Below are 144,179 nucleotides of genomic sequence, written 5' to 3'. Positions count from 1 at the left end.
GTTATTGTCGTTAAAAGTAAAGATCACTATCTGGTAATGTATAGGATTGATTCAAGGCTGATATTCAGGAAGGGTCACAACCATCTAGGAAGTTATGACGTTGATAGGCTCCAGGATGAGAATATGAGAGAATCTTTCCAGGAACAGCTGATGCTAAACTAGAGAGTGTAAATTTGGCTATGTAGAAGATTTAAGGAATTATTTAACGAAATAGTTGGCAAAGTCTCTGACGATGTCTTAAACAAAAAATTTAGAAACACAGCTAGGAATATTAGTGAAAATGCTTTATGTTTAATTGAGATGAGGGGCCTGTAAAAGAATTATATGAGTGACGGATGATAAGAAAATCAAAAATGAAAAGAAAATGGAAAAAGCATTAAAACATGAATGAAAGACAGAATTGCGAAAGATCTGGAAAATACAGCAAGACGGCATAATGGTAATATATTGTATTGGTATGTTAATAAATTGAGAGAGAATAGTCAATCTGAACTTGTCCCAGTTGAAGATAGGAATGGGGCAACAGTTGATGATAAGAAAAGAGTTAGGACAGAACATTTTGAGAATGCGCTAAACCGTGATAAGAGTTACAGGGAAATATACGGTAAAGAGTGAAAAAATTTGTGACACTTTGGATGCGAAGGAAAATCTATTTTGTGAGGAAGAATTAATGACAGTACTAAAAGACACAAAAATAATAAACTCCCAGGTGCTGATAGTGTGGTAAGCGAGCCTTTTAAATATAATGGTTATGGAGCTAGAGAAAAATTACTGAAAATAGTGAATATGATTTTTGACAAAGGCGAAGTGCCTGGCGATTTTAGGAAAACTTTAATTAAACCTTTCTAAGAGAAAGGTGATAAAAGTAATTGTGATAATTAATAGAGGCGTTAGCTTGGTTTCTGTAAGAGGCCGATTATTTAGTATGATGACACTTTTTATCTTAGAGATGCAGTAGATAAAGGTTTAAGAAAAGGACACAGTCTTTTTAGGAAAAGGGAAGGATGTGTAGACCAAATTCCAAATCCCTTTGGTCATCAAACCCCTATAGTCCTCAGTTTTATAGATTATGAGCAAGCGTTTCAGCTGATAGAAGAGCATTAGCGAAGGTCCTATCCTTGTATGATATATCAGATAAACACATTACAGTGATTAGTTCTATGTATGAAAACAACATTGCTGCGGTTAGAAAATGAAGGTATTCTTTGGTTTTGTATTAAGTTAGGAATTAAGCAGGGTTACCTTCTACCCAAATTTATATGGATCATTTTGACGGACTTTGTCTTAAGGAGCACAGCAAATACCAACGGTAGAACATGGATTTAATTGGGGATGTAAAACTCTCCTACTTAGATTATGCTAAGCATCCTAGATGAAAATGTTACCAAAATCAACGAATTTTCGGAGGTTTAAAATAAATGTTAAGAAGACCAAGTCGCTGAGAACAGAAATAAGTGAAGGTAAAGAGGTGATGTTGGGTAACGAACAAATCGATCAAGTGGACAGCTTCATTAACCTAGGCATTGTTATTAGTATAGACGGTGGGTGCAGCGCAGATATTCGAAGTAAAATAGCCAAGGTCTAGGGTGTTTTTCACAGTAGAAAAAAGTTTGGAAGAATAGGAAAATTAGTCTACGAACGAATATTAAAACATCGGAAGCAGCAGTGATGACAGTGGTCAAGTATGGTTCTAGAGCGTGGGCGCTCTGAAAGACAGAAGGATTTCCTTGATGTTTTCCAGAGAAATTTTCGAAGGTTTGTTTTGGGTACCCTACTGACTGACTGTATCTCCAACAGTAAGCTGTCCCCGAACGGGGTGGAAGCATGTCGTTTGAAAAAATTTAAAGGAAAAGTGGAACTTTGTGGGAGGGTGTAAAAAAGGAAGGCTTTGTATAGATTGGAATAGAGGAGAAGCGTGTATAGCTGTGTTGGCCTCAGGCGGCTTGGTGCTGCAGTGAGTTGTAAATAATACTAGTAGTAGAGAAATATTAGAGAGGATAAGTGTCAATAATACCCTTTTTCAGAATACTATTCGAACAATAAATGCGAATACGGTCAAGTCTACACTGACGTTTTGGCAGAGATAGAGGGTTGAAGAATCCGAGGCAAAGTTCACACTGTCGTCCTTATTGTAGAGCCCTCAATCAGCCATAACCTTTTGTAAATACTGTTCAGGCATAAAGGAAATGGCGTTCAAATGCTCGAAGAGAAAAACTACAATCTATTATGTACATAATAATGCATACATAAAAAATTAAAAACAGAAACGGTGATAACTTATTTTTGTTCTTAATATGACAGAAAAAGAAAATTAAGTACAGCTCAAATTTAGATAACTTCGAAGACCACACTGCCTTTCCATGACGAAAGTAAAACTGTTCAAAATAGGGATGAAACCTTTTTATTGACAGTGAACAGATACTAAATTTAACTGGATATTTCGAACACATATACAGTGTTCACCATCAGCAGTAAAACTAAAAGACATGAATAAAGCCAAGCAACATTTATATCTAATAAACTAATTACATATAGTTTATCGCTCTTATTTTTTTCAATTCCACAGCGGAAGCCAGTCTCTTTGACCTTTTCGGTTCCGGTTCATTAGATTTATCTGACATATTACGTGGACAGAGGTCATAGCTTTTAGGTGAGGTGATATTTACTTTATTTGAACTTAGTAAATTATCATAAATTGAATTCAATCAAAATTCACCTGTATCTCTGTCTATGGAATTATTCTTGAATAATTTTTTTTTAATTTCGATTGTTTCCCTGAAAACTTGCTTTAAACCTTGGTCCCTAGAAATCAAAGAAACATTTTCAAACAAAATAAAATGATTTGGAAAATTAAAGATATGTTCCGAGAGGGCCGACGTGAAATCTTCAGGTTTGGTATTTTGCTTTAAAGACGATGAAATAGAATTATGATGTTGTAGCAATCTAAGAATTATGATGTTTTCGAAAAGAAGAAAAAAAACTCAAGAATTTTCTGACGATATTCTGGAAACAACAGAAAAGAAAGATATTTTTTGTTCTTTACCATATGTTCCAGGGTTGAGTGAAAAGCTTAAAAGAATTTTACAAAATATTGGCTTAAAGGTAGCTTTAAGAGGTAGTAATACTTTGGCTAGTTTTTCAAATTCTGGAAAGGATCGAACTTCCGTAGATCAACAAAGTGGGGTTTATAAAATCCCATGTACTTGTGGAAGCTCTTATGTGGGACGTACTAACCAGAATTTAAAAGAGATTGCCACAACATCATAATTATATTTCATCATCTTTAAAGTAAAATACCAAACCTGAAGATTTCACGTCGGCCCTCTCGGAACATATCATTAATCTTCCGAATCATTTTATTTTGTTTGAAAATGTTTCTTTGATTTCTAGGGACCAAGGCTTAAAGCAAGTTTTCAGGGAAACAATCGAAATTAAAAAAAAATTTATTCAAGAATAATTCCATAAACAGAGATACAGGTGAATTTGGATTGAATTCAATTTATGATAATTTACTAAGTTCAAATAAAGAAAATATCAGCTCACCTAAAAGCTATGACCTCTGTCCATGTACTATGTCAGATAAATCAAATGAACCGGAACCGAAAAGGTCAAAGAGTCTGGCTTCCGCTGTTGCATTGAAAAAAATAAGAGCAATAAACTATATGTAATTAGTTTATTAGGTATAAATTTTGTTCGGCTTTATTCATGTCTTTTAGTTTTACTGTTGATGATGAACACTGTATATGTGTTCGAAATATCCAGTTAAATTTTGTATCTGTTCACTGTCAATAAAAAGGTTTCATCCCTATGTTTTACTTTAGCTCAACTTTGAGAAAATTACGAAGAGCTCATCTCTAAATTCTCTGGCATCAGATACCAACCGGCATGTCTTTCGAGCCGACGGTTCGTCATACTTTCCTTCTACGTCTGAACTAAAAAGTAGGTTACCCGAAGCGTTTTTGTGGCACTTGATATTAACCAAGTGACATATAGCGATCGCAAATTCTGTCGGCCGTTCTGTCAGTCCCGGTTTTGCTACTTTAGGCATTTCCAGGTAAGCTAGGACGACGAAATTTGGCAGGCATATCTGGAGCCAGACCAGATTAAATTAGAGATTGTCGTTTCTCCGATTCGATCATCTGGGGGTGAGTGGGATGACAATTAAATCGGAAAAATTAGAAAAAGGGAGGTATTTTTAACTTACGAACGGATGATGGGATCTAAGTGAAATTTGATGTTGGGAAGGATATCGTGTCTCAGAGCTCTTATTTTAAATCCTAACTGGAGCCGGTGACAATGGGGGGAATTGGGGGGGGGGAACCTAAAACCTCGGAAAACGCTTAGAGAGGAGGGATCGGGATGAAACTTGGTGGGAAAAATAAGCACAAGTCCTAGATACGTGATTGACATAACGGAACGGATCCGCTCGCTTTGGGGGAGTTGGGGGGACGGTTAATCAGAAAAATGAAGTATTTTTAACATATGAAGGAGAGATAGGATCTTAATGAAATTTGATATTTGGAAGGATATCGTGTCTCAGAGCTCTTATTTTAAATCCCGACCGTATCCGGTGACATTGAGGGGAGTTAGGGGGAAGCCTAAGATCTTGAAAAACGTCTAGAGCCGAGGGATCGGGATGAAACTTGGTGGGAAATAATCACGTAAGTCCTAGATACGTGATTGGTATAACCGGAATGGATTTTCTTTCTTTGGGGGAGGGGGGGTTAATTCTGAAAATTAGAAAAAATGAGGTATTTTTAACTTACGAATGAGTAATCGAATCTGAATGAAATTTGATGTTTGGAAGAAAATCGTGTCTCAGAGCTCTTATTTTAAATCTTGGCCGGATCTGGTAACATTGAGGGGGGACCTAAAATTTTGGAAAACGCTTAGGGTGGAGGGATCGGGATGAAAACTTGGTGGGAAAAATAAGCACAAGTCCTAGATAGGTTATTGACATAACCGGAACGGATTCGCTCTGTTTGGGGGATTTGGGGCGAAGGGTTAATTCTAAAACATAAAAAAAATGAGACATTTTTAACTTACGAAGAAATGATCAGATCTTATGATCGCACAAGTTATAGATACGTGATTGACATAATTGGAACGAATCCTTTCTCTTTGGGGAAGTTGCGGGTTGTTAATTTGGAAAAATTAGAAGATTGAGATATTTTTAACTTAAGAATGGGTGACCGGATCTTAATGAAATTTGATATTTGGAAGGAACTCATGTCTCAGAGCTCTTACTACAAATCCCGACTATATATGTTGAGATTGGGGGGACAGGAATCTTGGAAAACGCTTATAAATATCGTAGATTCGTGATAGACGTAACCGGACTTAGGGGGTGGGTTTGGTTCTTTTGGCGGGCTGAAGGGAGAGGAAAAATAGAAAAATTGAGGCATTTTTAACTTACGAGTGGGTGATCGGATCTTAATGGATTTTGACATTTAGAAGGATCTCATGACTCAGATCTCTTATTTTTAACCGGCATTAAGCCTCTGATTTTCCTTTTAAAGCAATCTATTGATTCTTAAAATTTTGCTAGAGCTCATGCCATATGAGCTCTTGGCTCTTCCGACCTCGTCACAAGTGCCATATGAGCTCTTAGCTCTTGTTTTTTCCACCGTTTTAAAATTGCACACTCGGAAAGAACATGCTGGCTTATTCACAACAAATGTATCGTGACAAAATATTCAAAATTTGCAAAACATGGACGTAGAAAGAAGAAAGTTCGCTTTGTTCAAGCCATCAAATAGCATAGTAAGTCAGAGTGGATGCAGTAGAATTCTATAGCAAGTTTTTCCACAAACCTAGCATTTAAAAATGTTAACATTTACTGATTCAAACCCTCAACCTTAAATAAGCCGACTAATAATAATAATAATAAAAAAAACTAAAGAGAACTTCTAAGTGAATGACCTGCAAAAAATAGCTCGCACTGAATAAATACCGCTTTTTTAAATTACAAAACGCAGCATTTTTCCGGCCCAAAAACGTGTTGAGAGCAAAATACAACTAATTTTAGGGCATAGCGCCCATTCATAAACATTCGAAGAATCAAGCAAATGCATCAGCACAAAGAGAAGGGTGTGATAACATTAGAAAAGCGTCAGTGGAGTGGATTTGTCAGACGTAAAAATTTTGAAGAGACTAGAATTGAGAAAACCAACCTCTAAAACAAAAGTAAAAGGACAAATTTTCACCATCTTCTTTATCATACTAAGCCAGTATAAATCGAACCCCTTCAAAACAAACATGTCTTTTTCCATATCTGATTAGTGACGAATGCACTTACCATCTGATTTTCTATTCTAGTTTTGTATACATTTTTGTTCTGTACTAGCTTCACTGTGCAAAGTCACTTCTACCTATATGTTCAAAATACACAAAGGCTGTATTGACTCGAGATAGTTTTCCAAGTAGAAACAGAAACTTAATCATACCATATTGTAAAAAAAACAATTAAACACCATATTGCTTTCATAGGCAACTTTCCCTTTTCGACTCTTCAATTATACGTAGGCTGTTACTGTACCCTGCTTTTTAAGGTACCCCATCAATAAAAATCACAGGGTGGACGGAAAATTCTTATGGGCAAAAGACATTAAAAACTTAAGAAACATGTGGGGTGGCCTCATTTTACTGCAAAAACACAAACTCTCGATCTTGATCTATTAGCTGCACTACAAATTGTTGCAGCAGTTACGTTACAAACTCTACAGAACATACTAAGTTATTAAAGAAAATAGGGCCAACATTCTGCTGAGCTCAAACTACACACCAATAGCACAAATTTTTGCATCCTGCAGGGGAACCTTAAATTATTCATTGGTATTTTTAGTTAACCAATGAGTGTTTGAAACTCCATATAATCAAACAATTGAGGAGCCTCTTGTAATAAGATAAAAATGTGAATGCAGTCAGCCATGAGCAACACGAGTGAGCAATGATTCACATTAATGTTTTTATTTTGCATAGATCGCAGGTGTCAATTTTTTCATCACCCTTGCTTTGAATTCTCACATATATAACCTTTCACTATGTTCTGGCAGGATATTTAGTAGGCAGCATAGTCGTCTGACTAATCCTCTATGCTTCTTAGGATTGTCTCTTAAACAGCATTGAATCTTTTCTGGCGAACAAACGTTCAGTAGGTTCAGCGAATGAACCCATAGTCTAAATTTAGCAGTCATTTTCTGCAAAATATATATTTATATATATATATATATATATATATATATATATATATATATATATATACATATATATATATATATATATATATATATATATATATATATATATATATATATATATATATATATATATATATGTATATATATATATATATATATATATAATTATTTATAATTATAGGAAGAAAATAAATTTTATTGCGAACTTTTCTTTATTATTACAATTTTAGTTGATTTCACTAACGTTAATATTCAGGTTACAAACAGCATGACTCTGAGCCCAGTTTTAGCTTGGAAACTTTGTAATAGAACATTAGGGAGAATAATGATAATAACGACAAAAAGAGTAGCAACAGTAGTACCATGAATATTGACATTTACTGAACTTTAATGTTTTATTATGTTCATAAACATGTTTTGAGAAGCTCTGATAGTGAGTATAGAAAAAAATAATAATAAAAAGATCCTCCAATATCCAAATAGGAATAGACTTACTTAGCTAATAAAAAAAATATAACTATATAGGAAATACACAAAATTACAGGCAGAATCATAAAAATAATTAGATATAATGGCCAGAGGTCACATAGGAAAAGCCCTCCCCTTACTTACATATGTTTTTGGCCTATAAAATATTAGCAGATTTGGAAACAGCAAATTATGAAAATTACCTTCTTCTGTGCTGGTAATGAAGTCACCATACTCTCTCCTAAGCAAACTATCTGCACCATGCTCTTGTAAATCCTTGTAAAACTTCAATACAATGCTCACCTGAATTAGATTTGCAGTTTTTACTGATATTAACTTGTTGTAACACAAAGCTGCTTGAGACCAACACAACACAAAGCAAAGTTAGTTTCTTGGTTATATACCTGAATCAGCTTTAGATGATAATTTTTCTAGACTAGCCAAATTATTTTTTTTAATTTTGGTTACTAGGGACCATAGTTAGTTGCCTACTAGGCTGCAGCTAACGCTACAACCACCACGGATGCACTGATAGCTCCAGCATGGTAAAGAACTAACCATGGCACATAGTAGCCAAAAATTAAACTACACGTTTAAAAAAAATGGCAAGTGAAAAAAGATTGCCATTTCTTGCTAATTCAGGAATGTTAACTATTATCTCGATTAGTCTTAACAGTAAAATGATATCTGAAAACAAATTTAAGAAATAAAAAAAAAATCCTGAAACTCCTAAAATTAGCGTCGCATCGAAACAAAATGAACATCATTGGAATCTTCACGATCGAAAACTCTATCCAGGAAACTTACAATGGGTTAACTTGAACAAGAAAATTTTAGAATGGGTAGTACTGATTCTGTCTTTTTCGCTGCTAGCAGGGCAATGAAACATCATAAAGAGCTGTTCAAGGGTTCAAGTTAAGGTAAATTGCCATACCTACGTGTTTCTGTGATTAACAGAATACAATATTTAAAACAGAATCATTTTTTGACAAAAAAAAAAGAAAAAACGCATTTTCGCATACAAGATGACGAATGACATAGTAATAATTTCATAATTTTTTCCCCAGAAGAAAGATCACGGATGTGTGTTTATTTGATTGTTTTTATTTTCCGGAAATAATCGAACCTATGGTCGTGATGGACCGAGAGAGGGCTTGTTTAACCAGGTATTAAAATTTTTAGTGCCCTTATAAAGTGGCCAATAAGATGGTGCCAAAGAAAAGTTGAGTTTTCCGCCGTTTCGTCCCACAAAACTACGATATTGTCCCATGGAGAACCAAGCTGTAATAGCTTAAAACTAAAGACATCCAATCGATCTAGAATTATAAAAGTAATCGATTTATAAGTATATATTGAACTTCACAGTTGTAAAGTAATACATTGTGAATCATTACTTCGGTAAAAAGTGACTCCATCTTCAATATTCCTTGTCAGAAGAAGAATCCTATATCCATTTTACAGCAGTAACTGTTCATAGATGACATAAGCAGTAACAATAAAGACATATCATGAAACACGTACTTGGCTCATCTTAATTTGATCATTTGGAGGTACATATTTTAAAATTATACTCGGATTTGTAATCAGTAGGCAAATTTAGGTAGAATTTCCTGAAAGGTGTAAAAAATTTAGCGAATCAAATTAAATTTTGCAGGAAGTTGGAGCAAGTGTCTTAGTTAATTTTTTTGGAGATAAGACCAACTGCTAGCTTTGTGAGAAGGGACTAAACTGTTGCCACCAGGACTATCCCAGAAGGGACTGTTGAAATTTGTAGAAACTTAATTGGTTCTTAGAATCAAAGGGCTATTGGAATAATCGGGGGTTTGAAGGACCAGAACAAAATATGACTTTTTTGGGGGAAGCCGGAAAAGCCCCTAAAAATCCGTTATAAAATCACTTACATAAAGGTGTCGAATCTCGGCCAAACTTAGTAGGAAGTAAGAATAAGTGCTCCAGATGCTCTTTTTTTTACCTGGTATTCATTTGACCTCTATGGGGATGGGGTTATATTTTAGTTGTTGTCATTGAACAGTTACCATTTCAATCAAGCAGCCAACTTTCTTTTAATAGGGCCTTTAAGTAATGCAAATTTTCAATTGCCAACATGGACTTTTCAACAGAAAAAAAGGGGAGGGGGTATTTCTACACATGGGTACTTATGTTAGATAAATAAGGAGTAAACAAATAATGGGTTGGTCCTTCAGTTCTCTGTTGGTATCTATTGGTCATCTATTCTAATTTTCTAAAATTATAATGCCTGGCTACACTGAGCTACACGATATCCAAAGAGGGTTGAATCTTTGGCCTTAAAGAGTATCTTCATTGAGATATTCATAATATTGATCCAAACCTGATTCTTTGTCCTATTTATACTACTACTAACGACTCACTGCAGCACCAAGAAGCCTGAAACCAAACAGCTGCACATGCCCCTCTTCTATCTCAGTCTATGCAAATCACCCTATTTACACCCTCCAAAGAAGTCCTAATTTTCTTTGAATTCTTTCTTAAGACCTCCTCCCGTTCTACTTGCAGAAGACCTATTTTTCGTTTGTCCAGAAAGGACAGTTTGATAATATGTCATCCTTCATCTGCAGAAGGCGTTCTAGCCATCTCAGCATTTCTCTCATTATAGCCCTAGAAAGCGGGATAGAACCACGCTTTCCGTACAGTTTACTGTTTGAAATATGGTCAGTCAGAGGGTACCCTAAATGATCCATAGACAATTCCAAAAAGATCCATAGATAATTCATCTGAAAAACATCTAACAAATCCTGCTTCGTCTTTTGAATTGTCAACGCTTCAGAACCTTACCTGGCCACTATCATCACTGTAGCTTCCAATATCCTAATCTTGGTTTGCCACATCATCTTCTTCTTCTTCTAAACATTTTCAAATGTGATAAGCACCCTGGGCTTTTGCTATTTTACTTCTAACACCTTCACTGCATCCAGCATCTTTACTAATGATACTACCTAGATAAGTAAAGCAGTCCACTTGATTGATCTCTTCACCTGTACTTAATCCAAGTCTAAGCAACTTAATCTTCTTTGCATCAATTTCAAAACTTATTTTTGACCTCTTAAATGATCCAAAAAACCTTCATTTTGCTAACATTTTCATCTAGGACACTCAAGTCATCAGCATAATTTAGACGAGTTTTATTTTCCCAGCCAATTCCATAGCCTTTGTTGCATTCCTTAGGACAGCTCCATCAAATAGATTCATATCAATGGGGAAAGTAACCCTGCTTGATTCCTGATTTAATATAAACCAGTTACTGACCTCATTTCCTACCTTAGCTGCAACAATGTTGTTCTCATACATTGCAATAATCACTTGTTTATATGTTTATATATGTCTATATAATCTGTTTATCTGGTATACCATACAAGGATAAGATCTTCACTAAAGCTCTTCTATCAGATGAATCAAATGTTTTGTTTATAATCTATAAAACGGAGTACTAAATGACGTTGAGGACTCAGACAGGTCTCAATTATTAATCTAAGAGTGAAAATTTGGTTGACAAACCCTCTCCCCTTCCTGAAGCCACACTGTTCGTCTCCTCATACTTTCTTTACAGAATCTCTAAGTCTAAATAGTATCATCATACTAAGTAGTTTGCTTCCTACAAAACAAGACTAACGCTTCTATAATTACCATACCCGCTCTTACCACCTTCCTTACAGAGGGGCTTTATTACAGTTCCCCTAAAATGGCAGAACCTAACTTCCCCTAATTCAAGAACCACATTCACAATCTTCAGTAATTTATATGTAACTTCAATACCACAATATTTCAAAAACTCATTTACCATACTATCAGCAAGGCTTTGTTTCATAAAGTTTTTTATTCTTTTCTTTATCATTTCCAGTGAATTCCTAGTTGCGTTCCTAACTTTCATCCCTAAAACACCATCTGCTACTTTACAAACTATTTTTCTAAAATTAATCCATCCATATATTGTCTAGTTTGAGACTCTCCAGTCAATCTTCAACCGTTCCAAGAAAGTTTTTCTTGAAGTCTCATCCTGGCGTCTACCAATGTCCTAACTTCCAGCAAGGCAGTGACCCCAAATTTCCAAAATGTCAGCCTCACATTAAGAACCTAACCAAACCTTTTTTTTTAGTATGAACATGTATGGGATGACTTAACCTAGAGAGATACACAAAGTCTGTGATTTTCATTTCTAAAAATGTATGCTGTCTTATTAAGAACACTAAATACTTCTGATAGTATAAGAAGTCACATGAACAAAAATTCAGTTTTTAAGAAAAATTCACACTTTTTTTTACTGAAAAATTACTTGCATACACACTTTTTTAAACCTGGAACAAACATGTACACTGTGACGTATTGTTGACCCCCTCCCCCATCCCAAAAAAAAACAAAAAAACGAACACGGATACATACTCTGACTTTTGTTTTATCTCCTTCAGGATTTGATATATGAAAGACCACTCCATCAAAATCAGCCACTGTGACATTAATTGAGTCTGGTTTGTTTCTAAAAAGGAAATAAATGACATGTCAAGGAAATCCGGGCAAGTGCCAAACATCCCAAAATAAATTTTGATTTAAATTAGAAACCGTAAATTAGATACTGTAATTAATGATGACATGTTTAACAGCAACAAGAATCAGACACCTAAAATCGAAATGCGTTCCTTGCAAAAAAGAAAGAAAAAACAGTGTTAAGCGATTGTAATTCGAAATTTCCAGATTACAGAGAAATTTAAAGAACGGTTTGAGCTTTGTATTCAGACAGATTATGAAGTAGATTTATAAGGGTTGTGTAGACATTGCTGAGAAACCAAAGTAAACCACCACTAAGAACAAGATGACTAAGCATTTCTGATTGCTTTAAAGTTGTTTTCATAATATTTGAGGTTTCCTTTGAATAACCCTATGTCCTTAGGCACCATCAGAGTTTTCAATAAGGAATATAATTATACCAGTATAATGTATTCTACTCTTTTGCTTTCGCACAAGATTACTCATTCCTTTCCTAAATGGCAGGCTTTAATAATAAAAAGAGAAACATCATTTAATTCCCCTTTTAGCTCCCTTTCATGCTCAATACCACAGCAATTGACATGTATGTAAAAGAATATCTAATGTATACAAGAATGAAGAAAGATGTTTATTATTAGCATTAACCAAAGTGCTTTATTATATTATATATACCCCTCAGAGATGTACCAGTTTTATGCCTTGATCTTTGTAGAGATTAAATAAATAAAAAAACAAAAAAAATTTGTGACTGAAAGTAAGGAGCGACGTTAAAACTTCAAACGAAAAGCAATTATTCCGCATATGAAAGGGGCTTTTCCCTCTGCAGCCTCTCGCTCTTTACACCAAAGTTTTTTTTTTATTGTTTTAAAAAGTAGAGTTGTGAGAAAGAGTCAAACTTTAGCGTAAAGAGCAAGGTGTTGAGGGGGGAACAGCCCCTTTCGTATACGGAGTAATTTCTGTTCGTTTTAACGTCACTCCTTACTTTCAGTTTAAAAAAAAATTTTTTTTGTTTAATTTCTGAACGCTTTTGAATTAATGCATGTTTTGATTTTGGCTCTCCGCACATGAGTAATTAAAACGAAATTTGCATATTAATTTATTCTTTTGAGCAAATGGCTTTATCGTAATTTTGATCAGACAATTTTGAGAAAAAAAGGAGTGGGGGAGGAGGCCTAGCCACCCTCCAATTTTTGGTTACTTATAAAGGCAACTAGAACTTTTAATTTGTTACAAATGTTTTTATTTGTAAAAACATACGTAACTTAGGAATTAACTTGTGTACCGAACTTCTATACTCGTTTGTTTTTATTACGTATATAAGGGGTTTTGACCCCTCGTCAATACCTCACTCTTTACACTAAAGCTTAAATTTTGTCCCAATTCCTTAAGAATCACCCTCTTTTTTTTGTCAGGGTGAGCTTATTGAACCAAAGGTCATATAATATCAGGAGAGGGCTTGCTCAAACGGAAATTACAGTTCTAGTTCCCCACTTTGTGACCAAAACGATTGGGGGTAAAGCTGGATCCAACTCCCATGCTCCCTTTTTCCCAAAGTCATCCAATCTAAGTTTTGAGATAGTTTTGAGTTTCTAGTGTCTACATTTAGTATTTATTTTTTGAGAAGTAAACAGACATCGTTTGGGAGGGTGAATTTTCTAAGGGGGAAATCTTCTGCATTGGAGGTTTTTCAAGAGGAGACTTATCCATGGAGTGGGAAGCTTCCAGAATGAACATTCAAAGAGAAATCATACATGGGGGAATTTACAAGAATTCTTATACTAAATTCCTTTTATTTGAATTACTTAGTTTTGCCAATTTAATTTTACATGTGCAGATATAAAGGGAAAATTTTCAAAGGAGCTAAAATTGTGTAGGGGATTTTTGCATGGGAGGGGGGTATTTTTAACAGGAGAGATTCTCTATGGGGGAATTTTACACAGGAGAAACTTTCCACTGAGACATTAAGATGGGAGAATTTCCAGGAAACGTTTTTCATGGAGGGAGGTTTTCTGGCATGGTTTGAAAAACAATGAAATAAAAAGATTATTTTCTTAACTAAAAGTAAGGAGCAACATCCAAAGTAAAAACAGAATGAAATTTTCTTGTGCACACTAACTGTAACTTTTTCCATCAATTATTTAAGAACAGCTCCTGAAAAGAAGAGCCATTTAATTTCAGCAATGAGATTTTTAAAATACAAAAAGGAGTTTTTTGTGTGAAAAGCAAGGTATTGAGGAGAGGTTATCCCCCTCATGCATCAAACGATTTCTGTTATTGTGAGTTTTAATGTTGCTCTGCACTTTCAGTGGAAAGAAAAATAATCGCTTGATTGCTGAAAAGCATAACCAACTCTCAGGGAAACTATTAACACGCGGCTGATTTTGAATAGCCAAAAACAGTCAGTATCTTATTTTTCTTCATCCTGAGCCCAATTAATTCCAAATCAGGTCTTATAACATTCATTCATATCATAGAAGTTTTTTGTATTCTATTCAAAATTTCTTTTTTTGTTATTGAATTTTGGCAAAATCTAAAGTTAATCTGGACAAAAGAACTGATCAGAAATACTGGAATTTTTTTACATAAATGACCCCCAACCACCTATGCTATTTTATTGTTAGTCTTAACTGTCAATTTAGATGGCACAAGCAGGTTCATAAGTAATGCATACATTTGTGTACCACATGACTAATGAAAATAGCTGCCTTTTTTCTGTGTTTGTTATGGAAAACAGAATGGAAAACAGACATACTTGCTCAATATGGTCTGAGAGCTAACTACTTGTTATATTCTGCTTCTGGTCTAAAAGTCTGAAAATACTGAATGCCATTCCCATTTCCTTTGGGTTTTACTGTTTTTGCTAATTTACTTAGCTAGGCTCAAGGTGAACACACACACCTCAACATATTTTTATGCTCTTTCTAAATTTAATAATTGCTCAAAGTAGAGTTACTTCCCCCCCCCCCCTAATAAATAAATACACAGCCCAAATTGCATTTATTATTTGTTGTTATTTTTTTTTAATGTACAATTCTTTGTATTAATAAATTCACAAATACTAAACAAGTGCAAAAAAGAAAAGAGCCTTGCTACTGAAAATACAATAAGCATATATATACTTCAGGAGACTTACCCATTGGAGAGAGGCAAGGATTAATTGCACTTAAAGCAATTAGCATACTCAGAAACAACACAAATACATTAATCAAATGGTTGATCGTATTTTGGTCCTATAAAATGTTCTGAATTCACCCAACAATAAATACATAACAAATGATTCATACCTAGAGGCATGCACAATATAACAGAACACATAGGCCAATAAATACAAGTACACAATATGGCTAATCCACATACAGGGGAGAATTGTTCTGGGATGGACAAGCTGCTTTCCTGACATCCAGCATTCTCAGAAAAATCTTTAGAGATCATCAAGCATATTTAGTTCAATGTACACTCATACAGATCAATTATTTTAGTATATTACAATATTTGTTTTTAAACAAACCGATTCCAAAGTTCGGAAAATATAAAAAAAAATATTTTACCTTTAGATTATCTGTGTTTATTCACTTTTGGTCATGTTCTGTAGCCATCCGGTGGCAGAATATTCAGAAAACAAGAGCTAAGAGCTCATATGGCACTTATGACAAGGTCAGAAGAGTAAAATAAGAGCTCTGAGTCACAAGGTCCTTCAAAATATCAAAATCCATTAAGATCCAATCTCCCACTTGTAAGTTAAAAATACCTCAATTTTTCATCTCCCTTCAGCCCCCCCCCAGACGGTCAAATCAGGGAAAACAACTTCATCAAGTCAATTTGTGCAGCTCCCTGACACACCTACCAATGTTCATCATCCTAGCATATCCAGAAGCACCAAACTTGCCAAAGCACTGAGCCCCATGCCCTTCCAGTTTCGCCCTCCAACTCCCCCCAATGTCAACAGATCTGGTCAGGATTTGAAATCAGAGCTCTGAGACATAAGTTCCTTCTAAATATCAAATTTCATTAAGATCTAGTCACCCATTATTAAGTTAAGAATACCTCAATTTTTCTAATTTTTCCAAATCAATAACCTGCAGCTCCCCTAAAGAGAACAGATCTCTTCCAATCATGTCAATTGCGTATCTATAACTTGTGCTTATTCTTCCCATCAAGTTTCACCCTGATCTCTCCACTCCAAGCATTTTCCAAGATTTCCAATTTCCCCCTCCAACTCCCCCCCCAATGTCACTAGATGTGGTCAGGATTTGAAATGAGAGTTTCAAAGCACAAGATTTCTAATTATATCAGATTTTCATTAAGGTCTGATCACCTGTTCATAAGTTACAAATACCTCTTTTTTTCTAATTACTCCCTCTCCCCCCCAACTCCACCAAAGAGAGCAGACACAGTCCAGTTATGTCAGTGACTTATCTTGGACTTGTTCTAATTCTTCCCACCAAGTTTCGTCCTGATCTCTCTGCTTTAAGTGTTTTCCAAGATTTCTGGTCCCCCCCCCCAATAACACTGGATCCAGTTGGGATTTAAAATAACAGATCTGAGTTACAAGGTCCTTCTAAATATGAAATTTCATAAAGATCCAATCATTTCTTTGTAAGTCAAAAATATCTCTTTTTTAATGTTTTAGAATTAAACCTTCCCCCATGCTCCCCCAAAGAGAGTGGATCTGTTCTGGTTGTGTCCAGTTAAAGTACCTAGTTGGGAAATTAATATCTTGATATAATGAATTCTCATGTAGGCACCAAAGAATGGGTCAATCTGATCCTTATTATTACCTATGGCAGCATAGCTATCAACCCATGAAATTTTGGGCATGTTAAAGTCTCCAACAATTAATACATTATGTGAATGATAACTCATCACTGAATTTACAGCAATTGCAAGATGGGAACTTTTCTGTGTGGGGGATCTTGGGCTTCTACATATACATACTATATTTAAAGGCTGCCCCTTTTGCTCAATATTTATCCATACCTGCTCTACCTGTGGCCAATACTGAGAATCAAGTTAGAGAGTTCTTACCTTCAGGGTTGGTGTAATGTATAAGACAATTCCTCTTCCTTCAGGATTGTCAAGTTTCGAAATTGTTATAAATCCAGGGATCTGGATTTGTGGATCAGTAAGTGACACCAAAGAGTTCTTTGGTCTAGCTTCAGTAAAAGAAACTACACTCACTTCAGGCCTGGCTGACATTACAGCCTTAATTTAAACTATTTTGGTGGTGATGCAATCTACATTACTGTAAAGCACTACCAGTCCATATTTGTGCTCAATATAGCCATCATTAATGCCCCTTAGCTCTAACAGCAAAGATTAGAAAGAAGAACTACTTGAAGATTTTCTGCTACTAGCAATTAACATGGCACTGGCAAATGACTCATCATCATCTGTTGTAGATGTTGGGCTCAAATTCAACACGTTTAAAGTATAATCTCTATAAACACTATTATTTAAATGATTTTGGCTAGTGCTAATTTCCTCTACATCACCATTACTTGCAACCCTGGGGAGGCTGCAGGCTCTTGAGAGTTTTAGGGACAATCTTGATGCCTTTAATCACTAACTTGATTTAACCACCTACTTGTCTTCTGTGCAATTCCTCATATAATTTCTATCTTTTTTCTTGGTCTCCCTCAGACTCTGAATATATACAAAACTGATGAAAATACAAATAATAAGGAGAGATGGCTTTATCTCACAAATTAGGGGCAAATATCCAGGGGTTCAAATTTAAGTAGGCACATGGGTCTGTTTACAAAACATTCTGTAAAACAATCAAGCTGAATTTAATTTATTGGCCCTCTTTCTGCCAAACAAAAAAGATCCATTGAGCTATTCTACTCATATAGATTGGTGATAAAGGCAGCAATAGTTTTAAACATTTGAAATTGAAGAGGAGAGCTAGAACAAAATCAATGCATGCTTTTAGGAGTCTTGTGAATATACTGCACAATAAAAAAAATATAACAAAGTGTTTACTCAGTATATTATTCAGAGCCATGACCAACATGAAGAAGAGACACTTGAAAAATACATAATAGAGTTAAAACTATTGGTAAAGCCATGTGAATACCATGACTCCAAAGAGATGACTAGGTACAGAACTGTATGAGGCATCAATAACCCAAGAATATATGAGAAGCTGCAAGCAGCAGGGAAATAGTTTTGACACTAGACAAAGAAGTAGAGTTCTATAGAGTATATTAAATAGCCCAAGCATAGCTCAAGTCATTCAAAAGTAACTGGTATCATCTACCAGAGCCCTACTTTGATCTCCTAGTCCTAAAACTGTCAATAGCACCAGGAAGACAGAAACTGACATGTACTGTGAAACAACAATTCCAACTACTAGAGCCTGCATCCTGTCTCACAACTATAAAAAAAAGCATAGAACAGAAGCACATATTTTACATAGCTGGAGGTAATTCAGTTCCTAACATAGGATTTATATCAAGTAGAGAAATGAACCAAGTGAAACTCATACTTAACATCAATACAATACACAATGGAAAACTACAATAGATATAAAACTTCTTCTGATGGATTTTATCAGATGGATTAAGGTGATGCTAGATGACCAGTTGTTTTCTGGTATTGGCAAAATCAAAGGAAAGTGCGAGATTCCCCTCAAGGAGGGACCAGTTCTAATACTATACCAAACAAGAGAGGTCCTTATTGTAATGCAAACTCAAAGAAGAACTGAATAGGCTCAGAAGTATTAGGATCATAGAAAGAGTAGAAAAACTCACCAAATGGTGCTAGTTGAAAAGAACAATGATAGTGTGAGACTCTATGTTGATTCTGTTGACCTCAACAAGGTATGTGTAATTCAAGCATTCATAGAAATGAGTCAGTTTTTTTAGTATATCTTTGACTTTATAGTACTATTTAAGTCACTTATTCGGGAAAATTGGCTCCAATTCCCCCCACCCCTTATGACTTTGAAAAAATTAATCCACTGCATTAAATGCCCATTTTAGCCTACCTAATCCTGATAATCAAAGATACACATGCTGACTTAAGCATAGCAAAATACTTCTCAAAACTAGACAACACCAATAAATTTATGGCAAACCATATAAGTGGCTGTTGTATAAATTGAATATACCAATTGATGCCTTTTTTATGCTCTTTACAAATATAATAATTACTTCTGCCTTAAATTGATATTTAAGCACTTTTTTTCTCTTAAAAATGACAAATTTTCAAAAAATTATGACAATTCATATAACTAACTTACCAACAAAGCAAACATACAAATTGATGCCTTTTTTTATGTTCTTTATGAATATAATAGTTGATTCTACCGCAAATTCAAATTTAAGCACTTTTTAAGCTCTTAAAAATTACAAATTTTCAATTAAAGTATGAGTTATCTGTTGTTTTTAGCAAAATAATACTACATTTTCTCTGTGCTGTTTTCAATAAAATAATACTACATTTTCTCAGTGCAAAGAAGAAAACACCATAACATTGGTACAATTAATTTATTCAAATTAATGTAGCAAAATCAGTTATTATTATTTAAGAATTAACAATGCTTCTTGACTACTATGGTCCCTGCAGTGCATTCCTGCAGTGTGATAGCAAAATCAGTGCTTGTGTATTATATAACAGTCAAAAACTGGATTTATTATGAAACAGCAAGTTTGAGATCAATGTTTTAAGTTTAAGACTAATGTTTTTAGCCTTTTTTATACCCTATATTTAGGTCATTTTTAAGAGCTCAAAAAGTGCTTAAATCTGAATTTGAGGTAGAAGCAATTATTATATTCATAAACAGCATAAAAAAGGCATAAGGTGGTAGATTGCTTTACATGAAAGCCAGTTATATGGTTTGCTATAATTTTACCACAACACCTTAGGTTAATGGTCACTAGTCACATCAGAAAACATATCAGCTCTCACAGCTTTCAGTACAATCTAAGGTAGGTAACATTGGAAGAGGTACCTTTTTGGTCTGATATCTGCTCAGGGTAAGCTCTAGAGAAAACAGGAACAGATATACCAAGGCATAGAATGTCTTAAATACTTTTACATGACCTAGCCTACTTATTTATGGAGCTATCAGAGAAGAATATGACACAGGCCTTGCAACAGAGCTAGAAAAGGCAAGTTTGAAGGGTGTAAAGTTAAAGTTTAACAGAACAAAATGCTGATCTACAGTTCCATCAGTATGTTATTTTGGTCATATTATCACCAATGCTAGCATTAAAACTGACCCTGATAAACAATATGTGATCAATAATATACCTATCCTAAAATCCAAAAAGGAGCTCTAGACTCTAGCCACCTAAGAATGCTGAAATTTCTCTAAAGATGAATACCAAATCCTGTAAACCTAACCTTTACTTATTTCTTTGGGTTTAAACATTGCATTGCAAATAGGCTAGTCTATTTAATTTTTGACAGGACATCTGATCTTGATACTTAGTATCTTTTTAATTGGCTGTAGACTAGTGTTTGAAAATGTAATTCCTGTCAGCCTATTTCAGCACGATCCAAAACCATGTATCAAGGTCTAATTTTCAAATTGAAAAAACACATTTCCAACCTTAAGACTTTTAAAATTAGGATTGGACTTTGAAGTCCAATCCCAATTAAAAGGATTTTAAAGAGGCTTAAAATCCTTTTCTCATGCCTTATTAGGGCAGTAGGCTAGGCCTAGGCCTATATACTACCTACCTTTTAAGACACCTTCAAAGTGATTTTACAGGAGATCATTGAGGCTCTGGATTCATGCCTGAGAGTTCTATTTTCCCTGGTAAAGAAAATGGATAGGCTAATATGTAATTTGGGATTTAGCCTATAGGCTAAGCCTAAGTGGTCATTAGGAGGGTTGCAGGTACAGTATAATGGCAGCAAATTTGATTGTGTTATCCCAAATTTATATGTTTACTAGGAAGTAAGAATTCTTTTACTTAACATGTTTCCTTCTCAATAGTCCTAATTAGCCAATTGGCTTCTACACAAAATTACCTAGGCAGCAAGTTACAAGACGCCATATCAGAACTGCAATAGGTTACTTTAAAATTGTTTGATCATGAAGTTGCTATTAATTAGAGAAAAATCATACCCTTCAATGGCGTTTTTTATTTTCACTGTAAGGGCTTCTTCAACGATACGATTATTTATCTCTAAAAGAATCATTTTTCCTCCCTTTCTTTCATCTACTTCTTTCTTAAGCATGACTAATAGGCATGATTGGGTCAATAAAACAGCATTTCTTGATGCCTAAAAACATAACTTTTCAGAAAAATATGTTGCTCGAAAAATGAACCTTACAGAATCACTTCAGAGATGAATTTATAAAAAAAAATGCAGCCTAGGATCTTTCTAGTTTCCTTTTATTTATTCTATTCTTAGCTTAAGATTACAGTTTAGCTTAAAACCTGAGTTAGCTAAGATTGCAACCCTGGGTTAGCAGCAAAAATCTGATCCTAGGAGAGCATTCGAGGATCTGTTACCAGACTTAACCATATAATCACAACTGCCCCTGATATAAATCTGCGTAAAATGTCTCGTGTGCTCAAACGTAAGTGAACCTTACTTAGAGATTTCTAAGTGTCTGTCACTTTTCACTATTACTTAGCTTTTCATTATCTACCTTTAATCTCATATGTTTTCTTCATTTCGAAGTTATTGGACTGCTTGTTTGTTTTTACATGTGACATTACTTACTTTACATGTTTGGAGATTAGTTAGTGTAGTTTTTCAAACTACTAATCCTGACTGTTCAAGCGGTAATCTGTTTAACCTCAGATGTCATCCTGTAAAACAATAAGATCAATAATCAGGCCTGCCAGATAAATAATGTTTGCATATCCAGACAGGCTATAGATATGAAACCTTGCCCAATGGCCAAATCTAAATGATACAAATGTCCAACTGAGAAAAGAATTTGCAACAGGTAACTTTGGTGAATGTGATCGTCTGTCTTCTTATTATTCGACTGGTATTTTAATAATATAAGTCCAGCTCAGTTCAGTTATCGAATGAAATAACGTTCTTGAACAAATGTATTACAATAGGTATTTGTTCTGTCCAATGCAGTCAATTGACAAGATTTAGTTTGGTGACAGACAAAACTTCTGGCTATTGGTCTTCAAAGACCCTTAACCTTCTCTTTTTGAATTTATGAATCTTCTTTTTGACTATGATGTAAAATCACAAGGATAGAAATAAAGGTTAAATTCAGACAGTTTTCATTATAAGATTTTTTTCCAGAGTCTGGCCTGTATCCTCTTTTCCTGTCCCTATGATACCATTATAAAGATAGACAACGAAGAAAAAAAAAGCAGTTTAAAGGGAATCTCGCTTGCATTCGATTTTTCGTCTTAAAAGGGTGTAATATAATTTCCAAAACAAACCTTTCAATAGAAGTTCCGAATACTCTCGAATGACTTTAGATAATTACATAAATTTTTTAAGAAGAATCAAGTTTCATTGTGCTTTAATATTTTAAAGTAATCGTGTTACAAGTATACATTAATGTTCATAAATGTGAATACCAATTATAAAAATTTAACTAAATGTCTGCAAATCAAACAATTTAATTGAAATTCAATTTAAATTGGAGTTTTTCAAATACTTCTTAGCTCAGTTATCACCCATCATTTTTGTTAAAAGAACTCAATAGCATTCTTACAACAAGAAAATCTGATGAAGCGGCGTTTTTAGGTTGCAATGTATTTTTTTATGTTTATTTATGGACTGTATATTTTATAACAGCTACTCTCAATTTAAAATATCCAAGCAAACATCAAATAAAACATCCAATATTATATGGAAGCATTAATTTATCTTAATTTTTTAGTTTAATCAGATTGAGACCTAATGAGAAAAATATATGAATATTAACATTTACCTTTCGATGCTCTCAATCCTTTATGAAGTTAGCTTCTATGGAGACACGCACAATTCCACGTATTCCATAATTAGTATTCAATATTGTTTATTGATTTTGTTATTTCGTTATTGAACTCTTTTGTCAAATGTTTTGCATTACAAACCACAAGTCTTGATTTTCTCATAAGTAGTTTGATAGTATTTTAGTACACCAGGGTGTGATGCATGCAAATTTAAAGCAGCAATCTTAAACATTGATCATATACCAATATTTATAGGAAATAAAACATTTAAAACTTTGAAACATGTTTGAATGAAAATATAGGCTTTAATTATACGGATTACCTTCAAATAACAATCATCAGTGCTAACCGCTCTTGAAAAGAAATTTAGTGTATGTCTCTCTTTGGGGGCTCATTCCTGTCTTAAAATATGTTTCATAAAAAAAATGAGCTTGCAGAAGGTTGACAACAAAAGAGCCACAGGTTACACCCGCTGTCGTAGCTTCATTTTACAGTGAACAGCGGCTTTCTTTTTTTAAACAGCGGCCAGGTTAACAAATATACGGAATAGTTTAGTGCCGAAAATTTCTTTATGTTGGCATACACAATGCTTAAATAAAAAAATTCAAACATGCACCAGTGGGTTTAAGGCATTGATTAGTCACTCTTTCTCATTGAATGATTCTGTATACCTAATAAACTTACGTAGAATCAAAATTGATTCTATTAGTTTTGTTTTTCATCTTATTTCGTTTCCAATCATAAATTAGCTGAGTGTAATCGATTTTGTATTGGGCATTAGGCTGGGCTAAGTTGATTCAAGCTTGTTCTGTCAATATAACCTAGAGTAAAACGATCATCAAAGTGACCAAATTTTGGGTAAAATTCTGGTTAATTGACTTCTTGCTATCTCAGAAAGGGTTTAGGTTAGGAAGATGAAACTTTCAGGGATGAATCTACAAACTAAATTATGTCCCGGGAAGGTATCTTGAAGCAACTACCTCCATTCCTTATCCCTGTAGAGGGCCTTGACCTTTGATGACCTTTAAAAATATGTGTGTTATAAAATTAAAGCCTTGCATAATAGATCTTTTCCTTAATTGAAGTACACCAAATTTGTTTTCAGCTTCATAACTTTGCTAAATTTAAACCCTCAAATGTGGTTGGGCCTACAGTAAAATTATTCTTTAGCTACTTTCTGCTATCTTGGAAGGGGGTTAGGATAGGAAAATGAAACTAGGCTATCTGTGATGGTCCTACAGACCAAAATATGTCAGGAAGGCATTTTGAAATACCTATCCCTGATCCTTCTCCCACTAGAAGTAATGACCTTTAAAAATATTTATACTATGAAAGTGAAACCTTGAAAAATAGATCTTCTGCATAAAAAGTATATGAAAATTGTTTTCAGGTTCAAAACTTTGCTCAATCTCAATCCCAAACCCATTATGAGGTTTCAAAGATCTCCAAATAGCCTACATTTCCCAAGTGTAGAATTAAGGCATTGGTAGGTTATGGCTTGAAATTCTACTCAAATAACAAGAATGGTAAAATTCTAGTTTAGGTAGCCTACTTTTTGTTATCTGGGAAAGGGGTTAAGTTAGGAAAATGAAACTATCAATGATGGGTCTACAGACAAAAGTATTTCCAGGGAAGGTAGACTGTTTTGATATCTACCCACCTCTGATCCTTCTCCCACTAGAAGGTGATGACCTTCAAAATATTTGTTAGTTACTATGAAAGTGAAACCTTGCAAAATAGATCTTCTGCTTAAAAAAAGTTGCAAGAAAACTTTTCAGGTTCACAACTTTGCTCAATCCCAATTTATGAAGTTTCAAAGATCTCCAAATACATTTTTCAAATTTAGAAAAAATGCATTGATGTCACTTAAAATTCTACTCAAATAACAGTAATTGTAAAAATCTTGTTTAGCTACTTTTGTTATCTTGGAAAGGGGTTTGGTTAGGAAAATCAAACTTTAAAGGATGAATCAAAGGCCAAAAACATACTCTAGGAAAGTATTGTCAAGCTTCTGTGTTAACCCTCTTCTGATTTCCAAGTCTTAGAAATTTGCCTAATTGACAGGTTGGTTTTGTTTATCTATTGATTTTGAATTAAAATCAAGCATTTGTGGGCATCAAGTCACAGCCAAGACAGATAGTCCAATTGGGTGAGAGGCAATTAATTTTGAATTAAAATCAAGTACTTGTGGACATTAAGCCTTGGTAAATTGAAATTTTGACAAAACAAAATTTTACCTTAATTTTCTGTTATCAGTTTTGTTTTCTCTGGTTTTTGTTCTGAATATACAATTCCTGTGGTAAAATTCTAGTTTAGCTACTTTTTGCTATCTTGCAAAGGGGTTAGGCTAGGGAACTGAAACTTTCAGGGATGGGTCTACAGACTAAGGTATGTCCTAGATAGGCATTTTGAAGCAACTATATCTACCCTTTTTTCCTCTGTAAGGCCCTGACCTTTGATGATCTGTATAAATCTTTGTGTTTGTAGAAGTGAATCCTTCCAAAATTGATTTTCTGCTTAAATGAAGTACAACAAAACTGTTTTCAGCTTCAATACTTTGCTTGATCCCAAATTATGAGGTTTCAAAGATATGCAAATAAAATTATAAGTTTAGAAAAAAAACATGGATATGACTTGAAGTTCTACTCAAATAAGAGGTATTCCATTTTCAGAACCAAAGCCAGAGAAAAGGAAACTCATAACTAAAAATTAACATTATTTGTCATCTTGTCAAAAATAATCCTGTCAAGTAGGTAAGTTTCTAAGACTTAGAAATCAGAAGACAGTTAATATAGAAGCTTGCCAATACTTTCCGGGAGTATGTTTTTGGCCCTGGATTTGTTATGGAAAGTTCCATTATCCTAATTTAACTCCTTTCCAAGATAGCAAAAAGTAGCTAAACCAGAATTTTACCCTTGTAATTGTAAATTGTATTTTGTACCCTTGTAAAAGAGGAATTAAGAAAAATTATATATATTAATGAATAGCTGAAAATCTAAGCTGTGCATCAATATGGTTATTATTTAAATTATTTAAGGTCAAACACTTGAAAATACTGATTTATTCACTTACCTACAAGGATGTCTTTGGAAATACCAATTATCCTATATATATATATATATATATATATATATATATATATATATATATATATATATATATATATATATATATATATATATATATATAAATCATCAATGCAACAGCACAATCTCATAAAAAAAAAGAAAAAAAAAGAGACAGAAGGAGAAAAGGAAGACTGTTTTCCTAAATTAGTGATTAATATAGACCAGCACTTGAATGAGGCCTTAACCCTACTCATCCATACAATCACATAGGTCAAACAGCATAGCCAAACACAATCAACCATAAAGAATAATCCATGAACAGGCAGTCATGTCATCAATAAGTATAAGTTGTCATTTACCAAACAATAGAAAAAATAATAAAGACAAATAAATCAGAGGCAACAACCCAACACAAGGGCTCATCAGGAGAATACACTGGCCTATAGGGTTTTGCCACTATATATATATATATATATATATATATATATATATATATATATATATATATATATATATATATATTTATAAATTACCACGTTTTTAATTTATGCTGACAAATTGTTGGTGAAAATTTCACCAAGAAGACAGGGTTCTTGTTCCTACCCTCATATTCAATCATGCTGTAGTAAAATAGGAGTGGTCCATAAACCCATCTAACCCCTATGCAAGATCCCATAACAAACATAGAGACTAGATGAACATTGAACTTAACATACTGCTCAGTTCCTTTTTATGCTTTTTCAAAATATACAAGCCTAACCAATTACCTTAAATTGCAGATAATATTTTTATCAATGGATTATTCAGGTAACTAAAAAACAATCTTAAATCTATAGTCAGAGTTGCATCCTGAATCCAAAATTAACCATCATTTGCATCAGAAATGAACTTTACTGCTCACCTCTATGTATAACAACTCATGGTATATATTTTCATATTAGGGGTGGGGGTAAAGCTCACTTCTGATGCAAATGAATGTTAAATTTGGATTAGGGATGCAATTCTGACTATAGAGGTAAGTCTGAAGTTTGCCCCTCCTAATGTACAAATAAATACCCTGAATCAGGGGTAGGGGTAAAGTTCATTCATGACACAAATGCATATCAAATTTGGATTCAGGATGTAATTCTGACTATATAGGTAAAGTCTATTTCTTAGCTACCTGAATAGTCTATTAATTTAAACATTACCCTAAATTGTTGATTAGAGCAATATAAGGATTTTTCCTTGTGAAGCTCTAGAGTTTATGATTGCTAAATTGTTTGCAGTATTATTGAGTGATTTGTAGCTTCCCATTCAAGTTACCATTCTCAAGAAGACTACTCACTGTCCAACCTTTGATTTGACATATCAATAGATCTAGGCCTTATATACAGAAGAATAATGATTTTGGGGGAGGGGGGAGTTGAACTAGTAAGCATACCAGCTGTAGACTTCTCAGGATAGGTACTGAAATTCAATTCATTGTCAATGATGACACAAAGATCTTGCTCCTGATTTACAGAAGAGATTGGATGGCAAGAAAGAAAAAAGGGACAATTTTGTTTTGTGACTGACATGACTCCTTACAATATTAAGTTCAAGAAGCCAAACCTCAGCCAAATAACTAAGTAGTTCAAAGATAAGATGGTTGCAGTGATAGTTGCAACCTACTAAAGGATGAATTATGTAAAAAGGTATGATCTTTACATGGGAAAACAGGTTCAAGATGTTTTTGATCACCAGTATAGTTTCAGCTTATTGTTGATAGTAGAAGGAGTATCATTAATGAAGATATAGAATAGGGTAGAACCCATTAAGTTTCCCCAAAGATACTATGCTGAACAAAATGGTTGTCTAAAAATTTTGGTTGGATGTGTTTGAAAAATGCATGGGGTTGGGAGGAAGGGTGCTTGTCTCCAATCTCTTTTGACTCTTAAAAAGGGCACTAGAACTTTAAATTACTAATCAGATAGCTCATTTAAAAATTTGAATGATACATCTAGCCATTATCGAGCAGTGCTGCCTATGATATTACTTATATGCCCTTTTGAAAACTTACATCCATAATTTTTTTGTTTAATTGAAATGCTTCTAAACATTCCCTAAAAGTTTCACCTTAATACCCTTAGCTTCATTAGTTACAGTAACTGTAGTGGTAGTATTAATAGTATGTACATAGTACCTTCTGGCTAGTTCAAAATCTGTCACAACTTACCCTTAAAGGTCTAACTGGAAAATGTAAGCTGTTCTTGAGATATTGCCTTGTCACCTTTTTGAAAATCTTTGTGCTCAGTATTTAGTTTAATGTTTGCCTAAGCAATCCTTGAAAGCATCAGCCACATGCTCTTAGCTTCTGCAGTAGTAATAGTTGCAAAAGCATTAGTTGCAGTATGCACATAGGATCTTTGGTTTCTTCAATATCTTTTTCAACATGTGCTGAAAGTTTCAGCTTAATACCATCAACCGTTTGTGAAGCATATCTGTTATGTCCTCTTTACAACTTGCATCAACATAGTCTTTTTCAATTTAGTTCCATACAATTTCAATATTTCCCAAATTTTCCACCTTAATATCCTTAGTTTTAACAGTAGCAGCAGTAATAGTAGCATTAGAATTAATAGTAATAGCCTGAGCTTTAGTGACAATAGTAGCAGTAGAACTAACAATAATAGTAGTAGTAGGATGAGTAGAAGCAGTAGCATTAGGATGCAAATGTTTTCTTTTAGTTAGTTCAACAGGACCCACATTAAGTCCTGTTAGTTTCAACCTCATAAACCAAACTGTTTCTAAAATATTGCTTTTATGTCCATTTGACAACCTGTATTCAGATGGCGTGTTGTGAATCAATTTACCCCCCCCCCTCAAATGTCTTGAAAATTTCACTGTCATACCTTAGGTATATTTGTAATAGTAGTACCTGTATTACTAGTAGTAGTATTAATTTTTAGAAGCAGTAGTATTAACATATTTATTTTTGGTCAGTTCAACATCCCTTCAATCAAGTTCTGGAAGTTTCAACTTGATATAACTAGCCATTGTCATGACATTGCTGGTATGTCCTTTAGATAACCTGTATGTTCATATACTTCTTGAAATTTTCAACTCAATGCTCTTAGTCCTACAATTGCAACAGAAGTTGTAGTTGTAGTGGTATTAGTTTTTGTAGTAGTAAATGTAGCTGTGCTAGTAGCATTAGTAATACCATGCACATATTGCCTTTTGGTCAGATGACCTTACAATTTAAGCATTCTCTGAAAGTTTTAAGTTAATACCCAAATCAATTCTTGAGGTACACTCTTTTTACAATGTATCTGCACAGAGCATCTTTTGATTTAGTTGAAACTTCCCCTCAATTCTACAAATAGAGTAGTTTGGTAGTAGTGGTAGCAGTAGTAGTGATGGTAGTCATAGTAGTGGTGGCTGCATGCAAATATTGCCTTTTTGATCTTCTCCCTTATCAGTTCTGGAACTTTCCAAATTAATATGCTCAGTCATTCCTGAGTTACTTAATTGTTACTTTAAGAGCATCAGAAAAGTTTTTCTGATGAATTCTAAACTTTACTCCACAGAAGAGAATGTTTGAATTAATATCTTGCTGTTCTTCTTATATTAGTTTTTTCTAGATCTTTCAACAACAAGAAAAAGTTTTGCTCAAAATGTATCTTGTTTTAATTTGTGTGTAATGTGCGAATTTACTGGTGAGCCTCCACCACTACACAGGCACAGAAGCAGGAATGTCTAACTCAATTTTGGATTTCATTGCCATGACTGTGTATTACTTGTCATTATTGTTTAAGGTTAAATTAACCAAGTAGCGTCTTTGCTAAATAGTAACTTTTCTTTGTTACCACTGGATCTTTGGACAATTTTTTGAACTAATGGATATGTTAAAATTTCTATTGGATGCATTTTAGGAAAATATGACATAAGGGGGGGGGGGCTCCATCCAACTACTTTGACTCTTAAAAAGGGCATTAGGATTTCTTATTTCCAATGAGCCTCCTCTAAGTTTATACAACTAAACTGTTCAAAAACACCTTTTATCCTGTAGGACATAACTTACAACCCTTGCCCTGAGAGCTTTGGGGGTTGTTACCTCCAAAGACATAATTAATGGACCTTTCAACTACGCTGACCACAATGGCTCTCTCAAAATTTTGAATGGATGTGTTTAGGGATATGATAGGCGTGGTATGGGGCTGGTTGTACTCTAATCACTTTTGTCACTTAAAAAGGGCATTAGAACTTTAAATTTACTCTCTTTACTTGCTCTACTTAATCTAAGTATAATTAAACTGCTTAAAAATACTTTTGTAAATAGACTTATTGTGCTTATTATTTTATGCTTAGCTATGTTCTTTTTATAATTAAATAAAAAAAAGTTTTTTTTAACTGAAAACAAGGAGCAATATTAAAACTTAAAACGAACAGAAATTACTCCGTATATGAAAGGAGCTGTTCCCTCCTCAATGCCCCGCTCTTTATGCTAAAGTTTGACTCTTTCTCTCAATCCTACTTTTTAAAACAGTAAAAAACCTTAATGTAAAATGGTAATAAAATTACCACTTAATTGCCAAAAATTACCGAAATTACGGAAGCCGCCGGGACCCAGCACTGTCTTTGGATAGAACACAAGGGACAATGAGAATGAGCGGCGAAGCCGCTGGGACCCAGCACAGCCTGCAGTTAGAACACAAGGGACAATGGCGGATTCGCCCGGTGGCGAATCCGCCAGGACCCAGCTAGTATATATATATATATATATATATATATATATATATATATATATATATATATATATTATTATTATTATTATTATTATAATTTTATTACCCATCATAATGTATAAATACACAAAATATGGAGTAGAAAAAATTAGAAACAAAACAAAAAATGTACAACACTACGTAATCAACAACAGATTATTATCTATTTCAGACGTCTATATATATCACTTGTCGGATCTAGATCTTACCTATACTGCAGTAGACGCTTCTGCACGGCAATTACGGGCTGGGCCACTCCATACTTCCTTGATATACTGCTGTTGCTTGACCAAGGCGGAAGTTTCAACAAATATTTTGCAAACTTATAAAAACACTTACATAATTCTTTAATATCAGCCTCAGTAAAAATACACCAAAACGGTGCTAATGCAAGGAAGTGGGGAATGACGAACGCATTATACACTTTACCTAGAATGGTTCTACAAAACTTAAAATTTAATGCAATAAGGAGGCTAAAGCTTTTCAAGTTTTTTTAGCAAAAAAACTTTTCAGCAACTGACGAGTAGCACGAACACTGGGTCCAATAGGCAGTCCCAGATATATCAAAGAATCCTTGGGGTTTAGCAACTCACCATCAATATCAATTTCAATAGGCTCTTTTGAGCTAGGATTAAAAATCATTATTTCATTTTTACTTTATTGAACGATAAACGTACATCGAACGCTCTAGTCACGTCATGACCAGCAAATACAAGATTTTCATCATTTTCATGGATATGGGTTATTAGTTTTGCAATCAAGCAGTGTGCGTGCTCACACCCTACCCCTTTTTTGAAACCAAACTGATTCATTGGTGTATAACATTATAGTAATATTATCAATAACCAGTAACTCAAGGATTTTACATAGAACAGGCGGCACAGTTATTGGCCAATATGAACTGTAAATATTGGCGGGTTTTTCTTTCTTAATGACTGGATAATTATACCGACAAAAAATAAATCTGGAACTAATCCCGAAGAAAAAATCATTTGGAATAATAAAGTTAGGTGCTCAAGAAGAAGAGACGAACCAGTCTATAGATAATTAACATAAATTTGACCAATACCCCTTGATTTCAGTGCTCAAGAAGAAGAGACGAACCAGCCTGTAGATGATTACCACAAATTTGACCAATACCCCTTGATTTCTTTTTCTTCACTTTTAATATACAGGCAGACAGCATCGACCATGATACCACAAAACCCAATTTGTTTGCAGAATTTGAAAGGCACTGATTAAGAATATCCTCATATTTCTCTTCAGTAGGCTAATCAGGTGGTCCAAACTCGCAACTAAAATAGTCATCTTAAGTGGACGCCAAACCAAATTGGGACCACTGACAGCACGTTCCGATAATTTACTAATATAACTAGTCTGGTGTTTTTTTAGAGTATTCCAAAAAGTTCTTTTTGTGTACAGACACACCTGATTCAAAGCGCCGGAACGAGGCTTTCCACATTCATTCCACATTGCTAACCATAATTGAGATTTTCAGCAGATCTGTACTAGCTCCGAATTTTCTGACCATCCAGCCTTTTCCGTATCAACTCGCACCCGACATGTTGGAACACTTTGTTGTTTCAACAAATAATAGATGTTGAGTAACACTTGCTTTTCTTTATCATTAATACATGAAATTTCACTCAACAGCTGGTATTCTTCTGCAATATATTATCACTAATACGCTGGAAAGCTCCGAATTTTCTGACCATCCAGCCTTTTCCGTATCAACTCGCACCCGACGTGTTCGAACACTTTGTTGTTTCAACAAATAATAGATGTTGAGTAACACTTGCTTTTCTTTATCATTAATACATGAAATTTCACTCAACAGCTGGTATTCTTCTGCAATATATTATCACTAATACGCTGGAAAGCTAGAAGGTCAATTTTACTCCAATCGGTAAGCTTCATCAAAAAGTACTTTGTATCTGTCATTACGGCAATCAGTCGGAAGATAAACAAACGCAATAACTAAGTTCTTAATTTTTACAGCAACAAAATAATCACTATCTCTAAACAGAACAGGAACACCTACCACTGCAATTACTACCACACCTAGTTCACACCTACCACTGCAATATCGATAGTCAGGGAAGTGATGAAAATTCAGGCAGGTGAGTGTTGTTATCCACATCCCTTGAATACATTCCTTTGAGTATACCCTTCACTTGGTTACATCACTGGCCTTAGAACATCACTTATGATTTACACGGTGTTTCCAAGTTTTATAATATCAGGAATAGTATCTAATATTTCGATTAATATTAAGGTGAAAAGTTTTTACAATAGGATACAATAGAAAATATAACCTGCCTGGGTCATATCCAGATATATAATAAATTCAAACATGGTAAAACCTTCCAAACTAACGGCAACTACAGTTCAGCGACCATGGGACTCTCCTCTGGGGAAGGGGGATCAAATTTCGAGTCGCTCTGTAGTAATGGTTCCATATAATTATTTTCCAACCTGAAATTATTCATAAAGGTTGGCTATTTCAAAACCAGCTATAGTTTTACAGAACAAACAATATTAATATTTAAAAATGTGTAATTTAGAATCATTTTAATAATTAAGATAAAAGATTTTCAACCGGAGAATTCGTTTATGGATACACCTCAGGGGAGATGGGTTTTCGGGACCCTCCTCTGGAAAATTAGTGAAAATTGAATACTTTTTGAGCAAAACTTTTTCTTTTTGTTGAAGGATCTAAAAGAAACTAATATAACAAGAAAAATAAGAGATTAATTCAAACATTCTCTTCTGTGTAGTAAAGTTTATCGGAAAATACTTAATCGAATCATTTAGCAGATTAATTTTATTTATTTTAATGAGTCATTATTCACTTGGCTGAGTTTAGTTAAAGTTTTACCTCAGTAGTTTTTCTCTCATTTTTTTGTTCTTTCTATTTTTTTTATGTGTTGATGCAATGTAATGAATCAGTTTTCAAATGTTTTCCTTTGTCACTGACCGTTTGTGTTTAGCCTTGCGTAGGGACACATTAACTCACTTAATAGATGAACGTAAATTCTTAAAAAAGTATGTGTTCAGGCTCAAATTTTAGTAAGACGTCTAATCCTAAGGCGAAGAATTACCTGCATTTCTCACAGTATAAAAGGATTCTCTTAGCCCATGCTTTTCTATTTCAGTTCTAAAAATCAGCAAGAAGCCCGTGAAAAATGATGCCAAACCAGATTAGAGGTATGTTTAACGTTGTATGTTCCAAAATCTCAAAAATATTCTCATTAAATTGTGGACTTTAGGCGAATATTCATTTAAAATAATCTGCTTTCAAAAGAGAAAAAAACCTTTCTTTCTATTTTCCTTGGTTTTTATCACTTATGAACTGGCATGTATCAAATGTCTTATATCGTTGTTTTCTAATCTGTAAAAACAGAAGTTGCGCTGGAGTATCTCTAAAGTTAGTCTTAGAGACCCCCCCCCCCCTGAAAAATGAGAATTAGTGGTTTTGGCAAAGCTTGACTCTTTGTCACAACTCTACTTTTTAAAACAATAAAAGAACTTTAGCGTAAAGAGCGAGGCGTTGAGGAGGGGACAACCCCTTTCATATACAGAATAATTTATGTTCGTTTTAAGTTTTAGTGTCGCTCCTTACTTGCAGTTGAAAAAACTTGTTTTTTATTTAATTTCTGAACGTTTTTGAATTAATACGTGTTTTGATTTTGGCTCACCGCACATGAATAATTAAAACGAAATTTGCATAATTTTTTTTTTTTGCTAAATGGCTTGCTCATAAGCTTTGATTGGACGATTTTGATAAAAAAGCGGGGGAGGAGGAGGCCTAGTTGCCCTCCAATTTTTGGTTACTTAAAAATGCAATTAGTTTTGTTGTTTTATGGCAATTTGTATTAACCAAGTGACATATAACAATCGCAAATTCTGTCGGTCTGTCTGTCTGTCCGTCTGTCTGTCCTGGTTTTGCTACTTCAGGAACTTCCAGGCAAGCTAGGACGATGAAACTTGGCATGTGTATCAGGGACCGGATCAGGTTAAATTAGAAATAGTCGTTTTCCCGATTTGATCATCTGGAGGGGGTGGGGGGCCAGTAAATTCGGGAAAAAATAGAAAAAATGAAGCATTTTTAACTTACGAACAGGTGATGCGATCTTAATGAAATTTGAAGTTTGGAAGGATATCGTGTCTCAGGCTCTTATTTTAAATCCCGACTGTGTAGTGATATTTGGGGGAATTGGGAGGGGGGCTAAAATCTTGGATAACGCTTAGAGTTGAGGGGTCGGGATGAAACTTGGCGGGGAAAATAATCAGAAGTCCTAGATACGTGTCTCAGGTATCGTGTCTCAGAGCTCTTATTTTAAATTCCGCTTGGATCCGATGACATTGGGGGGAATTGAGGGGGGAACCTAAAATCTTGGAAAACGCTTGGAAAAATAACCCAAGAAGGCTTGGAAAAAATCTTGGAAAAATAACCCAGCCCGAAACTGCAAAACGATGGTGTTAACCTGGGATTCCTTTTAAGAACAATAGCAGTGTAAGAAAACAATGTCATTGGAATGAGAATGATTTGCCTTGAACTTTTTTGAGCCAAAATAGAAAAAGAGTCGGCACCTTCTCTGAAGATATTATTTTGAATGATGTTATAATTTGTCTGGCTCTTGTAGTTGTCGAAAAAAGGATTTTAAGCTAAATGCCAGTGAAGCGCTGCTTATGTAAAGGTGATTATGCCATTTAGGGATGTAAAAAATCGAAAAAAGAAATAGAAATATTTGTCTAGGTGCTCTGTAGCTTTACTCACTACCATGGTAGGCTACTAATAGACAGTCGCAGCGACTGTTCATAGAAAATGCGCAAAAGACAATTTCTTGAAATGAAGTTTTCTCTAGTTTTGATATCGGTTTTGACCTACAATGAGGGCTATTGAGAAGAAAACAAATTTAGAGAATAATTCTTACTTAATAACGTGCGGGAAAATTGGTCTTAAGATATTTTGAAGGTACTTTCACTATACTTTACCCGCCCTCCCCCGTTCCGCCAAAATATGCGAATATATAGCCCAACTTATGTGATTCAGTTTATGGGTAGCCTATACGGGCCGAAATAAGAAACGCAAAGCAAAATTCAAGGTAACATATGGTATGGGCTATATATTTTCACATTGGGGGAGGGGGAGAAGTGGAAGCAGAGAATATTAAGGCAAACGCCTTAAAAATGAGTTAACTATTTTTCTGCGTATTATAAGTAAGAATTGTTTTCTTAACATGTTCCACTAAATATCCCCTATTGCAGGTTAATACGGTGATATCCTTTCTAGGAAAACTCTGAATTCTACCCTATCCCCCCCCCACACACACAAATAAAAAAATGGAATAGTGAAGCTTCTCGTAAAGCATTTTACAAGTCATATTCATGCAAAAAGCTTAAAAAACACACCCCTTTTTTTTACAATTTTTGGCTATGTTATTTTAAAGATTGTGTTTCAAATTCACATTTATTTGTGACTGCCTTCAAAGTATAATTTGATAGGTGGACACTAAAAACTAAACTATGACTTGTTCTTTGTGAGGAGTGGATTTTTGTTACTGTTAATGATGAACTGCTGTTTGATTACGGATAAAATTTAAAGCTTTCAACATACGGCAAAGACAATTTTGGTAACAAAAACCTATGATTTGTAATTATTTCCGAAAGGAAGAAAATAATAAAAACAACCTTTTACAAATAGCAGAAACTCAAAAAGTCTCAAGAACCTAATGAGATATTCAAGCAGGTGTTTAACTTGGCTCTGATATGAAAAGAGTATATTTTTAGTGTAAGTTCATAAATTGTTCGTAGCTCAGAAAAAAGTTCATGAAGCTTATATTTTGCTTGTCAGAAACTAAAAAGCACACATGAAAAAAGCTCTCTTTTTGTTACTAAATAGTTGAAGAAAAGTTCTGAAAAGAAGTTTTTCAAAGAAAAATAAAGATCCATATTTAAAACCAACGACGAGCAGAAATAAATTCATATAATGGTTCAATCTTGAAACGGACAAAAATTACTATCAATTAACAAAAGACACTAAAAACTAACGGAAATTAAATTGTATAACCACATCAAATATAAAGATAATAGAAACGGCTAAACAAACATTAAAAATATTATTCATAACATGTTTGGAGATATAGAAACATATATCATTTTGGTTCTAGGGCTAGTGCTTATATGATGTTCTAAATTTTTTTAATGCTTTAATTTAGCTGCGTCTGCTTACGTCAAGGTTAAGGTTGAAGGACATGTCTTATGCAAATCTTGTGATTAACACCTGGTTACAACAAATGAATTGACCGTGAACAGCCGTGGCCCAAATTAAGCCGTGGTCTCGTGATAAAGTGTTAGAAACGAAAACCGGTAGTCTTTAACAAGTAAATGTCTTAATAAAGCCCTTGAATAGTTTTAAAATATGTGTAAGAAACGTTATTAGTATGAAGGTCTAAAGTTGATTACAAGATTTGCAAAAGACTAAAAACAAAAAATAAGGGAGCTTTATCTTCAAATGTAGGCCTACTAAAATGTAAAAAAAAAAAAAATGTTTTCCTGTAAACCGGAACATTGAATCTTGTTAAGTTCCAAAATGAAACTCTGAGGTGACCGTGACTTAAAAATCCTTCATTGAGTAATTTCTAAGACCACACTGGCTTTGCGTGAAAATACGAGAAAAAGAAGGATAACGAAGTAAAACTTTGGTTCAGATAGAGTATCTTTCAACTTTTTTTTTTAAGGTTTGTCTTTTTATATTGTCCCTTGGACTTCTATTTATTTTTTTTTCTCTACATTTTGTGCCAAGGATGGCAGATTGAAGGTCCTGGTAAAAAAAAAAAATTTACATTTTTTCCCCTTTTTTAACTGGCTGTGAATAACCTCGGTTTTCGTTGTTGTCCTTTGTTTTGTAAAACTCTTTAGGTTATTAAATGACATATATTGTCATGGTCAACTATGATATTTTTAGTGTTACAAAATTTTGTGTTTTCGGGTTGCAGGAAAAACTACATACTGTTTAGAACATTTGGAGATGTAATGGCAAAAAAAGCATCTTGGTTGTTTTTTATTGGCTTTATTTCTTCAGCCAAAGAGCATCAGTAAACAGTATACCCATTTCGCTTATAATGTTGATGCAGAGCAGTGTATCAAATTTCTTGGAAATGAGCAAGCTTATCTAAGCAAAATGGTTTTGCTACTTGGATTTAAAGAAAATTCATGACAACATAGTAAATACATGGTAATAGTCCGAAAGGCTGTTTTCTCCTCTTACCAAATTGTAACTTAGAGTAAACAACTCAATTCTAGTCACTCAATTTTAAAGCTACATATCCATGGGCACCCATAAGCTAAATTTTAGGGGAGAGGCTTACCTGGTCAAATCGGCACTTCCAATCCTTTATAACAGAAATATCAAAACAAAAATATAAAGAAGTGTCATTCAGCCAGGGGGGGAGGGCCAGAGCCCTTATGTCCATGTACAATATTGAAGGCTCCTTTTCTGGACTTGGTTAGTCTTGCTATGGATCCATCTTATTTTATGTCTCGCATCTGAAGCTTAAACCATCGAAGTTGTATTATATGCAACTGAGACCCCGTTAAAGTTAATTTATTTTGCTACTATATTAATTAGTTTGTGTAAGAAAAGCATAAATGAATCAGTTAAAAATTTGATATTAAGTTGTAACTAAACTGGCCTTTTTATTCTATTTGTTTTCGTCAATTTTAATTGGTTCTTAATGTAAAACCACTCAAGAATTAGTTTCTTCCTATTTCAAATCCTATATCAGATCCAGACATTTCCCTATATGCTACATTGTTTTTCATCCTTAGTTCTCAATGTCCAGATTTATAGCGAAAGAAGCGTTTCTTAGCTCTGCAAATTGCAGTGGAGAATGTCAGTAAAATACTAGCAAGTTTCGAATCTAAAGTAATTCTTTAAAAATATTCCCTTTGCCTGAGATTGCTCATTTTTAAACGTAATTGAAGGCGTCCATCCCTCATAAACTAACCCATTTCATTTGTTGGTAAGTGTATTTGAAGGAAGATCGGAAGAAATGGTGATTGAAAATAAAGCTTTAACTTTCTTTTAAGTCTTTGCTTTCGCTTTTTTAGCTCCTCAATCTCTATACTTACATCCCAGAACGGTTTCGACGTTTGGTGTTGGTCTCACTGTCGGATTCTTCTTAGCTTATCTACTATCTGTATCAAGCCTTAAATCGTAGTAAGTTGCTTTGTTTCTTTGTGCTATATCATTATCTTGAGTAAAGTAAGTGTTGATTATGAATTAATAAACAATCTTTTTCCATAAAAAAAAAAAAATTCGAAGAAAAGTAAAGAGCTGTATTAACCCAGAGATGAGCAGAAATGAGGTCAAATAATTTTTAAAGTATAAAACTACCATAAATCACTGTCAATAAATAATCACTGTAACCATCTTTATGATTGCTTTCAACATAAAAAAGAGAAAAAAAGTACCATCATAACCTAGATTAATGCTACTAACAACTCACCGCAGTATCAAGCTACCTGAAGTCAACACAGCCACGCACACTCCTTCTCATTCCCAATCTATCCAAGCCTCCCTCATTACCCCCTCTCAAGAAGTTTCCATTTTCCATAAATCTTTCCTTGCGAAATCCTTTCAACCCACACGAGAACGGCGTGCTTCTTGATTAGCCCTAGACAGTTGGCCAAAAATGACAATTGCATTCAATGATAATCACATGTGTGTATGTATATATGTGTGTGTGTGTATGTATGTATGTATGTATGTATGTATGTATGTATGTATGTATGTATGTATGTATGTATGGATGTATGTATTTATGTATGTGTATGTATGTATGTATGTATGTATGTATGTATGTATGTATGTATGGATGTATGTATTTATGTATGTGTATGTATGTATGTATGTATGTGTGTATGTATATGTTTGTGTATGTATGTGTATATGTATGTATATACGTGTGTATGTATGTATGTATGTGTTTATGTACATGTTAATGTATGTATGTGTGTGTGTGTTTATGTATGTATGTGTGTGTCTGTGTACATACATACACACACATACATACATACACACACACATGCATACACATACATACACACACATACAAACACACACATATACACACACACACACATACATACACACACATACATACACTCACACATACACAGACACATACATACATACACACATACACATACATACACACATATACGTACACACACACATACATACACACGTACATACACAGACACATACATACATACACACATACACATACATACACACATATACGTACCCACACACATACATACACACACACATGCATGCACATACATACACATACACACATTCACACATGCACACATATACATACACACACACAAATACACTAGTGTTTGTGTGTCCATTATTTTATGACCTAGTAGTAGTAGTAGTATTAGTAATAGTAGTACTTGTGGTAGTAAAAGCACTACTAGCAGTAGTAGTAGTAGTAATTGTAGTATCGTTAGAAAAAAGTATTAATTTCATTTGAAGCTTAGGTTTTGCTTTTCAGTAAAATTTACCTCCATATCTCAAACTGTTTTCTAGAGTTTAAATGTATATTCTGAATAACTTAAATCAGGAAACTAAATATCTCAGAGTTTAAAATAGACCAGTTAAGCTCCTTATTTTATGCACAATCAATTATGCACTTCTAAACCAGTTAAAAACATTTGGGCTTGTATCATTTCCCTCATAGTGCCATGGTAGCATTACTTAAAATTACTTCGACTTCATTAATTTCACTAGAACTATTTAAGAAGCGTAAGTTTCAGTTTTCAGAAAATGTACCATCATGTTTAAAACGGTATCCCATAGCTAAAGCGTATATATCCAGTAACATAAATCAGAAAACTAGTTATCTAGTTTCCTAGTTTCCCAGGGAGGGCAAGGAGCAGGGACACTCATGGGCGCTGTCACAGACCCTGTTATAACATTGCTAAGGGCACAGTTATGGGAGTTGTTAAAATTAATGCAAGGACAGGCTGATTTCAAAGAGACTTAGAATTCTGTTAAGAAAAATTTCAATCAAGGTATTAAAAATGCTCTGAAACCATATTGATCAACTTTGAAAAGTTTTTCAAACAGTTCGTGGTAACGAACTGTAAAAATGAGCGACCCGGCTCAATAGTAACCGAAACTTAAAAAAAAATTGATACCAATACTTATATCAAAAGAATTGCATTTTAATGCTGATTTTAAATATATAAGTTTCATCAAGTTTAGTTTTACCCATCAAAAGTTAAGAGCCTGAAAAAATTTGCCTGATTTAAAAAAAATTTACGAGAGTTACCGTAAAGGGAGTGCAGGATTTTCTAGCATTATTTAAAAAAAATGAAAAAATAAATTAAAAAAAGTTTTTTTTCAACTGGAAGTAAGGAGCTTCATTAACACTTAAAACGTAGATAACTTCGAAGACTACACTGCCTTTCCATGACGAAAGTAAAACAGTTCAAAATAGGGATGAAAACTTTTAATTGACAGTGAACAGATATAAAATTATTTAACCGGATATTTCGAACACATATACAGTGTTCATCATCAGCAGTAAAACTCACTTAACTGCTGATTTGAGTTTTACTGCTGATGATGAACACTGTATATGTGTTTGAAATATCCAGTTAAATAGTTTTATATCTGTTCGCTGTCAATTAAAAGGTTTCATCCCTATTTTGAACTGTTTTACTTTCAACACTTAAAACGAACAGAAAATACTACGTAAATAAGGGTCGTCTCCTCCACAATACCTTGGTCTTTACGCTAAAGTATTTTTAGTAATTTCAACTATTTATTCTACGGCCTTTGTGAGTCAGGGGTCATTCTTAAAGAATTTGGTCAAAATTCAATCTTTGGTGTAAAGAGCGAGGTATTGACGAGGGGGCGAAACCACTCATATCTATATATATAAAAATAAGTTGTCTGTCTGTGTGTCTGTCTGTGGATCAGGTGACGTCATGTTTCTGTGTTGACTGACGTCATGAAATTAGTTGTCGTCATTTTTGCTTTGACGGTGACGTCATTCAAGATATTTAAGACATATGTTCACGTAGAAATCTATTAATGTTTAAGTTTACAATGACTGATGAACTTACCATGGCAAAAGCCGATGAAGATGCTCAAAGAGTCTATGCCAAAAAACTTGCTGCTGATAGAGAAAGTCAGAAAAGAAAGCGTGCCGAGGAATCAAAAGAACAGCAAGGAAACAGGCTTGAGGCTGATAGAGAAAGAAAGAACAGAAAGTGTGCCGAGGAATCAAAAGAATAGCAAGGAAACAGGCTTGAGGCTGATAGAGAAAGAAAGAACAGAAAGCGTGCCGAGGAATCAAAAGAACAGCAAGGAAACAGGCTTGAGGCTGATAGAGAAAAAAAGAACAGAAAGCGTGCCGAGGAACTACCAGAGCAACGCGGAAGCAGACTTGCTGCTAAAAGAGAAAGTGAAAAAAGAAGGCGTGCCGAGGAATTACAAGAACAGCAAGATATCAGGCTTGCTGCTGATAGAGAAAGTAAGAAAAGAAAGCGTGCCGAGGAATCACAAGAACAGCAAGAAATCAGGCTTGCTGTTGATAGAGAAAGTAAGAAAAGAAAGCGTGCCGAGGAATCAGAGCAACCTGAAAGTTATCGCCTGGCATTCAGGTACAACCCGGTCGATGATTATAGCTTGAGTAGATGTGTTCAAATCGGGACAATGTCTAAAATTTGTCCCTATTGCAAGGCCTTGAAATTCAATGGTGAAACAATGGGAATGTGTTGCGCCTCAGGAAAAGTTAAACTTCCTCTATTGGCTGCACCACCAGAGCCATTGAAGACGAATGAATGCTTGCCTGAAAAATTCTAATTTATGGGCACACGTAAAAATATTAAAATTAACTACAAATATGCGTGTCCGATTGCAAAACGATGACTCTGGTCAAAAATTTTCAGATCAATTGCTGACAATTGGAAACGGAAAGCCCCCAGTAGACTCAATTTCAGGACGTATACAACTACCTGCTGATTTCTGTAATTTAGTGATGTCCAAAAATGAATTGATTGAAAAAGTATTTCCGAATATTCTAAAAAATTATAAAAATAATAAATGGCTAAGTGAAAGAGCGATTCTCGCACCCAAAAATATAGACGTCCACGAAATCAACAATATTGTTTTGACCAAGATTCGAGACCAGGCAGTCCTTTACAAGTCAGTCGACACAGTTTTGGAACCAAATGAAGCGGTTAATTATCCATCTGAATTTTTAAATTCCATAGATCCTTCAGGGTTTCCACCACACGTGCTACAACTAAAAATAGGCGTACCAATAATACTTTTAAGAAATATAAACCCACCAAAGCTTTGCAATGGCACTCAACTTGCCGTAAAAAAAAACAATGGAAAACCTAATAGAGGCCACAATCTTGACAGGGTCTTTTGAGGGTGAGGCTGTTCTTATTCCTCGCATTCCCATGATTCCAACGGATCTGCCTTTTCAATTTAAAAGATTGCAATTCCCAATTCGATTAGCATTTGCAATCACCATTAACAAAGCTCAAGGTCAATCATTAGAAAAATGTGGTATAGATCTTAATACTGATTGTTTTTCCCATGGACAACTGTACGTTGCATGTTCGAGGGTCGGTAAACCTGACAATCTATTTATATGCAGCGACAATTGGACAGCCAAGAATGTTGTATATTCGCAATTTTTACGTAGTTTAACTCCTGCAGACGAAATGAATGCTTGCCTAAAAAATTCTAATTTATGGGCACACGTAAAAATATTAAAATTAACTACAAATATGCGTGTCCGATTGCAAAACGATGACTCTGGTCAAACAGTAGACTCAATTTCAGGACTTATACAACTACCTGCTGATTTCTGTAATTTAGTGACGTCCAAAAATGAATTGATTGAAAAAGTATTTCCGAATATTCTAAAAAATTATAAAAATAATAAATGGCTAAGTGAAAGAGCGATTCTCGCACCCAGAAATATAGACGTCCACGAAATCAACAATATTGTTTTGACCAAGATTCGAGACCAGGCAGTCCTTTACAAGTCAGTCGACACAGTTTTGGAACCAAATGAAGCGGTTAATTATCCATCTGAATTTTTAAATTCCATAGATCCTTCAGGGTTTCCACCACACGTGCTACAACTGAAAATAGGCTTACCAATAATACTTTTAAGAAATATCAACCCACCAAAGCTTTGCAATGGCACGCGAATTCCCGTAAAAAAAACAATGGAAAACCTAATAGAGGCCACAATCTTGACAGGGCCTTATGAGGGTGCGGCTGTTCTTATTCCTCGCATTCCCATGATTCCAACGGATCTGCCTTTTCAATTTAAAAGATTGCAATTCCCAATTCGATTAGTATTTGCAATCACCATTAACAAAGCTCAAGGTCAATCATTAGAAAAATGTGGTATAGATCTTAATACTGATTGTTTTTCCCATGGACAATTGTACGTTGCATGTTCGAGGGTCGGTAAACCTGACAATCTATTTATATGCAGCGACAATTGGACAGCGAAGAATGTTGTATATTCGCAAGTTTTACGCAGTTAATTTGTATTGTATCTATCTATCTATCTATCTATATAAAAACGAGTTGTGTGTATGCATGTTTGTTTGTAAAAAGAGCGTTTGCATATGATGTCATTATTAGTACATACGGCTTTGTATATGCAGAGACAACGGGAAAGCCAAGAATGTTGTATATTCGCAATTTTTACGTAGTTTAACTCCTGCAGACGAAATGAATGCTTGCTTAAAAAATTCTAATTTATGGGCACACGTAAAAATATTAAAATTAACTACAAATATGCGTGTCCGATTGCAAAACGATGACTCTGGTCAAACAGTAGACTCAATTTCAGGACGTATACAACTACCTGCTGATTTCTGTAATTTAGTGACGTCCAAAAATGAATTGATTGAAAAAGTATTTCCGAATATTCTAAAAAATTATAAAAATAATAAATGGCTAAGTGAAAGAGCGATTCTCGCACCCAAAAATATAGACGTCCACGAAATCAACAATATTGTTTTGACCAAGATTCGAGACCAGGCAGTCCTTTACAAGTCAGTCGACACAGTTTTGGAACCAAATGAAGCGGTTAATTATCCATCTGAATTTTTAAATTCCATAGATCCTTCAGGGTTTCCACCACACGTGCTACAACTAAAAATAGGCGTACCAATAATACTTTTAAGAAATATCAACCCACCAAAGCTTTGCAATGGCACGCGAATTGCCGTAAAAAAAACAATGGAAAACCTAATAGAGGCCACAATCTTGACAGGGCCTTATGAGGGTGAGGCTGTTCTTATTCCTCGCATTCCCATGATTCCAACGGATCTGCTTTTTCAATTTAAAAGATTGCAATTCCCAATTCGATTAGTATTTGCAATCACCATTAACAAAGCTCAAGGTCAATCATTAGAAAAATGTGGTATAGATCTTAATACTGATTGTTTTTCCCATGGACAATTGTATGTTGCATGTTCGAGGGTCGGTAAACCTGACAATGTATTTATATGCAGCGACAATTGGACAGCGAAGAATGTTGTATATTCGCAAGTTTTACGCAGTTAATTTGTATTGTATCTATCTATCTATCTATCTATATAAAAACGAGTTGTGTGGATGCATGTTTGTTTGTTTGTAAAAAGAGCGTTTGCATATGACGTCATTATTAGTACATACGGCTTTGTATATGCACAGACAATGGGAAAGCCAAGAATGTTGTTTATTCGCAATTTTTACGTAGTTTGAAACACATATATAAATCTATCTATATTCACAGGTGGGACACAGGGACACAACTACAATGGCGCATAACTAATATGGCGCGTAACGACTTACGCGCGCGGGGGGGCTTGGGGGGGCGCGAAGCGCCCCACCAACTAGGTGTTGGGGTGGCGCGAAGCGCCATCCCAACAGCTAGTACGTAATAAAAATATGCAAATATAGAAGTTCGTTACGCTAGTTAATTCGTAAGCTACGTTTATTTATTACTAATAAAAACGTTTTTTAAAAAAGTAAAAGATTCTAGTTGTGTTTTTAAGTAACCAAAAATTGGAGGGCAACTAGGCCTCCTCCTTTACCTTTTTTTTCAAAAGTCCGATCAAAACTATGAGAAAAGCATTTTGGCCAAACAAATAAATATGCAAATTTCTTTTTAATTATTCATGTGCGGCAAGCCAAAATCAAAACCTGCATTAAATAAAATACGTTCAGAAATTAAATAAAAAAAGTTTTGTTTTTAACTGCGAGTAAGGAGCGACATTAAATGCAAGTAACGAACTGAAATTATTCCGTATATGAAAGGGGTTGTCCCCTCTTCAACGCCTCGCTCTTTACACTAAAGTTTTTTATTATTTTAAAAAGTAGAGTTGTGACAAAGAGTCAAACTTTAGCGTAAAGAGTGGGGCGTTGAGGAGGGGACAACCCCTGTCGTGTACGGAATAATTTCAGTTCGTTTTGATTTTTAATGTCGCTTTTAACTTGCAGTTAAAAAAAAAACTTGTTTTTTTTTATTTAATACTGCAAAAAGTCATCATCCCTCTTGCAACTTTGGAAAGGAAAGTTAAAGCATAAAATGTTTTTATAAAATTTATATATTGGAAACACTCCCTTAAAAGTCATACAATTTTAACGGAAATCACACCGTCAGATTCAGCGTATCCGAAAACCCTAGTGTAGAAGTTTCAAGCTCGTATCTAAAAAAAAATGTGTTTATTTTTTGCCAGAAGACAGATCACGGATGCGTGTGTTTTTTTTTTCTTTTCCAAGGGTGATCGTATCGACCCAGTGGTCCTAGAATGTCGCGAGAGGGCTCATTGTAGCTGAAATTTTAGCTTCTAGTGCCCTTTTTAAGTTACCAAAAAATGGCAGGGCACCTAGGCCCCCTCCCACACTCAATTTTCCTCAATATACAAAACCAATATACAAAACTCAACTGACTACTATAATGAAAAATTAGAAAATATTTATAGTAATTCAACCTATAATGTAAATTATAATAAAAAAATTATTACTGTACCATTTTTTGCAACTGTTTTCCTTGCAACAGCTGGGATTGAACCTAAGACCTAAGGCTTCCAGCCATGGCTCTGTCCACTATGCTGTTACAAGGTGAAAAATAGGAATATTCATATTATATAAGATATGAATGTAGCCGATCTTGGAGTGGAAATGACGTCATATTCTAGAGAACCTACTATTACTGCAATCAATGCACTGCTCTTTACATTTAAAGTAACTGAATTCGGTATCGGGGCTAAAGGGAAGGAAACATCTGAAGGAAAGAATATGTACTTGATAATTAAAATTAAAGTATATTCAAGTTACTCCCACTATACTTTACCCTCCCCCCCATAATGTTCAAACATATTAAGGGTGGCCTAAAATGACCTGATTGCGGCATTAAAAACGAGCAGAAATTTTTTTAAAATGTTAAGCGAAACCATACTAGATGAAATTATATTATGTAAAATAATATATATATATATATATATATATATATATATATATATATATATATATATATATATCTATATATATAAAAATAAGTTGTCTGTGGATGGATGGATGGATGGATGTGTGGATGGATGTGTCAGGTGACGTCACCTGAAAAAACTGGATTAGGTGACGTCAAAACTGAAAAAACTAAAAAAAGGCAAAAACTACAAAAAAAACTAAAAACTAATAAAAAAAATAAAAAAGCTAAAAAACTAAAAAAACTATAAAGGTAAAAACCAATAAAAAACTAAAAAAAAAACTGAAAAAACTAAAAAAAGGCAAAAACTACAAAAAAAAACTAAAAACTAATAAAAAAAGTAAAAAAGCTAAAAAACTAAAAAAACTAAAAAAACTAAAAAAAGGTAAAAAACTAAAAAAAATAAAAAATAAAAAAAAACTAAAAAAAAGGAAAAAACTGAAAAATAAGCTAAAATAAAGGTAAAAACCAATAAAAAACTAAAAAAAAAAGGAAAAAACTAATAAATGACGACACTCAAAGAGAAAGCGACCAGGACAAAAAACTAAAAAAAAAGGCAAAAACTACAAAAAAACTAAAAACTAATAAAAAAAATAAAAAAGCTAAAAAACTAAAAAAACTAAAAAAAGGTAAAAAACTAAAAAAACTAAAAACTAAAAAAAAACTAAAAAAGGTAAAAACTAAAAGAACTAAAAAAGAAAAAAATAAATGACGACACTCAAAGAGAAAGCGACCAGGACAAAAGGAATGTTCGATTAGCAATCAACAAAGCACCGGGACACAGGGAGTATAAATGACGACCAGGACACAAGTAAAAAAAAAAATTAACAAAACTAAAAAGAAGGTAAAAACTACAAAAAAACTAAAAAGAAAAAAAAACTAAAAACTAATAAAAAAACTAAAAAATCTAAAAATCTAAATAAACTAAAAAAGAAAAAAAAAGGAAAAAAATAAAGGAGAAAAACAAAACTAAAAAACGAATGTATATACAGACCGGTACACCGGGATACAAATGACGACCGGGACACAGGGAATATAAATAACGACCGGGACACAGGGACACAACTACAACGGGGACACCGGGGGAAACAGGGGGATATAAATGACGACCGGGACAAAAAAACTAAAAAGAAATAAAAACTAAAAACTAATAAAAAAAACTAAAAAATCTAAAAATCTAAATAAGCTAAAAAAGAAAAAAAAAGGAAAAAAATAAAGGAGAAAAACAAAACTAAAAAACGAATGTATATACAGACCGGGACACCGGGATACAAATGATGACCGGGACCCGGGACACAGGGAATATAAATGACGACCGGGACACAGGGACACAACTACAACGGGGACACCGGGGGAAACAGGGGGATAACCTGACAATCTATTTATATGCAAAGACAATGGGACAGCAAAGAATGTTGTATATTCGCAAGTTTTACGTAGTTAAAACCATATATATATATATATATCTATATTCACAGGTGGGACATAGGGACACAACTACAATGGCGCGTAACTATTATGGCGCGTAACGACTTACGCGCGCGGGGGGGCTTGGGGGGGGCGCGAAGCGCCCCCACCAACTAGGTGTTGGGGTGGCGCGAAGCGCCACCCCAACAGCTAGTATATATATATATATATATATATGTATAAAAATGACTTGTCTGTGTGTGTGTGTGTGTCTGTCGAGTGACGTCATGTTTGTGTGTCGACTGACGTCATGTTTTCGACTGACGAAATTACAGACCGGGACATTGGGACACAAATGACGACCGGGACGCCAGGACATAGGGAATATAAATGACGACCGGGACACAAGGAATGTTCGATTAACAATCACCATCAACAAAGCACCGGGACACAAATGACGACCGGGACACAGGGAATGTAAATGACGACCAGGACACTCAAAGAGAAATTACAGACCGGGACACCGGAACAAAAATGACGACCGGGACACCGCGACACAGGAAATATTAATGACGACCGCGACACTCAAAGAGAAATTACAGACTGGGACACTGGGACACAAATGACGACCGGGACACAGGGAAACAACAACAACGGGGACGGCGGGGGCACAGGGGGATATATAAATGACGACGAGGACACAGGGAATGTTCGATTAGCAATCACCATCAACAAAGCTCAAGGGCAATCATTAGAATAATGAGGTATAGATCTGAATACAGATTGTTTTTCCCATGGACAATTATATATTGCATGTTCAAGAGTCGGTAAACCTGACAATCTATTTATATGCACAGACAATGGGACAGCCAAGAATGTTGTAAATTCGCAAGTTTTACGTAGTTAAATATATATATATATATGGCGCGCGGGGGGGCTTGGGGGGCGCGAAGCGCCCCCACTAACTAGGTGGTGGGATGGTGCGAAGCGCCACTCCAACAGCTAGTATATATATATATATATATATATATATATATATATATATATATATATATATATATATATATATATATATATATATATATATATATATATATATATATATATATATATATATATATATATATATATATATATATATATATATATATATATATATATATATATATATATATATATATATATATATATGTGTGTGTGTCTGTCACTCGAACATTCCTTGTGTCCCGGTCGTCATTTATATTCCCTATGTCCTGGTGTCCCGGTCGTCATTTGTGTCCCAATGTCCCGGTCTGTAATTTCGTCAGTCGAAAACATGACGTCAGTCGACACACAAACATGACGTCACTCGACAGACACACACACACACACACAGACAACTTATTTTTATACATATAGATATATATATATATATATATATATATATATATATATATATATATATATATATATAATGTTTCTTCTTTTTTGCTTCTTGTTAGTCTTTTTTTTTATAGTCTTCTTTTAATTATTTTTTTACTTCGGTTATTTATATCTTTGTATTTACCAAGGATTTCTGGTTGAAATTCATTGAAATAAGGATACTAGGGCTGTTTTAATTTTTTTTTAAACATTATAAAGTTTTTTTTTAAGTCAAGAAGGATTATTAAGTCTTTCCTTTTTTTGACTGATGTCTGAATAATAAATAAATTCAGATAATTTTTAAAGGAATTACTTCCTTGAATGTAAATGATCTCTGATTAATCTCTGAGAAAACAACCAGCTTCTCCTAAAATTTTAAATTTTGTTGTACTTATAGAGATATACAATTTATCTGCTATAATTGAAGTCGAAGCGCTACCTTGAAGAATTAACACATCTCGTTCATTATAAATGTTTTCACTTTGTATGGCAAAACCATTTAGAATTGTTTGGGAGGTCTTACCATAATTTTTAGGGCTTGAAAAATAGCAAGAAAAAACAAACTAGAAAACTAGAACAACAACCTCTTTCCTAGAATTCTTAGAAAAACAAATTAACTTTCCTTGTTTTGTGCCAGTAACAGATATATTCAGTTTTAGTGAAATTTACATCGTTAGAAAGTGTAAATTTGTTTTTTCGACTAAGCGGAGCAGAATCTTCTTTTTAAAGCTCGGGAAAGGGCAGTCCCTAAAGGTAAGCTTTTTTTAGCTTACCTGCTAAGAAAACGCTAAAAATCAATTCCAAAGGAATATCATTTGATCCATTTGACAGCTTTGGGAATTCTCTTTGGAGCTACCCAATTTAATTGAAAACCTTACCGATGAACACAATGAACGCAAAATTTTATTGTCTTTTCAATCAAGTTTCATAGTCAAACATTTCAGTAGCTCTGGGTCCTCTGGGAGAATTTGCTAATTAGACCTTTGCCCTTGAGACGGCCAGCCGATTCTGAGGCTCACAAAACGCTCTAAGGTAACCAATACCCTTAACAATATATTTTTCGTCAACATTTATCCCTAATAGACCGCAATAGGTTTGCAGTTTCAAATACGTTTCCTCTAATTATTTTTCTTAACTATTTAGTTGACAAGTTGTGATGGTTAGTTTAGAAAATGCGCTATTTCTGAAACCTCCCTAATATGATTTTAGCTGACCGACGCTGAACAGGATTGACAATTTCAAACAGTCCATACTACTTTTTCTAACGATTCTTTCTCACTACGTTTCACTTTCGCTCTAGCATAGCTTAAGACTTCACCCTATTTTCTATTTCCCTATAATCTTCTGCAGAAAATTTTGTCCGTAACGTAGGCAGCGTTAAATAGACTCAAGCTCTATTTTGAATCTTACGTCACGTAAATTTATGTTACGTTGTTGGAAAGCTTAACATTTGTTTCCCGTGCAAGCTCCAGTCTTGGACTACTAAAATGAACTATCAACAGAAGACAGGCATCTATATTTATAAAACTGCTCATGGTGGGGGCGCTTCGCCCCCTCCCAAGCCCCCCTGCGCGCGTAAGTCGTTACGCGCCATTGTAGTTGTGTCCCTGTGTCCCACCTGTGAATATAGATAAATATATATATATATATATATATATATATATATATATATATATATATATATATATATATATATATATATATATATATATATATATATATATATATATATATGTATATATATATATATATATATATATATATATATATATATATATATATTATATATATATATATATATATATATATTTTTAACTACGTAAAACTTGCGAATATACAACATTCTTCGCTGTCCCATTGTCTGTGCATATAAATAGATTGTCAGGTTTACCGACCCTTGAACATGCAACATATAACTGTCCATGGGAAAAACAATCCGAATTCAGATCTATACCTCATTATTCTAATGATTGCCCTTGAGCTTCGTTGATGGTGATTGCTAATCGAACATTCCCTGTGTCACGGTCGTCATTTATATATCCCCCTGTACCCCCAGGCGTCCCCGTTGTAGTTGTGTCCCTGTGTCCCGGTCGTCATTAGTATTTCCTGTGTCCCGGTTGTTATTTGTGTCCCGGTGTCCCAGTCTGCAATTTCTCTTTGAGTGTCCCGGTCGTCATTTATATTCCCTGTGTCCCTGTGTCCCGATCGTCATTTGTGTCCCGATGTCCCGGTCTGTAATTTCGTCAGTCGTCAAACATGACGTCAGTCGACAAACAACTTCATGACGGCATAATGCTCAATCCTTACAATGACGTCAGTCGACACACAAACATGACGTCAGTCAACAGACAGACACAAACAAACAACTTATTTTTATATATATAGATATAAGGCTCTCGTCAGACCCCATCTCGATTTTGGCATGTGTCATGCTGGTCCTTCTTATCGACAAGATATGAGGCTCACCGAAACCGTACAGAGACGAGCAACAAATTATATATGAAGTCTAGCATCAACCTCATATGATTACCGTCTCAGGTACCTTAAACTACCCACTCTTATTTACAGACGCTTGCGCAGCGATATGATGCTTACTTACAAGCTGCAGAACGAAAAGTCATTAATCTTTGGCGGCAATCTCAGTACCAACCAGCACAACACAAGAGGACACGCCAAGAAGCTACCAAAGTCAAGCTCCTGATCGAAAACTCACCAAACACTCTTTTCGAGAAGAGTCATAAACCATTGAAGAGTCATAATCAACTGAAAGATTCAACTGTCAGTGCTCCCTCCATCCAGTCCTTCAAAAGCCAACTTGGCAAAGAGTGGGAGAAGAAACAGTGGAGGTTCGACTGGCAGTCATCAACTCAAGAGCACTACAGGCCTGGAAGACCTTAAAGCTCTCAAATGAATTAATGTGAATAAGGTGAAAACAAAATTTTCGGATTTGCAGATAAACTTTGGAAACAAATTGTTAAGCTTTCCTAGAAAGCCTTTTTATTTGCTGACAGCTTGAATCCCCATTTCCATTCTACTTTGTTAATTTTCGATTACTTTGCACACAATGATTGTGATGATTTTCAACAAGATTATGATGGTCTTAAGGATTTTTACGTCATCTCAGATATAAAGCACTTGCTTAAGTGTGAAAGGTTATACTTAATGCAATGAAACTCAACCAGTTACCATAGAAAATGACATAGAAAGTGTGAAAACTGTTTAGTCGATCAAACAACACAAACACTACGCAATGACTGAGTACAACAAAGAAAAAAAAGGAACATTACAACGTTAATCATACCAAAAGGTATAGATTGAACGTTTACGCACTGAGCAACAGACAAATACATACTGCTTCAAACCAGTGTTTTTAAAATCTCAGGAGGAACCTCGATTTTTGGTTCCTAAATGCAACGCAAGTTCAAATGGACTTTTTAAAGTAATTACCCCCTTGACTAAAAATGATATGAAAAAGTTATTTGATCTTCTAGAAATAGTTTTTTTTTAGTTTTTAGTTTTTCTGGTTTCTGTGTGTTTTTTTAGTTTTTTTTTTTAGGTTTGTTTTTAGTTTTTCTGGTGTTTTCTTTTTTTTTTAGTTTGAATTGCAATTGTTGATCGCTTAAACAAAAACCACAGTAGATTTTTTAGAGAACAGAATAAAGAAGTACAGTAGATTAAAAGAGGTACAAACAGACCTACAAACAAACAAACAGCATATTTTTATATATAGATAGATAACCTTTCACCGGGCCCCGTACTTGGCACTCGACAGGCTTCGATTTGTATGAATTTTCATTGTCGCTTGTCTTCTAAAGCAAATCCAACTTCCAACAAGGTTTTTTTCAACATCTCCCTCAATATTTTTTAAAGTTTCACCTTAGTTCTCTAAGCCTTTTTGGAGACCCGGGGTCAAACATGCATCCATTTTCCAAAAACAAACCATATATGTAAACAGTGGAGAACTTACATAACTTATCACCCTTGGGGTTAGGAACTTCTGGGGGTTTGTTAGTCCCTGGAGGCATAATTATCGCTTTTAGATAATTTCGGAAAAATTGCTATCTCAAAATTTTGATTTGAACGTCTTTGTGGTGAGAACAGCTAAACAAAATCATAGTAGGAGGGTTGGTTGCCCTCTGGTTTATTTTGGCTCTTGAAAAGGGTACTAGAACCTCCAATTTCCACTCGAATGAGCCCCCTTCGAAGTTCCTACAACCATCCTTTCCATATGAAGTGGCTCTTGAAAAGTAAAAACTGATAAGACATTGAAGCCTTATGGCTCTTCACCATAGCCTAGACAACGCTACGGCATTGGCTGTGTTTATTATCCATACTGATGTTTACTAGATGGCTTTTGTTCCATTCCTTGTCTTTTGAAGTGGCATAATTAAAGATTTGATTTTATAAAAAAAATGAAAAAATTAACCGCAAATTAATTATAATTTAAACAATTTCTGCCTGAGTTTGTAGAAGAAAAAGAAGGTTAAACTGAGTTTCTTTACATCAAAAAAATGAATTCTTTTTACTTTGAGTAGGATTTAGTTTAGTGGTCACCCTATAGGCCGAATCACATTTTGACTGTATATGAATGTGGGGCTTAATGATACTACTACTGCTGCTAATAACTCACTGCAGTACTAAGCCGCCTAAGGCCGACACGGCTACACACACCCCTCCTTCATCTCGATCTATTCAAAGCCTCCCTCTTTGCACCCTCCCTAGAAGTTTCCATTTCCCTTCAATCTTTTCTTAAGACATTATTCCACCCGATTCTTGGACGACCTGCTATTCGTTTGATCCTAGAAGGCTGGCCGACAAGGACGATCTTTGGTAATTTGCCGTCCTTCACACGCAGAACGTGTCCTAGCCATTTCAACCTTTCTCTCATCATAACCCTCGACAGTGGGATTGAACCATATTTTACCCACAGCTCGCCATTTAAGATACGGCCAGTCAATCGGGCACCCAAAAAATCAATAGGCAATTGCAATTTATCTGGAAAACATTTAGCGAATCCTCTTCCGTTTTTCGGAGCGCCCGCTTTTATTCTAATATTCGTTTGTGGACTTATCTTCCCGTTTTCCCAAACTTTGTTCAACTGTTAAAAAACACCATGGGCCTTGGCTTTTCTTCTTTTAACATCTTCGCTGCACTAATAATTTCTTCACTAATAATTAACTAAATAGACTTGCCGAAAAAGTAGTTTTTAAAAGAAATGTAAAGAACAATATTAAAGTTAAAATCACTACCAATAAATTTCTATAATAAATCAAGCTCAAAAACGACCAGAAATTATTATTAAAGAATAAACGAAACCCGAAACGAACAGAAATTGGATAGACAATCATAGCAAAGATACCGAGTTAAGAGTTCACGATCTTGAATGTCTTAATATTCTTTGTAATGCATGCTTTACGTTTTTGCAGCTCTATGATCATCTCCTTGAGCCCCTTAGTTTTTTTGCCGTCTTTTATTTGCTATCAAACTACTTATAATCGTCTTAACATAAATCATATTCAAATTCCTTTTACTAAATCCGTAAAATTTGTCGTCAATCCTGTAAGGGGTGTCGAGCTGTATGGGATATTATGCCTGAATCAGCTCAAAGGTTTTCGCTTGTTTATCCCCTTCAAAAAAAAAAAAAAAAACAAAAAAAACTGATAATCAGTTATGACTTCACTCTACTATTTTAGTTTGTTTTTCGGTTCAGAATTTATTGCAACATGTTTAGTTCCTGCTGAGTGACTTCGTAATTGCTGATTATTATTCTTATAATCTTTTCCTTTTTCTGATGTAGTGTTTAAATTACAAGTGTATCATCCTCCCGCTTTACAGGCCTTGAAGCATTTGACTATATATGCTGTATGTATAAATCTTTGTGAATAAATCTTATCAAGATTAGAGCCTGTTAGTTATTAATTTGTAGACCTTGGACGTGATGACACCTTTCAATTAGTTAGTAGCTAAATAGTGGAGTGTATTGTTGTGTATCGTTAGTCTATCGTACATTAATTACACTTAGGTAATATTTCAACTAGAAGAGCTGAAATACCTTCTGTCTAAGTCTTGGCTGATCTCCTCTTCCTCCTATGAATATACGACTCCACTAAAGTGATAAGTCAAATAAGATTCACAAGAGTGATATTTTTAGTAATTTTAACTATTTATTCTACGGCTTTTGTGAGTCAGGGGTCATTCTTAAAGAATTTGGACAAAATTCGATCTTTGGTGTAAAGAGCGAGGTATTGACGAGGGGGCGAAACCACTCATACGTAATAAAAATATGTAAATATAGAAGTTCGTTACGCTAGTTAATTCTTAAGCTACGTAAATTTATTACTAATAAAAACGTTTTTTAAAAAAATAAAAGATTCTAGTTGTGTTTTTAAGTAACCAAAAATTGGAGGGCAACTAGGCCTCCTCCTTTACCTTTTTTTTTCAAAAGTCCGATCAAAACTATGAGAAAACCATTTTGGCCAAACAAATTAATATGCAAATTTCTTTTTAATTATTCATGTGCGGTAAGCCAAAATCAAAACCTGCACTAATTAAAATACGTTCAGAAATTAAATAAAAAAAGTTTTTTTTTTAACTGCGAGTAAAGAGCGACATTAAATGCAAGTAACGAACTGAAATTATTCCGTATATGAAAGGGGTTGTCCCCTCCTCAACGCCTCGCTCTTTACGCTAAAGTTTTTTATTATTTTAAAAAGTAGAGTTGTGACAAAGAGTCTAACTTTAGCGTAAAGAGTGGGGCGTTGAGGAGGGGACAACCCCTGTCATGTACGGAATAATTTCAGTTCGTTTTGATTTTTAATGTCGCTTTTTACTTGCAGTTAAAAAAAAACTTGTTTTTTTATTTAATATTACAAAAAGTCATCATCCCTCTTGCAACTTTGGAAAGGAAAGTTAAAGCATAAAATGTTTTATAAAATTTATATATTGGAAACACTCCCTTAAAAGTCATACAATTTTAACGGAAATCACACCATCAGATTCAGCGTATCCGGAAACCCTAGTGTAGAAGTTTCAAGCTCCTATCTAAAAAAATGTGTTTTTTTTTCCAAGGGTGATCGTATCGACCCAGTGGTCCTAGAATGTCGCGAGAGGGCTCATTCTAGCTGAAATTTTAACTTCTAGTGCCCTTTTTAAGTTACCAAAAAATTGCAGGGCACCTAGGCCCCCTCCCACACTCAATTTTCCTCATTATACAAAACCAATATACAAAACTCAACTGACTACTATAATGAAAAATTAGAAAATATTTATAGTAATTCAACCTATAATGTAAATTATAATAAAAAAATTATTGTTGAACTATTTGCTTCAATTACCTGCAACTATTTTCCTTGCAACAGCTGGGATTGAACCTAAGACCTAAGACTTCCAGCCATGGCTTTCTCCACTATGCTGTTACAAGGTGAAAAATAGGAATATTCATATTATATAAGATATGAATGTAGCCGATCTTGGAGTGGAAATGACGTCATATTCTAGAGAACCTACTATTACTGCAATCAATGCACTGCTCTTTACATTTAAAGTAACTGAATTCGGTATCGGGGCTAAAGGGAAGGAAACATATGAAGAAAAGAATATGTACTTGATAATTAAAATTAAAGTATATTGAAGTTACTCCCACTATACTTTACCCTCCCCCCCCATAATGTTCAAACATATTAAGGGTGGCCTAAAATGACCTGATTGCGGCATTAAAAACGAGCAGAAAATTTTTTAAAATGTTAAGCGAAACCATACTAGATGAAATTATATTATGTAAAATAATATATATATATATATATATATATATATATATATATATATATATATATATATATATATATATAAAAATAAGTTGTCTGTGTGTGTGTGTGTGTCTGTCTAGTGACAGACACACACAAAAAAAAAAAAAAAACTGATAATCAGTTATGACTTCACTCTACTATTTTAGTTTTTTTTTTTTTCGGTTCAGAATTTATTGCAACATGTTTAGTTCCTGCTGAGTGACCTCGTAATTGCTGATTATTATTCTTATAATGTTTTCCTTTTTCTGATGTAGTGTTTAAATTACAAGTGTATCATCCTCCCGATTTACAGGCCTTGAAGCATATGACTATTAATGTAATATATATGCTGTATGTATAAATCTTTGTGAATAAATCTTATCAAGATTAGAGCCTGTTAGTTATTAATTTGTAGACCTTGGACGTGATGACACCTTTCAATTAGTTAGTAGCTAAATAGTGGAGTGTATTGTTGTGTATCGTCAGTCTATCGTACATCAATTACACTTAGGTAATATTTCAACTAGAAGAGCTGAAATACCTTTTGTGTAAGTCTTGGCTGATCTCCTCTTCCTCCTATGAATATACGACTCCACTAAAGTGATAAGTCAAATAAGATTCACAAGAGTGATATTTGTCGCTTTTTTGGAAAGTGGGGGATAAGATACGATTTTGTTTTGGATCCATGTATAAACTCTGTTGCACTACATTGTCGTGACAAAGAAAATTTGAAAGGTCTCTTTTTGTCACCCCCTTTTACAAATAATAATTTTAATTCTTTAGAATCTACTTTCTTTTGTAATTTCTTTTACATAGTTCAGTGAGTGACCATCTTCACTTCTTCTCCCAATCAGACGATCACTCAGAAGAGAAAAACATAGAAGTTTTGAGCAATTCTTTGACCCAGGACGAGCACGATCATTCAGGTAGCGTATCTTTCGTGTATATTTCTAAAACTACTTTTACCTCTTGAGTGAACGCTACTAGTTCTACTACTACTACCAATCCCTCCGAACGACTATTTTTACTATGACTACTACTCTGATGAACATTACTACGTCTACTGTGATCACTCCTGACACAACTCATGCTACTACGGCTTCCATGACTTTCTACCACTACTACTCTTAACATTGCTACTCCAACCACTGCTAATTTTCCTACCTTGAATATTCCTGAAATAAAGTGATAATTGTATAGTGATAAGTATAGTGAAGTAAGTATAGTGATAGTGTTAAAGTGATAATTTCTAGCACAACAATAACAACAAGAATTTGGGTGCCAAAACCCTGTGGAGTGTTGCAGAAACTGTGATCCAAGGGTTAAAATTGGTCAGCGTGTAATTAGAGAACTTTTAAAATAGGTTCAGTGTGTACAAAGTAATCATCAATCTCTGTACACACCTTCTTTTTTTTAGCTTTATTAAGACTGTTCGTATTTACTGTAGTTGAGGAACATCTGTGAAACGGTTCATTGCGTCAACTATTATTTCTAAGAGTAGGGCTCATTTTTGGATATAAAATACTGCAAGTCTCGTTTTCTTTTCATGGCATTGAATTTCTAAAATATAATAAATGTAAAAATCACAAGCTTTAGGGAAAAAAATCGGAACTTCTATTATGAAATCAGGATGTCTGGTAATTGTTTCCCAATTTTTTTTATTTATTTTTATTTTCTTTTCAGATAGATACGGAAGTTTTGATTAGATTGCAGAAGAGATTATAAAAAGTTTTATCATTATTTAGAAGTTATTTGATTTCTGAATATTTAAACTTCGAAGCTATAATATTTTACTAGGTTAAACTAAATCAAAAGACACGATTTCCATCTAAGTTTGTCAAAAGGACGTATCTTCAGTATCTTAAGATTTTTTTTAGGCTATTAAGTTGAAACTATCAGAGAATATTGAGGGGGATGTTGAACTTGAACACACTGTATTTCAAAATGGCGTAACTAATATCTCAGAAAGAACTAAGATTGTTAAGTCGGAGGACTGGGAAAGTCAACAGGACGAAACCGGAATATTGCTCCCGTAACACAATTGAAACCATTGCCTACTTCCTTGCCTGCTAGAACGGAGCTTTCCACTTAAAAGTGGAAGCATGGCTCGAATAAATGAAACTTGGCCTTGTAGTTTCGGATAGTCTTCTCTGATGACACAGACGGTAAAACTCCGCTTGAGCTCATTACACTGTACCTTGCTCAACGACAAGAGAAACAAACCTTCTTGCCCCTAAGTGTGAACTATGAGCAGCTTTGCAAAATATACACATAAATTCATTAAATCAGGCATATCTATGAAAAGAAAGGAGATCCACCCTTTCTAAAAAAAAAAAAATTGGAAACGAAAGTACTTTTCTTGGAAAACAAAATAATCTAGTCAAATTTGAAACCAACAGAAATTACCACAAACGAGAGTGGAGTTACTGCCCCCAACAATATCCTAAAGGCTAGGATTTTATTTGTGCATGGAACAGATTGCTTTAAAAATGACCCATCGACATTTCTTAGCTGCAAAATTTTTGTACTTACGAAAAAAATAGAATAAATAGAAAGATTATCGAAGAAGTAAAGTGGTATTTTAGAATGGTTAAGTTGAATTGGAAGTCACAAGTATATTTATTCTAAAGAAAATGATTGTCTTTTTCCTATAAACTTCAATAAAATTTGGTTTTTAATGCTATGACAAAACTTCAAAGATGTGGAGCACGCCTCTGAAAATCCAGATTGCTTCCTTTTTTTATGCCCCGTTTATTTGGCCCCCTCTTTTCATAAACAAACCAAGTCTTATTTTGATGGCACTCTTCCTTAAGCCCCGCCCCTTCGCTTAAGTTAATGCACATAACTATAACCAAATCCAGCAAAACTGGAGAAATTAAAATACGACCTCATTTTTGTTTGGGTTTCATTTTAGAGGAAATTTACCTTCTGCTAGTAAAATTCAGTGAAAACGTTCTGAAATAATTTGAGAAGCCCCTTCAGTTATCCTTCTCTTGGATTTAATGTTTTTAAAGGTACATTTCTCTTTCAGGCTTCAATGATACTGAAGCGCGACGTTTAGGACAGCATGTCAGAGTCCTATGCTGGGTGATGACTGGACCTCAAAACCACGAAAAGAAAGCAATTCATGTCAAAAAGACATGGGGAAAGCGGTGCAATCTTCTTGTTTTTATGAGCTCTGAAGAAGGTGTCTTTTTTGTTTTTTTTTTAAAGTCTTTATTCGTTTCCTGAGGAAGGGGCATTAAGAACAAAAATGGTTAAATTTCTTTAGACCACAAACTTAGTAGTTTTTCTAGGGGGGTTTCTGAACCTTTTCTGAACGATTTCATCTCCTCTCTAACCCCTTGTAAGCAGCTATGTATGCAGAACTACTGAGAACTGCAGGCATATCATAAGCTCTGTAGGTGTAAAAATTCTCACTCGAGAATTTTTTAGAGTTATCATCACCTTTACTAAGTGACAGTATTATTTCATTTGCCTTTTCTAATCTTGTGAAGTAATGCTGTCTCTTGAGGGTTATTGTCTTCTGAATGAGCTATTCGCTATTCATTCAACAACTTGCTATTATTTTATTGGCAAGACCAGTGGAGTATAATCAAGTAATGAATGGTGCAGAAAACTTTGTTAGAAAGTGGGAAACGGGTTAACAAAGTTAAAGATGTGAGAGAGATTTAAGTGAAAATGGGCTCAATTAAGGATCTTTTTCAGCAGGGTTTGCGTAAAACGCAAAGAAAGTTATATTTATTATTTTTTTGTCTGAATATTCTAAGTTTTTCTGGGGAGCACATCGATTGATCTGTTTGTGGCAGAACTCCAGCTGGCTATATGGTGGTATAATATAAAGGGTGTCTGAGAGGTATCCTAAAATTGTAGTTTATCAATCTCCAATCTGTATATACTTCTGTATATACTGAATATTCCAATCTGTATATACTTCATGCATTTTGGCACAACACTATTGTGCTGATCTAACCTTTGAAAATCTTAATGAAGCCATCTATCATGAATCTTAATGAAGCCAATCTTAATGAAGCCATCTATCTTAATGAAGCCATCTATCTTAATGAAGCCATCTATCATGAATCTTAATGAAGCCAATCTTAATGAAGCCATCTATCTTAATGAAGCCATCTATCAAACAGGCCTTTTTTGTTGTCGTCTGCAAAAGTATTTACTTTTTATACTTGCCACGTAATGTTTATGTATGTTCGGAATTACTGAATCTCCGGATTTAATTAATTCTGGATTTCCTGGTGATTTGTCTTTAAAGGTAGGTAGAATGGCTCACTGGCTTGATGAAAACCATTGTCTGGATATTTTTAATCTTTGAAGGTGGCTGAATTCCTCTTCAATTTATTTGTTCCATTTAGTTTTGACAGGAAAATCCATGTTTTAAATTAATTGACTTGGTTTAGTATGATGTAGAGATTATCAAATCAGCCATTGAGTCTATAGACTGTTAATTTTATAATGTTTTTGTTGAAAATAGAGATTCTTTTCCGTAGAAAACTGAAAAATAAGAAATAGTAGATCTAGATTCCATGCCTTCTCTTCATTTTGAAATCTTGTTCGTCTACCAGTTGTTCTCTTTTTCTTATTTAAAAATTTATATCCTAAATATCTGTTCTTTCTTTAGATCCAACTTTGCCAGCAATTAAGCTTCCTGTGGGAGAGGGACGTCAAAACCTGTGGGGGAAAACAAGAGAAGCTTTTAAATATGTCTATGACAGATATCAAAAGGAGTATGACTGGTTCATGAAGGCTGATGACGACACGTAAGTTTCCCTTCTTCTTTTAGAAAGTGAATCATCACACTCTCCGCAACAGCTTAAAATGTCGATAGAGGGCTCATTTAATCACAAAATTTTGCGATGAAGTGCCCCATTTAAGTCAACAAGGCGAACGGAAGGAGTTCCCCCTTTTCTGTGTTCTTTCAGGGCTCCCATGCTCCTGCGTAGTATCATGGCAAAATTTCAGAATAATGCGGTCATTTCAGAATAATGATTTTAGATGTGGAGCATTTAACCATAAAAATAAAATTATTGTTATGCAAAAAAAGAAAAAAAACAAGAGCTAAGAGCTCATATGGCACTTGTGACGAGGCAAGAAGAGCTAAGAGCCAAAAGATCATATGGTATTAGCTCTAACAAAATTCTATGAATCAATAGATTGATTTAAAAGGAAAATAAGAGGCTTAATGCCGATCAGGATTTAAAATAAGAGCTCTGAGTCACGATGTGCTTCTAAATATCAAAATTCATTAAGATCCGATCACCCACTCGTAAGTTGTCAATACCTAATTTTTCCTCTCCCTTTAGCCCCCCAGATGGTCCAATCTGGGAAAACTACTTTACCAGGTCAATTTATGCAGCTCCCTGACACTCCTACCGATTTTCATCGTCCTAGCACGTCCAGAAGCACCAAACTCGCCAAATCACTGAACCCCTCCCCCCAACTCCCCGAAATAGAGCAAATCCGGTACGGTTTTTTTCAATCACGTATCAAGGACATTTGCTTATTCTATCCACCAAGCTTCATCCCAATTCCTCCACTCCAAGTATTTTCCAAGATTTCCCCCTCCAACTCCCCCCCATGTCAAAAGATCTGGTCGGGATTGGAAATAAGAGCTCTGAGACATGAATTCCTTCAAAATATCAAATTCCATTAAGATCCGATCACCTATTCGTAAGATAAAAATACCCCAATTTTTACGTTTTCCAAAAATTCCGGTTTCACCCTCCAACTCCCCAACAATGTCACAGATTCTGGTCGGAATTTAAAATTAGAGCTTTAAAGCACAAGATCCTTCTAAATATCAAATTTCATTAAGCCCTGATCACCCTTTCGTAAATTACAAATACCTCAATTTTCAAAATTACCCCCCCCCCCCAACTCCACCAAAGAGAAGAGATCTGTTCCGGCTATGTCAGTCACGTATCTTAGACAGGTTTTTATTCTTCCCATCCAGTTTCATCCTGATCTCACCGCTTTAAGTATTTTCTAAGATTTTCGGTCCCCTAACTGCCCCCCCCCCCCAATTACGCTGGATCCGGTTGTGATTTAAAATTAGAGATCTGAGTTACGAGGTCCTTCTAAATATACAATTTCATTAAGATTCAAGATTAATTCAATTTCATTAAGATTCAAGATTAATTCAATTTCATTAAGAATTTTATTCATGAAGATCCGATCACTCCTTCGTAAGTTCAAAGTACGTCATTTTTTTCTAATTTTTCAGAATTACCCCCCCCCCAACAGTGTGGATCCGTTCCAATTATGTAAATCACGTATCTAAGACTTCTGCTTATTTTTCCCACCAAGTTTCATCCCGATCTCTCCAATCTAAGCGTTTTCCATGATTTTAGGTTCCCCCACACCAAACTCCCCCCAATATCACCAGATTCGGTCGGGATTTGAAATAAGAGCTTTGAGACACGATATCCTTCTAAATATCAAATTTCATTGAGATCCGATCTCCCGTTCGTAAGTTAAAAATACCTCATTTTTTCTAATTTTTCAGAATTAAACCCCTCCTCCCCTCAACTACCCCAAAGAGAGTGGATCCGTTCCAGTTATGTCAATCATGTATCTAGGACTTGTTCTTATTTTTCCCACAAGTTTCATCCCGATCCCTCCACTCTAAGTGTTTTCCAATATTTTAGGTTACCCCCTCCCATATCCCCCCAATGTCACCGGATCCCGTCGGGATTTAAAATAACAGCTCTGAGACATGATATCCTTCCAAAAATCAAATTTCATTAAGATCTGATCAACCGTTCGTAATTTAAAAATACTTCAATTTTTCTATTTTTTCCAAATTAGCGGGACCGGTTAATACGTTTTCCGGTTAATACCAAGTGCCATAAAAAAAAAAACAACCAGCCTTGCTCATACTACTGCTACCACTGCTATTTCCACCACCACAATTTCGCGATACTCTAGATGCTAGGTTGATGTTCTGTGAGTTTTTGAAAACATCAAAATTATGCAAGAATTTATTCAGTCTTTCGAAATGGCAGGGGGGGGGGAGGTAGGTAGCCTTTTACCAACCCCGTGCATACACATATGTTAATTCTATTTGACTCTTTTAGGAATCATTCGGAAACGGGTTTCAAATTAATAATCACTCGTCATAAAATTAGTTGTTACAACAAATTAATTATCAATAAAGACTGTGTTGACAGATCACTACTGCTCTTACTATTCAATAATTCATCATTTTCTTGTTAGTAAAAAAACAAATCAAGCTGCTATTTGGTTCTCCAGCGTACGTGCTTGGCTGATGTCAACCAAAATATAGTTATTTCCTGTTTTATGCCTGTACAATTTTTTTAGTCTAAATAGCTTTTATGATTTCAATATTGAAATTAATTCCTGTATATTTATTTTAGTTTCGTGGTGGTAGAAAACTTGCGACATATGTTAAGCCTGTATAACGCGTCTGAGCCAATTTATTTCGGTCACAAGTTCAAGCCTTATGTTCGACAAGGCTATATGAGTGGAGGAGCAGGTTATGTTCTTAGCCGAGAAGCGTTGAGGCGTTTTATTGAAGAAGCGTTTGGAGATAAAAAGAAATGCCGACAAGACCCTGGTGGCGCTGAAGATGTGGAAATGGGTTAGTCCAAAATATTTAATGTTTGACATCACCTCTGAGCGTTTTGTCGTCGAGGATATTTTCTTTTATTCTAGTTATTTTCTATATTTATTTTTTTATTAATTTTTGCATGATTTTGTATTTTCAGAATGATAAATATAAACTCCGGTATTTGTTGAATGCTACAGAGGCATAAATACTCGAAACTGAAAACGTAATTCTTAGTTTTATTTTGGTTGTTTGAAAAAGAAAATAATGATAATACCATCTTAAAACTCTGCTTTACAAGCCAGCCCCCTGAGGATATTTTGTTGCCCATATAATGGGAATATATAGTTAATAGTAAATGCTCTCCGAAACACAGTTGAAGTTTTGGCTTAAGGATTCCTTAGGACTTCCCGCTAGGGTATTTTCTCTGGAGTCAAAAATGGCTCATTGACGCGTAACTATGATACGGTATATTGAGCTTGAACTTTATTAAATCATCATCGTAAATGTAACACCAAGCATTATCACAAGAAAAAAACAAGAAAATGAACACTTTTCAAAAAGAAAAAGAATGAGAAGAAGAGGAAAGTAAAAAAAAAGTAACTGGAAATGGATATGAGAATCACCAAATAATTTACAAAATGTAAGAATAGTCGTCTGTTGTAAATTGAAAGAACTACCTTCTTTTAATTATTTTTAAATGTGAGCAGTGATGGTAATGCACTTACTAATCACAACCGTTCGTATTTACTCGTAATGAAAGAAAATTAGTACCCTGTACTTAATGTTGATTTATAATTATTTAAAAAAAAACGAGAGAATAAAGTTGTTCCTAGCTCTTAAGAACAAGATTTTCACTTGAAAGGAAGGAGCAGGTTCAAGACTTCAAAGAAACAGAAATTATTCCGTGTATGAGGAAGTCGCGATAAAGTTTTTTAGTGCTTTTATTAAAGATTCTGATTCTAATTAAACAGTTTCTGTGTTGCAGGAGGAACACAAGGACGTGTTTTCTTCAAGAATTGGGACAAAATATTTAACTTAAGCGTAAAGAGTTAGGTATTTAAGAGGAGGAAACCCCCCTCATATACGGAATAATTTCTGTTTGTTTTAAGTTTGAATATTGCTCCTTACTTTCAGCTGAAAAAACTTGTTCTTTTATTGAATGTCTAATGGTTTTTAAATAATGTGGGTAAATCTGCCCCCCTCTCTATGAAAAACTCCCTCCCCCTCAGGAAATTTCTCCATGGAAATTTTCTCACACGTAGAGTGCGTCCCCTCCCCCAAATTATTGGTCTCATGTTTCAATTCTAAATTCTTGGTTCAACCTGCCTAAGACCAAATATATTTGCTAATGTTCAAATACATTTGCTCAACCCAGCGTGATGAACATGGTAGAACCTCCAACAGATTGACTCTTGTTCGGCATTGTGGAGTAACATGAGAGGTGTAGCATAAGTGAGAGATGATATCGTTGGTCTTGAACGGGGGGAAATTAATGCCAGGTTTTTCTTCTCACTCAATTAGACTCCATGTCTTGGCTTTTTCTACAATTAGCTATGACTTGATGCCCACAACTATTCCATTTTAATTCGCCGAACAATTCCTTCCTTGCTGATAATTCTCTCCAGAAAATTTCTTGTGGACGATTTCACTTGAAAAATTCTTTGGTTCTTGAGAAAGACTTCAATTTCTGGTCATTTTTTAAATCATGCGGGAAATTCCCCCTCCGTCGAGAAATTTTTCTAGATTTTTCCCCCATGGAAATAATCCTTCAGAAAATTACAACCCTGCTGAAAATTTATCCCGGGCAGTTCTCCCTTAACATCTCCACATGTAAAACTGGGTCGGACTATTTCGTAAAAAGACTTTTTTTTTATAGGAATTCTGGTAAATTCCCCCAGTGTAAAATTTTCGGGAAAGTTCACCCCCTGAAACTTCCCTTCCCATGGAATATTCTTCCAGCAGAAAATCCCCCACACACTCCAAAAATTGTCCGTATACTTCCCAATAACAGATACCGTTTGTAAACAACGGGCATTAAATAGCTTATAGCCCTTAATAACTTATAGCCCTTTTGCCAGGGGCATCGGAGGGTCTTGTTTCCCCAAAAGCATTGCTATTAAACCATTCAACTATGCTGAACAAGATGTTCATTTCAAAATTTATGTTGTAAAAACATGGAGCATGAAAGGAGGATTGTTTGCCCTCAAATCTTGTTGATCACTTAAAAAAGACACTAGAACTTTTAATTTTCATTCAAGTGAGCCCTCTCTTGATATTTTAGGACCATTGGTTTGATGTCATTACCCCTGTGAGATCTCTCTTGATATTTTAGGACCATTGGTTTGATGTCATTACCCCTGGAAAAAAAGAAAAAAAACGCGCGTTAACACGGTAGCTTGATACCTCTCCAGTAGGTTCTCTGATATGCTGAATATGATAAGTGCAAATTTTCTAAGGTCCGTATCTTTTGATGGGTATCAATAAGCTTAATGAATCTTATATATTTAGAATCAGCATAAATAAATCTAATTCTTCGGCGTATCTTTTGATATCAAAGTTCTATTGTCTAGAGTTTCGGTTACTATTGAGCCGAGTCGCTCCTTACTCACAGTTCCAGTTACGATTGAGCCGAGTTGCTCTTTACTTACAGTTCGTTACCACAAACTGTTTGTTAGATAACAATGTTGATTTCTAATTGAAAGTTCCAATCCACTCAAAAAATGCTCTTTATGTTGCATTTCTAAAACGACATTCCAAAATTAAGATGAAAAATTTACTTATATCGAGAATATAAAGTAATAAAGAAGATATTTTTTCAGATAATTTTTCATATAAATTTTACTTGAAAAATTCTTTGGTTCTTGAGAAAGACTGTAATTTCTGGTCATTTTTTAAATCATGCGGGAAATTCCCCCTCCGTCGAGAAATTTTTCCAGATTTTCCCCCTATGGAAATAATCCTTCAGAATATTACAACCCTGCTGAAAATTTATCCCGGGCAGTTCTCCCTTAACATCTCCACATGTAAAACTGAGTCGGACTATTTTGTAAAAAGACTTTTTTTTTAGGAATTCTGGTAAATTCTCCCAGTGTAAAATTTTCCGGAAAGTTCACCCCCGGGAACTTTCCTCCCCATGGAATATTCTTCCAGCAGAAAATCCCCCACACACTCCGGAAAATGTCCGTATACTTCCAAATAACAGATACCGTTTGTAAAAAATGGGCATTAAATAGCTTATAGCCCTTAATAACTTATAGTCCTTTTGCCAGGGGGCTTAGCGGGGTCTTGTCACCCCAAAAGCATTGCTATTAAACCATTCAACTATGCTGAACAAGATTTTCATTTCGAAATTTATGTTGTAAAAACATGGAGCATGAGAGGAGGATTGTTTGCCCTCAAATCTTGTTGATCACTTAAAAAAGACACTAGAACTTTTAATTTTCATTCAAGTGAGCCCTCTGTTGATATTTTAGGACCATTGGTTTGATGTCATTACCCCTGGAAAAAAAGAAAAAAACACGCGTTAACACGGTAGCTTGATACCTCTCCAGTAGGTTCTCTGTTATGCTGAATATGATAAGTGCAAATTTTCTAAGGCTCGTATCTTTTGATGGGTATCAATAAGCTTAATGAATCTTATATATTTAGAATCAGCATAAATAAATCTAATTCTTCGGCGTATCTTTTGATATCAAAATTCTATTGTCTAGAGTTTCGGTTACTATTGAGCCGAGTCGCTCCTTACTCACAGTTCCGGTTACGATTGAGCCGAGTTGCTCTTTACTTACAGTTCGTTACCACAAACTGTTTGATAGATAACAATGTTGATTTCTAATTGAAAGTTCCAATCCACTCAAAAAATGATCTTTGTGTTGCATTTCTAAAACCACATTCCAAAATTAAGATGAAAAATTTACTTATATCGAGAATATAGAGTAATAAAGAAGATATTTTTTTCAGATAATTTTTCAGTCTTCCTAGGGCGTGCTAAAAACTGTTCTAAAGTATATATTTGGTATAGAAGTAAAATCTTTAATCGATGTATTTTTGGGACACCCTTGCTCTAAGTTCAATAATTTGTGATTTAAATTAAATATAAAACATTTATAAATATATAACAAATATATAAATATACAAAAATATCACAATATATTGTTGCTCCCTTAAGGGATATATATATATATATATATATATATATATATATATATATATATATATATATATATATATATATATATATATATATATATATATATATATATATATATATATGTGGAAAACTGCTATGCAACAGTTTCGTTAGCAATTCAGTATGATTCTCGCTGTCACTTGTTCCATGCCTTTTGCTTTAGCTGTTCGGGGTCATATGTCGTCTTATGTAGTTTCACAGGCGCCATAGATGCAAAAAGCGACACGACCATCCCTGGGAAAAAGTCGATATAATTTTCTTGTTAAATGTACATAAATATGCCATCATTCAAGTCAAAAATATTTTGCTAAAATTAAAGTCCTCAATTAATTTTCACTCTGCCCATTTTTTTTTTCAGGGTCGAAAAATCTCAGAATGCAAATTATAAAAAATATATGGCGCTATTTCTCGTAAAAAATACATATATAAAAATATAAATGCATACATACATGGTTGCTCGCTTAAGAAGAATAGTATATACATTGATGGTGAGTCTTCATCCTGAGAATAAATTCATGCTCTGTACCATATGTATGTATTTGTGTTCTCTTGAATTATTGGAGTGAAGTAGAAGAAAGTTGGATGCTACCCGTTAAGAGCTAAGAATTATAGTTTAAGTTTGTTTTAAAGTTATAAATATTGTCTTCTACCAACTGAACCTGTTTTTAAATGAAGCGCCTTTTTTCTGGTTTGATATTGTATTGGGGAATGCTGTCACTTTTAAAATGGCATTGCCTATTGAGAGAAATAAGCTTAATAACATCTTTAATTTTAGTTTGCTAAAAGTCTCAGAAATGTGAACATAAATTATGAATTGATTTGGAACATCTTACTCTGATAATACCCGAAATGCATTTATTGAACCTTGAGGCTTTATGTGAGTATTCTCTGTAACCAACTCATCACCATTGAAGACGTAAATGGCGCTGTTCCATCAATCACAGTTCCTATATTTTTGAGCTTTATTAAATATGATTCTTTGTTTTTAAGGTAAATGTATGCAGAATGTTGGAGTCAGAGCAGGTGATTCTCGTGATGAATTTGGTAAAGATAGATTTTTACCTTTCACTCCTGAACATCATTTAACCCCAGGTCATGTTGATAAGAGCTTTTGGTGGTGGAAATGGATATATTACCCTTCCCGAGAGGTAAATGTCTATATAACCCGATAATATGTTGGTGTGTCATGGCTACTTATCTGCTTTGCAAAATCATCTGCGTTTTATTTTATTTATTTTTCAGAGTAATGATGCCAGTTATTTCTTTTGTCTTTGTTCTTTGAGAAGCTTATGTGGTTTCCCTTGAGGACAGGAGCATAAAAGTTTGCTATGTTTCACCAAATGGTACTTTGAATTACTTCCAGACGAATTCTCTTTTTCTTAGTCATTCTATCCCATCTTTCGGCCCCCTCCTTTGTTCTGCCTCAACAAAATATTTCTTGATAAAACTATTCCTGAATTTCTGTTTTTATTCTATATAGTTATATAAAACATATGCGTATATAAAATGTAATTTTGTATAGAAATATAAGTATCCATAAAATATATTATATTCTATATCTTTATACTTATAGAATGTAAGATTGTAAGTCATAATTCAAATGGCTACTGTTGTTTTCGAAACAACACTTAAAATTTTAAAAATTTTAAGCACACTCTTACGAAGGTTTTAGATATAAAAACCCCCTCTCCCCAATGTCTTCTTAATTTTTTTCTTGGTGACTGAATTTAGAGGTCCCCGAACACAAATACCTGACAGTTCCTTCCGTCCAAATGTCACAGTGTTCATATTTCCTGGATATTCGTAATTCAACAACGTTCGACGGGCAAGTTAATAAACCTAACCTTTTAAATTTCGTATGGAAATTATTCCGTAAATAAGGGTGGCTGCTCCTTCCTCTTCCCTCGCTCTTTACCCTGAAGTTTGACTTTGTGAATTAATTCTTTAAGAATGGCTCCTGAAACACAGGGCCCCTTGAATTCGAATGAGAAGTATTTTAAAGAACTTTACAACCTTATAGTAAAGAGCAATGATCGAGGAAGGGCAGCCCCGTCATATACAGAATAATTTATATTCATTTTAACTTTTAATGTTGCTCCTTGCTTTCCGTTGAAAAAAAACTTGTTTTTCTGTTAATTTTTAGTTCGTTTTTAAAATCATGCTGGAAAGTTCCCCCTTCCCGCAGAAAGGTTCTCCCTGAGAAATTTCTGAGTGTTTCCCAATAACAAATACTTTATTTAAACAATGGAAAAATTGCATATTTTATAGGCCTTTCTTTATGGACTGTGGAGAGTAACGCCATCCCCAAAGACATAGCTATGCCATCTATTTGGTTCAGGCTTTTCAACTTTGCTGAACCAAATGGTTATCTCAAAATTTTTATCAGATGTCTTTGGGGAATAAAGGGGTGTGGAAGGGGTGCTAGTTGCCCTTCAATATTTTAGTTACTTAAAGAGGGCTCTAGAACTTTTAATTCTTGTTTAAATAAATCCTATACCCATGTTCTAGGACTATTTGCTCAACATGTAACCGCCGAAAAAACAAACAAATAAGCACGCATCTATCACCTTTCTTCTGTCACAAATCACAAAATTCCTCATTATTGTAGGTAGGAACTTGAAATTGATACAGTGGGATTCTCTGATATGCTGAATCTGCTGGTGTGATTTTCATCAAGATTGCTTGAATTTTTTTTGAAAATCAGGCAAATTTTCTCAGGTTCTTAATTTTTTTATGGGTAGCATTAAACTTAATGAGTTTTGTACATTTGGAATCAGCATAAAAAGATAATTCTTTTGATGCTTTAAGTATTATCAAATTTTCTATTGTTTAGAGTTTCGGTTGCTATTAGGTCGATTTGCTCCTTATTTATAGTTCGTTTCCACTAACTTTTGCCCCCCAAATTATTAAATATTTGGAAAAAATATCATCTATTAAGTAACTTTAAAGCTCTTGCACCTTTTAATTGTCAGATTTGCTTTTGACTTTTAGCAGATATTTTTTTAAAATAATCCTTTCTCGTTTTTAACATAAGGAAAACAAAAAAATAGGGGTCCATTACACTTCATAATATGTTCTGAGTTCTACATTAATATTTTTCCAAATATATTGCCTTTGAAACCTTACCATCAAGTAAGAATGTGAGTCTAGATAATGGAAAAATTGAAAAATATTCTATGCTTCATGTTTCGCCACATTTTGCTCAGGTCAATTTTTTCCCCTGATATTTAAAGTGCTTCAACTTTCTAAAATCTGTTAGTGCAAGATTAGATTCTTTGTTGTAAAACTTTCAAAAGTAGAAATGAATACACCCTCACTGTCTGCGAATTGGAAAGAAATGGAATCGTTGAAAAATAAGAAGGTAGATATGCAGTGAATATAATTTCCTGAATGAAGAAGAAATCATTGAAAAAGAAAATAAGACTTAATATTTTTCATAATGATATTGGTACTACAACTAGATAGGTCAAACCCATTGTAGTTTGGTCATGGAATTTTGTAGTGGGGGATCCGCTCCAGGAATCAATTAATTGATTTAATTTTTATTTCAAGAAAAATTAAACTCTGAATCTCTGATTTGTCATCAAAATGGCTAATAAGCGCTAAAAGCGTCCTACTCCTTACGTCTTGGATTCACATACTAACCCATAAATGTAGAACTGCCTCTATGTATAATACCACTAACCATAATACTAACCGGTTCACAATACTAACTCATAAATTTAGAACTGCCTCTATGTATAATACCACTAACCATAATGCTAACCGGTTCACAATACTAACCCATAAATGTAGAACTGCCTCTATATATAACACCATGCTGACTTCTTGCTATTTTCGCTTTGCTAAAGATTTCTTTTAAGCAGCTCCATAAAAGAATTGACGTAAATGTGAATTGTAACTGAAATTCGTCGCATTTCACACATCCCCAGGGCTCCTTATGGGAAATTTATTTGCATATCAGCAAGCTGTACGAAGTGTCTGATAAGAACACAATAAAGTGAATTTAAACTAAATATTTATTCGTTTCTCGCAATTTAGAAATGTTGTATTCACGTATAAGCAGCACCAACCCATTCTCTTTTTCTATTGTTATCAATTTTATCATGGATTGCTAGGAGACCGAGCTTTGCCTGTGAAGGGAATTATAGACATAAAAATGATATTAAGTGTAACCCCATCTCTGGAAATATATACTCCCATACCGTGGTTTATACAAGAAAAACTTTTGTGTAATTTTTGTAAAATCTTCATTTTTAAACAAAGATACAAAGGGAAGGTAATTTTCAAACTCTAAGAGTCGATTTTCCCTTCCAATAGACATTCCTACCAATTTTCAATTAATCTAAGGTTTCTGCCGCAATGATGCCTATAATTCTGTAGATTTCTGGATATGTCAAACTTTAGTTGCTTGGACTTGTCGTGGGAGTCAGGGGGTTTCCGCCTCGCCTGGCATCCAGGATCCTTGTGACATCTTTGGAGCAGGTTTCACGATCTGCTGTCAATTGCTCTGCGAACGGGAGCCACTGGGCTGACCATTTATGTCCAAATTTCTTGAAGCCACCAACGGGATCCAGGCTAGACTTGATCAGGGTCCACCATTTCTTCTTTTGCCCTCCTTGATGCCTCTTCCAAGAATCGTAGGGCTTAGCTAGAAGGATTCGACGGGGCAGGTATTCTAGTGGTCTCCGCAGAACCTGACCAGCTATTCTAAGCGGTGCTTTTTAACGGTGGGAGTGACATCTCTTCTAATCTTGCAGAGCTGGTGAATATTAGAGCTAGATATACCATCTTGCCGATGAATTCTGAGTATTTGGCGTAAGCATCCATGTTCGAAGGCAGTTAGTGCTCTCTCATGTTGAAGCTTCAAGGACCAAGTTTCGCATCCATAGAGTAGGATGGTTCGGACCATGGCCGTATGGATTCGACTTTTAGTCGGAATAGAGATTTCTTGGCGGTTCCAAAGGGGTTTTCGAAGGTATGTGAAAGTAAACTGCGCCTTGTGTATTCTTTGCTGGATGTCTAAGTCTGAAGGGACATTAGTGCAGAGTGTGGAGCCTAGGTAGGAAAAGCACTCAACCCTTTCTAGCTGTTAAGTTTGCGCTCAAAGATATTTGGGTCGGGTGATTCATGATCATGAATTTAGTTTTCTCTGCGCTTACTTTAAGTCCAATCAGATTTGACCATTCGACAATATTATCAAGGATCTTTTGAGCATGTTCAGGATTAGAGGTGAGTTCTACATCATCAGCGTAATCCAAGTCGGTCAAGGACAGATTTTTCCAATTTGGGCACCACAGTGTTTCATTAGGGCGTTTTCTAGTACCCAGTTTATACATAGCCAAACAGGATTGGAGAGAGAACACAGCCTTGCTTTCCTCTACTTTCGACTAGCAATTCTTCAGTTTCCTCGCTATAGATTCTTATCAGGCTTTGTGACTCTGAGTAACATGCCTGAATAAGTTCAATAAACTTTACAGGCATGCCATGGATTTCTAGGATTTTCCAGCGCATGTGACGAGTAACGGAGTCGAAGGCCGTGGTGTAGTCGAGGGAATATTAAAGGTAGAGGTAAGTTATACCTTTGGAACTGTTGAATAATAAGTCGGGTGCCGAAAATATTATTAATGCAGCCTCTGCCTGGTTTGAAGCCAACTTGATTTTCGTGGGTATTTTTCTTCCGGGCACTTTTGAAACGATTCACGAGAATTATCCTGAATATTTTTACCGTGATATCTATAAGACTTATTCCTCGGTGATCTCTACATTCAGTCTTGTCTCCTTTCTTATAAAAAGGTAGTATAATTGAAGTTCTCCAGTCCTTTGGGAAGGAATTAGTTTTCCATGCGTCTTGAAGGATGCCATGGATCTCTTCAGCTGTTACTTTGGGGCATTTCTTGTATAGTTCAGGAGAAAGGCCATCTTCACCAGAAGATTTATGATTTTTTAGCGTTATTATTGTTTTGAAGATTTTGGCTCTTGTAGGAGCGCCCAATTCAACATCATAGGGTTTTTCCTTGACAGATGGAGGAAGATCGTCAGGGAGGGGGGGGTGAATGAGAGGGATTTAGCAATGATTGGAAATGTTATTTCCATCTAATCATCCTATCATTCTGAGAGGAAATGATTTTTCCTTGGTTGTCTTGGACAACTTCTGACACAGCTACCTTTTTCCTGTAGTTTCTTTGAGAACCTGACAAACCTTCCGGGTGTCATGAGCTCGGGCTGCTTTTTCCAGTGCGGTGATGGCTCTTCCCACATCTGTTGAAGATCAAGTCGTGACGAGCATTTTATTTGCTTACGAATGTTTTTGATTGCTTCTACAGGGCTGATCGAAGGAAAGAGTTTTGGCAGAGATCCAGTGTTGTCGTTTCGCTTTGGTGTTCCCTAGAAACTTCCCAGCTGTCGCTGACATAATTGTCGTGAATGATCTCCATTTATCCTCAAGGCTTAATGAATCACAATCTGGTGCATCAAAGCGGTTAGTCAGTTCTAAACACAGGGTATGTTTGATAGTTTCATTCTTGAGTTTACTGCCATTAATGCGAGTCTTAGTTTTATTCTTTCTACGTGCTGCAAGATGAACGAGAATTTTTGTGATGATCATTTTATGATCTGACCCAGATTTTGATCCAGTATCCGTTCCCTTATAAGAACGTGAATCTTGATTAGAGCTTCTCCATCGCTGTCGGATGGGTACGCAGTCAATTTGGGCTGGTAACGCCATCATTGGAATACTAAGTTAATAGGTGGCTTGGCTTATGCTGGAAAAGAGTATTGGAAACAGTCAGTTGATTCATTAGGGTATAACTGACTTGCCTTTCACAGTTTTCGCAACTTTGACCTGATCCAAATGTACCAAGCACTATGCTAGTGGTTTGGTTCTTAGGTCCCACTCTTACATTGAAGTCTCCAGCTACAATTAGGTAGTCTCGAGCGGCTATAACTGAAGTCACGGTCTTTAGTCCGTGTAAAAATCTATTTTCGTTTTGTCTAGTGCATCATGCATAGGAGCATAAGCTGACAGTATAGATTAAAGGGCAGCTGGGCTGCTTTTTACTTTAATCCTGGCTAGGCGGGGGAATATTGGTTCCCATTCTTGAAGAGCATTTCTGGTTCTTTGACTTCGTAGAAATCTTACACCATGGAGTCCCGAGTTGTTCTCTACTCCTTAATAGACGAGATAGAATTGTTGGAGTGATTCAAGGGCAGTAATGACTTTTGTACTAGAGCCACATATTCTTGTTTCGGATAGGCAGAGTAAGTCGATTTTGTATCTTTCCATTTCGTGCGCGAAGCGGACTTGAGTAGTTTCATCTTTGGCAGATCCTACATTCCAGCAGCCGATGTTCATTTTTAATTTTGTTTGCCTAATAGTGGTATAGGGTTTATCTATAGCTGTGGCTCGCTTATTTTTCAACTTCGGCGCCATACTTGAAGTCGCGTCGCATACCGGGTACACCGTAGCCATATTAAAATTTTTGCGAGGTCTGATATCCATAGACGTTTGATGGGGATCTATTTGACCGCAAGGACCCCAATCTTGCGGGTCACCTGGAGCGCGTTTGCGACCATCTTGCTCGGCTTCGAGCTAAATGGTGTTTACACTCCTCCACCACTTTGAGGTTTGCTGACGGGTTTGCACTGCTGTATAGGGACGGAGGGTCGAGCCTCATTAGCTATAATCCCACCACAGCCGTGAGAAATGTAGTCGTAGCTATGATCCTTTAATCCCAACCTAGAAACAGCAGAGGCTTCAGGATATGTCAAACAATGCCCAACGGATAAGTTAATAATTCTAACTTTATTTTTCGCATACTTTCAAATTTGAAATACATTCGTTAAAATGTGGGAAATGTGTCACAATATAATGTTTCACAATCTGCGGTAATTCTTTGAATTATCCTGTATCTTTACTATTGTGTTGCGCATTATATTTGTTTCGGCTTTATATTGCTTGCTGAATTCAATGCTCTGCTGAAGCCCACAAGCAAATCAATTTAAAAAAAAAAAATCATAAATAATATTTCAACGAATCATGTATATTAAAATAGTACAAAAAATCAAATCTTTCAGAGTCAAAATCCATTCAAATTTCGAGCGAATGAATAACCCGATACCCGGAGCTATTAGAATAGAGCTTGGTTCAGTTATGAGATTGAGTATCCTGTGCTGGGCGTTGGGGTTGGAGGAAATGGATAGGGGATATGTACTGCTGCATTAGTGGTGAATCTGGCTGAAAAAGTCGAGTGTATACGATATTAACTTTCGCCCACCTTAAAGCTTGTTTACAGTATAGTTACTTTTCTTCATTACCACTTAAATAGCACATACTTCAATAGCATACCTTCTTGCCCCCCCCCTAATAAAAATACTGCAGCTACGCTCCTGCTTGCAATAAGAGAAATATTCCACTAATTTGGGGCTCGAAAAAGCCCAAAGTCCCATATTTGGTTGGAGCAAATTTACAAAAATTTACTTTAAATCTTTGGGACTCTTTTTGTGGAATGGAAGAATGGAAATTTTAAACAATGTTAGGTGGTATAATGTGTTAGTCTGAGGTTATACGCTGCAATAGGCTTGTAGCATTGCACTTTAGGTTAGCAAACTTGTGATTAACGCAGTTTGGCGTGAATAATCTGCATTTTTGGGATTTTTGACCAAGTAGAAATAATGGCAACACTGTCATTTATGAATTTGCTTTAATAAATTGTCTTGATGTAATTGACTTGTAACTTTTTTTTCCTTCGTTTTTTTACCAGTGACTAGTCATATTCTATAGAAGCAATTTGATTTCAGCCGGTTTTTCATTTAAACACACCTTAAATTATGCAGGCGTAGTCCAAGCGATATAGATGCATTTTGGTCGTTATTTTTTTTCTATGTTGCCGGTTTAGCTTGGCCAAGATGTGGTCTTAAATATTCTTTTCTTGATAATAGTTTTCCATTTTTAGGGCGTCAACTGCTGCTCTGATAGTGCCATTTCTTTCCATTATGTAAACCCTAGTGTTATGTATGTGCTTGAGTACCTTATATATCATTTAAATCCACATGGAATCATTCCTAAAACTTCAGGCATACCAGCAGCGCCGCCTGACTATGAAGGAAAGGCAACTCCATGGGTTGGAGTATCATAGATGGCTACATCTATCAGTGGAATGTGCCTTGCTGAAGAAGTTTCTAATTTTATTTCAGGGAATTGTTTGTTTTTGTTTTTTAATTTTATAGCTTTGAATTTTCCACTTTTCTTTTGTTTTTGTTATTGTGGGGTGTTCTTACAAATGTATAAGCTAGTCAAATGATATATGCCACTGGTCTAAGTAGTTTTTGTGCTGTGTAACTATTTAAGAGGCTTTAGTGAAATAAGGTGTAACCTTCCCAGACCTTCTGCATGGTGGATTGTTCAGGAACTTTCATTTGAATTATATAACAGTGTGTGAATATTTACTTTTAAGCTAGTTTTCATTTTTGTGCCATTTTTTTAAGCGAAGGAGAATAACATATTTTATATTTGTTGTTATTTATGTCGTATCCTACCCAAAATATTCTGATTAGTTTCTCCACTTACCTTAAAATTTTGTCAAATTGGAAATCTAACATCCCATTCAAAAGCTCTTCATTTTTGACATTATAGATGGCTCAGAGCGGCCGGGTGAAGGGATAAAGATTAACTTCATTGCCAAAGTTGTCCCTCGTTTTAGTCTGACGAAGGAGAGTAACATATTGTATACCATGTAATCCTGTTTGGATCATATTAATGTTTTTTAAATCTTTCCATTCGTTTCTTGGAAATAAGAGGAGCTAGACCCTGCCACGTTCTAACTAATTCTAGCTAATAATACCATTGTGACACTTATACTTAATTATATTTTCAATATAGTTGACGAGCATTGTGCTGCTGATGGTGCTAGTGATTTTGAACCACAAAGTGACATTTTAAATCGCTAACACCTTAAAAATGACGAAATTTCGGGTTGGCCTCGAAGCCCCTCCTCTACTTCTGCGCTTGTACCTTGGCTAAAGGTAGCTCTACCACAGTGAGCAAACATAAGGAAATATAGCGAATATTGTTCCTATTAATTTTACAAGTTATGCCGTAGAATGTTGATTGCTTAGTTGAGTGATTTTCTTTTTGCAACTATGATTTCTTGTCTATTCAGATAGTAGTATTGTTGACTCCAGTAACTTTCTGCCGAAATAAAAAGCTTTTACCTTCTTGTGCTCTTGTGCAGAATTACCAATTGAATATAAGTCACTGCTTTTCAAGAAAATATTAATCTAATATATTTTTACTATCTCTGACATGATTTGACATGTTCCAAAAGAAAGTGACCCGCCTAATGATATAAAGGAAAATTGGTTACCAATTAGCACAAGTGTGCCTCTGAAAATAATGTTCTTCAAAAATACTTATTGAGGTGCACAAAATTGGTTATAAACTTGTTCCTGACATAACCAAGTCTAAATGCAAAAATAAATTACGTAAATTGTTTGTTGTTGTTTTTTTTATCAAAATTTATGTGTAGAGCTGTTTCACTGTTTGTGTTGAAGGGTAGCTAAAATGTGTAAAATTTGCCATCTTTTTTTCTATAGAATTTTTATTAAATTTTTATTTATATAATTTTTTGTTTAATTTTTACCACTGGCTTGCTGTCTTTCGGACAAAAATGTCCGTTGGTATTTTTTGGTAGAAAAAAAAACAAAACAAATATCCGTCTAAAATGAAATTTTACTAAATTTTTTCTTTTATTATTACATGGATCTCCCAGATTCTAAGTCAGTAAAAGCTGCATTTCCATTTTTGATATTTTCGCATCAAGTCTTTGATTTACTCTTATCTTTGTTCGTTTGCAAAGCCTCAATACTAAAAAATAATAATAACGGGAATAAATGCAGTTTGGATGATACTCTAGGCTTGGATTAGAAAAATACTTACGGTTTACTATGAGAATGTTTTAACTGTAATAAATATTTGCATAATTTTTTTAGTAAACCTGGTATATTCTCTTTATTCAAACAAATATGCAAACGTCAACAAATCCCTTATTTCTTTTTAATTTTCGCTCCGTTTTTCATTAGTTCATTTAGTTTCTAAACCACCCACTTAAAAAAAGGGGTTTTTAAGACGCTTTGAAGAGGAGATTCAGTCCTCTTGTTCTGCTGTCCATTAGGTTTGGCTAGTTCTCTGTTTCATATTGAAAATGGAATGAAGTTCCTTAAAAAAGAATCGCTCGTTTGTCGCTCAAAAATTGAATTAAAAATTCGCTTTTTGATCTGATGTTTGAAGGGGAACGGGCAAGTTATTTTTAACTGTTAATGTGGCTTGAGTTTCCTAGATTTTTAATTTGCTGTTGTATTTAAAACTGCCTTTTTGTAATTTATTGACAGTGCTATATCTAAAGTTGGTAAGCTTTGGGTTCTACCAGTGGCTCAATTTCATCAAAATTACGGGGGGGGGGGAAGTTGGAGCCATTATTCCCGATTCAAGTGCAAATGACAGTGGAAACTGAAAAATGAGCCATACAGTACCATAAAGGCAAAAATATACTAAATAAAACTGATCCGTTTCTGTAGATGCTCAAATTGTGTAGATTTCTCTTAGTTTTGACCAGATTTTTGAAGAAAAATTGAAGCAAATTTTCTATCTGATCGTTGTCAGAAATATTCACTTAGTTTTTTACCCGAAGTTTTATTGCTGTTTTTTATTATTTTTGCAACTGACGGGCTTTAAGTAGGGTACAGTTGATAAATCGCTCTCAAATTTTATGTGTGCAATTGAAAACATATGTTGTTGGTATGTACGTTTTTGTTTTCTTTGTGCCAAACTTGTGTGAATAAAATTTTTGTTTTTCTTCTTTTGTACTGTTGTTCTTTTCTTTGTATGAAAAATCGATGAAATTATTATTTACGATCATTTACCTTTTAAATTGTTATTTATTTATTTAATTTAATTTGCTGAGTATGTTAATTTTGTTTAAATTGCCTTGGTCTGTTTTTTTTATAAGGAAACGGTGAATGCTGCTGTCAAAAGTCAAATAATGGAATAGTAATCAGTTGTTGAGACGTTAAAATAGTTCAACGTCGGTGGAGGTTTTGCCATGATATACTTTTTTAAATCTAATTTTAAAACCTTGTGAGTTGTATGGATAAAAACCAAATTTGATAATTTTGTTGTTGCACGGCATTAGTAAATTTCTTATTACAAACAAATTACTTTCTTTCAAATTTACAGCAGAACGAACATTAATGAGAAATTTCAAGTGGTTCCCAGTAGAAATGTGTTTTATCGAAATAGGCCTAGCTTGCTAGATGGCTCATGAGTATTAATCATGCTTATGCAACATTATCGGTTAATATGGTTTTGATTCTCTGCCATTTAAAGTAAGTCTTGAGGTTTTTCTTGCCTATGCAAGTTTTTGGTTTGTTACTTTTCTGCAATCGCTCAGTTTTAATGTTCAATGTTAAACAACGATTTTTACTATCATTCGAAAGATGGGAAATAGCTTTATCTATCAACTGAAATGTATTTTGAAATTTGCTTTGTCTTTTTTTAGATTGAAAAGGTTTAAAACTCACCAAAATTGGAACATTTTCTGATTTTCTCAGATCATTCTCCAAGTAAGTCTAAGCTTTATCATAATTTTGATTTAGTAGATATGAAACTAATGAATTCAATGATATAAGTGAAAGAAGATAAACGAGAAATTTCAATGAGATTCCAAGCAGAAGCACGTTTGATAGCTGGGAAGCAGCTTTATACATCTACTGAAATACATTTTTTGAAATATGCTTTGTATTTTGTTAAGATTGAAAATAAGTCGAAAATTAGAACACTCATTTTTTGGTCACTCTCCAAGAAAGGTAATTAGTATCATAATTGTGGCTTAGTAGATATGGAACTAATGAATCAAGTGGCAGGTGCATTGTTCTTTCAGTACAAGTTACAGCTGTAAAATAAGCCAAAAAATTGCATATTTCACAGGGAATGTAAGCTCTAATAGTGGTAGTTCAGTGATCTTGCTGTCACTCCAGGAACGTGACAACTATATTCGTGTTCTATTAGTAGATATTGTAGCATTCTTCTTGGATGATTTGTATCATAATTTCTACCAGAGTAACTTTGTAACTTGGCTCGTACTCAGCATTCAAAGAACAGTTTCATTGTTTGGCCAATTGCATCAGCCACTTTTTGCCCAGATGCGTTGTTGATATAAGAAAAAAAGATGCAGAAAACGCTGAAGGGAAATATATTTTTAATACCAGACAATTCCTATAGCAAACGTCGTACCTCTGCAGATTAATTTCTTTAGTCAAATATTTACTTGTACATGGGTGTTCATTATAGGTGTAGATAGTGGAGGGAGTTGGGTCCCTGGAAAAAAAATCCCAAAAATTGTGTCGAAAGCTAAGTTTTGATTAAAGCAAGATAAACTCAGCCTCCTTCCCTCCCTAGAAGACTAATTGACCCCTTATTGCCAGGCAAAATCTCTAGCTGCGTGAACGGTCCGCACATAAGAGGGGCAAAGGAGTAGGTCCTTTTCCCCCTGGAAAACCAAGAATGGACAATAATCTCGAAATCTTGTGCTCTGAAAACGTCGCTTCTGGCCACAAAAAGAAATTATTCTTGTCCCCCATCTATAGGAAGTTGATTTGCAAAAAAAAAAAAAAAAAAAAAAAAAAAACAAGAACGGACAATAATTTCGAAATCTTGTGCTATAAAAACTTTGATTCTGGGCACAAAAAAAGTTTTTTAAAGCCTATTCCCTATCTACAGAAAGCGTTTGTGAAGGAGTGTCTCTCCCTCTATCTTTGTCCGCCTCCTCGTCGCTGCATGCGTTTCATCGTTTTCTAATACATTGAAGTAACTTATTTTAGTGTTTGGTAAGTCGATAAGCTAATAATATATTTATTAAAGTATACAAAAGTAAAGAAATCGCAATGGAATAATCAGGAAATGTTGATGTGTTGAAATCATTAAATAAAAACGAGTATAGTTGATAAGTAGCACTTTTGGAATCATTTCATCAATCACCTGGAAAAAAAAATAGCTATATAAATTATATCTCTAATTGTTCTTGGTTACATATACGTTGTGTGGATAGATGGATAAGTTAACTCGTATTTTCAAAAGACTATCGCAAACTCTAATAGAGCCGAATTTGCTTCTTATTTTATGTAAAGGAGAGCAAAAAACAAAACTGAAATTACCAAACAATAGACGAATGTAAAAAACGATATGGCTATTTCAATATTTTTTGATGAAAGAATAAACATTAACCTAAATACCATTTTTTATGGTTTATTAATAATTAGACAAGATCTCGCTAAAAAAACAGACTTCTAGTTTTGGTAATTGTCCTGAAACGTCTCTTTTAGCATTAGAAATTACCTTTTCCTTGCAACGTAGTTCGAAAAATAAATGCCCCGGAGATCTGCGAGGGAGGTTCTTTTAGTTAGTTCCTTATGTTATTTTTTATTTATTTTATTTTTAGCAAACAGGCTAAATTCTGTTACAAACAGGCAAAGCTCCTTAAAGGTGCATACATGTGCCTAGGTAAAACTTCCAACTAGGTCAAGGTAAAAAAAAAACAACAAAAACTGACTTGCACACTATCATGAATGTTTATCTACCAACTCTAGTGTTTACTTTTTCAGAAAAGCGTTCTTCGTTTTTCAGCTTTTCTTTGTGGATTAAAAAAAAAATGATAAAAACATCTTAAGAAAAAAGCCAATTCAAGTAGAAACGTATGGTAAACATAATGGGCGGCATCTTAATGATAAGAAATAACTTACGATATACGAAAACTTGTTATGATAGTATTAATCTTGCCATCATTTGTATCTTTGATAGACCCTTGATATTATTTCTGGAGCTTATATTTTAAGAACCTCACGATTTCTTTTGTTAATTTGTGTTTTTTATTTGTTTTTTTTTGCTCTTTGCCCAATGAACTACTACATTGTTATTGATAATAGTGCAACCCCATCTACTAAACAAAACTTTGTCTATAAAAGTCCTCATTCATAATGAAACTGCACATAATAAGCAATATGTAGCTTGACAATGAAAAATTATAAATGAGATAATTAAAGGACTAACTGAAAAGGAGATAGGATAAAAATGCTTTATATCAAACACCACATGAATAATTATTTAGAGTCTATAATGAACATTTTTAGTTATACAGCACTGGAAAGTCCTTAAGGAGGGGCTTTGGGATAACACAAAAAAAGCACATCAGATACACGATGTTTTTGGCCAAATTGTGTTTTTTTATCTCAATCTCATTGTATAGATTTAATGACATTAGCCCGGGGATGAAATTAGTGGATAACTTTGAATTGATTTTAGTTCTCCTCATGCACATCATTAGAGGTACAAAACCATCCTTCGGTCTAGAATAGCAAAAAGGGCAAACAGACGTTTTTCAAAAAGTTTTGAGCGGGCTACCCGGAAGAATTTAAGTTTTGGTTTTCGCTAACAGATTTTACTTTTCTCTAAAACCCTTCAGACCTTTAGCCTGGAGATTTTTTCCCAATTTCCCTCGTTCCTTAGGGCAGTCTTGTATTCCAAGGAAGACACTCATCAAAGGAATAATTTTCCTTTTCATTCAACCACAACGATTTTGTTTCAGCCAAGTGAGACTCTTGTTCACTAAGACTTTAATGAATACGTCTTTGTCATTCGGAACATTCTAAAGCTCAAATTTCAAGATGACACCGACGTGGTTAGTGTCCCCTAGAAAATCTTAATGAGACTTCTCTTCCTGTACCTTCGTTGCGGAATGACGACCCAAAAACAGATAAGGGGTTGATTAAGATTTTCAAGAATTTTGATGGTATATCCCCCTCTAAGAATTTAAAATTGATGGGTCTCTTGGGTTTTTAGTTCCATAGCTGATAATATATTACAAAATCTTGGAAATTATTCAAGTTAGATCTCGGTTCGTGAGTGGGTGGGGTATAAAGCAAAATTTTATGAACTTGGACCTTAAAGATGCTTAAGGAGAGCATATTTTCAGATTTGCATCCTGTTTTGAGCAGCTTTAAGGTTGTAAGTTCAGAAAACGTTTCTTTATATATAACCCTTTCGCGAATCTAGACCGTCATTGAGTAATTTCCAAAATATCAACTATAGCACTAAAAGCTTAGAGAATAGTAAATTTTAAACTCTGGATTTTAAAGAAATCTAGCTAGCAAAATGTCTTTAGCAAAGTAATTTTTTCAAACACATTTCGATGTTTCTATATGCGGAAGCTATCCCTACAGCAACTTACGTTTTAGAATAAAAAAGAACCAAGAAATGAATCGTTTTCTATTTTAACCATTTCAAAGTTACACTCTTAAAATACTACTTAGCATGCTCTTCGTTCAAATAGAGACAGTTGTTACAACAATACATTGGGTTACTGATTCCCATTTAAGAAGATGTTGTTTCCTAAGACTCTAACCACTTTGTTCTGGCTTGGAGGGCAGGGGGAGGGGAAGGGTGAAAGTACCACTGCGTTATTTTCAAATATCACTTCACTCAACTAATGTGAATCTCAAATCTAAGGGGACATTATCCTATTGGATTGACCTGTTGAAAATGTCTGTTATAAAGAACAGTTGCATTGATATTTTGCCGTCATTGATATTCATCATTAATATTCATGTCCACTCGGGTTTGAGTACCAGGGTTGCCACCACGGTCAGTTCCCTAAAGTGCTAAAATTGCCCAAATTTGTGTGCCACACAACAATTTTCACCGTTACAGTAAAAAATAATAATTGTGTTTTGTCGTGACTCGCGCATGGTTCGTTTAAGTGCACTTGGATTAGTTTTAGGTCAATTTTTTCATCTTTTTCGGTCTGGCTTTTTCAAAATTAGCACCATTCTTTCGGAGCGAATACAGCAAAAAGGTGGTTCTGATTTTATCAACATTGCACCAATCTTTCGAAACAAATACAGGAAAAATACGCTCTGCGCTTTTTGTTAATTCCTCTGCCTTTTTTCAAAATCTTCGTGATTTCGTCCAAGAAAAAATATGGTAGCACACAAGTGCTACTGCTTGATCCTTCAATGTAGCACATGGTACAGTGCAATACATGATGAAATAGTGCTAATATAACATTTTTGTGATGCAGGTTGCAACCCTGTTGGGTGCATGTCAGTCAGTGCAAGAAAGTAGGATGAGTTGTAGAGTGCAAGTGGATGAGATTTGATTCCAGTGACGCCAATTCACGGAAATGTTGGGACGGGGAATATATTTTTCAAATTATAGGGGAGAGGGGCAATTTTTTCGTTTTGTAAACGGAATATTTTTTCATTAAGATACAAAAATGTCTTCTAAATATAAGGGATGGGGGAAAATGCCCTGCGCCTTTCCCAATTGGCACGACTGTTTCATTCATTTTCAGTTGACATTTTTAATTTTCGGTGTTGATTATGTGTTTAGCAGGAGTAAGAAGAGAAGTTTTTTTTAGGAAGATTATGATTGCATTAACAGTGTCAAATTTTTTCTTCTTTTTTACCATTTGAGACGCAAAAATATGCCTTGAGACATTAACAAGGCAAGCGGTAGTTTTTTCAATTTTTTAGATGTTTTAGGATTTACTGGAGCTTCTATTTCTTGTGTTTTCTGCAACCATTTATTAAGTGAACAAATTAAAATAGTCCTATTTTGATATTCCCTACAGTCTCAATTTCCTTTAAACATTTTTCTTAAAAAAAGAATGTTGTTACCATTTTTTATTAGTACAGTGATGAGACACGCATCTGCTGTTAAGCACCTGTTTTAGAATATAAGTTACAATGCATTTCCTTCACGGAGCACCATTGCTAAGCTTTTTTTTCCTTATTCGGTTCAAGCTCATCATCCCCACAGTTGTCGAAGTCGTCTTGCTAGGAGACAGGTGCATTTGACAGTCAGATTTTCTTTGTCACTGATGTGTAAACAGTAAATCATGGAATGGATTTAAATGAATAAGAAAAATATTAGTTTAGTATATTTGATATTTAGCATCTTGAATGGAGGCTTAGACATTTTGTGGGTTATCATTCAATTTGTTTTGAAAGTCAGCTGAAGACCTTTTGACTCTTTTATCATTTCACCAGCTTAACTGACCCGTCAAGGTTCCAAGGCTAATTTATTTGGAAACCAAATAATTTCCTCTTCGAAGTCTTATCACGTCAGCTTTATTTTCTATTTATTTTAATTGGAACTGTTGAGAGCATCGTTTTTTTCTATTTAGTTATACTGGTCGGTAGGTTTACCCTCTGAGCTTGTAATTCGAAAGGTTACAATTTCTTAAAGAAGATATGGAACCATGAGTAGTCTAAAACGTCAGCTTTTTAGGCTGATCGTGGCTAGCATAAAAGCTGTTGTGACGAAGACAGTTACTGGCCTAAGTTTGTTTAGCTCTTCTTTTTTTACTTCATAATTTTATGGTTGATCTACACAATGTCCTCAGTATTAAATAAACTAAATTTTAACGATTGATGTAGAAATATCTTTTTAATATATTTTCGTTGCATAGCGCTTCCTATTATATCTCCTAAAATTTAAACTCAGAATAAGAAAATAAGCATCTGGATGTGTTGTCATTTGTTTCCAGTAAGGCTGAATGAAAATTTAGACCTTATTGGAGTTTTTTTTTTTTAATTAATAACTTTTGAAACTACGGACTAAAGGGCTCTGGTAAATTAGACACTTCTTAATTATTGATTTAATCGAAAAAATTAAGCCAGCACATCCACTTTTTTTTAAAGACCATTCTCCTCTTCTCTTAAAATTTAATCTGCTGCATCTCTTAGTGTATCAGGTATCATCATACAAAGCACTTCGCTTCCTACTAAAATCAGTAATATTATCAAAAATGATATTGATATTTTTCAACATCTTTTTCTAACTTCGCATCAGTACCTGAAGGCCTATCTTGATGCGGTCTTAACATTTAACAAGATTAAAATTTAAAACCCAATTGCTCTAATAGTCAAAGGCTGGTATAATTATTTAAGAATTAACGACGCTTCTTGACTACTAAGGTCCTTGCGTCGGCCCTGCAGTGCATTCCTGCAGCGTGATTCGATCTCTGGGTCCCGTATTACCAAGCTAAGGTCAAATCCACTGCGCCACCACAGGACGGCTGGTATAATCTTTGCACAATTAGTAAGGTATTAAAAGTTGTGCTCGTGATAAATTCGGTCTTTCTGCCAGGGTTTCCCAGATCACTGCTGTCCCGTGTAAAGTCTTTAGAGACGAATAGCTATGATGAATAACGATAAAACCACGCGAACTACGACAAAAAGACACATGATACACGAGTGAGTCGTGGTCGTGACTCTTGTGTTGTGTAAGAGTTCGTTGAGACATGAGATTTATTTATGATTCTGTAAAGCTTAATAGCAGAGAAACTCCATGCTAATTATTATCATACTATATTTCTATACTTAAAATCTTGCAGAAATCGATCAACCTCTTGAATACTAAAATCGCAAAATAATAAACTAAAAGTCGACTAAACAGTGACTAAGTCTGATCGTCAGTCCATAATTTATATCGAAAATAAAAAAAAAGAGCATGTAAATTCTTCACCCCTTTGAGTTAGGTCCTACATATGTAATTTTTGGACCAACAAAAATATTGAACATTTCAGAATAGTTAAAGGCGTGGGTGTATTTATAGGAATTCAGCAGTCATTTACCTAGTTTAGAAGCCTCTAACTTCAATTACTTATCTCCCTTTCGTATATAATAAGTTTTCAGTTTTAGTCAATGCAATTTGTCAACAACACAATTGTACGTGCTAATGTTTCTAAATAAAAAAAAATCTATGAAATTGAAAAAACTGTATTTGGTTTATAATTATTTACCTAAAAATTGATGCTATCTGTAAAAACATATTGATAATAAGTAAATAAAGTTTTAGACACCTAACTTGAAACTTTGTAAAGTAGTGATTTTATGACATTTACCAAGCGTAGAGCTCACAAGCATCATAAACAAAGTTCTAGTTGGTAACAAAACAAGAATAGGAGACTGACCCACTAACGATCATGGAATCTAGAAGCTGTCACCAAGAATGATTGTAAGTCTTCATTTTCTTATTATTCCAAGACTCTAGAACATTATCTTGTCTGAAAGGTCGTTAGACTCGAAAAAATGATAAAGAAAGATTAAGTTTCTGTTGCTGTTGAATTTATTGAAAATGGTACTTCAGCGGGACTTCCTTCTTGTGGGAGTGTAAATTTCAGTGACCTTTTTTTCTGTAATCACTGATGTATCCATAGTTTTCATATAAAATCTGCAAATTTTCAGATCACGAGGTCATCAGAAACAAAAAAATGCTTCACCTCTCATCATTTTCAATTACACATAGATTCAATTTTTCTAAATAATAAAGAAAAGCGATTTTTCAAAAAGAGTTTTTTAAAAGAAAAGTAAAGATGTTAAAACCAGAAACAATTACCAACAATTTTATTATAAGTTAAACTTAAAACTGACAGAAACTAAACTGTATCAATAAGGGAAACTTGAAAGGAACACTCTGGATTATTTATAATAGTTTTAATTAAATAGTTGAGTTAATAGGTATGGAGTTACGCGGAATTTTATGTGATCGCAAACCCACATAGGTTTTTTCCAGCAAGAAAGTGCTGTTTAATTTTATTTGTTTGTGAATGTGGTATGATAAATATATGAACTTAACTTATGAACATTAAACTCACCTAACGGCTAGTCCCGTTTAAAAAATTATTCTTTCATTATGACTGTTCTAAAAACAAAAACAGTCGTTTTCAGGAAAAAACAGAAACGATTTTTCTAAATAAATGTATAAGTGACAACAAATTCGGTTTTATCATTTCAAAATGATACGTAATTGTTGAAACAGTTTTTCTTTACCCCACCCAGGCTACAGGCCCTGTGATGTGTCAGGCTATCCCATAATTTATTTTTGCCCTAAAAAGGATTTATAACTCAGAATGTGTGACTGTATGACCGTTTTTCAACTAGTTACGACCAACTTTTTTGTATGGTGAGCCTCGAGTACCCCCATCCCTCCTCCAAAAAACAAAATTTTGAGACCTGGTACTCTTACGAGAATTGTAACGGACTCATAATTGATTCACGACCAGAGAAAATTCATTTTAACTACTTTTCCGTTGCAAACTGCAACGGAATTTTCGTTGCAACGGAAACGAAAAACGAAACCGTTTCCGTTGCAACGGAAACGGAAACGAAAACGAATTTTCCTTGCAACGGAATTTCCGTTGCAAACGTTGCAAACTGCTTAATTTGTCAATTACTAGATCCAATCACTATATATCTCCAAAAAATTGTAAGTTTTCCTTAAGTATGGTCATGTTCATAAAGTATGGTAAAGCTTCATGCTTTGGGGTGGAAAAATCCACTATTTTCCGCACCAAAGAACTTTTATGTCGAGTTAGCAAAGTGGGTTAAAAAGCTTGGGTCCATCAGTGGCAGGGTCACGCCACTTGTCTCCATTTCAGTATCCCTTTTAATCTTATAATAAAATGTCTTTTATTTTAGAATAGAGCAATACAATTTGTAACAGGCTTACGTCATGTCTACAATATATTTGCCTCAAGTTAGAAAAATATAGGCTATCATTTTTTTTTCTTAAATCAACCCCAAATGCTTTTTTCACCTTCCCGGAGTGTTTGGGATCTTAGGATATCTATCATATACAGGATTAATGTAATTTGATGTGCCTAGAATATACAGCTTATATTAGTTTCTGAAAATTGCATGCATACTTTGAAATTTCTACCGAATACTTTAGTTATTTCATGCAGTTTTCATCAGAGACTAGTTCGATTTCTTTTCAAACAGTTCGTGGTAACGAACTGTAGTAAGGAGCGAACCGGCTAAATAGTAACTGTAACTCTAAAAAACGGAATTTCAATACCAATAGCTTCATCAAAAGAATTGCATTTCAATTTTGATTTTAAATATATAAGTTTCATCAAGTTTATTCTTACCCATCAAAAGTTACGAGCCTGAGAAAATTTACCTTATTTTAGAAAATAGGAGGAACCACCCCTTAAAAGTCATAAAATTTTAACGAAAATCACACAGTCAGATTCAGCGTATCAGACAACCCTATAGTAGTAGTTTCAAGCTCCTATCTACAAAAATGTGGAATTTTGTATTTTTTGCCACAAGACAGATCATGGATGCGTGTTTATTTATTTGTTTTTTTTTTTCCCAAGGGTGATCGTATAGACCCAGTGGTCCTAGCATATCGCAATAGAGCTCATTCTAACGGAAATTAAAAGTTCTAGCGCCCTTTTTCAAGTGACCAAAAAATTGGAGTTCACCTAGGCCCCCTCCCACACTCACATTTTCCAAAAGTCACCGGATCAAAATTCTGAGACAGCCATTTTATTCAGCATAGTCGAGAAACTTAAAAACTATGTCTCTAAGGACAACTTACTCCCCCACAGTCCCCGTGGGAGGGGCTGCAAGTTACAAACTGTGACCAGTATTTACATTTAGCAATGGTTATTAGGAAGTATACAGACATTTTCAGGGGGATATTTTTGGTAGTGGGGAGGGGTTTAGGGAAGGGGGTTATGTGGGGGAAACTTTCCATGGAGGAATTTGTTAGGGGGAAGAGAATTTCCATGAAGGGAGTGCAGGATTTCCTAGCATTAAAAAAAAATATGAACAAGTTTTCCAACTGAAAGTAAGGAGCAGCATTAAAACTTAAAATAAACGGAAATTATCACGCATATAAGGGGTTCGCCTCCTCCTAATACCTCGCTCTTTACGCTGAATTATTTTTAGTAATTTCAAGCATTTATTCTACGGTCTTTGTGATACAGGGGTCATTCATAAGGAATTAGGACAAAATTTAAGCTTTAGTGTAAAGCGCGAGGTACTGACGAGGGGACGAACCCCCTCATATACGTAATAAAAATAACTCCCTCTTTAGTTAAAGTATTTTTAGTAATTTCAGCTATTTGTTCTACGGCTTTTGTGATTCAGGGGTCATTCTTAAAGAATTGGGACAAAATTTAAGCTTTAGTGTAAAGAGTGAGGTATTGACGAGAGGGTGAACCCCCTCATATACGTAATAAAACATACGAATACAGTAGTTCGTTATATAGCTTAATTCGTAAGTAACGTGTATTTTTACTCATAAAAATATTCATAAAAAATTAAAAGTTTTCGTTGGCTTTTTAAGTAACCAACGAATTGGAGGGTAACTATGTCTCCTCCCCCGCTCCTGTTTTTCCCAAAATCGTCAGGTCAAAACTACAAGAAAGCCATTTACCCAAAAGAATAAATTACTATGCAAATTTCGTTTTAATTATTCATTTGCGGATGTCCAAAATCAAAACACGCATTAATTCAAAAACTTTCAGAAATTGAATAAAAAAAACCTTTTTTTTAACTGAAAGCAAGAAGCGACGTTAAAACTTAAAACAAACAGAAATTACTCTGTATATGAAAGGGGTTGTTCCCACCTCAACGCCCCGCTCTTTACGCCAAAGTTTTTACTGTTTCAAAACGTAGAGTGGAAAGAAAGAACCAAACTTTAGCGTAAAGAGCGAGACGTTCAGGAGGGAACAGCCCCTTTTATATGCGGAGCAATTTCTGTTCGTTTTAAGTTTTAACGGCACTGCTTGCTTTCAGTTAAAAAACTTGTTTTTTTTTATTTAATTAATATGTAGAACCGTTAATCGAGCAGGCCTCCACTCTTCTGGTTTGAAAATCTATATTTTTTCTAGATGTCTCCTAGGTGTAACACGTTTTCTTAATAGGGTGTTAGCCTTTTTTGCTGTTTCTAATATACACATAAATGTTAAAATTTTCAGACGAGCTATCTTGAGTTTAGTTTTGGTTCTTAAGAAAGTTTTAAAAAGAATAAAACATAGTTGTAAAGTCAAATTACAAAATTGAAAGTTGCAAAGTCAAACAGCTCCTTATGTGCTTTTCTTAATGGCGTTAAAGATCTGAGTTGTATTATTTCTACATCTGGTAGGACGAAATCCATTTTTTCACTTTGTTTTTATTTTTATTTTTATAGCTTCATTATGCACGCAAAAATTGACGGTTCTTCAATGCCAAATGATATTCCAGCCTTCATAGGGCTGTCAGTCCTACTCAAGTTTCAGGGAATCTCGGTTATTCTCATAGCATAATACTGCTCTCTACCTTTTATTCGAAAATGTTACTTTTTTAGATTTAATCAATAGTGGAAGCAGTTTCTTCTTTTTTATTTCTTTTTCTGCTGTTAAATTGTTTCTCATTAAAATTTTTGTTTTCTCCCAACTGCCATTCCACTTCTAATATTGTTTCCACAAAACGGAGTCTTGGCCTATTTGAAGTTCTGAATGGGTAAACCACAAAACTATGATCTTAGTACTTACTTTAATTGGTGCAGTTTTAGCTTTATTTCTAAGACTGGCTGCTCCAGGCTCCATCCATCCTCCAGACGCTAAAGGCATAGCTTAAACAGTCCTGCGCAATGGCGGAACACACAGGACTCGTTTGTGTTCTTTCCCTTTCATCGTTATCATGAATTTGGTCGTCTGATTTCAACACCTTAAAATAAAATATTAGTTCGGACCTTTGTAAACTCTTTTTATTTTATCGCAAATACCAGGGAATTATTCTGGTAAAAGTAAATTTTGAAGCAGAATAAGATTAGTAGACAGACCAACAAAGTGAAAAATATTAGGGTACGACATAAATTGGAAAGAATTAGATAACAAAAAAAATAAATAACAAGTTTGACAAGAGTAGATAAAATAAGAGTTATTTTCAAATACGGAAAACATATTAGTAAATGTGCTATGTTAGCAGTAACTCTTACTAAATTGACTTTTGTTTGTCGTTCCCTTTGAAACAGGAAATGTTTTATATGGCAGCAATCAGCGCCAAAGGGATAAGATACTTATATCTTTTTAATTCATCAGCTTCATATATATCCATTCACCAAACATTAATTACGATATTACTTAGGCTTTTCATAGTGATCCAAACTTGGATCACTCCATTGGATCACTCCATTGTTTGAAACAATGGAAAACTTTCCTTTTGTCAGCCAATTTTCAACTTATTATTTAACCTAAAAAAGAAGTCAACGCGAATTTCAAAAATATAATTCGGCAGGTGGATAAAGCTGAATCCTTGCTACAATGACAGAAAAACTGTCGTTTAACGTTCAGACGTTAAAACCGTAGGACTGCAGAAAATCAACATAACAAAACTTGCACAAGGAAGATAAACAAGCCCAGATTTACCTTTAGGCTCACTAGGCCTGAGCCTAGGGGCACACACTGTCAGGTGGGGCGATAAATATTGCTGAGTGATTTTTTTTTAACAAAAACTGGGCTGATGTGATTTATCGCCATAGTACCAGGTGTATTACACCACCTTCCTACCTATTCACAGAAAGGTGATTTTAAAACGATACAGGAATTCCGTGGCCACTTATAAACTGTCAAATGTCTCCCAAAAATGGTAGCTGAGAGTTTTGTATCACCTCTCTCTTTAATTACTTTACGCTCATCAATTGCGTTCTGTTTAATGCTTCCAGTATCCCACAGTTTTTGGGGATTTCCCCAAAAATCTCGAAAAAACGGAGCGGCAAAAATGCTTGGGTTTAGAAGCGTCAAAGCTTTGAATCTGGCCCTGAAGAAAAACCTCGAGAAGAAAAACAAATAAAAACACACATTGGTGAAAATTTCCGAATTAACGCTTTTCTTCTATAATTTTTCCACCATTTCAAATTTTATTATTGGAATAATAATTATCACCTTTTTTCAGTATGCTATGGTAAATCAAGATATGCTTTTGTTTTTTGTGCAAAAACGGAGCGGCAAAAAAACTTGGGCTTAGAAGCGTCAAAGTTTTGAATCCGGCCCTGAAGAAAAACCTGAGAAGAAAAACAAATAGAAACACACGTTGGTGAAAACTTTCGAATTAGAGCTTTTCTTCTATATTTCTTCCACCGTTTCAAATTTTTTATTATTTGAATAATAATTATCACCACTTTTCTTTATGCTACGTTAAATCAAGACATGCTTTCGTGTTAAATAACTTTCTGTTTCTATCTAATGACTGCCATATTTGCGCTTTCCATAACGTCTACAAGGACCAGTAGCGCAAAATGACACCCATTTCGAAGAAGAGAAGGGAATGTTGACTTGCTTTGAAGGTGGGGATTGAAAAAAAAAATGCTTGAAAATCGTATAATATTTGTGAATTATCCTTGTCTATTAAAATGGTAAGGCCTTGGCAATACTAACAGTATCTATGAGTTGATTAGCGCAATATACGAAAAAAACATTTTTATGGCTTGAAAAAAAAAAAATTACTCGCTCGTCAAATCACAGCCTTTGCCAGCCACCCTAAGACAAGATTGGGTTCTTATTTTATGCACGGATTTTCTACTTTCCGGTTTTTGATGGGTGGCTATCTATTAAGAGGGAAGCTACTTGACAAGTGTTTACACTTCAGACTTCCTCTGCTTGACGCTCGAAATCCCTTTGAGGCTTGAAAGACGATGTATTATTACAGGGGTTTTAGGAATAATGTGTGCTTCAAGTAGTCATTGGTAAGCCATTTAGCCGTGTTTAAGAGGCTTCGAAACTGAGTAAAATCTAATTCACTTTGACAATGAATAAATATAAAAATTAAAAATACAACTAGAATGCTTTAGTTCATGGAAAGCAGCCTCGGCTTTCTTTTCACAAATAAATATTGACCTAGGTAGACTAGGATCTGTCTAGGCATATAGCTTTCAACTTCGGTATCAAAGTTCAAATTTGATTTCAAATTAATTTTTCGTTATTATCATCGCCCAGTGCATCATCACCCAGTAACAATGGTTTAAATAAAAAAATCGAAACATACCAGCATATGATGAAAATAAAATACTTTAGTTTATACAATAATATAATTTTGGTTATATATTTGCACATTAAGGAGGTGTAGCTAAATTTAGCATTCACCCCCTTGCCATATTCCACACTAGCTCAAAAATCTTCCTCCACTTGATAGGAGGTCAAGGTAAAATAAAGTGTCCCATCCTTATTCATCTGAGGGCTGTCTCATGAGGAACTTGAAAACGTAGGAAAATAAATTCAACTTATGAAGCTTCAGCCCCCTTCCACCCCTAATATAAGTCTTAAAGTCTCCCCTCTAAAGGTTGATGTGTGACTATGAGATGCTGAAAGACTCTTACCATTGTTGCATATCATTTTGTTTACAAACGAAGTAAGAGAGATATAAATACTTAAAGCGAAAAGAAAGTTATCCTGAATGTTAGGGAGCAATTACCCCTCAATCCTCTTTTCTTTACGCTGAAGGTTGAAAAATAATTTCCTAAACGCATATTAAAGGGCAACAAATAAATAGCCAGTTATTTGAACAGCACAATTCGAACAGCCAATTTTAATCTTGTTCAACTTAAATCTTGCCTTGTTCAATTTTGTATTTTGTATTTGGGCTCTTGGATACAGTTGAAAATGGCCGCCCATGTACCAAAAGAGTTGGAATATCTCCAAAATGGGATTCTATCTTAGCCCTGCTTTTGCAGGGCTTTCACTGAGTTTTTTTTGGGGGGGGGGGTTCATGATAGAGAAAATAAATAATAACTAGTTATTATAATGGTGAAGCGGGAGGGGGTGGATTCTGAGAAATACTGAACACTAACGAAAATAAGAAGTTAATGAGGAATTTTCGGAAGACAGTAATTAAGCAAAACCTAACTGAATATTCTGACTATAGGAGTAGGCTCTGTTTTCGGTGAAATTTATTGCAAAGACTAAAACGAAGAAATTAATTAAAAATCTCAATTAGAAATCAAGAACTTTTTAATAAATAAATTTCTCTTCCTATTATTAGTATTTACTTTGAGAACTTTTATGCAGTAAGTGATGCGCACAACAGGAAACAAAGAATAAAAGAAAAGAGAAAAAACTGACGTCATAACAAATAAATAGAAACTTCACTTAAACAAAATAGCCTATAATACCAACCAGGGCCGTGTTCAGGATTTTTGTTCAGGGAGATAGGGTTACACAAAAAACTTTACAAAACGCAATAAAAGTTCATTTGCATGTATTTTTTTACTTTTGTACGAGTCGGACAAAATTTTGGGGTGGTGGGGGGTCCAAATCGGGCAGCCTCTCCCTGGATACGGCCCTGCCACCAAGTTGTATTTACCATATATAAATAAACTCTCAACCTCGACATACCAGGACAGGAGACTATAGAAGTTTGAAATCGTTTATTGAAAAGTTGAATATCCCTTTTGGGGACTCAAATCACTTTGCATAATTTACAGCCGCTTCCAATGCATTCGTGCGAAATTATTTCCCTTTTTTATCGGCCTTGTCTCAATTTGGCTTCTTCCGTCAAAAAATTGGAAAAAATATACCACATTCAATTTAATTACGTAGGAAAATGATGTGACGAATAGACTTTATTTTTGAAGCATACAAAAAAAAGAATAAAAGAAATTACATATCCAGTGCATCAACGAGTGGGGTTGTTAAATATCAGTTGCTAAGTTTGTCGAAGTCAGAGGCATATCTTTGCAAAATGCACTCATAAAACGTGTCTGAGTATCATTGTTTGTGGCATTAGGGTATTACCTCCATGCATACTTGATCATTTCTTTGGCGGAAAACTACGTTAAAATCCTGATAAAATTTTCATGATGGTTGTCTCCCCTCCCTCGCTCCGGAGGAGACTCCTGGCGGTGTCCGTGACCACCGAGCCCTAGCTAGCATGCAACACAAGGATAACATCTTCACTAACTTTGCTTTCACATTGGCCAAGTAGGACTGTCACACAGGTTTACTTAGGTCTAATAAGCATTATCATGTTAAGTAATTTGCCTCCAACAAAAGTCACAGCTAATGCTTATGTTGTTACTACATTAACTTTTATCACTTTCATGTGAAGGGGTTTAATTTAAGTTTTTTGTTTTCAATCGACGCTTCTCATCCATAAGAAGTAATTTTCATTATCTTATGCCTTGCTATGTAACCATCAAATTTTGAAAGTTATTTGCCATACTATTCGTACGTGAAGTCTTATTATTTTGCCCCAGATTTTTGTGACCTCCATCCACTCACTCAGGTCTTCTGTGTATGTCAGTGACGGGTTCAGGCCTTTGGCCTTCACAAATATAGCCTGAAATGACCTCCCTTCGCTCACATCGTAACTGCTACTACCTGCTCGGGTTTCTAACTATTGTAGAGAACTGGCTAGTGTTTTTAGCTATTTCTTTCTCCATATTCAGAATGACGCAATTTGACTACGTACAATTTTTGAAGCAATTCTGAATATTAGCACTGCAAAAAGTGTATGTTGATACAAATGTGTGTTAAGGATCAACCTTAATTTCCAGAACTTCAAGCTGCTTTCAAGGATATGATAAGATATTTATTCTAAAAGCATCTCTATCACAAGCCCTCAAAGGGCCGAATTCGGACTTCAGTATCGACAAAATACATGGTTGCACTAACAAAAAAAAAAAAAAAAAAAAAAAAAAAAAAAAAAAAAAAAAAAAAAAAAAAAAAAAAAAAACGAAAAATGAAAATCATAATGAATAATCAAATTATGAGTCAATTAAAAAAACTGTAATAAGTTAATTAAAAAGTTAAAAAAAATCTTCCTTTTTTCTTAAAAAGAAAAAAATCTTAAAAAGAAAGAAAAAGATCTTGCTTTTATTGCCTTGAACAGTGTTTTAGTATTGGAGCAAACTTTCTTTAGTTTTTTCATGTCTAGATATGATATATTTTGTTTTTAAAATGTTGTTGGTATTTGTAAGGATTCATAATCTCTTCCGAGAAATTTTTTTCTAAAAAACTGATAACACAATCCAAAAATTCAAACTTGATAACCCATCACACGAAGGTTCAAGGTTTAATCAAAGCTCAAAAGTAAACATTCTAATCTGGGGCCAATGACTGCATTATAGTTAAGAAAATAATAATAAAAAATAACGAAACCAGCAAATTATATTTAATTTTCTTGTTATTAAAAATGGATGAATCAGTATTAAAGTTGATGGCCTTTTCGTCAATTTTGTTCTATCCCCAAACCCAAAGGTGCGGAATAACAACATTTTTTGTCCATTTAGGAACTAAGTTATTCGGAAGACAAAACTTTTCCCAAAGAGGAAGTTTTTCAAAGAAAAGTAAAGAGTTTAGCCAAAGACCAGCCGAAATCACGTCAACTGTAAATTCAAAATCCAAACGAGCAAAAATCACTAACAATTAGTGACAAAAGGTATTGTCAAAGCCTTTTATTTTTACAGTTCAATATGGCAACACTGGATCAACTATGATGCTTCCCTGAAAACTTAATAGCTTTAAAGCAACCAAATAATAAAAAAATATGCAGTTAGGTATGTATTGATCTAAAATGGGCTTAAGGGACAAAACTATTCTATTTTGATGTTCTTGGTAGTTTGTTTGAAGTTGTTCATCAAAAGCTATGAGTATGAGAGAAAATTGCCCATTTTAATATCAAGACCATTCCCAAAGAGGGGATTGATCTCGATAAAAATTACACAATTAATACCATTTTGTGGTATTAGAGAATCCTAAGAAAGTTTGTAACCCATATCTTTAAAATACGATTTTTTTTTTTGTTTCGTCTTAGAAGAATAATTACGGATGCGTGTTGTTCTCAAACGTTAAATGTATTGAACGAATGGTTGATCGACACGGGTTCATCAAACGGAAAGTTAAAGTTAAATTTCCTTTTTTGAGCAGTAAGAGAAATCGGGCCACAGAAATATGGCACCTCCTATTTTGTAACACAAGAAAGGTCTCAAATTAGAGTTGAAATTCTAAGATAGTCAATTATTTTCCAATTATCAAAGCTCCTTATTCAGCTTCACGGGCCATAATACTGTGTTATGGTGCATTTACTCCTAAGGATATGTAGAGTTCATGTAAAATAGACGGTTAGCACAGACAATTATTTCTAAGCTTCATTTAACTAAATTGAGTCATTTGAGGTTTCATAAAATTACGCAGAGTGGTTTATAGAAGCGAGTCAACTATTTGGAGAAAAGCCAGTGGGTCTTTCTTTGGGTGACGGATGTGTCTGATACGTCAAAAGTGCATTATGGCCTAAAATTTTAACTTTCAGTGAATTTTCTGGGAATTTTACGTCTGATTTCCTTCCGTTCTGAGGAATAATCTTTGGACTAAGCCTATGAGGGGGCCTGCCCACCCGTTAAATCCTCAGGTTATGCCTGTTTTACTCTTGCCCCACCTACTTCAAGAACAAACAATCTAACACAAATGAATGGGAATGGAATAAAAAATAATTATCATAACGTATCGACAAGGGAAAGACTTATTGATGTGCAATTTGCTTTAAACGACAAACGTTCAAATGCTTTGAAAGTAAATTTAACACCTGTAATTAAACGAACTACATTTGTTGTAAAGGACCATAAGACTTTAGTATAATGAGCAGGAAGTTGAAGGTTGCAGAGCTGCCTCAGTCACATGCAGGATATCAAACAGTTTGTGGTAACGAACTGTAAGTAAGGAGTGACCCGGCTCATTAGTAACCAAAACTCTAAAAAAAGGAATTTTGACACATCAAAAGAATTGGATTTTTATGCTGATGTTAAATATGTAAATTTCATCAAGTCTAGTCCTACCCATCAAAAGTTACGAGCCTGAGAAAGCTTGCCTTATTTTCAAAACTTACACTACAGTTTGACTCTTTCACAACTCTATTTTTTTAAACAATAAAAACTTTTGCGTAAAGAGCGAGGCGTTGAGGAGGGGACATCCCATTTCATATACGGAATATTTTCCGCTCGTTTTAAGATTTAATGTTGCTCCTTACTTGCAGCTAAAAAAAACTTTCTGAATGCTTTAGAATTAATGCATGTTTTGATTTTGACTCATCCCACATGAATAAATAAAACGAAATATGCATATTAATTTTTTACTAAATGGCTTTCTAATAGTTTCGATCAGATGATTTTGAAAAAAAAACGGATGGGGGAGGAGGTCTAGTTTTCCTCTAATTTTTGGTTACTTAAAAATGCGACTAATTTTTTTTACGAACGTTTTTGTTTGCGACGAACATACGTACCTTACAAATTAACTTACGTAATGAATCTATATTTGTGTATTTTTATTACGTATATACGGGGGTTCGTCTCCTCATCAATACCTCGCTCTTTACATCAAAACTTGAACTTTGTCCCAAATCTTTATGAATGACCACTGAATCACAAAGACCGTAGAATAAATAGTTGAAATTACTAAAAATACATTAGCGTAAATTCCTCCATGGAAAGATCCTCCCACACAACCCTGTGTGGGTTGTGTATGTCATTTAAAAAAAAATATTTTAAATGAAAGTAAGGAGGAACATCAAAACTTAAAACGAACAGAAATTACTCCTTGTATGAAAGGGGCTTTTCCTCCTCAGCACCTCGCTCTTTACGCTAAAGTTTTTTTTTTACTGTTTTAAGAAGTAGAGTTAAGAGAAAGAGTCAAACTTTAGCGTAAAGAGCGGGGCGTTGAGGAGGAAAAGCCCCTTTCATATACGGAGTAATTTCTGTTCGTTTTAAGTTTTAATGTTGCTCCTTACTTTCATTTAAAAAATTTGTTTTTTTTATTTAATTTTTGCACGTTTTTGAATAAATGCATGTTCTGATCTTGGCTCTCAACACATAAATAATTAAAACGAAATTTACATATTAGTTAACTGCAATTTTGAAAATTTGTGGGAAGATTTTGAGAAAAAAGGAGCGAGGGAGGAGGTCTAGTTCCTAGTTAGGAGACCCTCCAATTTTTGATTACTTAAAAAAGCAACTAGAACTTAATTTTTTTACAAACGTTTTCATTGGTAAAAAATATACGTAACTTACGAATTAACTTACGTAACGAACTTCTATATTCGTATATTTTTATTGCGTATATGAGGGGGTTCAACCCTCGTCGATACCTCGCTCTTTACACTAAAGCTTAAATTTTGTCCCAATTCCTTAAGAATGACATCTGAATCACAAAGGCCGTAGAATAAATAGTTGAAATTACTAAAAATACTTTAGCGTAAAAAATGAGATATAACGAAGAGGTAAACCCCTCATACGCGTAATAATTTTTGTTCATTTCAAGTTTTAATGCTGCTCTTTACTTTCAGTAGAAAAAACTGTCCATTTCCCCATTTCCATTTCCAAGTTTTTCCATGGAGATATCCTCCCAAGTAACCCCCCCCTCAACTCTCCCCTCTAAACCAAAAAAATCCCCCTGAGAACGTCTGTACACTTCCCAGTAACCATTACTATATGTAAACACAGGTCAAAGTTTGTAACTTGCAGCCCCTCCCACGGGGACTGCGGGGGAGTAAGTCGTTCTAGACATAGTTATTACGTTTTTCGACTATGGTGAATAAAATTGCTATCTCAGAATTTTGATCCGGTGACTTTTGGGAATAAATGAGCGTGGGAGGGGGCCTAGGTGCCCTCCAATTTTTCAGTCACTTTAAAAGGGCACTAGAACTTTTAAATTCCGTTAGAATGAGCCCTCTCGCGACATTCTAGGACCATTCAGTCGATACGATCACCCCTGAGGAAAAAAACAAAACAAAAAAACAAACAAAAAAAAAAAACAGAAAAACAAATAAACACGCATCCGTGATCTGTCTTCTGGCAAAAAATGCGAAATTCACATTTTTGTAGATAGGAGCTTGAAACAACTACGATAAGGTATCTCAGCGTATCTCTAATACGCTGAATTTGATGGTGTGATTCTCGTTAACATTGTATGACTTTTAGGGGGTGTTTCCCCCTATTTTCTAAAATGAGGCAAATTTTCTCAGGCTCGTAACTTTTGGTGGGTATTTCTGATCTTGATGAAACTTATATATCTAAAATCAGCATTAAGATGCAATTCTTTTGAAGCAACTATTGGTATCAAAATTCCATTTTTTAGAGCTTCGGTTACTATTGAGCCGGGTCGCTCCTTACTACAGTTCGTTACCACGAACTGTTTGACTCTTCTTTTTAAAACAGTAAAAAACTTTAGCGCAAAGAGCGGAGCGTTGATGAGGAAGCAGCCTCTTTCATATACGAAGTAATTTCTGTTCGTTTTAAGTTTTAATGTCGCTCCTTACTTTATGTTAAGAAAAACTTGTTTTTTTTTATTTAATTTCTAAGCGTTTTTGAATCAATGCATGTTTCGATTTTGGCTCTCCGCAGAGGAATAATTAAAAAGAAATTTGTATATTTTTTTTTTTGGCTAAATGACTCATAATTTTAATCGAATGATTTTGAGCAAAAAAGAGTGGGGGAGGAAGCCTAGTTGCCCTCCGATTTTTGGTTAATTAAAAAGGCAACTAGAGCTTCTAATTTTTACGAAACTTTTTATTAGTAAAAGATATACATAACTTATAAATTAGCTTACGTAAAGAACTTTTGTATTCTCATGTTTTTATTACATATGAGGGGTTCGCCCCCTCGTCAGTACCTCGCTCTTTACAATAAAGCTTAAATTTTGTCCCAATTGATTAAGAATGATCCCTGAATCACAAAAACCGTAGAATAAATTGTTGAAATTACTAAGAATGCTTTAGGGTAAAGAGCGAGGTATTAGGAGGAGGTGAGCCCCTCATATGGGTAATAATTTCTGTTCGTTTTAAGTTTTAATGCTGCTCCTTACTTCCAGCTGAAAAAACTTTTTCATATTTATTTTTTCATTGTTTTTTTTTAAGTAATGCTAGTAAATCCTGCGCTCCCTTCATGGAAATTTTCTTCCTCCATGACAAATTCCTCGATGGAAAGTTCCCCCAGCATATCCCCCTCTTCTCAACCCCTCCCCCAATCAAAAAATTCTCCTGAAAACGCCTGTACACTTCCTAATTACCATTACTATATGTAAGCACTGGTCAAAGTTTGTAACTTGTAGCCCCTCCCACGGGAACTGTGGGGGAGTAAGTCGTCCCCAAAGACACAGTTATAAGGTTTTTCGACTACACTGAATAAAATGGCTATCTCAGAATTTTGATCCGGTGACTTTGGGAAAATAATTAGCGTGGGAGGGGGCCTAGGTGCCCTCCAATTTTTTTGGTCACTTAAAAAGGACACTAGAACTTTTCATTTCCGTTAGAATGAGCCCTCTCGCAACATTCTAGGACAACTGGGTCGATACGATCACCCCTGGGAAAAAAAAACAAAAAAAACAAACAAATAAACACGCATCCGTGATCTGCCTTCTGGCAAAAAATACAAAATTTCTCGTTTTTGTAGATAGGAGCTTGAAACTTTTACAGTAGGGTTCTCTGATACGCTGAATCTGATGGTGTGATTTTCGTTAAGATTCTATGACTTTTAGGGGGTGTTTCCCACTATTTTTCTAAAATAGCACAAATTTTCTTAGGCTCGTAACGTTTGATGGGTAAGACTTAACTTGATGAAACTTTTATATTTAAAATCAAAATTAAAATGCGATTCTTTTGATGTAGCTATTGGTATCAAAATTCCATTTTCTAGAGTTTTGGTTACTATTGAGCCGGGTCGCTCCTTTCTACAGTTCGTTACCACGAACTGTTTGACAATGGTCAAAGTTTGTAACTTGCAGCCCCTCCCCTAGGGGGGGGGGAATTAATTAGTCCTCAAAGACATAGTTAATAGGTTTTTGACTAAGCTGAACAAAATGGCCATATCAAAAGTTTGACCTGGTGACTTTGGGGGAAAATGTGTGTGGGAGGGGGCCTAGGTGCCCTCCAACTTTTTGGGTCACTTAAAAAGGTTACAAGAACTTTTAGTTTCCATTAGAATGAACCTTTTTGCCACATTCTAGGACCAATTGGTCGATACGATCACCCATGAAAAAAAAAAAAAAAAAAAAAACACGCATCCGTGATTTATCTTTTGGCAAAAAAACAAACAAAATCCACATTTTTGTAGATAGGAGCTTGAAACTTCTACTGTTGGGTTCTCTGGTATGCTGAACCTGGTGGTGTGATTTTTGTTAAGATTCCTGACTTTTAGGGTTGTTTTCCCCTATTTTCTAAAATGAGGCAAATTTTCTCAGGCTTGTTACTTTCGATGGGTAAGACTAAACGTGATGAAACTTATATATTTAAAACCAACATTAAAGTTCAATTCTTTGATGTAACTATTGGTATCAAAATTCCATTTTTTTAGATTTTCGGTTACTATTGAACTGGATTGCTCCTTACTACAGTTCGTTACCACAAACTGTTTGATTACAACAATTTTATTGGACAGAATTATAACAAAAAGTAAATGATTCGACTTTTATCGCTTAATTTATTGAAACTAAGTCAAAATAAACGTTTTTTTTTGTATGCTCCACATTAATACTCAATTCTTTGATTTTAATTAATGGCTTAATTAATAACAAATGACAGTTTTGTAGTTATTAATTTAGTTGTGTTATGATTTGACCATTTTAGAAGACAATTGGAAATATCTGGGGGGGGGGAGGTGACTTGATTTTCTTCCAAACATATACAATGGAGTTTCAAACCCATATTCAAGGGGGTAAATGTGGGCTTCAAGCCCACATTTACCCCCTTAATTCTTGAAGTTATATAGCTTCCTCATGGTTTCTGTATATCTGCATACTTTTTCTAAGTATTGTGCTTTTGTGCTCTTGCAGCTCACATGTTTTGGTTAGCCCCATCCTTCATACAAAATAAATTGTTCCGTCTTTGCTACTTGCAATTTTAGGAGAAATCCAATGTTTTTGTCTTTTAACATAATAGAACTGTCGCTTTAATCTTTACAGAAGGAAATTTTCTGCTCATCAAATGAAAAGGGTACCCAAGTCTTGAATTAGTAATCTTAACTTTCATAAATACTGTAGGTAAGAAGATGATAACTGGATTAACACAATAGGAGCAAAAGAATTGTATAAAAATAATTGATACATATTCCGCTTAAATTGGAAGATCTTTGTGTTTTCTTATTCGTAAGCGTAAAATAAAGTATTTCTACCAAATGATTCATTCATTAAATTATTTGTGGTTCTTCTTTATATCTTTGTGGTTAGATATGAAACGTGGGACCCTGTCTGATAATTTTTTACACTTAGATTCGAGACTAATCAGGCAAAAAGAGAAAAAAATAAACAAAAATACAAAATTATAAATGAAATATTATATAGGAATAATTCCAATTCACGTCTAGTTTTACGTTTTTGTGCGTAAATCTACTCTTCTTCTGCTTACTACCCCAAGTCAAACGTTCAAACAACTCTATAATATGAAGAAAAATGTATTCTGATCTCCATATCACCGTCTTTATACTTACTGCGAAAGCACCCATGAGATGTAAGGGAGGGTAGGATGGGCTTCTATCCAGCCTCAATGGGAGTTTGGAAAAAGATTTGGCACTTGTGTATTTTTCAGAACACACTCAATAAGTGAAGTTAGGTTCTTTCGTGAGACAAACTACGATGCAAAAATCCGGTTTCATAGCCACAAAGACAGGACTGAATCTAGTTTGCTATGCCTAGTGATAGAAGATAGTGTCTGAACATTTGATTCTGAAATAAAGAATTGGGATTTGCCAAAGACTGAAAAAGAGGTAATTATATTTTTCCAGGATAAGGGGTTGTTGCCCACAACAAAACAGTGCGTCAATGGACACAACATGACTTTATACTCTTAAGAGAAGGAACAGTAAAGGAACAGAGGTACATCCCGCCATCATTTACAATCATACTTAGTAGAGTAGATGTGTCGGGCGGCAGTAAAGGCAGAAGGAAGACCTCTTTTTAACGCAATTCTTAATGACATTTCTTCGTTCTGGGTATATAATTCTAAGTTGTAATTTTACAATTTTACTAATAAAGTATTATATTTTCACCACATTTTGTTTTATTTCATTAGCTTTATCAAATGTTTGGGCTATATATTTGCACACTTGGGGTGGGGATGGGTGGATGGGATGCATTATATCATATACCTAACTTAATCTAACCTAACCATCTCTATATATAAAATATTTAATTAAAATGTACCTGAATCGTAGTTTGTTTCACGAAAGAACCTAACTTCACTTATTGAGTGTGTTCTGAATAATGCACAAATACCAAAGATTTTTACCATTTTATGCAAAAACAGTTTTGTCACCCATCCAACTAATGCACAAGAAGTATGGATTTGTTGTTACCTACATGTATGCAAAAAATAGAAGGTACAGTTGAACAGATTGTCAGCTCAAAGAGAGAGATGAAACCACAGATACAGAGGGTCTTAGTTAGCTATAATACTTGTATCTTTAAGCGTCTCAAAGCAACCTTTATGTACCTAAATTAAAAAAAAACAAGTTTTTTTTCAACTGAAAGTAAGGAGAAAAATTAAAACTTAAAACGAACAGAAATTATTAGGAATATGAGGGGCTGCCCTCTCCTCAGTACCTCATTCTTTACGCTGAAGTCTAGCCTTTTGTCCCAATTATTTAAGAATAACTATAAGAATTATAAGCTTTTTTAGAAGTTCTAAGTAAATTAGCGTAAAGAGCGAGGTATTGAAGAGGGGGCAGCCCCCTCCAATATACATAGTAATTTCTGTTTGTTTTAAGATTGAATGTTGCTCCTTACTTTCAGTTAAAGAACGTGTTTTTTTCATTTAATTTCTGATCGTCTTTTAAATAATGCTGGAAAATCTGGTTCCCCCTCCATGGAAAATTGCCTTTCCCTATACCAATTCCTCCATGGATAGATCCCCTGACGTGATCCTCCCTCTGAAAATATATATAGACTTCGCAATAACCAATACTATAATATGTAGCATAAACAATGGGCAAAGTTCGTAGCTTGCAGTCCTGTTCCAGGGACTGTGGGAGGTTAAGTCATCCTCAAAAACATAGTTACTAGAACTTTCGGTAATTCTGAACAAAATGCATATCTAAAAACTTTGATAAGGTGACTCTTGGGAAAATGGTTGTTGGAGGAGGGTAGTTACCCTCCGATATTTTTGGTCACTTAAAATGTCACTAGAACTTTTGGTTTCCAATCAAATGATCTCTCTGGATCTTCTAGAATTACTGGTTTGATACGATCAAACCCCATCCGTGATTTTTTTTCCGACAAAAAAAGCAAAATTAAACATTTTTGTATATAAGAGCTTGAAACCTCCTGAATAGCGTTCTCTATATTGCTTTATCTCCTGGTGTGATTTTCATTAAGCTCACTTGACGTCTTGGGGGTTTTTCCACCTTCTTTATAAAATTAGGCAAATTTTCACAGGCTCGTAGCTTTTGATGGTCTACGTTAAACCTAACGAATTTTATGTATTACGAATAAGCATCAAAATTCAATTCTTTTGATATATCAATTGTTGTTATGACTGTTTTTGTAGTTCCGACTACTATTGAGCCGCATCGCTCCGTACTTACAGTTCGTTACCACAAACTGTTTGAAAACAATTTTTTAAGCAACTGATTATAAAATGATCATATTGTAACGGGCTATAGGATGCCAGCAGGAAAATTATCAAAAATTTAGAAGCTGTGTACATACAAACCTAATTCCAATTTAAATTTTGCTGTTCAAGAGCCTTGCTACATCACTGTTCATATTATTTCTTTTATTCGTATTAGCAGGACCCGACTCAAAGCAGCACTGGATGGGTAGGTCACTGTATGGCAACAATTCAGCCTGCTTATCAGCATGGTAACTCGTACTTTTAGAAAAAAATATTCAAAAGGAATGATTATTTTGTATGATTCATTGCAATGAATCATGTTTTTTAGGGAGGGATTCTTGTTTTCTGTTTTTTTTTAATTTAATAACGGTTTGTTTCAAGAAAACAAACAACCTCAAGAAAAAAAACACACAGTAAAGCACTAAAAAAAGCAATACAACAGAACAATTAGACCCACTTAAGCCAAATTGAACATTATATTTATTTATAAATTACCTTTTATTTACAAAAAAAATCAAAAAAGGTTTTGTGGTTTTCCTTTGGTCACAAGCAAGAAAATTACGCCTTTTTCAGCCAAAAATTAATATAAGTGACCAGGGTCTTATCCAGAATTTTTCTTGGGGGAGGGGGGTACCAAAGATTTTTTGGGGGAGGTGTTTAAAAAAAAACTTTTAAAACAAATAAAAAAATATATTCATTTTTGTGACGCTTTTACCAGTTGAACACAAATTTCAGGGAGGGAAGGGGGTTGAAACCCCCTAAGCCCCTCGCCCTGGATACGGCCTTGTATGTGGCGTTACCAATCATTAAGAACAGGCTACAAATAAGCAATAATAAAATTTATTTTTTCAATTATTTTCAAGAATATCAAAACGAAGGAACTTCGACATTTCAACGGTGTACGTAGCTATAATCTGCTACCACCATGACTTTAACGCAACATACTAAATATAATTAGCTTCTATAAAAGCGTTGAATGTTCAGGGGCATAAAAGGCATTCATTGATTGGAATTCATTTTTAATTTAGTGAATTTTCTTGTAAGCATACAAAAGCTAAATAGTCAATCAAGTACCTTGCTTTTAAACCTAAAAAAAAAAAATCAGAAGTGGAATTAATCAGATTGGCTTTAAAATGGTCAGTTGTTGCTTATTTAACAAAATCTGAAAGTTTTTTCTGCCTGGACCAGCAATCCTAAAAGGTTAACTACCAAAAAATTGAAAATAGGCCTACTAATCTAAATATAAACCGTGCATAGGTTAATCACTAGAAACAAAAAGAGAACAAAAGACTTTTTAGCAGTTAGAAAGTTGTACAGATTAAAATTTAAGACTGTTGAAAGAGCCTGGGAATTCATTTAACATCTTAGCTGCTTAAGGTTTTCCAGGAAAAAAACCTGTTGAAACTTTTGATTTTAAAAATAAGGGATAACTACCCAAGTCCTCTAACCCCATTCGGAACCTGGGAGCAATGATGACCATGAATTTATTGCATTTCCATATTTGCACCTGTTTTGGACTTGAGTGGCCAATCTCGTTTTGTTGCCCCAGACAAAAACAAAAATTGCCAAAACCTAATTCTCAATATATTCGAGTATTACGGGAAACCGTCAATTTGTTTAGGTCATAATCCAGCATAATCAACCTCGCTAAAGTGATACTATTTTGTTCTTTAGATTTTGTCCTAGGGCAGTTTCTTTCTAAAAGAGTGAATTAGGAATACAAAAGTATAATACAAAATCAAATCAATTGTCAAGCACGAAGTACTAAAACTGAAATGTGTCTGATTATAAATCGCTTACATGATACTTTGTTGATAGTACAGCACAATGTTTAAGTCAACTGCACAAAAGTGTTGCATCCGCCGTCTTCCCCCGTAAATTATGTGCCAAGCTTTCACACCACCTTCCCTTTGTTGGCAACAAAATTCCCCCTTTTTGGCAACAAAATTCCCCTTTTTTGGCACCAAAATTCGCCCTTTTTTATTTGTTTTTTTCTTCCAGATGAATTACTAGCTTCCGAGAAATGTGGTAAAAATACATTGTAAGCTGTGAAATCAAAATCGACAAGAAAAAATTTCAATTAATTGAACATTTAGGCTTGATATTTCGCCATATTCACAGCCAAGATTCCTCTATATAGATCTGCTTCCCCCATATAAATGCCCAATCTATCCAGCTGTTGAATCTCTCTTGAGTGAAATTAATCATTGATATTGACAATACGCAAGACTAATACGCAATGACTAATACGCAAGTCTTACCTGGTACAAAAAGTCGATGTATCTGGAGGCAAGTCTGAGCGTTTGAATTTTCGAAAGTTTGTCCGACGGAAGAGTTGGAATGATTCTTCTTAATTGAGCAAAAGCATCATTTAAGGACTGTGTTCGCTGTCTCTCTCGAACATTGGCCATAGCTCTTTGATTTGGATTATCAGGAGAACTTTTTCTTCTTATTTTTCTTTTCCTTGGACAACTTTCTGAAGAGTCACTGTCAGATCGACTTTCTAAGCTGATTCCACCATGAACTTCTTCTTCAAAATGTCTCTTTAGTCCAGTCACTACATTCGGCTCTTGCATAAAATAACGATTATCCCAAAAGTGATAGTCAGGCCGAAAAGCCGGGTGAATAGGGTAAACACTATCTTCAGTTGATCGTGCACTTGATTCGGATTGAGAACTTTCGGTTGGTGATTCAGGTTCAAGTTTGAACGACATGTTTCACAATTTAGTTTTGATGTTTGTGCCCTATTAGCCTCAGATTTTCACATCCAAATAAAGCGAACTAAGGAATGTTTGGCATAATTCTCTGGAAACTGCTGGAGCCAAGAAAAACCCGCCTTTGTGCCTATCCTTGCAATGTCATTGGCTACTTAAGTCTTTACACAATACCCAGTCTTTTCTATGAAACTCCTTGGAAGTGGGAAAGGGAGTTTGTGTTATGTTGCAATTAATCTTAAAAATAAAAAAACAAAAAAATGTTTTCATTATTTATTTATATACGATCAAATTAAGAAAAAATCGGTATCCAAAAACTACTTACTAGGCCTTTAGAATTTCGTTAGAATAACAGATAAAAAAAAGCTATTTTTATAAAAAGCTAAGAAATATGTAAAAAAAAATCTGATTTTTCGCTTTTGGGAATGTTGGTGTAGCACCGTCTAACCTTGAAAAGCTTATTTTTAAAGCCTTAGAACAATTAAAAAACTCATCCTATATTTTGGCATACTGTCGTATATCATTGTATTTGTTTTTATCAGCTTAGATTTGCCACATTGTTGATATTAATATTTAATATGTATTGTAACTAACCTCAGGACTACTGATCTTTGAAAACCTAGAATGGATTTTTCTGCCTTTTTTTTCAACGGGTTTTCCCAACCCGGGCCGTAATACTTTTGAAGGCTTAATATCACTATCAAATTGTGTTCCTCATCTGATAATCCTTCAATAGCATTTGTTAGTGTATTTTTTTTTTATAACTATTTTTTTTTGAAGATTTCAGCTTATATGAATCATGCCGATATTGCAGACTAGTTGACATTGAGAAAAGAAAACCAAATCTAACAAGTTCCCCTTAGTCACAGGTGCCCGAATCAGGGTGTGTGAGGTTTATTTAAACTAGTATCTGAAGTTCATGGTACCAATAGCTTGAACTTTTGTACAAGCAAAGCAAAACCCTTCGACACTGAGAGGGAGGTTTTAAACAGATTACAATGTAGAAGGAGCGTCCGTAACTCTGTTGGCCTCAGGTGGATTAGTGCTGCAGTGAGTTGTTAGCAATAGTAGTAGTAGTAGTAGTAGTAGTAGTAGTAGTAGTAGTAGTAGTAGTAGTAGTAGTAGTAGTAGTAGTAGTAGTAGTAGTAGTAGCAGTAGTAGTAGTAGTAGTAGTAGTAGTAGTAGTAGTAGTAGTTTGACTTAGACAATACTTTGTCAATCAGCCTCAAAAATTAAAAACATAAAATTTAATGTGTCAATGTCAATTCATCTTGTGTCCTTTCTACTTTAATAAATAAAAAATAAAATGCTTCATGTACCTAATGCCTCTAATTAAACTTGTTAACGAGAAATAGGCAGTTTAAGTTCTCTTTTTGTAGATTTGAATGCCATTATTATAGGATTCAATATGGAAAACTACCTTCTAGCGATTCATAACCCGCGAAAGCTTTGAAATTCTCCATCATTTATCAAACAGTTCGTGGTAACGAACTGTATAGTAAGGAGCGACCCGGCTCAATAGTAAACGAAACTCTAAAAAACGGAACTCTGATGCTAAAATATACATCAAAAGAATCAGATTTTCATGCTGATTTTAAATTCATAAGTTTCATCAAATTTAGTCTTTGTTATCAAAAGTTACGAGCCTGAAAAAATTTGCCTTATTTTAGAAAATAGGGAAAAACACCCCCTAAAAGTCACAGAATCTTAACGAAAATCACACCATCGCATTTGGCGTATAAGAGAACCCTATTGCAAAATTTTCAAGCTCCTATCTACAAAAATGTGGAATTTCGTATTTTTTGCCAGAAGACGAATCACGGGTGCGTGTTTATTTTTAAATTTTTTTTTTAATTTTTTTTTTCCCAGGGGTCATCGTATCGAGCAAGTGGTCGTAGAATGTCGCAAGAGGGCTCATTCTAACGGAAATGAAAAGTTCTAGTGCCCTTTTTAAGTGATCAAAAAAATTGGAGGGCACCTAGGCCCCCTCCCACGCTCATTTTTCTCCAAAGTCAACCGATCAAAACTTTGAGATAGCCATTTTGTCCCGCATAGTCAAAACCATAATAACTATGTTTTTGGGAATGACTTATTCCCCCACAGTCCCTGGGGGAGGGGCTGCAAGTTACAAACCTCGACCAGTGTTTACATATAATAATGGTTATTGGGAAGTGTAGGCTACAGTCGTTTTCAGGGGATTTTTTTTTGGGTTTTGGGGGTGGGGTTGAGGGGAGGGGGCTATGTGGGAGGATCTTTCTTTAGAGAAATATGTCATGGGGGAATAGAAATTCAATGAAAAGGGCGCAGGATTTTCTAAAATTACTATAAAAAAAACAATGAAAAAATAAACATGGAAAAGTTTTTTTCAATTGAAAGTAAAGAGTAGCATTGAAACTTAAAACGAACAGAGATTATTACGCATATGAGGGGTTCTAAAAATACTTTAGCATAAAGAGCGAGGTATTTAGGAGGAGATAAATACCTCGCTCTTTATGCTATAGTATTTTTAGTAATTTCAACTATTTATTCTACGGCCTTTCTGATTCAGGGGTCATTCTTAAAGAATTGGGAGAAAATTTACGATTTAGTGTAAAGAATGAGGTATTAACGAGGGTACAAACCCCCTCATATACATAATAAAAATTAAAGAATATAAAAGTTTGTTACGTAAGTTACTTCTTAAGTTACGTATATTTTTTACTAATAAAAAATTCGTTAAAAATTAAAATTTATGGTTGCCTTTTTATGTAACCGAAAAATTGCATGGCAACTAGGCCTCCTTCCCCATCCCTTATTTCTCAAAATCGTGATCAAAACTAAGAGAAAGCCATTTAGCCAAAAAAGGAATTAATATGCAAATTTCATTTTAATAATTTATGTGTGGAGAGCCAAAATCAAACATGCATTAATTCAAAAACGTTCAGAAATTACATAAAAAAAAACTAGTTTTCTTTAACTGAAAGTAAGGAGCGACATTAAAACTTAAAACGAACAGAAATTACTCCGTATATGAAATGGGTTGTCCCCTCCGCAATTCCTCGCTCTTTACGCTAAAGTTTGACTCTTTGCCACAATTCTGCTTTTCAAAACAATTAAAAGCTTTAGCGTAAAGAGCGAGGAATTGCGGAGGGGACAACCCATTTCATATACGGAGTAATTTCTGTTCGTTTTAAGTTTTAATGTCGCTCCTTACTTTCAGTTAAAAAAACTAGTTTTTTTTTTATGCAATATATGAAAGGAGTGGGTCTTTCGGCTTTGAGAAAAATAATGAAAGATACCTCAATATGCTAAAAAAAAGATTTGAAAACTTGTCGTACATATTTGTAGTTAATATCGAGACAAGAAACACAATTATCTTATGCATTATCTTCGCACGGCTCATAAAAAACAATTTCCTTCAATTTTCCTACGGAACACTTTTTTTGTGATTGATTTCTTTTATAGCTGTTTCAATATATTTGGATCGTTTTTGATGCACCAAATGGTATTTAAATTATACCAATCAGATCAACAAAGTTAAATTAGCTGTCTTCCAGTGATCCCTCTGCTGCAAATGGGTTGCAGATTGTACGAATTTTTATCGGGAAGGGGAGTGATTTGATGGGCACCACCAAGGAAATTACATAAACAGGTCCATACGGAAATAAAAAAAAAAAAAAAAATCTATTTTGAAGTTTTTAAAAAGGAAAAGTCATCAGTAAGTAAAGCCAAAGGAAGCCTTTAATGCAAAAATTAGCTTTCACTACTTTTATTTGGCAATTTTTGTCATGTTGGTTCAACGTATTAGTTCAAGTATAACGGACAACAAATTATTACCACCAATGCGAAAATTCAATCAGCTTCTGCCTATCGTCTCTATGATAATTGTGCTGGCTAGTTTTACATTTGTACAAGAAACCCTTCACGACAGGGGGGCAGTCTTAGAGAAATGACCTTCGGATAGAAAATTATTATACCAGTTTCCAGAGTAGAACAACTGGAAAAGAGCATCATATTTCTCTGGTGATTGACCGATTGGTATTTTTCAACGACATCAACAGAAATGCCCCCTAGAAGGGGTCTACTGCTAAGGATTCTGGTACTTAAACCTTGAGGGGCATAACATTAAGGCTGAATATTTTATTAGTACAGCCAATTCCGATCTAGGATGGTATCATCCAGAAAGGTCTGTGGAAAAATACGCTGCGTCTAAGAGGGTTGGACACACAAATTGATAGATAAATAAATAGATAGATACTTATTGCTACAAAACCCTCTTCTAGTCATGGCAAAAGAAAAAAAAAAAAACACTTACGACCTAATGAAAAAATTCATAATAATAAAGATACCACAGCATAATAAAAACACAGTAACAACAATAGTAACAACAAAACACACATAATAAGACACATAGTAAGTAATAAGTAAGTATGACAGCACTAGACCCTCAAGGTCTAAACCAGTGGGGCTGATCTCCGTTTCGTGACCCTTCAGCCAGGAAGTGTAATGGGGGGCTGTGGGCCAGCCACTCTGTGCTTTCACACACCCTTCTTGCTTACCTTCCCAAGATTTTCCAGGTACCCCTTTAGAGCTGGGTCAACTCTGGCTGAGCTTACAAAGTCACGCCACTGACCCTCATCCCAAATTAAATAACTGGCTAATGTGTGTTAGCTAGGATAATACACATTATACTTTAATAAACACAATACTTACATAAAAAGTAACATAATAATAACAACAATAACGCAGAAAATACTAACAACTCAGTACCTTTCAAACCTTAAAACTGCTCAAAATTCGTCAAAATAGAATTTTTTTTTCCGTGTGCCATGGCCACTCTAACAAATTTACCCAACCTTTTAAAACCATCAAAATTTCTACTTTTTAAAATTGCTTCAAGCCGATCAGCCCCTCCAAACTACAATGAAAGCACCTTGCTTCTCAAATCTACCTACTCCTTGCATTTACCCATGCGATGGTTAAGATCTTCCTCCTATCCACATAATTGTAAGCCAAAATACAAAATCGACTCACAATTAATGGAAGTTCAATTGAGGGGTTTCTGAAATAGTTTACGCTATGAGTGATTGCTCTTAGAGCAACCACAATTTAGAATATGAAAAATATAGTTTTTTAAATATTTTTGAAATTTAAGACACTTCTGAAATTGGTTCATTATAATGGAACTTTAGGAAAGTATAAACTGAAAATTGTGATTTATTTATAAAAAAAAGATTGGACCTCACTGGAATGCCTTTTATTGCCTTTGCGCTATAAATAAGGTAGAATACTTTTTCAGGGAGCTACTTTTGGCTACTTTAGGCTACATAGGGCTACTTTGCTAGGCTAATATTTCAAGGCCAATGCTAGTGCAAATATGATCGATACTCCATCAGTTGAAAACTTTAAGGAGCTGCCAAGTCAAAAGCTATCCAAAGTCCTTATATGAAAGGTCATGTAATTATATATTTGCTTATTTATATATTTACAATATACACCCCTAAAACATGTTTAATGGATTTTTCTTTAGCTTAAGAATTAAAAATATAGCAGAAGAGAAATATTTTTTTGTTATTAGATTAAAGACCGACCTTGAGAAGAAGGGAAATTGTTCTTGTCAAGGGACTAACTATAATATTACAAACACCCTTACTCTCTTGGGGGCACAGCTTAGATACCAATACAGTTACGAAAACTCCTATCTCATCCATGAGAAGTTTTTGGTACAGAGCTCTCAACTTGGCACCTCCTCCAAGCCCACGCTCAGACGCGTAGATCGTACTACAACATCATAGGCGGGAACGCAATTTTGTTTTGTTGCACACACAGCTTACATACCAATACCAGTTTCCTGTTACCAATTAGATACCAATACCAGTTTCTTGTCTCCAGCCGCTAGCATCGCTACCGCACCCTGTGTCCCAAAAATAAACTGAGTTTTTACAACTGTATATTGGTATCTAAGCTCTGCTTGGGGGCTTTTGCCGGGCAACAATGGTTTCTACAATGTTCGACAGGTCTCAAGGTCCTTTACTATCGCAGCATACAGTTTGATCACTTAGCCCCATATTAAGCGCATTTCTAGAAGCATTTAAAGTGCTCTCTCTTTAAATATTTTGGTGCGTTGGGAAGTTAGCTTGTTAAATATAAACGAAAAATTCCGTGCGTCACCCCTAGGGCTCATATTTAAGTACGATGTTATTTAATTATTGTGTTAATTTCATAATTATTTACAGTATTTACTATATTTGATCAAATTTATAATTTTTTTTTAGAGCTTGATCTATTAATAGGAGTTAAAATAAAAAATTAAATGCAAGTACAAAAATGAGCAGACTAAAAATAGAACTCCCCTCCTATATATTTCCCCTCATGCACGGTTTCAAATACCAAAGCCAGCGTTATGCTTGACCTCCAAGACCCTCGGTGCGGGAAAGGTGGTTTTTACATCAAGATTTATATATCATTGGTGCTGAACTTATCAGAAACGGTTGAAGGATGGAACAAGTGTCTGCGATTATTATACGAAGGAAATTCATAAAGTCTTCACTGTCTATCCTTGACGTTATTGATTGCGCTTACATAGAAAACCCTTTAAGATTCGCAAGGTGTTCAAGGTGTTCTAAGATTCAGGCATTACTAAAGTGGTCCGCCCCTCCTCCTTCAAAATCCACTATGAATAAGAAGGCATTTTCTGCATTTGAAACATAAAAAGTTTTCATCGAAATATTCCATAGATGTGGTTTGAATGTAGTCTTAGTCACCGTAGGGAAAGACTGGCCCGTGTATCAAGTAAAATTTGTATGGTGGCTTTTCAGAGACGACAATAAGAATGACGAATAGCTTCCGATTTTAGAAAAGTAATTGCTAGTATTAAGTAGTCCAGTAAATATTTATCAGAGGAAAAGCTATAGCGTTGCCTATAATAAAGGCAACACGGCTCCCATGTTTTATTATTTATTTGCTTCTTTATTATTTTCTCCAGAGGCACTTTATGTGGAAGGGGTCGTCGTATAAACTTCAGAGGAGGCTCATTTGATTGGAAATCCAAACTTCTAGTGCCTTTCTTAAGAGTTGAAAGTCATCAGAGGACAACAAGCCCCCCCCCCTACGCCCTTTCTCCCCAAATACATACGATACAAATTTTGGAATTGCCATTTTGTCAAAAATAGTTCAAAGATCATATAACAAAAGCTCTAGGGTTGACACAACCCCCCAGGATCCAGGGCCAGGTGTTGTAAGTTATACCCTGGGGGATATAAGGTTCTGATGCAAGGGGAGGTCGTATATATTTCAGGGATGGCTCATTTGATTGAAAATTGAAAGTCTTAGTTACGTTTTTACGAGTTCAAAGGGATCGGAGACCATTAATACCCTCCCCATATAGGCACAAACCCTCTTTTCCGCAAATTAATCTGAAAAAAAAAATTTGAGATTGCCAGTTTTTTTTAAAGTTTAGTTAGCCCTTTTTAAAGTTTCAAGTTAGCCCAGTTTTTTGATAAAATGTTCGGGGTCAACATATCTCCTCTTAAGACCCCGGGGGAAGAGTTTTGACTTATGCCTTGGGGACATATAAAACTTTTATTGAAGAAGTGGTGAAATTAACCTTGGATGGGACTCAAACGACTAGAAATTGAAAGTTCTAATTCCCTTTTTAAGAGTCAAAAGTGATCAATTGCAAGTGACCCTGCCAACCCGCTTTTCCCCAAATGCGTCTAACTAAATTTTATATAGCCATTTTGTTCAAAATAAACCAAATATCATATAACAAAATACTGCAGCGATAACACAGCCCACCAAAACCTGGGGGCAAGTGTTGTAAACTATGCCCCAGGGGCAGATAATGCTTTTATGGAAGAGTTAGTGGTATAAGCTTTGGAGGGGGGCTCATTCGATTGGAAATTGAAATTTCTAGCACCCTTTTAAAGAGTCAAAAGTTATCAGGAGCAACAAGCCCCCCCCCACCAAGACCACTTTTTCCCAAATGCATCTGATCAAATTTTGAGACGGACATTTTGCTCAAAATAGTTTAAAGATTAAATAACAAAAACTCAGGGGTCAACACTGCCCCCCAGAGGCTGGAGAAGTGCTGTAAATTATACCCCGGGGGCAGATGAGATTCTTCCTAAGGGGAGGTCGTATAAACAACAGAGGTGCCTCATTTGATTGGAATGGGAAATTTCTATTTACCTTTTCAAGAGTCATCAAAAGTGACCGGCGGCATATGCCCCTGTCACCCTCTTCCCCAAATGCATTCGATCAAAATTTTGTGATACCCATTTTGTTTAAAATATTCTAACGATCAGATCACAAAACTTTAGGGTCCACATACCCCCCCCGTCTTTCAAACACGGGGGAATGGTTGTAACTTATGCCCCAGGGCATTTAAAGTTTTACGTAAAAGGTGGTCGTATAAACTTCGGAGGGGAATCAAATGATTAGAAATTGAAAGTTCTAGTGTCCTTTTTAAGTGTTAAAAATGACCCGATGGCAACTAGCCTCCACCCACCAGCCACACGGCCATAAGGTTCCAATTTTATTTTCTGCAGAGGCACTCTGTATGGAAGGGGTAGTGGCATAAACTTCAAAGGGGGTTCATTCAATTGGATATAATAATTTCTAATGCTCTTTTTTAAGAGTCCGACATCATTGGAGAGCATCGAGTCCCCTCCTCTTCCATGCCCTCTTTTACCCAAACACATTTAATCAAAATTTCGAGATGGCCATTATGTCCGACATAGTCAAGAGGTAAAGTAACTAAAATAATTATTCCTCAAAGGATGACAAAACCTCCCACTATCCCCATACAAAGGGCTGTAAGATTTGCAGCCTTTCCATTGTTCATATATAAGGTTTTGAACGAAGGGGTAATCGTATAGACTTGGAAAAAGCATCACCACCTCCCATGCCTTTTTTCTAAATGCTTTAGATCAAAATATTGAGTTAGCCATTTTGTTTAAAATCGTCCAAATTTTAAATATTTATGGTTCCAGGTTTCCGAAAAAAAAATCTTTTCAAAAAAAAACCTTTTCGGAAACTTTCCAAAAAAAAACTTTTCAAAGAAAAGTGAAGGTCATATTAACTCAAGATCAGCAGATACAAATAACCTATTAAAATCCAAACTAGAAACGACAAGAAATTACTATTAAAGGATAAATCAAACCCAAAACGAACAGAATTTAAATAAACAATCATAGTAAAAAAACATACAACAAGTATGATACAAATGAATATATTACAAGAAATTATTATTAAAGAATAAATGAAACCTAAAACGAACAAAAATTAAATAAACAATCATAGCAAATAAACATTTAATAGGTACTAATATAAATGGACAAATAAATCTTAAAACGAGTGAAACTTAAATTGAATACGCAAATCAAGCTTGAAATGAACAAAAATTGCCACAAACAAGAGTTAGGGTTTTACCTCCTTCTCTCACTGTAAAAGTCTAAAACCTACTGCGTCATTGGTGTTTTACTGAACACTACATGGGTCTTGAACAGTCTTGGAAAGTACAAATAAAATCAAACTAAATATCTAATGTATAATGACATCAATTGTTGAAAATTATGAGTTTAAGATTTTATTTTGCTGTGATTTTTATTTTCATTTTCAATGCTGTAATTACTGGAAAAAAATATTTGTAACCTAATTCTTTTTCAGTCAAGTGTCAATTACAGAGTAGGCTTTAGACTTTTACAGTTGCGAAAGGAGAATGTATCAAAACTCTTGTTTGTAGTGGAACTATATTTGGCTTGAACTGGCTTGGAAAGAACAAATAAAATTAAGTTGAATAATTGATATATAATGATATTAATTGCTGAAAGCTCGTCGCTTCAAAGTTTAATTCTACTCTAATTTTTATGTTTATTTTCAATGTACTAATATGGACAAAATAAATTATTTGTAATATATGGTAATTCGTTACAAACAGTTCGTGGTAACGAACTGTAGTAAGGAGTGACCTCTCAATAGTAACTGAAACTTGAAAAATTCCCCCTGAAAACGTCTATCCACTTCCAAATAACCATTGCTATATGTAAACAATGGTCAAAGTTTGTAACTCCCAGGGGACTCTGGGGGATTAATACTTTCTGAAATATATAATTATTAGGTTTTCGACTATGTTGAACAAAATGGCTATCTCATAATTTTGATTCAGCAATTTTGGGGAAAATGAGCATGGGAGGGGGCCTAGGTGCCCTCCTATTTTTTGGTCACTTAAAAAGGGCACTGGAACTTTTAATTTAAGTTAGAATGAGCCTTCTCGCGACATTCTAGGACCACTGGGTCGATGCGATCACCCCTGAAAAAAACAACAACAAAAACGCATCCGTCTTCTGGCAAAAAATACAAAGTTCCATATTTTTGTAGATAGGAGCTTGAAACTTCTATAGTAGGGTTCTCTGATACGCTGAATCTGATGGTGTGATTTTTGTTCTATGACTTCTTTTTATATCAAAATCGTCAGATCAAAACTTTGAGAAAGCCATTGACCAAAAAAAAAAATATAAATTTTGTTTTAATTATTCATGTGTGGTGAGCCAAAATCAAAACATACATTAATTCAAAAACGTTCAGAAATTAAATAAGAAAAAATATTTAACTGCAAGGAAGGAGCGACATCAAAACTTAAAACGAACAGAAATTATTCCGTATATGAAAAGTTTTTTCAACTGAAAGTATGGACCAGCATTAAAACTTAAAACGAACAGAAATTATTACGTATATGAGGGGTTCTCCTCCTCGTAATACCTAGCTCTTTACGCTAAAGTATTTTCAGTAATTTAACAATTTATTCTACCACCTTTGTGATTCAGGGGTCATTCTTAAGGAATTGGGACAAAATTTAAGGTTTAAAGAGCGAGGTGTTGACGACGGAGTGAACCCCCTCATATACGCAATAAAAATATTTGAATATAGAAGTTCGTTACGTAAGTTAATTTGTGAGTTACCTATATTTTTTACCGATGAAAACGTTCGTAAAAAATAAAAGCTCTAGTTGTCTTTTTAAGTAATCAAAAAATTGGAGGGCAGCTAGGCTTCCTCTCCCGCTCCTTTTTTCCTCAGAATCTTCCGATTAAAACTATGAAAACGCCATTTGGCCAAAAAAACTTAATATGCAAATTTCGTTTTAATTATTTATGTGCAGAGAGCCAAAATCAAAACATGCATTAATTCAAAAAACGTTCAGGAATTAAATATAAAAAAATAAGTTTTTTTTTTAACTGAAAGTAAGGAGCGACGTCAAAACTTAAAACGAACAGAAATTACTCCGTATACCAAAGGGGCATTTCGTCCTCAACGCCCTGCTCTTTACGCTAAAGCTTTTTACTGTTTTAAAAATTAGAGTTAAGTGAAAGAGTCAAACTTTAGCGTAAAGAGTGGGCCGTTGAGGAGGGAATCCCCTTTCATATACGGAGTAATTTCTGTTCGTTTTAAGTTTTGATGTCGCTCACTTTAAAAAAAAAAAAAATTATTTTATTTTATTCAAAGTCTAACGCGCTAGTAACTGGAATACGACGGCTGATGGTCGAATTCAATCTATTTGTTCTTGTAGGACTATAGCCTACAGCCTCTTATAACCTCTTATGTTACTTACAGCCCTTTCCCAAAGACTATGGAGAGTTATATCACCACCAGAAGCATAGCTATTGGACCTTATTCAGCAAATACATTTGCAATTGGCTATTGAACTTTTTCGAACAGGAGAAGGGGAGGGGGTACATCAAGGAATAAGTATTGTGAATTTTGAGATTCAATTATTTATTATTCTATGAATTTCTTCCTCTTAAGAACATTCGATATTTTAAAAATCCTTTTGCGAGCCTCAACGTCAGCTGACCGTGTTATAGAGTTGAATTCTCCCAACGGACTATTGAGACTTAACAAGGGGACTGGGTGAGGGAGTATATGGGAGGGGTTCTAGTAAATATCCAATTAAGGGTTTTTAACCATAATTATTACAATGGTACCGTTTTATACTTCCAAGCTTTTCCACTTAAGAAGTGGCACCAAAAAATGCCGTTTTTATTGCTATAGATAGATAGATAGATAGATAGGTGTATTTCAAAAACCCGTGGGCCATATACACACAAAAATATAAATAAATAACAAACAAGCATGGCATTTACGGATATATGGCATTTACGGATGATAAAACTGATAAAAAGCATGTATATATGACCAATAACTTTCAAATGAGCCATAAAGATCTGTCTACAATGCTTTGGTAGCCCGCTAGCCCCACCCCTTGAGAAATGGCACAGAAAGTGCCTGACAGGTCAGTGATACCCATGCGGATACTGCCCCCTTCCCTAACTGTAGAAGTCTAAAGCCTACTGCGTCATTGGCGTTTCACTGAAACAAGATGTATTAAAAATATTTTCTTTTCCAGTTATAATATTATTGAAAATGAAAACAAAATTACGATTAAATAAAATCTTGAATTAATGATCTTTCAACGATTAATATCATTATGTATAAACTATTCAGTTTGATTTTGTTTATTCCAAGACTGTATAATATGCATAGACCTATAGTTTTCAGAGAAGCGATAATGACGCAGTAAGTTTTAGACCTTTACAGTGAGAGAAGGAAGCAAAACCGAAACTCTTTTTTGTAGTGATTTTTGTTCGTTTTAAGCTTGATTTGCATTTTCAAATTAAGTTTCACACGTTTTAAGATTTATTTACTCATTTATATTAGTAACTATTGTTTGTTTGATTGCTATGATTGTCTATTTAATTTCTGTCCGTCTTGGGCTTCATTTATTCTGCAATAGCAAAATATTTTGACTCGTTCTAAGCTTGATTAGCATGTTCAAATTAAACTTTACTCGTTTTTAAGATTTACTGCTTTATATTAGTGCCTGTGTTTTTCCTTTGATTGTTTAATTAATCTATGTTCGGGTTCAATTTTGTTCTTTTGGTTTAATTTATTTGGGTTTAATTTATTCTTCAAAAGTAATTTCTGATCGTTTTGAGTTTGAGTTATTGCAGGTTTCTATTTCTTCTGATCTGAAGTTTAATATGGCCTTAACTTTTCTTAAAAAATTTTTTTTTCGGAAAGTTTTTTTTTAATTAGTCTTATGATAGAACTTAAAAGTTACAAGAAAAAATAATTGAGCCATGTTTGCATTATAAACGTATCCGTTGCTTTTCATATTACTACTACTATGCAGGGATATCATTAGCTATGGGGTAAGGGGGCAAATTCCCACACCACTACCCAGTTTGCTACCCCCCTTCCCCCTCCCAACCCTAGTCTCAACCGATGAAATTTAGTTAGTTTCTGCAAAAAAAAAAAAAAAAAATGAAGCAAGATTAGTCTGCATAATTCAAGCATATAGAGAAAGTTTTTTCTAGAGAGTTGTTTTTTAGTAAATCTTTGCTTTTATGGTGTTATATGGCTCATTTTTTAGTTTTCAGTGTCATTTTTATTTGATGTGGGAAAATTGGCTCCAAATTTGCCCCCCCCCCCCCCTCCCAGGATTTTGACAAAATTATGCTACTACTGCTATAGAAAGACTATGCAAATAATAAAAGATCAGTCAGTCCATCATCAATGGAAACAAATATGGTCTAACAACCAATTCAAGATTATAACTCTCTCTTTTGTATCTCAATTCAGTTTCCCCATTTATTTCAATCCCTCATCTTTGAAGATGACCGTCTTCAAAAAGCCTATTCTTACATGGACGTCGTTCTCCCTAATGGACATGGAACCGAATTTTTTGCATTCTCAAATGCATCAGAAACAGATTATAGATATACCAACTATCAAAAGATGCTAACCTCTCATCACAGAAGATGACCAAGGTGCAAAAAGAAATTGGAAACAAATGTGTATAGACCTTGTAGGCTTTCGAACCGTATCCTGTTTATTTGTTGACATCGTTACGAATTAAACTCAATATTTCATCTCATCAAGCCTAATTAATACTATATATATATATATATATATATATATATATATATATATATATATATATATATATATATATATATATATATATATATATATTTATCCCTAGCTTTTTACAATCATATTGCTGCAGCTACTCTATACTATATTAATTCCAAAATCACGCCATAGTCATGCACATTCATTTAAAATCGGCTCGTAACCACATCGGGATAGGAACATATCTTCCTATCCCGAAATTTCGGAAAAAAACAATGAAAACTACTTATATTAGCTTTTAATCAGAAATCAATATTTGGTGCATGAACTAACAAAAGATTTCAGCCACTTATCGCAAAGATAACCAAGGCATAACAGCTAACCGTTTCTTACAAGTCCTCCCCCTTGAAATTTGAACCAGTTTTTCTTTAAGGTATACCACAACACCAACGCTGCCAACCCTTCATAACTTTAAAATGGTGTACCGCTTCAACAAATTTCGCACGAAAAAACTGATGTCGTTTACTTTGATCAGCATATCACAAATTAGCTCATCTTTGATCAGCACATTAAGAAAACCTATCTGTCTTGGTTCAAAAGTTGACTTTCTTGTCGCAGCTCAATTTTCTGATATCACTACCTAGAAAGGAGCAAACGGAAACCGTCAAATGGTTTGGCGATGGGGCTAGGTAACCGTCACGCATCTTAAGCCCTTTCCACTTCTAGTCCAGTTTCAATTTGAGACTGGTGCCTGTTCGCTTGCTAGAACAGAACTTTCAAGTCGGATGCAGAAGCACGGCTCGATGGAGAGAAAGTCTAGGTTTAAAACTTCAAATAGTCCTCTCTCCAACATAAACTATGCGACTCCACTTCAACTCACTAGGCTCTGATTCAATTACTATCGAAAACCAACGTTTATCTGTCCAGAGTAGGGGTTATACACAACTTTCCAAAATATTATGTATTGTCATATTTATCACTCTGGCCTCCAGCCACACTCTGCGAAAAACGTGGAGGTTTTTTACCTCCACGGTTAGAAAGGGGTAAGAGAGCGATCACTTTCTAGCAATATACTTGAAAAGGTGGACTAAGAAAAAAAAAATGACAAAACCGAAATGTTTTTCCTCCAAAACAATTACTGAATGCATAAAATCTTGTCCTTCCCATTACCAGCTTTTTGTAGAAAGGTTGAATTTTGGTTGAATTGTCGAGATTTTGTAGTTCATATATGAACACAGCGAACACATGAGCACAATGAAGTCGAAGGAAAACAATATACAGTAAATCGATAGCAACACCTTTGTAAGAAAAAGAAGACGTGATCTACTTCAAATTTAAATTTTTTGAATCGACTTGTTGGATTTTGACGTCAAATCTATTGGGATAGGAAGTGTGCTGAATATGAGAATCTGTTTTGCACATGTATATGAAAAGGTTGCACGTGCCACACATGTGGTATGAGTAACCTTTCCCACTCGACAAACGACGATCTTTTTCTGTCATCTAAAGATATTGTCCACTAGAAGACAGAAGTAATCAATCGTTTATACTGACATCTAGCCATGGGGAAAGAGATTTATAAAAAAGATCAATTTTTCTTAAGAGACTCAGACATGTTTATTTACAGCGGACCCACAGCTATTTGTACTATTTTCTCTGTTTCTTTTTATGGAAATCTTCGGGTTAGCCAGGCAGGAAATTTCTTCCTTCCACTCTCAGTACATAATCATGGTATTTTATCGGCTAAACCATTGGGCTTGTATCTTTTTACAGGTGTTGCGTGAAACTCATAAACTAGTTCGCACCTTTGACCAGGCTCGTATAAAAACTCAAAGGTAGATGAGGAAGGAGGAGGGGCATCATGGTAGTGACTCCCCAAAACGTCAATGTTTTTTACATGAATTCATATAAATTTTGTTTGGGTTATTTGTTTTCGCTTTTATGATGAATTAGGAACCCTTTTTCTTGATAGTATTGTGGCCCTAAGAGGGCTAAAATATGTTTTTGTGGCGTAAAATGGCAAAAAACTTACCCTTTTCTGTGACCACACAATAAAACTTGTTGACAGATTAACGGTTTATATAGGCAATATTTTTAAGCTTGATGTTTAGCTAAGAATTCAATGAAGTCAGATGAATAAAGAATGAAGGGTGGTGGTGCAGGGGGGAGTGTTAAACATTAATTACCCATTGTCCTTCATTCTCTGGAGTATTTTTGGATAAGTATATAGTATGGGGGCTCCTCTTATAGCCCCTGTATTATTGCAAAAATAGGTAAAGTGCAACATAAAAGTTCACATTCGTATACCTACTTGCAAAAAAGGAGGAAAATGGAAGGATAATCCATTTCAGACAGTTCTTTTTTGAAGAACACCTATTGAAAATCACAGAAACGATGACTATGAAATTCATTTTGATATTTCACACCCCTGTCCTCCCTAGTAGTATTTGAAGGGATACACTTTTATAGGGAGGATATTCAGACGTATTTTTATATGGATATTAAATTTGAATATAAGAAAAAAAAAACAAGCGTTGAAGAAAGCTTTGGCATTGTCTCTGAGACATAAAAGAGTCTAAGGTCAAACAGTTTGTGACAGAAAATGTGAGAAAAGTGATCATTGTTAATAGAAACCGAAAGCACAAAATGTGGAGTTTTGAGTACAGTATATGCAATAAAAAATCTATACGCTAATCCTAAATATGCAAATTCATTTTGATTTTTAAAGTTGCTAACCAAAAATTAAGACCGCATGAAAACTAAAGAATAAAGAAACAGAAGTAAAACTCCACTTAAATCTTCTTTAAATTTATACAATGATATTCAATATAAATGAAACCTTAAAATATACAATTTCTCATTTTTCCAGAGAATGATGGGGATGTGTTTATGTGTGTATTTTTTTTCTCTAGAGATGACCTCTTCGAACCAATAGTCTTAGACTATTGAAGGAGGATCCATTCGAATAAGAAAAACTAGTGCCCTTTTAAAGTAACAAAAGATGTAAGATGTACCTCCAAAGGGAAGTACTGAATTCTAGTAGTTGGACCTGTAAAACAGAAAATTTCAACCCGAACTATGCCGAAATGTTGTCCAAGAGATCATGATCGATTAAAAAAAAACCCAGCCACTCCTACATATTTAACTTCCAAGAGATTTCTTAAATTCAGTCATTGCTCACAACGGCCTATTTACAATTCACTAATTTATGTTTCAACCTTTTCAAAGAAGATATTTCAGCTGTAAAATGCACAATAATAAACTTCATAAGAGAATTGCAGGAGCTTATCATTCATTGGTAATAAAAGCCGACAGTATAAGAGTTTGAACAAGGAGTTCTTCAAATCTAACTTTGTTGATTTTAGTGCCAGTTATAAAGCTTTATGTGTTTACACGCTGTGTTAGAAGCGTCTGAAAAGATTGATAAGGCCACCCACAACATGGGTATCTGTTTCTAAGATAAATAATATCTACAGAATGCAACTGACCCCCTTCTAGCAGGATAATAGATATTATTTATCCTAAATATAATCTTACCGAAATAAGCTGCAAGATCTAAGGGTTATATCTTCTCTTCGATGGATTGCATAAAAATTTCTATTCATAAATCTAAAAAAATTGTATTTATTGAAAAGAGACTCGGGTCTTAGAGATGCATAAAAGTTTGAAGAGACATGTAAATTCATTAGCCTCCCCAAGTCCACTATTCTTGAAATAAATTGCAAAAAAAAACGAATCAACACTGGCCCATAGAAAAAAATCAACACTGGCCCAGAAAAAAAAGAGCTAAGAGCTCAAATGGCACTTGTGACGAGGCAAAAAGAGTTAAGAGCCAAGAGCTCATATGGTATGAGCTCTAACAAAATTCTAAGAGTCAAGATAGATTTAAAAGGAAAATCAGTGGCTTAATGCCAGTCGGGATTTAAAATAAGAGCTTTGAGACACGATATCCTTCTAAATATCAAATTTCATTGAGATCCGATCACCCGTTCGTAAGTTAAAAATACTTCATTTTTTCTAATTTTTCAGAATTGACCCCTCCCCCCCGACTACCACAAAGAGAGCGGATCCGTTCCGGTTATGTCAATCATGTATCTAGCACTTGTGTTTATTTTTCCGACCAAGTTTCATCCCAATCCCTCCACTCTATAAGTGTTTTCCAAGATTTTAGGTTTCCCCCTCCCAACTCCCCCAATGTCAACGGATCTGGTCGGGATTTAAAATAAGATCACTGAGACACAATATCCTTCCAAACATCAAATTTTATTAAGATCTGATCAACCGTTCGTAATTTAAAAATACTTCATTTTTTCTATTTTTTCCGAATTAACCCCCCCCCAGATGGTCAAATCGGAAAAAAGACTATTTCTAATTTAATCTGGTCCAGTCCCTGATACGCCTGCCAAATTTTATCGTCCTAGCTTACCTGGAAGTGCTTAAAGTAGCAAAACCGGGACCGACAGACAAACAGACAGACCGACAGAATTTGCGATTGCTATGTGTCACTTGGTTAACACCAAGTGCCATAAAACACTGGACTATTCTGAACGCTATAGCGCTGGCTAAGTAAACAGTCATATGCCTTCCACGTGTTACATTTTGCTTCGACCATTAAATATGGAAGGGATGTTCAAAGATGCGAAGGAGGTAGCTCATTAAAAAAAAATGAAAGCTATAGTAGGCCTACCCTTCTCAAAAGTTGAAATTGATTGGAGGGCGAACGGCTCCAAAGCTGTGCTATCTTTTGCAACCTGGCCTCTCGAAACTGCCAAAGGATCAAACAAAATTCTGAAATAACCATGTTTTCAAGATAGCGAAGGTCCAATAATTATTTTCTGTGGAGGAGAGGACTCCTACAGCCTCTTGTCTAAGGGCTGCAAATCATACAATTTTCTTATTATCCCTATGTCTTTATAGAAAATATTTATTTATATCGAAACCAGAAGCAGGCACTTATCTCATTCAATACCTAATTTCAACTCTCCCTACTAAAGACTAAACATACAAATATATACGATTCTTTTCTATGGGTTTGAATATATACTCCATAACATTTTAAAGCAATTTACGCAGATGTAACAGCTACTGGTTATAAATAAATTCATGGATATCGTCTTATTTCCTTGATAAAACACATTAAACTTATGTATCACCAACATGTTGACAGCCAGGCCATCTGATACTACATTTAAATCTGGAAGACAGTTTATAGTATGCGGAAGAGTTTACAATCTTTTTGGGCGTCTACGAGTAGTGACAGGTCAATTTGTTTAAGGGCACATATAGGGGATGTAAAAAAGGAGCTTCTAGCCCCTCAAGGCGTTATCACACGCACCTGGGTTTTACAAAAATACTATAGCGGTTGCTATACTCATGTATGTTATATAATGATGGTGAAAACGTCGGATGTGACGCCATCTTGCATGATATGATAGATTTATTGGGAGTGACTAATCTTACGTGACTTGGCAGATTTACTGGGAATGATGTAATGTCAGTGCACACGTGGGGTTTCACGTGAAGATGATAAACACACAGGTGTTACATAATACTTTAGGAATTTTTTTCCTTCAGAATATCATCTTTTCTTTCAAAGCATTTTTTCTTTGGGAATTCACTTTCTTTCAAGGCATGTTTTTGACATATCATTTTGTTTCATGAAGCTTTTTTTTTAGGTTACTTTAATAATATAATTTTTTTAACCCCTACTAAGATTCGAAAGGGATTCCCTTAAATGGAATGAAGTGTTAGAAGGGTGGACTATGAATGCCTTTCCAATATTGTTATTCGAGAAACACTTTCTATATGATAACCTATTGCACACACGGAAAAAATCTTGCCCGTCTTCTAGAATAGTTAAAAGGTTAGTATGTTTCCAAAACTTTCCATATGAGAGCACACAAACATCCCAACCACCCCACCATTCCAATACTATTGCCTTATGCTATATTAGAGGCACCTGCATTATACAGTATTATTAATTTTCTAAAGTTGTATAGACAGATTAAGTTAGCTATTGAATCAATGAAATGTTACATTGCAACGACTCTACATATTTCATAGCGTAAATGATTGCGTATTGAAGATTCGTCCTGGAACCAAAAATATAAAGAATGAAGGCTTTTGTACCTACAAATGTTATTAATAATAGAAAAATTACAACCAACATTTAAACACAGAAAAATGCAATTAAAATACAACCCACGAACAAACAAAACGTGAAAAAGCTTATGAAGGATCTAACTTTTTCACATAACTAATAAGTTCCCAAATTATATTGTCAAGGGTATCATTGAGAATTTACACAAAAACTAAGTACTTTAATAAAAACAAAAGTTAGTTAATCTTTTCATTTCAAAACGAAAGGATAAGGGCATTTTTTTTGAAAACACACTTTTTAAGTCTCGCTTTCTAAGGGCGGTATGTTGGGAAGTATAAAAAGTGAGGATTTTAAACTTCCAATTAAGAATTTGTGATCTTGGGGATTATAATGGCACCCTTATTGTGCCTCACAGCCTCTCCCCTTCCCTGCCACAAGTCACTTCACGATGGTTTTATTAGGACAAAATTACGAGAGGCAGTAGTTTATTTACGAGCCATGAAACATCCTCTCATATTTTTTGGTAACCCGCTAGTCCTGGCAGAAAAAAGAATTGAAATCAATAATTAGATGCATATGAGCTACGCAGCATCCAATTTTTCTCTTTGTTCAAGACGGGTAGAGACTCTAAACCTTTAGTTGAGAGTTTTAAACCATGCAAAATTGTTTGGCTATCTTAGAATTTGCGTTTTCCGGCATTTTTTGCCGGCATTTGAAGAAAAACTCCAAAAAGGTCATCAACTACTGATTATTAACAGCTTTGGAAGTCATCGCAACATTCCTGTCATTATCAACTGAAGATTTGCGAATAAAGACTAAACTTATCGCGGGACTCACTTCCCACTGTTTAAGGTTCGATTCGTATTCTGTGCAGGTGTTTGTCAAGAAGGAAGAAGGAGGGGGACTGATAACCTCCCATTAAAGGTTTAAACCGTAAAAAACTGAGAAATGTCTTGGAAGTTGTATTTGTTGTGCCCCAGTTTGTTTTGCTGCTTAAAAAGGTTGCGACATGCTGATGATTTATCAAAGGCTTGGTAATTACCACTGCATTCGCGTCAACATTTGCTCAAGAATTATGACAAATTAATTTTTTAAAACAAAGTTTTTCAGAGAGAAGTAAAGAGTGAAGTTGAAACTTAAAATGGATAAAACATATTACTTCACAGCCTGTCTAATATACACACAAACACAAACACACACACACACACACACACACATATATATATACACACACACACATACACACACACACATATATATATATATATATATATATATATATATATATATATATATATATATATATATATATATATATATATATATATATATATATATATATATATATATATATATATATATAACTAGTACAAATAAACCAAATAATTCTATTTCCCTATGTTTGAGGGATTATAGAAAACTAGCTCTATACTGAAAACACAAAAGTCAAGTATAAAAAAAATAATGTTGACTTATTAGTTAAAAGTGAGTACGTGGCATCATAACAACATACTAATCTAAAAAGCTTTTCAGAGTCTTGCAGAAGCTGTGATATCAGTAACTTTCAGTATACAATTAAATTTACTTTAAAAACATAAGCATAAAAATAAATACTTTTTAATAGCCGCAAAGTCACAGAACAGCATACAGAAATATTGGATTGACTTACGAGGTAAAATTTTGGTCTCGCCAACCATAATACAAATAGCGAGTAATATACAATCAATATCATATTTGTAAGAAATATGCTTTAGTATTACTTGAAATGAATATCAAATAAGATATAAAATGAACTCTAAAAATCCGGTTATTCCTCTGAATACAACAATGAATTTCAAGCTATGATCAAACAGTTCGTGGTAACGAACTGTACTAAGGAGCGACCAGGCTCAATAGTAACAGAAATTCTAAAAAATGGAATTTTGATACCAATAATTACATCAAAAGAATGGCATTTTAATGCTGATTTTAAATATATAAATTTCATCAAGATTAGTCTCACCCATCAAAAGTTACGAGCCTGAGAAAATTTGCCGCATTTTAGAAAATAGGGGGAAACACCCCCTGAAAGTCATACGAAGCTTCAAGCCCCTATCCACAAAAATGTGGAATTTCGCATTTTTTGCCAGAAGACAAATCACGGATGCGTGTTTATTTGTTTGTTTTTTTTTTGTTTTTTGTTGTTTTTTTCCCCAGGGGTGATCGTATCGACTCGGTGCTCTTTGCGCTAAAGCTCGCTCTTTGCGCTAAAGCTCGCTCTTTGCGCTAAAGTTTTTTTGTAGTATCAAAAGAGCTTTTTGTTCTAGTTAAATAACCTTGGTGATTCAGGGGTCATTCTAAAAAAATTGGAATAAAATTCAAACTTTAGCGTAAAGAGCGAGATATTACCGAAAGGGTGAACCCCCTCATATGCGTAATAAGTTCTGTTCGTTTTAAGTTTTGATGTTGCTCCTTACTTTCAGCTGAAAAAACTTGTTTTTTTTTATTTATTTCAAAACTAGATTCCTGTGAATGTCGTACGGTGAGCTAGCAATATGAGACGAATGAATATACGAATTAGGTTCTGTTTCAAAATTCAAAAGTTAATACTTTAGTTTGAAAATCCCGCAGTTTTTCAATGAATACAAATGTCGATGTCTTTGCATTGATGTCTTCTCTTTACAAGCCAGCTGTGCTTACCGTAGGAGGAATAAAAGCTTTTAAACTATTATAAGTGAAGTCGCTCGACAGAAAATTTAGATAAATCCTTCACTCCCCCCCCCCACCGAAAAAAAATCTGAAACTCAGAAATCGGGGGATATGGCCCTGCGAAAATTAAGATTTACTATGAAATTGTTTAATAGTTCAAACTTCATTGGAAAAAAGAAAAGTGTATTGAGCTATTGACATTCCGGTTTCTCCTAGAAAACCATTAAATTCCTTAAAAGAGGACATAAAAATTCTTCGACATCCGACACTGAATGAGTGTATGTTCCGTCATAAATTCTTAAAGGAAATACCAGATAGAGGGTCGACAAGACCCCTTCCTCTTTAAGCTGCTTAGGATCAGGCGACGATGTCACCAAATTTTGCATATCACTTTTGACGGGGGCATTTTACTTTTATTTTTTCTTTCTGTCAGAAATCTGTTGCATTTAGCAAGAGAATCATTATTTGAGCTTTGAACCTCTTGATATCCATATCAAAAAGCTCCTTGAATTCTTTTTGGATTGTGCTATGGCCAAAACAATTTCAGATACTTAGTCTTACTCTAATTACTTTTTATTCTGTTTTTTTTTCTAGCTTAATCAATAATGCTCAGTATGAGTGCATACGCACTTTACTAAGGAGGTGGAGGACCTTCAATAAGATTCCGGAAGGGATATTAAGGTTCAAAAATCTTTGTTTAAAGGAATTTCTACATTTAGTCGAAACTGTATTTGTTTTTTTTTTTTACCTCAAACAAGGATGTGTCACCTTTGCACTGCGTAAGGCCTCTACTTTGTTTCGTACCGAATCAACATTTGGCACGTTTTTTTACCGAGTCAATTTTCGGTTTTGGTTTCACTGAATTTTTTCTTCACTGGAATTAAGGGTCTTTGACAAGGCTAGAACATGCTCACTTTTCCATTAAAAAAGCTGGCAATCAAACACTCCATGGTAAGGAACTGTAAGTAAGGAGCGACCCGGCTCAATAATAACTGAAACTCTAGGAAACAGAACTTTGGTACCAATAGATACGTCAAAAGAATCAGATTTTTATGCTGACTTTATATAAATAAGTTTCATCAAGTTTAGTCTTACCCATCAACAGAGGCGCCATTTGGACCAAATCTTTGGGTGGGCATAAACTCCATCTTGCCCCCCCCCCCGACTTACTTCGTGCCGCGTAATCATCTAGGAAATGGGCATTTTACAGAACTCGAAAATTTTATTATGTATCTTACCTACTTTCAAAGTTTACAATAATTAATAGCAAATAGCGTAATTACCCCAAGGGTCGTCAAGTAATTAGGCTCTTTGTTTAATAGGCGTGCAGTAATTTCAAATCAATTGGACAGAATGGATTATTTTGGACATGATGAATTATTATGGCCGGCAAAGGGCTCTTTGTGGTGGAAGCCTGGGTCCTCCTGGAAAATCTGGGATGGGCATTTTCCCACCCCTGACCCCTCCCCCCCAAATGGCGCCTCTGCCCATCAAAAGTTAAAGTCCGAGAATGTTTGCATTATTTTCGACAAAAGCGGGAAATAACCCCTATGCCTCATAGGCTCTTAATGAAAATCACGCCATCAGATACAGCGTATCAAAAAACCCTACTATAGAGGTTTCAAGCTGCTATCTGCAAAAATGTTGAATCTTGTATTTTTTGCGAGAAGAAAGATCACGAATGCATGTTTAATTTTTTTTTTCTTTTTCTTTCCAGGGGTGACTGTATCGACCCAGTGGTTCTAGAATTTTGCGAGGGGGTTCATTCTAACGGAAACTAAAAGTTCTAGTGCCCTTTTTAAGTGACAAAAATGTTGGAGGGCAACTAGGTCCACTCCCGCGTTCATTTTGTCTCAAAGTCACCCGATCAAAATTTGAGATAAAAATCAGATAAATACATCTTTGAGGATGACTTAATTCCTCACAGCCCCAGGGGAAGGGCTACAAGTTGTGAACTTTGCCCATTGTTTGCATATAGTATTGGTTATTGGGAAGTATACAGACGTTACCAGGGGAGATTTTTCTGGTGGGGGAGGGTCACGTTGAGAAGGTTACGTGGGAGATCTTTCATTGGAGTAATTTTTATCGGGAAAAGAAATTTTCCAGGAGGGGTGCCGGAATTTCCAGCATTATTTAAAAAAAACGATCAGAAATTAAATAATAAAAAAATAAGTTTATTCAACTGAAAGTAAGGAGCAACATTAAAACTTAAAACGAACAGAAATTGTTATGGATATTAGGGGATTCGTCCCTCGTAAATGCCTTGTTCTTTATGCTAAAGTTTTTCTTAGTACTTTCAAAAGAGCTATTTATTCTAATTAAACCCTTTGTGATTCAGGGATCATTCTTAAAGAATTAGAAAAAATTCGAACTTTAACGTAGAGAGCAAGGAATTGATGAAGGGGCGAACCTCCTCATACACGTAATAATTTCTGTTCGCCACCATTCAATACAAAAAACCTGTGTGAGGGGTGATTTCAAATGATGCATTACATTGTTTTCATAATCTTTGTCAGTGCATGGACACAGACATAAAATTCGAAAAAAAAAAAACGTTTGATGAGAACTAATAATTGTCGGTCTTAGCGCAAGTTGTGGTTCCTGAGTTTCACCGATATGTAACTTCGAGTAACAAAGTTTAAATTTTGAATTTGAATATAAACAATAATTAATCCTATTCAACAAAAAGGTGTGAAGTTGGTAACGAGCGAAGTATCTCTACATATATTATTTTGTGTCTGGCAAATTCCTGTGGAAGGACTGACCATTGAAACTTGGGAATAGGTTCATTCGATCAGAAAATGAAGTTTCTAGTGTTTTCTTTAATTACTGAAGGTTTTGGACCCCAGCAAAAGTTAATTGGATAAAAAAAAGGGATCGGAAAGAGGTAAAGGAATTTTTTTGAGCGACTTGAATCTTATATTTGTTGTCTCCTTGCTTAAGCCTAATGTATCAAAAAGAGAAAAGATTAGGTTTTGAACAAATTTAGGCTTACAAAGTCTCAAGACACAAATTTCTCTGAATCAAACTATATTCATTGAAACTAAATTCATAAATCCCTGGACTGACCGTTCCTAATGTGAAAGCGAATTCTGAGGCAATGGGCACAGGTCCCGAAGAACACGATCCGTAAAAATTCTGAGTAGCTATAATCTTTCAGGGATTTTTGTTTAGAGGAGTAATGTTGGGCCTTAAAATAGGTTAAAACATTTCCCCCCTGGTTTGTTAGAAACTTATAATCATAGATTTCTGGTCAACAGAGACTCTAATGCACAGACACATCTGTAGGTTGGGGGCACGGACCCAAAAATAGGGCTCAATATGGGAGTTGAGAACACTTTTTTTGTTTTTCAGCCAAAACTTTCATCTTCAAGTCTTTGGGTCAAGATGACCCCAATGTAAATAAAAATAGAATCTATTTCGGTCACCCAAAAACAGGGTCTAAAAAATGGTCAAGAAGGTTAATCTCTTGAATATACCATAAAAAACTCCTCCGCAAGTTCTTGGAGTAAGAGAACCAAAACGAACATTTTGCCTACATCTTAAACTGCGGTTTAAAACTTTAGTTCATAAATTTAAATCTATATAGACTGCACAATTTTTACCTAAGAAGCTTGGAAAAACTGGAAAATTCTTAATTTCAACCATGATAAAACTGTGTAAGTTTAAAAATAAACAGAAACTAATCTAAACAAATATTTTCTGGAAATTAATATTTCATAGAAAAGTGAAGAGCTATATTAAAATCTAAAAAGGCAGAAATCGAGCCATATAATGACTTAAACTAAAACAAATAGAAAAATTATATGAATGAATAAATTGAACCCAAAACAAACAGATTTTAAATGAATAATGAATTCAAAAAATGAATACAAATTGCAACAAAGTGAAACCCTTTGAAAGCTAGAATGCTGCTTGTACAATAGTGAAAACAGTTTAGGACATTTTAAAAGGTTTGAACAGTAAATCCGTTTAAAAACGATTGGCATTAATATATTCTATCTTTTGATAGTAGTCCTTTCAAATGCACAAAAATTAGTTGGTAAATCATTTATTGATTATATAATTCATATTTTGCTTGAACAAACTAAACAGATTGCTTGAAATATTAAAAATTTCGTGTTAAAACTCTTTTTTAAGCTTCAGTTTCCAAAGATTTTAAACAAAATAGAGTCAAAGAGAAAAGGCTTGGGCAGAAAAAATTCCTTTAAAAGTCGTAAAAGTGAATATTAGACTCGAAGATCTTAAGAGATGTCTGCTCTTTCCTGTAACTGTTATTAGTGTTGTGAGTATTAGTGTTGTATGTTGTTAGTATTAGTGTTATTAGTGTTATTAGTGAATATTAGACTCGAAGATTTTAAGAGATGTCTGCTCTTTCTTGTAACTGTTATTAGTGTTGTGATTAGTTTCTCTTTTTTTTCCTTTTTTCATTTTGGGACAAACAAAATATTGGCCCACTCCTTTAAATACAAATCGCTTTCAGTGAACTGCAAAAGACGCTAACCTTTTAAAGGGTTAAAGGGGTCAATAGCCCAAGTAAAATTTTTAAAAGTTTCAGTAAAGTTGTAAGTGCTTAGTAAAATTTTGAACTTTTATGTCTCCCGGCATAAAGGCCGTTCCTTTTATGCTTGGAGGCATAACCAACAAAACTTGTGGCATCTTCAGAGACCAAGTAAATAATGTGCAAATCATTTTGGGAGCAAACACATTTTGCCTAGCATAAAGAGACTATAGGGTCCCTTTTCCTCACGAATATTTAATAGTAGGCTCCTATAATAGTAGGCTCCTATTCATTAGACAGTTGGTAGTTAATTTTAACTTGCTTTCGATTTCATTGCCTGACTTAGTTTTCCTTAAATGGCGTGTCCAGTTGTAAACATCTGCAGTCTTGTTAGATTAACACAAGATCGCTAAACATCTTTCCACACTTTCTGTCATTTCCCAACTGCCCTTTATTTGTTTAGCATCTTGCCGTCTTTCCAGATGTGTCAACTTGTTTTTTGATTCCCAAACAGTCAACCCTTTGTCAATCCAATTTTTCAGTAACTTCAAAACAACGGTCCTAATTGAAGTACCTAAGATATAATAAAGCAAATATACTCCACATAAATTAACATTACATTTGTAATTGCTGGCTTTGATATTCTTGCGGAAATGCGCGTTAAAAGTAAATTAACGTAGTTGTATCACCCTAAGCAAGCTAAAATTACGAAGATGCTTGAATGGCTTTGGGTGCCTAAGCCTTTTTAGGTTACGACTTGGCAATTCTTGTTTGTAGAATATGGAGAACTCTACCCAAAACTATCTTAAAGCCAACAAGAAAATACAGAATCTTGGGACCACAACACGCGCATTAGAGATCCAAAACTTTCTGTTGCTATTTAAAAAAAAAATAGTTACTCTGAAGAAATTAGGCCATGAGTAGATATACCCTCAATACATTTTTTTTCCCTTTTTTCCTTCTTTTAGTAGTGTAAGTAGCAATTCGAGTCCATGGCACGTTACTGCCAAAGTGGAGCAGCTGCCCCCCTTCTCTAGAGAACCAAAAGTACATGCAATAAATTTAAAACTATTTTAAAATCCGCCAAAAATAGGAAATTTATTTGGTAACAGAGGCCGGTTTTCAAACTTTTATCCCCATACAGAAATATTCGCAGGCTAAATCATCTTCCTGAAAGTTTATGTGGGTATGCTGGTCCCAGGTTTTTACTTTTACTTTTTGAAAATCGGCAAAACCCAATATAGAGTAAACGCGAATAATTGGTAAATGTAGACATTACTGTAAGTGAGAGCCAAGGCCCCTATCCAGGGGGAGGGTAAGGGGGTTTCTGGCCCTTTGAATGCTTAAAAGACTCTTAAAACGCTAGAAAAACATAAAAAAATTTTCGATGTGGTTTTTAAAGTTCTTTGTACCCACTTCCCCCTTTATGAACAAAAACGCTGAATACGGTCCTTGTGACAAAGATGGTCTTGACGGTACTTTTTGAAAATCGGCAAAACCCAATATAGAGTAAACGCGAATAATTGGTAAATGTAGACATTACTGTAAGTGAGAGCCAAGGCCCCTATCCAGGGGGAGGGTAAGGGGGTTTCTGGCCCTTTGAATGCTTAAAAGACTCTTAAAACGCTAGAAAAACATAAAACAATTTTCGATGTGGTTTTTAAAGTTTTTTGTACCCACTTCCGCCTTTATGAACAAAAACGCTGAATACGGTCCTTGTGACAAAGATGGTCTTGACTGAAGTCAGACTTTCAGCATTCGGATCTGTGCTCCTTTGGATCTAAACTCAAATTAGCAGCTTGCTAGGATCAGGACCCAAAGTAAAAGTCAGTATAGTAGCTTACTCTGTGGTCCAGTATTCGTCGAAAGTCAATGAATCAAACAGTTCGTGGTAACGAACTGTAGTAAGTAGCGACCCGGCTCAATAGTAACCAAAACTCTAAAAAAATGGAATTTTGATATCAATAGCTACATCAAAGAATCGCATTTTAATGCTGATTTTAAATATATAAGTTTCATCAAGTTTAGTCTTACCCATCAAAAGTTACGAGCCTGAGAAAATTTGCATTATTTAAGAAAATAGCGGGAAACACCACCTAATAGTCGTAGAATCTTAACGAAAATGACACCATCAGATTCAGCGTATCAGAGAACCCTACTGTAGAAGTTTTAAGCTCCTATCTACAAAAATGTGGAATTTTGTATTTTTTGCCAGAAGACAAATCACGGGTGCGTGTTTATTTGTTTGTTTGTTTGTTTTTTTGTTTTTTTTTGTTTTTTTGTTTTTTTTTTCCCAGGGGTCATCGTATCGACCAAGTGGTCCTAGAGTGTCGCAAGAGGGCTCATTCTAACGGAAATGAAAAGTTCTAGTGCGCTTTTTAAGTGACCAAAAAAATTGGAGGGCATCTAGGCCCCCTCCCACGCTCATTTTTTTCCCAAAGTCAACGGATCAAAATTTTGAGATAGCCATTTTGTTCAACATAGTCGAAACTACAATAACTATGTCTTTGGGGATGACTTACTCCCCCACAATCCCTGGGGGAGGGGCTACAAGTTACAAACTTTGACCAGTGTTTACATATAGTAATGGTTATTGGGAAGTGTACAGACGTTTTCAGGGGGATTTTATTTTGTTTGGGGGTGGGGCTGAGGGGAGGGAGCTATGTTGGAGGGTCTTTCCTTGGAGGAATCTGTCATGGGGGAAGAAAAATTCAATGAAAAGGGCGCAGGATTTTCTAGCATTACTATAAGAAAACAATGAAAAATAAACATGAAAACGTTTTTTCAAATGAAAGGAAGGAGTAGCATTGAAACTTAAAACGAACAGAGATTATTACGCATATGAGGGGTTCTAAAAATACTTTAGCATAAAGAGCGAGGTATTTAGGAGGAGATAAATACCTCGCTCTTTATGCTAAAGTATTTTTAGTAATTTCAACTATTTATTCTACGGCCTTTCTGATTCAGGGGTCATTCTTAAAGAATTGGGACAAAACTTACGATTTAGTGTAAAGAGCGAGGTATTAACGAGGGTATACAAACCCCCTCGTATACATAATCAAAATATAAGATTATGAAAGTTTGTTATGTAAGTTAATTCTTAAGTTACGTATATTTTTTACTAATAAAAATGTTCGTTAAAAATTAAAAGTTCTAGTTGCCTCTTTAAGTAACCGAAAAATTGGAGGGTAACTAGAACTCCTTCTCCACCCCTTATTTCTCAAAATCGTCTGATCAAAACTAAGAGAAAGCCATTTAGCCAAAAAAAAAAGAATTAATATACAAATTTCATTTTAATAATTTATGTGCGGAGAGCCAAAACCAAACATGCATTAATTCAAAAACGTTCAGAAATTAAATAAAAAAAAATAATTTTTTTAGCTGAAAGTAAGGAGCGACATTAAAACTTAAAACGAACAGAAATTACTCCGTATATGAAATAGGTTGTACCCTCCGCAATCCCTCACTCTTTACGCTAAAGTTTGGCTCTTTGCCACAATTCTACTTTTTAAAACAATTAAAAACTTTAGCGCAAAGAGCGAGGGATTGCGGAGGGGACAACCCATTTCATATACGGAGTAAAATCTGTTCGTTTTAAGTTTTAATGTCGCTCCTTACTTTCAGCTAAAAAAAAATTAGTTTTTTTTATTTAATAAAATAAAAGGAAGGCTCCTAGATATAAGACAAAAAAGATTACAAATAGCAAAAAAAATAAATAAATAAAAACATGTAAAAACAAGAGCTAAGAGCTCATAAGGCACTTGTGACGAGGTCGTAAGAGCCAAGAGCTCGTATAGTATGAGCTCTAGCAAAATTCTGGACGTTTTTCAATTAATGCGTGGTTTGATTTTGGCTATTCGCATATAAATAATTAAAACGAAATTTGCATATTAATTTTTTGGGGCTAAATGGCTTTTTCATAGTTTTAATCGTAAGATTTTGAGAAACAGGAGCGAGGGAGGAGGTTTAGTTGCCCTCCAATTTTTTGATTACTTAAAAAGGCAACCATAACTTATAATTTTTACGAACGTTTTCGTAAGTAATAAGTATACGTAACTTACGAATTAAATTACGTAGCGAACTTCAATATTTGTATGTTTTTATTGCGTATATGAGGGGGCTCACCCCTCGTCGATACCTCACTCTTTACATTAAAGCTTAAATTTTGTCCCAATTCCTTAAGAATGACCCCTGAATCACAAAGGCCGTAGAATAAATAGTTGAAATTACTAAAAATACTTTAGCGTAAAGAGCGAGGTATTACGAGAAGGTAAACCCCTCATATGCGTAATAATTTCTGTTTGTTTTAAGTTTTAATGCTGCTTCTCACTTTCAGTAGAAAAAAATTTTCATATTTATTTTTTCATTGTTTTTTTTTTAAATAATGCTAGAAAATCCTGCACCCCCTCCATTGAAAGTCTCTTCCCCCATGAGAATTTCCTCCATGGAAAGATCCTCCCCGGTAACCGTCCCCGGTTACCGGGGACGTACATACGTTTGTACACTTCCCAGTAACCATTACTATATGTAAACACAGGTCAAAGTTTGTAACTTGCAGCCCCACCCAAGGGGACTGCTGGGGTTTAAGTCGTTCCCAAAGTTTTCATTTGGTTGGGGGCAGGGGTTGAGAAGAGGGGGATATTTTGGGGAACTTTTAATGGAGGAATTTGTCACGGGGGAAGAAAATCTTCATGAAGGGAGCGCATGATTTTCTAGCATTATTTAAAAAAACAATGAAAAAATAAATATGACGAAGTTTCTTCAACTGAAAGGAACAGAATAATCCTGTTGTTATTTTCCTGTAAATATTAATTCCTGTAAATATTCTGTAATAATTTCTTTTGAAAGGAACAGAAATTATTACACATATGAGGAGCTCACCTCTTAATACCTCGCTCTTTACGCTAAAGTGTTTTTAGAAATTTCAACTACTTATTCTACGGCTTTTGTGATTCAGGGGTCATTCTTAAGAAATTGGGACAAAATTTAAGCTTTAGCGTGAAGAGCGAGGTACTGACGAGGGGGTAAACCCCCTCATATATGTAATAAAAATATGAGAATACAGAAGTTCGTTACGTAAGCTAATTTGTAAG

At 34.6% G+C, this 144,179-nt stretch overlaps 3 protein-coding genes across 5 annotated transcripts in view; 1 reads left to right on the top strand and 2 right to left on the bottom strand.

Moving 5' to 3' along the window:
- The window catches only part of LOC136026431 (actin-related protein 2/3 complex subunit 2-like), a gene marked incomplete at its 3' end in the record, with an annotated part of 22,561 nt that extends 1,141 nt beyond the window's left edge, over positions 1-21,420 (bottom strand). Inside the window, 3 exon segments of the mRNA XM_065703016.1 lie at positions 7,871-7,970; positions 12,084-12,177; positions 21,265-21,420. Of these exon segments, the coding sequence (XP_065559088.1) occupies positions 7,871-7,970; positions 12,084-12,177; positions 21,265-21,377 (307 nt within the window).
- Positions 21,421-23,648: 2,228 nt separating this feature from the next.
- On the top strand, positions 23,649-81,637 carry LOC136026429 (glycoprotein-N-acetylgalactosamine 3-beta-galactosyltransferase 1-like). 3 transcript variants are annotated; one of them, XM_065703012.1, is made up of 9 exons: positions 23,649-23,677; positions 34,031-34,082; positions 38,991-39,099; positions 58,825-58,934; positions 61,040-61,195; positions 62,645-62,783; positions 65,400-65,623; positions 70,773-70,930; positions 78,737-81,637. In XM_065703012.1, the coding sequence occupies exons 2-9, from the start codon at positions 34,061-34,063 to the stop codon at positions 78,917-78,919; spliced, it is 1,101 nt and encodes a 366-aa protein (XP_065559084.1). In that variant the 5' UTR covers positions 23,649-23,677; positions 34,031-34,060; the 3' UTR covers positions 78,920-81,637. The 3 variants fall into 3 exon arrangements, with proteins under 3 accessions (XP_065559084.1, XP_065559083.1, XP_065559085.1); XM_065703011.1 differs by having other exon boundaries at positions 23,657-23,688; XM_065703013.1 differs by having other exon boundaries at positions 23,673-23,724.
- Positions 81,638-83,660: 2,023 nt separating this feature from the next.
- Positions 83,661-111,984, bottom strand: LOC136026430 (twist-related protein 2-like). The gene is made up of 3 exons (XM_065703015.1): positions 111,455-111,984; positions 94,163-94,337; positions 83,661-83,814 (listed from the first exon to the last, which is right to left on the bottom strand). The coding sequence occupies exons 1-2, from the start codon at positions 111,905-111,907 to the stop codon at positions 94,191-94,193; spliced, it is 600 nt and encodes a 199-aa protein (XP_065559087.1). The 5' UTR covers positions 111,908-111,984; the 3' UTR covers positions 83,661-83,814; positions 94,163-94,190.
- Between the last annotated feature and the right edge of the window lie 32,195 nt (positions 111,985-144,179).

The sequence above is a fragment of the Artemia franciscana genome, chromosome 4 (genome assembly GCF_032884065.1).
Source record: "Artemia franciscana chromosome 4, ASM3288406v1, whole genome shotgun sequence".
Lineage (NCBI taxonomy): Eukaryota > Metazoa > Arthropoda > Branchiopoda > Anostraca > Artemiidae > Artemia > Artemia franciscana.
Note: the sequence above shows the minus strand (reverse complement) of the source record. Positions and strands in the feature narration are given on the sequence as shown.

Excerpts from the sequence above, each read along its gene's own strand:
- LOC136026430 (XM_065703015.1), bottom strand. The coding sequence starts at position 111,907 with ATGTCGTTCAAACTTGAACCTGAATCACCAACCGAAAGTTCTCAATCC. Across the intron at positions 94,338-111,454 it reads ACATCGACTTTTTGTACCAG|GTGTTGAAATCAGACGACCA; the intron begins GTAAGACTTGCG and ends TTTTATTTTAAG.
- LOC136026429 (XM_065703012.1), top strand. The coding sequence starts at position 34,061 with ATGATGCCAAACCAGATTAGAG. Across the intron at positions 34,083-38,990 it reads GATGCCAAACCAGATTAGAG|CTCCTCAATCTCTATACTTA; the intron begins GTATGTTTAACG and ends TCGCTTTTTTAG. Across the intron at positions 65,624-70,772 it reads CGCTGAAGATGTGGAAATGG|GTAAATGTATGCAGAATGTT; the intron begins GTTAGTCCAAAA and ends TTTGTTTTTAAG.